Genomic DNA, 123,482 nt, shown 5'->3' with positions numbered 1-123,482 from the left:
CCATTCTTACTTGATATAATGTACAAGTTCACTTGCTCAACAGTCCATGGTCTCCATTGTCATATTTTGCGCTTCATAATGAGCCACACATTTTAAATGGGAGACAGGTCTGAACTGCTGGCAAGTCAGTCTAGGACGGCTTACCTGTTTTCTGAAAGTGAGCCATGATTGGTCGTTACCTGAGCCCTGAACAACTGGGATGTCATTTTCAGTTGACAGCAATTGGCAAAATGGCCGCCCCATGACTTGGACCTAAGCGGGGTGGATTTTACTGCTTGACTCATATTCCACAAACACAATAATCATCAGAATGCTGTGTTTAGACTAGTGGATATGTATGGGCCATTCTACTGAATTGGTTCAAATTCAGAGTTGGAAAATGTGTGAAATTTGTATTTTATTTCAGAAAAAACTTTTATTGTATTCATGTTGCATCATATCTAAGGGGCACAAATATAGTAAAAGTACAGGCGATTTTCAAATAGTATTTTCTAGCTTTTCCCTAATATCTTGCCTGTCCCTACAATGTGTCACTACCGAAACCCACAATTACAGAAGAATAAAAATAATTCTACTAGCCAATTCATATTTTTTTCCATTCCCCCCTCTACATACTATTTTTATAAATTCATATACATGGTTTTGACATCAAAACCAATCAAAAAGAATTTTTAACAGAATTTAATGACTTTTTCCAAAATAAATCAAAATGTATATGCTATTTTTCTTTGTAAAATGTAGAAAGTTGATCATATTGACTTCAAAAGTCATCATTAATTAAAACAAACATACCCTTAAATAATCATTATCAAAAATTGTTGGTTGATAATTCAATACTTTTTATTTTTGTTGTTTTTTCGTTAGTGACCGCAACATTTCAGTAGTGACCATATTGTTGCTGCTGTTGCAGTAATACTTTGAGTGAGGGCAGCATTGTAATCACTTAACTACTTTTGCTATATTTTAACTTTTAACGTGTATTATAACGAATGAAACATCATTTTTTCCATTTTCGACTGCATTGTGCTGTACTCAGGGTTGCGGGGGGTTGGAGTTGATCGCAGCTGACTTAGGGCAAAAGCAGGGTACACGCTGGACGGGTCACCTGTCCATCACAGGACTCTTCATCATTGAAAAACTGTGGTTTCACCTTCCTAATGAAAATTTGATTGGAATGACAAACATTTTTGGAACATACATTTCCCTGTATGTATGTTCCCTCTCTCTCTCTTTTTTCAGAGACATCCGGTGGTCTTGTCTTTTCCGCCATGCTCTTCTGACTTTCCCTTGCTCTCTGCTGGATGATTCATTCATTCTCTTATTTCTTTCTCTTTCCTTTATTAAATATTCTTTGGATTTCACTGGGTCATTGTAACCCTTCACCTGTACTCCGTCTCTGCTAAGCTTTTTGGCATTTTGGTGTTTCCCTTCAATTTAAGATCAAATATGAAATAGAATATTGTTAAAATCAGAGAGATCTATGTATGACATATGTATTTATGTATTACATTATTCCAAACTTACTTTATTAAAAAATAAACATCATATTGTCACTACCGAAACCATTATGTCACAACCGAAACCTTTCTGTATGTTTCGGTTGTGACTGTTTTGGTTTTATTTTTCCCTTCAAATTAAGATAAAATATGGAATCGGATATAGTTAAAGTCAGAAATATCTATGTATGACATATGTATCGATGTATTATATTATTTAAAACGTACTTTTTTCAAAAATAAACATCATATTGTCACTACCGAAACCATTATGTCACTACCGAAATGTTTCGGTAGTGACCGTTTTGGTAGTGACCTTTTCGGTAGTGACGTTTTATGATAGTTGTTGACAATACTCAACAATGCTAGGCACAACGTGGCTACCACAGACAGTTTTGAGCATGTGTACAGAGATAGAAAACAGTACATTTAGCATTAAAATCAAAAGTGCTAATTTTATTGACGAAATGAGGTGTTCGGTTGTGATGGGAAAATGAAGCTTCATGAACCACTTGTGATATTTTTTTCACTCCTCTAGATGGTGTCCTTGGTTTAAAGATAAATGCTATTGCAATGGAAATGTATTAAATTTCCACTACATCTTTAAGCGATCTAGAGGAGTCCAAAAATATCACAAGTGCTTCATGAAGTTTCATTTGACCACTATTAGTGCTCGGTAGTGACGGTCCTTAAAACCACATGCTAATTTTGAGACTTTCGAGGGCACATAACTTAATAATGCTGTCAACTAATTATTCGCCATGTGGCCAGTGATGAACATGAAGGTAATGTCTCTTAATGGTGAAATTTCTGGGATGTGGCTAAAACCAAGCCCTGCCTACAGACAAATACTCTTTGGTTTCGGTTGGGACGGGTTTTTTTACATAAAAACTTCTCATTTGAAAAAAATCTACAAAATCAATGTAAATCTTTCACCTTACATTTAAAAGCAACCAAAATGTTCTATTATTAAAGCAAAGTATTTTTTAAATTGGAAAAAATCTACATTTTTTTTTCCATGAATTGAAATTTAGGAGTTAGAGATTGGGGCAGCCACCTCCCAATAGGAAATGACACATAGAAGATGACTTTTTGTACATTCAGTTTAATAGTATCTCAATTAATGCCTTGTGGTAAAATAGATCATAACAAGATATGACTAAATATGCAAGTTCTGAACACTTGTTCAACAACAATTGTTTTTTAAAATTTGATTTTCATTGTGGGACAGTAATTTCAACCAATTCGGTAGAATGGCTCATATATGGTTTGTATGTCATTCATTACCCAAAGTAAAAATCAATAAAGGCATACAAGATGGACTGCAATTGAAATGCATTTAACAAGTGACTTATTCATTTCATTTGAGTCTGTGTTTGATTGTTTGGAGCATGAAAGACGTGCACGGCCTTTTGAGGTTATTAGAATCATCCATTCAAGGTCTTGGCATAGTTTTCTTGTTAAAGGCCATTATTGTATTAATATTAAATGTCACAGCCTTATCTCAGTAGGACACATGCCATTGTGTTACCACATGATAGAATAATAAGGTGTTTTGCTTTTTTTTTTTTTTAACTCTGTCTTCTGTCAAAATTTTTTAATATGTCTGTGATGTGCTTTCATCAAAATAGGGTAGGAATTAAAGTACATTTTACACTTGTAAACACTAGCAAACCTGCAGTTGTGTTGTATGGACTGTTGCGTTTTTTAAGCGCCAATTGTCTGTGACGCCGTGAAGGTGTCTGTAATTGTGATTGGCTGTGTAAGTCGAGGGTGGAGCATGTGGAAGGACTAAGACGATTGCAAGGATGTATCTGCTGGATGAAGGTTGATGGTTGAGAGAAATGCCATTTGGATGTTTTCTTTGTCGACATTCACTGTTACAGGAGGGCAGATTTCGCTGATGGCTGACGCGAGAATTTAGAGCTGCTTGTCAGCTAGCATTAGCCGCCCCCTTTTTGTTGTACTTGAGGATAGACTCTCAGATTTTGCAAGTGACCTTGTAATCCTTCTAATTTTAAATCAAATATTACCCCACTCTTGAGGCATCGTTGCTAGTTTACCGCACGGACCGACTAACTGTTTTTTTTTCAGCAAGGCGTCCATAAACCCGTGATTGTTGATGAATCAACCGTAGGGTATAAGCGTCATTGTGGAGTGGTACTCATCGACATGTCGGTTCAACTCTAGTGTTGTGCAGTTGCTAGAAATCGCCCCTGGTAATTTGACCGGCCTGCACTCGCGGTCTCGAGCGAGGCACATAGGCTCATCACTTTCACGAGAACACAGACGTCATTGTTACCCACATCGGTCAAACAAAATTCACACAACACAAGCACGACCAAGACCAAGTAAAAAGCAGTTTTGCTGAGCTTGGTTTACTAGATAATGCTTTTTTCTTTGCCATTGCTTGTCTCTTATGCAGTTATTTGCATTAGCTGGCTAACAGCCAATTAGAGTGGCCGACACCACTTTGCATTCTACAATTGGTGGCTCATTCTTTCAAATCACCATGACACAAAAATCTCTTCACAATTAACAGCGCTTTTTACCTGAAGTCAACCCAAATAAATTTTTTTCAAGAATATGTTCCCAGCAGGCCCACTAGTTGAAACGGGGCATTCTGATAAATATTGCGTTTGTGGAATAAGTGTTAGTTCAAATTTATTCCACAAATGCAATATTTATCCACTTGTTTTTAGCCATCTCTATTGGCGGCCATTTTGTCTTCTGTCGACAGAAAATGACATCACAACTGCTCACAACGGCCAATCACGGCTCAGATTAAAAAAACAGGTCAGCCGTGATTGGTCTTTGTGAGCAGTTGTGATGTCATTTTCAGTCGACAGAAGACAAAATGGCCGCCGCCGGAGATGGCTAAAAATTAGTGCATTTTGCTGCTTAACTTATATTCCACAAACGCAAAATTAATCAGAATGCCGTGTTTCAACTAGTGGGCCTGCTGGGAACATATTCGTGAAAAAAAAATATGTTTGGGTTGACTTTTGCTTTAAGATTTGTTCTCGCCTGTACCATGAATATGTTGAGCAAGATTCTGGACACGTATGCATTCCGCTTCATGAAATTGTAACTTGTAACTCGAAATGTTCATAAATTGAGGTAACTGTTCCAATTGAAATGAATTGAAATGCAGTTAATTTGTTCCATCCATTTGTTCCATAATTAATTATGAAGGAAAAAACACACTAACCAAACTAAAGAAGCCTTTAAAATAAAAGTGAAGTTGTCTTGTTTCAACTTTTGCCTTGTTTCTACTTTTGAGGATGACCTGGTAAGATAATCACCACGGAGAGGACAAAGAGTTGTTTTTTTTCTCTTGTAGTATGTTAAGCTACTTTGTGTAGTTGCTGTTTGACAGCTGGCGCAGATGTAAAAACAACAGTGATGATGTACCTTCAGGCTATTGTCAATTTCAATTCAGTGGAACCTTGAATTCACAATCATGACACACAGTGGAGCAATGGGCAATTCATTTAGCAAGCAAGAGCAGATAACGGATCAGGAATGTTGCAGGCGGGCAAATTGTCCTCTCCAGCTTCAGCGTCCGGCCATACTTTTTATTTTGCCCACAGGGACATTGAGGATGAAACGTGGCTTTTGTAAGTCACAGATATTCGTTTAATGGCTGCCCTGTTGTCTCTCATTGTCAGGATAATTTGTCAGTAAAAAACAGTAGAAAATGAACAGGTGAAAAGGGAAAGGTACACATTGCAATATTGCAAATAAGAAGAGAGGAATCAAATGTGAACTTAAAAGCAGGGGAGGAGCCATGGGTGGGCCTGGGTGTGCACAAGCCCACCCAGTGAGATTCAGGAAGAAAACATCCATCCATCCATTATCTATACCGCTTATCCTCACAAGGGTCGCGGGGAGGGCTGGAGCCTATCCCAGCAGTCTTCGGGAAGTAGGTGGGGGACACCCTGAATTGGTTGCCAGCCAATCGCAGGGCACACAGTGACAAACAAACATCCGCACTCACAATCACACGTAGGGGCAATTTGGCGTGTCCAATCAAACTACCAAGCATGTTTTTGGAGTGTGGGAGGAAACCGGAGTACCCGGAGAAAACCCACGCAGGCACAGGGAGAACATGCAAACTCCACACAGGAAGGCCGGAGCCGGGTTCGAACCTACGACCTCTGAACTGTGAAGCGGACGTGCTAACCAGTCGACCACCCATGAAGAAAACATATACTTTTAAATTTTGGGTAAATTACGATTAAATTCTTTTGGGATTTGTGTTTCGTTGTGATTTTTTTAATTTATTGAATATTTATAATGACATAATCGTGGTTGTCTAAGGAAGAGCTGAACTTCATATTATTCAGTTTGTCATTTTATTTGAATATACGATGTGTCTTTACAGGAGGATTGTGCTCAGTGAGAGAAATATCCAGGCCCATCCTGATTTTTCCAGGCCCACCCATTAGCTACGTTCGGGCTCCGCCCCTGCTTAAAAGTGAGTTGTACATTTATTTTAAAAGCAATAAATCTCAAAGTTTACCTTGCTGGCATGTGTTAAAACAAATAAAATCTTGGCCTGGTCTTTGATGTGAGATAGCCATGTGATATGATGAATACATATAATGTACGGTTGGTTTAATATCTGAAATATTAACCGTGGTTAACTTACATTTATGCCTCTTTGACAGTAAAACATCTAAGCAACAAGGAAAATTTTGCAATCAACTATATCGCAAGTGGTCATACACAACAATGTTTATGTGTTCAACTATATTTTAATCATTAATATTAGAATTATTAGTATTCAATAAAAGACATGCACACTTTATGTGACACAACTTTTCCCCATTTTGGTTCTAATTGGTTAGAATGGGGTTCCCTTGCATCTGATTATTTAACTTTATAACATAACTGCTAGGGCAGCATGGTATGGCTATACATTTTTACCGATGCAGCGAGTTGATATGTATGCAAGGGACAGTCACCTGTTGTGCGGATGTGAGTCGGCAAGTGTTATTTGGTTGTGATCGTTCAGTTGAGTCATGTTGGGACGGCCATTTTGTCGGGTCTGTTGACTGAAAATGACATCACAGATGCTCAGCTAACCACCAATCATGGCTCAGCTTCAGAAAACAGGTGAGCTGTGATTGGTCGTTAGTTGACAGATGTGACCAAAATATTAATCTGAATTCCTTGTTTCAACGAGTGGGTCTGCGTAGAACATATTCTTGAAAAAAATATGTTTGAGTTGACTTCCCCCTTTAATTACAAAAAAAGCCATTTCGACCATCTCCACAAAATGCCACAAAACCCTTTTGACATCCAAGTGAGGATAACACATATTGTTTATTTACCTGTATGTATAAAAAAAACTAGAGTGTGTTGCATTTATGAACTCACTTCAGAGAACACAAGATTGTATTTCTGCATGTAATAATAACAATGTCAATTAGAGTCATCATCGTTCTGATGAAATTAAAAGCAAAAGATAAATGGATGAATGGACTTCATATTGGGAACCTCGTTTTAGAAGTTAATGACAAATGTAATGCTTCTGTGGATAAAGCACTGCTGTGCAATTTCTGTAAATGGAAAGGTTAATTGCTGCAAACACTTCATACTTTATTGTATTATAACTAGGCACCTACTTATGTAAAACAAAATAGTGCATCACTCGTTTTTCAAGTTTCGCTCTTAGTTTTAAAGTTGTAGGTGTTGTGGCAGTCAGCTGCAAGCAACACTTTCGAGGTGTCACCACAAGTTGGTCTCACTTTTGTCATTATTGTGTCAGGGGCTAAAGATGTCAGGAAAGCTGCAAGTGGGTCTTTTTTTATGATAAATATGAACACATCATTTAGCATATGTAACCTTTCTGCGCATTTTATACTTGCAAAAAAAATGCATGTAAATACATTTACAACACGATTAAAAATGCATTACTATTACGAATAGGAATAATCAAGCATACATCTTTTTGACGGTTATCATATTCCATAGATCGAGACATGGGAAATAGCAGACAACCTGAGACACATGGAAATAGGCTGAACAAAATGTGTTTACCGCTCTCTCCTCCTCACAAATTTGTTTTGGATCAATTTATTTTAATTAATTAATTAATTCATTTATTTATTTTTTATTTATTTTCATTCAGCTATCTTGCTGTCCCAAATATGTATCCCACCACAAGATTAAAAACTACATTTGTCCAAAACAAAACAATAGCACACAACCCATTGCAGAATTTATCATTCTTAGAACATTAAATTCTGTACGGATTATAGAAGTGGAACTAGAAAGTTGTTCGAAGAAAATTCACATTTTCCGACGACTCTCCTCTCGTAAGGTTATTTGCTATCAGGATGCTGGAAGGCTGAAGTAGTCAACAGCACGTTTGGAGAGAAAGGAAATGAAGGCTGAAAAATTGAGTAAGGCCCATATGCTGTAAATCGAGATGGCCAACTGAAGCTCAACTTGCTGAAGCTCAGCTTTAAAAGTCAATACGAGTGGAATCTGGTAGTCTTTGAATACAACAAGGAGAAAAGTCAACGGGAATGCTCCCTTAAATTGGAAATGGAAAAAGAATCTGTTCCGCTGTCAAATTGTCAACATCATAAAACCTTGGGGCAAAATGATTGGGACACAGGCCACAGGGTCCGCAAAACTTGGAAACGCATTATCAACAACCAACATCCATTTTCATAGTGAATAAAATTCACACGCACACACATCCGAATGCACACGCGCACATAAACACAGTTACTGTATTCACAGTCTTTTATATATACTGAATATATTTGCATTTAAACGCTTTGAAAAAAAAGAGTTTAGTCAGAAATCTCTTTTATATATTTGTAGCATTAATTTCTGCCAACAGCAGAGCGTGATAATACCCAACGTGGCAATTCTCTTAAAGCAGCACTGGGCAAGAAATCGACCTTAATAAAAACATTTTCACAACTCTTTTGATGAAACATTGACTTACAAGTACAGTAGTTGAATGGGACTTCATGCCCTCGGGGTCTGTATTGTTTTTACTGGCACAAAGCAACTTTGAGGAGGATGGGATCAACCCAGGCACACAAAAAAATACAAATGTCCTGAATTGCTTTACGGCATACTCACTTCCTTCTTTCGCTATAAGGATGGCTCAGGATTTCACTACACTACGCGCTGGCACGCATGGGAAATGTGGTTGATTTTTGTCTAAACACTACCGCTTTTGTCCACATGGCGCTGCCATAAACAAGAAAAACGGACATAAGACACCGTCTTGCTTTAAATCGATGACGAGTTGTAAATGATTCAGTGTAATTCATATTCCACAAACGCAATATTCATCAGAATACCGTGTTTTGATTAGTTCTGGCAAATACAACATATTTTCGCAAACTAAAATGTGGGTTTAGTTCTCCTTTAAAAGCGTAGTTAAACTTAATTGAAGTTGTGTACTTGGAGCAAATGCAAGTAAACTGTTATTAAAAAATATATTCATATGAATTGTTGAATTTCCGAGGACGCTGCGCTGTGATTGCAATCACATCAGCTGAGCAATAAACGGGAGCTGAGAGCTGCAACAGCTGCCATTTTCTTTGTCCTTTACAATGGACATGCAATAGTTTTTGTATTTACTAATAATTTCGACTCAAGTGCAGTTCTAGCCTTGATTTTTCCCTCAGCTTTCTTCATCTGGTTGATTGATGCTGTATAATGAGGGCAGAATGTTGAGAGCTCAGACAGGATTGACTTCATCTTGTGACTGAGCCTTCATCGTGATGAGCCGCTTTATCAAAGGTTCCTCATTGATCAAGTGGAAAAGTCATCTCTCGCCTCAACGGGCTGACAATTCCCCTCACACACATTTGAGGCAGACGTCGAGGCGAAGATTACGACAGGTGGATGCACATGTCGCCTGGTCTCTGTCCATCCTTGTAGGGGGGAAAAAAACCCCAAAACGTTTTAAACAGGTCAATTACAGTAAATGAAGGAATGTCATCGAATTACTTGCTGGTTTTCAGTTTGTTTTGACACCACCACAGACAGATACCCGTGATGGCAAAGAGGAAATGAGAAATGGAATTGGAATGTTGTTATTGACGCTTGACTTTTGGCTTAGACCCTTTTGTCAGGGATCACCACAGCGAGTGACTCGCGAGATACATTTGGCCCAGTTTTTACGCCGGATGCCCTTTACTCGAGGCGACCACTTTTTTTTTTTTTTTTTTTCCCACCACATATTAGCCATGATCGAACAACTATGGCTATTTAACTGTTTAATAACTGATCACAACAAACGAAGAGCACTCGGCGTGTAAATCAAAGGTCATTGTGTGTAAATGCTTGTTAAAAGCTTACGTATTTTGTGTCCATCTTTCAGCAGAAAATATTTTTATTTATATTTATACAAATAGATAATGATGAGTCAGTCCACTAATTTCAAACATTTGGAAGCTTTCTGATATGCTTTCATGCCGTATGTACGCAGTAGTTAGAGGCCAACTGGTTCCAGGCATGTAAGTTTTTCTTTCATGGAAACAACATGACTGTCCTGCGATGTGAGAGAGCAGCTTAAACTTATTTGAGATCAACTCAGGCCTGGATTTTGGATTTGTTTTGTTTTTTTTCCTGGTCTGAATTTATTTTTCCTTCCAAGTTTGAAAAAAATTACTACATCCTGCAATCCGTCATGTCTTTTGTCATCCCGCTGACCCCTTCAGCTATGGTGTAGAGCGCTACTGGTGAACTGCGTGGCGACCTCCAGCTGATCTCCGGCCCCAGGGGGGGTGTACATGGTTAAATTAGCAAGTGGTGGCTTCGAACAAATATTATTCATTCACAGTCTTTATGTGGAGAGCTGAACATCTGCCGGAGGGAGTCTCAAGAGTCTTTAAAAGTTTCCAAAAGCTAAAAGGGTCTGAAAGGTTGTCACGGTGAGAGTAGGCATGCTTGGCATTTGCATGAGACAGAACCGGTCCCTCAAAACCAAGTGATTTGAACCATAATGTGACAAGTGCACATTATGTGCTCATCAAGTATTTGTCCTTTTGTTAAGACATCTGGCAATGGTTTTAAATTGTGGTGAAAAAAAAGTGTCATTTTCTTTTCTACTTAGGCTACTCCAGGGACACATGGTGGGTGGTATTTATAGAAAGTGTGAAGCATGTTTACATCTCAAAACAGTTTCCCATTGTGCCAGAGCATATGTTGGTGCTCTGAAGTGCAACAGCAAAACATCATCATGTGAGACGCTGAAAGTAGCATGAAGAAACAGCAGTGATTATGATTATGAAACCATGTTACAGTAGATTCTAGTAGTTTCTATTCCATTTTTCTGTGCAAAACAAAACGGCGGGTAAATCACTCGACTACCCTACATAGAAGGAAAATCGCAAAAAGCCTGTACGCACTTTTTTAAAATTGCACGTTCTCCTTCCATGGCAGTACTATAAATCACAAAAAAAAAATGATCGGTGATTCATCATACTGTATAACTTCATAACTAAAATAATAGGTCGTTAATACAGTAGCAGACATAACAAATAAAAGCAAAGCAGTTTGTTGCTGGACAAATGAATAGGGCTCAATCCTTAAAAAACAATAAAACAGTTGTTGAACAGTCCTGGTGTAAAGTGGTTTTGTAGGTTATCATGATTTTGCTTTCAAATCTCATTAAATTCGCCCCTTTTCTAAACCACTTGTTTTCATTAGAGTTGCGGTGGAGCTTATAGTCTAAACGGCACAGTAGTGTAACGCTTACCGGTATTTTCAGGGGCTCAGCGGTCAATTGGCTCACATTATATTGGCCACACAATGTCTACAGTAACGCCTTATTACAAAAAGATAAATAAAACAGGTAGAATTCATGAGTTCTTATCAGTTATTAAATTGGCAATTATTAGTTGTTTAACTGGAGCTACCAATATGATGTACAACGCAAATGTAAGGTCATTATTTGTCTCAAACCTAAATCCACTTGTATAAAAGAGACAGATGGCCATGGAAGACAGGACAAGATCATTTTGACAGCATGACCTCATACTGTCACTGTTCTGTGATTTAAACGGGGAGCTGACACATACTGTACAGTACAAGCACATCTGCGGTTTTCCAGGGTAGCAATTGATGGCAGCTGCCATCTCCACCAAATGCCTTGCCACCCCAATTGCCACCCCTACTGTTGGCAATCAATCTATTTACTCAATTTTGTTTTCAGATTTTTTATTATATCATTATTTTTTTTTAAACATTTTAATCACCAGTTTAGAATTCACTCCCACTCTATCATATCCCCCAACACCGCTTTGAAGAACAAAATGGTTGCATCCTACGCCATCTATTAAAGCGGAAGTCAACTCAAACATATTTTTTTCAAGAATGTGTTCCCAGCAGGCCCACTAGTTGAAACATGCCATTCTGATTAATTTTGCGTTTGTGGAATATAAGTTAAGCAGCAAAAATGCACTTTATTTTAGCCATCTCTGGGGGCGGCCGTTTTGTCTTTTGTCGACTGAAAATTACATTACAACTGCTCACAACGACCAATCACGGCTCAGATTCAGAAAACAGGTCAGCCGTGATTGGTCGTTGTGAGCAGTTGTGATGTCATTTTCGGTCGACAGAAGACAAAATGGCCGCCCCCGGAGATGGCTAAAAATGAGTGCATTTTGCTGCTTAACTTATATTCCACAAACGCCAAATTAATCAGAATGACATGTTTCGACTAGTGGGCCTGCCGGGAACATATTCTTGAAAAAAAATATGTTTGGGTTGAAAAAGTCAGGTGCACTTTACCTTGACCATCCCAGACTGACCACAGACAGTCGGAGTGAGATATAATTTATTGGTGGTTGCTCTTTGTTAAATATGGTCAATGGGTCTGTGACAACTAATATGAAATCTACAAAGTAGCGAGCAGTGTTTTCCAATTGAATCCTTTTTAATTAAACATACCTGGGGGTGGGGGGGGGGCGGAGGTTGCAAAACAATCCAATTACAGACAAACTTTTCAGTTAATGAAATCAGCTCTCACAGCGCTTTACAGAAATAACACAAAATTATAAATGCCCACTCATAAAGGGCTTTACAAAAAGTGCATAACTATCAATGGAGTCCACTGAAAAAGCATAATGGACTGATAAAATCTGATTGATAAAATATGACTGACTGACTGACTGATAAAATATCTGATCAAAATATCTGTCAGCTTCCACAGCCTTGGGCGAATAGGAACTCTGGCATGATTCACACGTAAAACATGCTGTCATTTATTGGCATGTAGCTCCTCCTCATAGTTCATCTCGTGAGCACAATGAGTAAATACAGTTGGCCAGCTGCATCGTTAGCTGCAAAACACAACCCATCTAAATATGAAAATATGATGACAATTATCTGGCGTTTGGGTTGTTTATTCCTGAGGAAGGTGAAAGATGAGGGTTATTAAAATATTAATCACAAAAACTTGATTACAAACGTTTTGTTTTATTTTTGTAATAATCCAGGTAAACACATTTTAGATACCATTATTGACTATTCAAATGATGAGAAAAGATTTGAACGTGTCTCTCTTGTTTTAACAAAAGAAAATAGAATTAAATTAATTGAGTTAAATGTCACACAGTAAGATCAAATGGAATTGGAATTAGCAGTATATTTCCGATTACAATCTTTCAGAAAACTCAGAGGAGCAATTGTGTTATGTTATCATCTGGTTCAATCACAACTGTGGATTGAGTTAAACAAAATGAAAGCACATGCTCTCAGACCATATGGCTGGATTTGGAAGTTTTCATCAAACTGTTACCAGAGCGTTTGAAAAAAATGCATATGTTCTTAGGTGACTCTTTACCGACCCTCTGCAGATCTCCATTTAAGGTGTGAAAAGCAGCTGGAGCGCAAAAGAGGCCATGACAGTGAATAACGTCAAACGCCTTCACGCAGGATGCGTCAGAGGAGAAATGATGGCAAGAAATGCCAAGCGTCGTGTTCATGAAATAGTTCAGTGATGTAACACTGCTGTCATGACATCTGACTTGCACCAGTGTGAGCTGCCACCAACACTTACTGGTTAGGGAACCATGTCTCTTTAACATTAAAACCACTTGTTCAGTATGATGTAGTCCTCGAAATCCCTTAATCCTTTCATAAGGATTAGAATATTCATTTTCACTGGATCAGCACTGCCGATTTAAATGGCCTCTTTGCAAATTAGATTTGGGGTACTATTTCGATGTAAAGAAAATCACAGTCTGTTTCGTACTGACCATGATGACAAAAGAAATGTAACAATATAAGCCACTGAATCTATAATGTACGTTGTAACCATCTCATGAAAATCATTTTGTGATAACTTTGTGCCTATGGCTCAACCAAATATGATTACAGTGCTGTGCCTTTTATTTTGTCATAGTTATTATTGCGCGAGGGTCAAATATCACCATTTGGATTTACGATCCAGTGGTACCCTAACCCTTTAAAAAGATGAATCAACAGCAGTGTTGTTTTTGGCATCCATTTTAGTTTTAGTCTTAATATTTGGATGAAAATGCTTTTTAATCTTAGTCATATTTTAGTCGTCTTTATATGCAATAGTTTTAGTTATAGTCACTGAAAACTCAAGGTTTTAGTCTTTATTAGTCACATTTTAAAAAATAATAATTCCCATGTATAAGGCTATATGATAACTTTAATGATTTTGACCAAATTGTAAAGAAAAATAGAATGACTTTAACTCTCAAACAAGCAAATCTAAAATATGATAGCTGATTAATCACATGAGTAGAAGTGGAAGTCAACCCAAACATATTTTTTTCAAGAATATGTTCCCAGCAGGCCCACTAGTTGAAACACGGCATTCTGATTAATTTTGTATTTGTGGAATATAAGTTAAGCAGCAAAATGCACTCGTTTTTAGCCATCTCCGGGGGCGGCCATTTTGTCTTCTGTCGACCGAAAATGACATCACAACTGCTCACAACGACTGAACACGGCTGGCTGTTTTCTGAATCTGAGCCGTGATTGGTCGTTGTGAGCAGTTGTGATGTCATTTTCAGACAACAGAAGACAAAATTGCAGCACCCAGAGATGGCTAAAAACGAGTGCATTTTGCTGCTTAACTTATATTATAGTCACTAGAGTTTTAAATTAATTGTATTGTAAATTAATCTGATGATTTGGACTAGTACATCGTAGGGGCACTGTCATTTTCGTTACAGGTTTGTTGGTAGCCTGCTGATGGTGCTTTTATACATAACATAACAGTATTCTTTTGCCAACTTCTGCAGGTGATTGTTTGCAGGAACTCACTATTCTGAGATGATTCAATAAGCTAGTTATCTTCTGACTCCACTTTACCACTCAGCCGCACCCTCTTCATTGGTTTTTGTCATGCTGGCCTTTAACACTTCTCCTGATTGAACTGACCTTTAAGCAACCTCGTCGATAGACTTGAACTGGTCGTAATTGGCAATTATGCTGATATACAGATGGTTATAAAAATAATAAAAATCTTTTGTTAAGCGTACCCCAGAGAGTATTTAAAGTAATTGTAAGGAATAATTATTATTTTTCTTTGATACAAAAAAGACAAAAAACAAAAGCTCTCATATACCCTAAAAAAAAAATTCAGCCTATACGAACTCCACTAGGGACTTGTGAAAGATCAAAGTCGGTCTGCGTTTGCAAAATCTAAAGCTCTGTGGAATAAAACCAGCCGGTCAACTGCAGCATGTGAATGCTAATTGCAGATTTCAAATTCAAAAGGAGCAGAGGGAAAAAAAAAAACAATACGCAATGTGTGTGCAGCACTGAAGATAAATATTAAATTGGCAGAGCTCAAATTGTTTTTGAGCATTGAAACATGTCAGCATTGCTAATAAACGTAGGTGAATCCATCTGTCTAAATCTTTTCATCAAGTCAAGTGAATTCAATTAAATAATTAGCGCATGTCTGCTGAGCCTGTTTTAACGTGTGCAAATATTCAATCATCAATCCATTTTATGTACTGCTTATGCTCACTTCTCTTCACAGCCTAATATGTGTAAACAAAGAAAGTTAAGGGGAACTAAAACACAGATGTCAAAACATTGAAATGTGCATATCGTCACTCTCCTGTGAAAACCACTTATGTCAAATTTTGGATTTTTTTTTTAAATGTTCATGTTAATGCGATGTCTGTAAGACGGAAATAACATTCACGTAAAAATAACAAAATAAAAAAAAATGGGCATAAGTGTTTTTCACAGGACGGCAACGATATGCTCTTGATCAGCTGCTGTTTACTTAACTCTACATTGTACTTATTCTAAAAAAAATACGTTTAAAACAATTCACTAGAATGCGACGTGTATCAGTCAAATCCTGCTTGCTTTATTTAGAGGTAATATATGTTCAGCAACGACAAGGTATATATACGATTTCAATAAATGTTCAAAGGTTACATAATAATCCATGATCATAAACGTCATTATCTACATATAGATCTCTGTACATGTTGCTTTAAAATTTGGAGTGTTTAGTTCCCGTTCAAGAATACTTATCGTAGGCTGAATTTGCCTTTGTTATTTTATGTATATCAAAAATAGTATCTAGAAGTGATTTAGTTGGGCAATATTTAAATGTATATCACATATACATTTATATTTTCATGAACCACTTGTGCTATATTTTTCACCTAGATGGTGCTCTTGGTTTACAAATAAATGCTATTGCAATGAAAATGTAAGAAATTTCCACTACATCTTTAAACCAAGAGTGCCATCTAGAGGAGTAAAAAAATATCACAACTGCTTCATGAAGCTTCATTTGACCATCACTAATTTATATATTCATATTGTATATGTTTGCCTGTTTAACATTTGTGTACGTTAAAAAACAAAACAAAACAGGAGTTAAAGTCTAAAAATGTGTGTACTTTTTAATTTTTTGTTTCCTCATTGTTGTATCTGTGCATTGTATGGCTTTACAACCTAACATTTCTGTGTGGAAAAAAAGCAGCATGATAAGGTTTACTGCTAGCCAAATCTAACTGTGACGTCAGAATGCAGTTGTGTAACACAAACAGGCCCCCAAGGACCCCCACACCAGAGATTTTCCTCATCTTTTAATCCAAATGGATTGAACTTCACTTCATGTGACAACCTACATGTTGAGAAGCACATGCTTGTATTTTTTTTTTTTTTAACAGACAGACAGTTACAGATGGTAATACGACAGTCTTCCTCCAGGTAACTCTATAGTTCATCATGTTACATCCTTATATTAGTCATTATTGTGCTCTATCTATATGAAAATTGTAAAATAGATATTATATTATCATGGACGTATATTAAGCTGTATTGTCATGGAAGATGACAGACTACGCAATCGCAGAGCTTTATCTGAAGAGTGAAGATGAGCAAAGTCAATGGACTTGAGTTTCTGAAACTTTTCTATAAATAATGGCAGAATACAGCTGTTGTAATGCCTTGTGATAGATAAAGTGTGTTTCAGGTGTTCAATATAGTGTACAGTAATTCCAATATGTGTATGTTTTGTGGTTGTTGATAAATCATTAATCATTAATTCTAAATTGCAGTTTTGTCCGTGTCACTGATATTTCTAAGGCTTAAGGCTCTATTTGTGTGTCCAGTGCAATTCTATCATGAGGTGTAGGTAGTCTGGCTGCCCAGAGATGAATTGGTATTGTAGGAATAAGGGGTGGGATTAAATAAATTATTATTCTTCCCACTCCCCTTTGAACATTCACTATTGTTAATTCACTATTGACTAGAAAACGTGATTTTGGTTTTGTTTTACTATTGAACAGCCTTGATGCTGTTTTTTTTCTTCTTCTTGATGATGCCTTGTGTTGTCTATATCTACATGTTCAAAGAAATTAATTAATTGATTAATTCATTCATTCTTTTGTTTAATTAGTATGAATGAATAACTCTGGTAGTAAATCACAACATATATTGTGGGTGGGTGTGCTCTTGGTTTTCCGAGGATAGCTACTCGGCCAAAGCGCCATCTGACATCTGTTGAAAAAAATAAGTGAAAGAACTGGAAGTCAAGTGCATTTCCCCGTAGTCTTAATCGCTAGATTTTACACTGGAAGCATTAACCGGAAGTATCTTAGTTTCCACCCAGTAACTTGTCAGTTGATATGACAAAGCGCGCAGAGAGACTGAGAAGAGTTTATGCCGCGGTACAACCGCGGAGGGTCAGAGAAGAAATGCAGTTAGGGAAGAGCAGTGGCTGCCTCACGGGACTATTTGACTTTTTTCTTTCTTTCTTTCATTCTTTTTTTTTTGGGGCAAGACGAGTGTCGCTTTTTTTCAAGCACTTGCCCCAGTGAGACATAATTTGTTTTCCCTTTCCACATTTTTTCCCTATAAGCGAATTAACTCAGTGACTGATGACCGATCATCAAAAGGTAAATGAATCTTCATTTATCAATGTCTCAATTTACATATTCTACCTGGGTTGGATACAACATGTTTCCAACAGTACTGATAAATGAAGCTTTTCCCCCCTTTGGTCCGTTAGCATGTGCAGTTTGTATATTTAACCTCCTTAATTTCATCCTCACTTTCTTTCATCGTGAAGCGTGTATACATACATTGCATTACGCATTTTCACTAATCTCATCCAGTCGGAAGAGTTAAGATTTTACCCGGACACAAAATGTTATGATCATGTAAATATCTATAATCTTAAATACCTTTTTGTAATTCAAAATGAATCAATAATCAATAATAATAATAAAAAAATAAAATAAAATAACAATGCTATCGCAGGCCACAAACACTTTTGCACAGTAATTAGAAGACACTCATTTTGGATTGACACTTTTTGTTTTGTTCAAATACTTTTGATCTTGTAAAGTTTGAGAAATAATTGCCATGTATTAAAAAAAACTCAAATTAAAGATTGATGTTCACCAGGGATGTCACAATATCTGCAACAACATGATATCGCGATATTAAAATTGCCACGATATATCATCGTCATCATGTCATGATATTAATAGCAGTAAATGTCTTTAAAAACCCAAGTTGTTTTCCATTTGTGCAGTTCCAGTACCCTCTGGTGATGTTTAATTTGATGCCGCCTATGTTTAAGACCCACGCTAATCTCCAATCGGAGCGCATGACTGGCCAAGCCTATTTCTTTGTGAATGTTGTTATTATGTAAGAAAACAGAATATTGTTTATTGTAATATATATTTCTTTACAATATCCGGAGCTTTTATACAGTATTGTGAGCCTTTTGTATATCGCCAACCTCCCCACAATATTGTGATAATTATCGTATCGTGATATTATCGTATCGTGACATTTGACATCCCTACTGTTTACACAATCTTTTTTTTTTTTTTTTTTTTTTTTTTTACAAAATCATAAAGAAATGTTCTCTGTCCACATATTGTACTCCTACACTTAACGGTTGCATCAACACCTATGGTAACAGAACCCGATTTTTATGACAACTACTTTTATTTTGATGTCCTTACACAGACTGAGCTAATGCTGCTTTAGCTACTTGCTGTATTTACCACTATAATCAGGGGTGCATACATTTTTTTTCATAGGGTACTCACATGAGTACTGCGGAGATGCGCATCGTGACGCAAATGACGGTACGCATCAATGATTTCTGTTGCACATGCGTACCTGTGTACCAGTTATGTGCACCCCTTAATATAATCACTCCAAAACATACATGTATCACCTGCCAACACTGAATCAATGGGACGTGACAGCAGGTTGAGATGATTTATTAATTTCAGCTCTAGGTGTGAATGATTACATTTTCAACACTACGGCCAAGAAGGTTAAGTGACAAACAAATCAATTTGGATGATGCAGTCGCAGCAAGATGCAGCAGTACCAGAGGTGGGCATTCCGTCAATATACTGACGGAAGGTCCGTCAGGGAAACATGCGCCACGTGTCTTGCGTGTTTGTTCGCGGATGTGAATACACACTGGGGTCGCATCGAGCGGACTGCATTGACTATGGGCTCATCTCATACCTGGAATTGCACATTCCTAGGTCCTCACTCCTCGCCACTCTGTTTACATCACAGATGTCAAACTTAAGGGGTGGGGGTCAGATCCGACCCGCCACATCCTTTTATGTGGCCGGCGAAAGCAAATTATGTGTATCAACTTTATGTTTCTTGCTTAAAAACAAAATTGCAAATTGTATTCATGTTCTATTAAAATAATTTTTCCTGGCCTCTGGTTTCAAAACTAGTTATTCATCAATTTGTATATATTGTAATATTTCATACATCATAATACTTGGGTTCACAGTAGGGATGTGCGTGACTAGTCGTTTAACCGTCTACGATTTATTAAACGTTTAGTATTTTACTAGCCGGTTAAACGCTGCATAAAGAATCACGCATCTTGTTCCTCATGCCTCTTCCTCTGTCAACAAGCTGAGCACCAAGAGAGAATTGCTCCCCCCCCCACCCCGCCCGCACGCACACATAGTTTGAGGAAGAAAAGTACATTCTGAAGATGTCGAAGCTACCACGAAAAACAATGGCACCGTTTGGCAGTATTTTGTATTTTGCAGTATTAAAACAATAACGCCCCAACTCGAGAGTAGCCATAACCAAATGAAAGAGGAGATACTACGAGCGTTTGAGCGGGTCAGCCATGTGGCCAATGTCGGAACTACAGACGGATGGACGTCCATAGCCACCGAATCTTACATGACTATGACGTGTATAACGTATGTGGACGAAGGACAACTCCGCAGCTGTGTGCTTTAGACACGCGCCTTGGAGGAAAGACACACAGCTGAAAACTTGGCTGCTCTCCTGCGGAGTGTGATGGGTACGTGACACTAGAAAATAAAGCCGTCGCTTGTGTGCACGATAATGCAGCTAACATGGTGCTAGCAAATGAGACCCTGCTGGACTGGGAGTCGGTACCATTACTCATGACATTATTCATAATAAATGCCATGCATTGCATTGGCAAATGTATCAGAAATGTATTTCTCTTTCAATTGTTCACTTTTATTCAGTCAGTTGTTGTCACATCAATAGAATTTAAATTAACAAACTGTCCTGAATGTTTGGGCTGAAATAGCCCCTACTGTAAATACGCAAAACATTTGCATTTTAAACTTTGAATTCAATATGTATTAAATTTCAAGTTTTCTTGCTTATAGACTAGTCGACTAGTCGCAAATAAAATTTTAGACTAGTCGGTGGACAAATTAGTTGAAATTCCCATCCCTAGTTCACAGTCAGAACGGCCCAGAAATTCCATCAAGGAGGGAATGTTTTGGCGTAATGCCACGATGGCTTCTTGATGTCATCATTTGATGACGTCTCGTCTGCTGAAGATGACGTCACATTAATGACTGGTGTCACAATCCATCGTCAGCTGTCTATGGGAGAAAAGCAAATCATTTTGGAGCTGAGAGAAGTGGAAAAAAAACCCACATAAGCTCATCTGTAGCTTGCGCGGCTGCTTATGGAACAAGTTTTTTTTTTGAAGAGTGCAGGTAGCCTATAACCTGCTCAGCAGGTGAATCCCTCGTGGCTTCAGGTTATTTTGCACCTCATATGGGGCTATATTCTCCCGTTCACACGCAAGTCTTTTTTCCCCGCACCTGGACTCGCACAGACTTTCCATCTGTGCTATTTTCCCACCCATACTTTTACACAGCATTTTTTAAAAATCCCTATGAAATAAGTCCGTTAAGAGTAACTTAATCAGAGTACTGTGCTTATGACTGAGGCTGATGTACTTCCAAACATTAAAAAAAAAAGGGTGTGGCCAACCTTCAACCAGACAAGTCACTTTATCACATGATGATGGGCATAAAAGAAAATAAAAACGAATCATTGAATATCTAATTCACCACTTAGCCTTTAAGATGACTGCTGTTATAATAGTGGAAGCACTGCGCTTTCACCAAACTCCAAAGGCCTGTCTTTTAATACCAGCTGCCAGCACTATGTTTGAAGTAGAATCGCTTCTTACAGTCGTAGGTGAAAAAAAGTCAGCAGCCGACGATATCTTAGGCCCGGGGTCAGCAACCTTAAATACGCAAAGAGGCATTTGAACCGTAGAAACGGGAGCCACAAAACAATTTTGACATTGAGAATAACAGGGTATGTGAATTTAAAATGATTATTTAATTTAACAATGCAAAAATATATATTTGTAAAATGTTACCAAATTCAAATATTTATTGTATGTGGTTAATGTAATTTTTGCTCTGGCACCTCAGCACACAGTGTCAGCACATCAGGGCACTTCATCACGACATTGTTTGTTTAATACAGTTCATGCAACACGGAGCGTTAAACGTTCTGTTTTCTTCAGAAACTCTTTTCATGGATTTATCCATGGTCTGCACTACCAGGGGTCTGTGATTACTAAAATGTTACGACAACAAACGAAAATCCACTGTGTATTTTTATGTATCCTTGCTAGCCGCACAAACACATTAACAACAAGGATTTAATATGGTCACTATGGTAACTCTAAAAAGTTACAGACACAACAGAGCAAATACAAAGTGTGTGAATGACACGAGCAACACAAAAACTGTAGATATACATTTAACGTGTAGCCGTATTTTTATGTAACTATATTAGCAGCGTCCTCCTGAAATGCGGCAATATAAGGCACCGCAGAACAAACATGAAGTGCATCAAATTATATAACTGACCATAACGGTACATCAAGACCCGTTTGCTACATATTGTTCAGAGCTAGCTTCGTGCGTAGTCTGTTTTTTTACTCATTTTGCTAGCTTGTGGATTTAATATTAGCGTTACGCGGCAAGACAATTACCGTAGCATCTTGACGCAAGATTACCTCACAGGCGAATGTAATGGAAACAATCTGGTCACTTTTCAAAATAAAATATTTTTCAGCATCTGATAATAAATAAACCACAAGTACTGTCAGTTTTTAATTCTTCTATTATACTATTTTTCGTTTTTTATTCAAATTTTTGGTCAAACAATGGCAATACTGCTTGTTTGTTAACAGGGCAGTAGGCCTATAGTGGTCAAATATATTTGATTTTTTTTCAGCCAGGTTGCTTCATCACGGCAAAGTTTTTCTTTCATAGTCATAGTCTATGCTCAGGGCATAGCAAAACTCATATTTGTAGCTTGGCTTTGAAATCCATCTTTTGTGACTCCAGTCCTGAAACCTATCTGACACACCTCGTATGTAGGCTACTTAAAATATCAACACAAATTATTCCACACTGAAAATTGAGCATGCTATCGTTGATCTCCCGTTGAAGGAACGTGCCAAGTAGACGAGTCAGATCCGCGCACGCTTATTACAGTAGAAAGAGCAAAGCACACTGGGGCAATAGATGGATTTTTCTATGGACACATGGGTTATGGAATTATTACCCTTTGTTTGTTCGTTAGCATGTTTCCACCAAACTGACTAATTTCACATTCAGTCCACACGCAGCTTTCATTTCATTTCATCATACTAAAATTTCCCATTGAATAATATGAATTTTAATGACATCATTTTGTCACAAGCGAGATATAGGTGTTTTCAATTTGATTCAAATAAGATTGATTTTGCTTTTAAGGTTTGCAGAAAGGTCTAGTTATTGCATATTGTTAATGCATAAATAACCTTATTAAAGTCAAATGTCATTGTAGTTGATTTGTTTTTTCACCAACTCCCAAAAATCCCATGCCTCCCACAATATTAGATGAGACGAGCTGTTTCATCACACAGTTTGCCGATGTTCTTTGTGATATGACAATAGCCAGTGTGTACTGAATGAATTACGGGATAAAACTCACTTGCATTCGAAGGAATATGTACTGCAATGTTATGGCAATGAAATTGTCATTGTTAATCAGAGCTGGGCACTTGACCCTTTTTTGCCGGTCCGGCTGCGACCCTCCGCCCTTGACCTGGGTACCCTTCCGGCCTCGATCCTCCGCCCTTATTCATAAAACTTATATAAAACAATAAAAACAGCACAACGTTGTTTTGAAAATGTGTTACAGTTGCATTCCAAGTCGGGGGCCGTCGCTTCAAAAAGACAGCGACAACAATGGATATCGTGCCTTCTACAACAAAGGGACCTAGATGACTAGACAATGCATTTAATTGTATTGCGAAAACGATCTGGAAGGTGGCCGCGAAGGTGGTACCTGCGTGAGTAGCTTCTTTACACACACATACGTGACTAAAATCCACTTCCGCCCTCGCTTAGTCGAGCCCTTTTATTTTCCAAACGTGTCACCCCCTGCCCTCGGCCCCAAAAATGGGCGTCCGGCCGGGCTGGAGGGTCCGACCTGTCCGGCCTCGGGACGGACTACCCAGCTCTGTTGTTAATATTCACCAAAACACTGAAACTACTGTTGCAGAAAATGTATTTATTTGTGCTTATTGTTTATTGTTTGTATTATAGTTCTACGTCACTGCAAACTACAACCGTCATAAGTACTGTATTAAATTACTGTATTTGCCGTGGTTATGAAACAATGCAGTACTATTACTTAATTCATGTTTAGGTTTTATCTCCCGCATCCACAACATATAGCATGTAAGATTGCACGTTGTCTGCTTGAACATGGCTTAATAACGACTTTTAACGGTGAAATTTAATGACAAAATACTGTCTGCAAATTACACCGGACAAATGCATTAGATTATTAGGGCTGGAAAAATAATTGATCCTTAGATGCATCACAATGCAAATGTAGATGATTCTGAATCAATTAAGTGGATAATGCCAAGTATTGTGTGGCCAGACTCCCACAAAAAATGCATATAACTACATATGGGAACACAGTTGACATTGTACCGCTACACTATCTGCGGCACAAAATCTACAAAAATACTGTGTATTCACTCAGGAATTATTGATCCTAGTCTCACATGTTGATCAGAGGTTAGGTCTCTTTGCCTGTGGTTCCACACCACACCTAGAGCTCACACATGCAGAAAAACAAGTCAATTAAATTGTTCTAACAGTAGAGCTGACCAATTAATTTGGTTAGTTAGTTAGTGAAAGAAAAACAGCAACAATAGCAACCACATTATTAGCAGTAGGAGAAATTCAATGTTGCACTCACGCTACCACACCAACAAGCGTTCACAACGTTGGCTTCAGACGTCTCTCTTGGCAATCCAAGGTCAAGGGTGAAATATTATGTAAAGAATAAGAAATAGTGATAGAAATCATAAAGTGTATCCTTTGATTTGATGACAGCCTTTGTGTGATTTATTTATTTTTTTTCTTTTCATGAGCTATAGACTGAATTGCTTAGTTATATCTGTCACACGGGCAAATTCAAGTCTACGCTGATTCGCCAACCAGGACTAACCACGCAATAACCATATTGACAGCCAATTTCGGACACGGCCTACAATTTTTGCTTCCCTAATAAGGTTACATCTGTATGAAGTCCAAATAATTGTTGATTGTGCAGTGTTCGTGTGTAGAATAGGAAAAAAAGCAAATTACAATTTAGAATAAGGATGTAACACAAAAAATGTGGAGAATAAGTGAACAACTGTGAGTACTACCCAGATGCATTGTATTAGTATTAATTGAGACATTTTTGTATATGTGTGATCAGACATATATGAGTGGAACATATAGAGTGTTCTTATATACATTTTGCCAAATATCAGATTTGTATGTAGGAAATGAAAAATAAACATAGCTTCAATGCAGCTCATCTTCAGCTAAATGAGTTTGGACAGATGTTCTGAATGTGGTATTTCATATATACAGTATAAGTTCCTATATGAAGAATTTCTTACAGGATTTTTATGCATGTACATGTTGACATGTTGAATAAACATTTTCAGAATTTCAGCCTTTATCTCCTCTTTCCAGAAATTCCCCCACTGATGGCAGTGATGACGAATGAGACGTGGCCACACCCATCATACGTACCCCATTATCTCCTCCGTGGTGATCCTTTTGCCTCAAGACTCTCAAAAGAGGCAGATATTGTTGCAGCTTTTTATATCTGCATTATAGGTCAGTTTGTTTTCATGGAAATGTCATTGTTTTTATGTCTTCAAAAAATGTCTTCACTATATGTTCTACTTACACACATCTTACAGTTTGTGTTTACTGTGAACAAAAAATACAGTTATTTGGAAACAAATACACTATATAAGGTGAGTTAGAAAAGTTCCAGGACTGGCTTCATTCAATATGCAAGCAGAGGCAATAGTTGTGGCACGACAAATGTGGTTGCCTCACCATGACAACGCTGTCACGAAGCCAAGGATGGCTGACAATCGAAACAGACATTTCAGTCTTATACATTTCACTTTTCTTACAGCTGTGTGAGAATGTTCTTAGTCAGAGGTCCTATGCTAAACTATTATTAAAGTAGTAAACAGAAGGGCCAAATGGCTTTGAGAGTACAAGAAAAGACTTGACACACTGTTGAACACATCAAGCATAGCCATGCCCATATTCAGCATCTCTTTAGTGACATATCGGAAGACTTCAGGTGGCAAGAATTACCTGTCCTCTGTTGTGGTCTCTGTGGCTGTTGGACAGCTGCGAGGTTGTAAGGTGTGTTTAGTGATGGGAAAATGAAGCTTCAAATTTGCTTCATGAACCAGTTGTTGTATTTTCTTGATTGCTCTAGATGACACTTGTGGTTTGAATAAAGGGTTTTAAGAAATGGCAAGTCAGTATGCTTTCAGTCCAATGTTGAACAGAGAGTGCCATCTAGAGCAGGGCTTTTCAATCCTGTTCCTCGAGGTCCGCTGTCCTGCCTGTTTTCCATCCCCCCCTGCTGCAACACAGCTGATTCAAATGATCAGATCTGCAGAAACGGTAACTAGATGATATATTTTGATTTGTGCTTCAGCGCAGGGCCATTAACATCTACACTACCCCATCTGACAAAAAACAAACTGCATGTTGGGTTTGACACTGCACAGCATCTCTTCTTGAAATTCAGCTTCCTTTTATAGCTCCATAATTTAACGTGCCTTTAACAATTTGACTAATGAGTAGCAATCATAGCACTGCTATTTACCACTCATCTCCTGTCAGTGTCCTTACCTCCCCTTCTATACACTCTACTTTTTCCACACTGTGAAAATCAAGTAACTCAGCCTTCACATCAGTCCGTTATTCCAGTTTCTTTATCCCCACAATAACAAAATTATTACCTGTTCTCACAAAGCAATGGTCTTTGTATGGAGGTGGCCTCACAATGATACAGTACATGTTTAGTTCTCCCTGCTATTGATGAATTTCAGATCACCATGTTGAATAATATCAAGATACAGATCATCCTCACATGTTGAATTTATACTCTATTGAATAGAAGCTCTGATCAGTGACAAATCCTTCCATGTTTTTGTGAGTTGTTTGTTGGACTTAAACTCGCAAAAAAACATTAGGCCTGATTTATGATGATTTTTGATGTTCAAAAATGGCTGCATACTTAAATATGCATGCAAACAGACGCGGAAGCTAATCTACTACGCAACACATTATGGGAGGAGTATATGCAATTAATTTAGCACGCGCAATGTGATTTAGCAAACCTAAAACAAATCGCTGCGGCTGATTCTGCATCTTTAAATAGTGTGTCTGAAATACAGGTACAAACCAACAGGCAAAGCCGTACAAGCGTATGCAAAAATAGGCGGAGCGAAGAACTATTGTGCTTGTGTATAGTCTTGTACAAATATAAGTAATTTGTTTTAGGTACTTATTACTTTCCCAAAAAACATAATTGAATTAGTTACTGAATTACTTCTTTATAATTGTAATTAGTTACCTGGGAATGTTATTGTTGAATTACTTTTTTAAGACCTGTACAATGTATATGAATTCTGATTTTTTTTTAATGGGAAGTAGAACGGCATGGATGGAAATTTGAACTTAATATTTAAACCACAAGCAGTAGACGCAATGTAGGCCTAATTCAGGTCTTTCGTCGTGACTCAGTGTAAAATTACAAAAGCTGTCACACAGATGGTAAGTATATAATGTACCATGTTTTTTTCAACAAAATATTCTCCATAACAATCAAACAATAGTACTTTAAACGCACAATGTAAACTATGTTGCTGTGGGATGAAATGAGTCAAGTGTCATGTATTATTGTAGATTTCATTACTACCGGTATAAATAAAGCATATAAAGTTTATAAAGCAGATAAAGAAACACAACACAGTAAATATATTGATATTGCTTGCACCTCACCGAGGATCTATTCATTTTTGAGAACGTGTGTTTCCATAGCAGTGACCTATATTTTGGCAACCAATGCTCAACTGGTGTGGAGGCTGCATGTGCTCCACATCATACCTCACTGCCAGTTTGTTAAATGCCACCTGAGACAAAACCTGCAGGACCAAAAAAAAAAAAATACTAATAATTGTCTTCCTTTGTTTTGGTGGCATGACACTGTGTTCGTCTCCTACTGTGTTAATGACTACACTATTTGCAAAAGGATGTGGAGGTGAAAGATATTTATTGAGGCTGGATTGGCTAATGCAGGGAAGCACCTATGTCCATGGCTTAATTTGTCGTATTCATTCTTTAATGTTAAGTTGAAGGTTGTTTACAGAGAAAGAAAAGTCCTTTCTCTACTTCCCGTTAAAAAACGCTGCTTTTCCTGTAGATTTAACTGGGATCGCCATTCCTGTTTATCACTTGTTCAGTCCTCACAATGCACTAACGTCAACCGCCTAAATTTACCTCTGATTCGCCTACAATGAAATTTGACCCTACCTCTGCCGATTAGCATGACTTAATTGTAGTTTGATATTGAGTTTAACTCTTTTTTACTGTCTCAGTTATCCAGATTTTTGGGGGACATGGCAGGGATGAGCTAGAGCCAGTCCCATGTGACTTAATCACGGGTCACATATTGACAAAACCATTCATACACACATTGTCACCAATGGGAATTTCACAGTCTGCAGTTGACTTGAGATGCCTGTTTCAGAATGTGGGAGGAAGAAAACCCATTCAAGCACCACACAGAAATGCACATGCCCAGATTCAAACCTTGAATCAAACACATGAAAATTGAATGGCTGAATGGATAATACCAAAAATCATGTACAACACATTAAAGCCAACACGGACCAGAATGTTACCATTCATAATCAGTTTAACACATTTCTTTCTCTTCCAGGTATTATGTCCGCAACAGGAAATGGATATGTCTTGTATATGACTATCAAACGCAAAACTAAGTTGAAGCCGCCAGAGCTCATGACGTTGAATTTAGCCATCTTCGACTTTGGCATATCAGGTACTTTTACATCTTTGCTGCAGCATCAGCAATGCAACACAACACTGTTTAAAAATCACCCTTAAAAATATTAAATATTTGATTTAAATTTGATTTAGAGTATATCAGTGTTAATACCTATTCAAACAATGACAGAACAAAATGCTAAATTAAAAAAAAAAATATATATATATATATAATTAAAAATAATCTAATGAAGTTGTCGACGTGCTGAAGTGGGAATTATTTGTGTTTGGCAATGTGTCCGATGAACCACATGCACAGAATTGAACACTAATTACTTGATGAAGTGTAAGTCTTTGTAAGTGCTCACGGGTGCATCACAGTTTATTAATTGAATCCATTTTTAACTAACTGACATTTGTTCGTCCATCATACCAATTATATTGTTGACCTGATAATAACACTGTGCCCATTAGTTAATTCCAAAAAGGTATGTCTGTTTTACTAATAGGCATAGAGATACGATAGTTAGATAGATAGATAGCATTCTATCTATCTAACTATAGCTAGCTAGCTAGATAGAGACATACTAATTAAAAGAAACTACAATTATAGCAAAAATGTCCTTTGTTGTCGTCTTTCTCAATTAACTCCATACATACCGTATTTTCCGGACTATAAAACACACCATTATATTAGCTGCAAACTACTCTATTTAAAAAAAAAAAAAAAAAAAAAAAAATTAAAATAACATATAGAAGCCACATCTTGATATAAGCCTCACCTATGTTGAAAAATTAGATATTTACTGCATTTACAGAACGATTTTGAACTGCAAATGTACATGTATGTACCTGAACAGATTCTTTCCTAACAGTGCCTTTTAACACGGCAGCAACTTTGCTGATTAAAAGGGAACAGAACCAAGAGAAAATAAAGTACTTATCTTCAATGCCCAGCTCTGCTCAAATGTAAATGGAAAAGTCAATCAATGAAACAATGAGATTAAGCATTTGAACATTTTGTGCTTTCTAACAACAACCATAGGCATATTAAACTCTAGGAGGGGGGCACATAAAATGATGTGGCGTGACAGGTTTGGCATGCAGGCTTGGAGGTTGACATTTGACCTAAATGCCGCCAATTGTTGTTTGTCCACTTCTGTCCTTGGAGAGCTGGATTTGTGTGGGATGATTTAAAATGATTTAAAGGTAGTTATAGGACATCATTTTTTTTTTTTAGTCTGCTTTCACATACTTCCATTTCTTAACAAGAATCAGCAGGTCGGAACGACGACATTTTTACACTTCAGTTGTGCATTCGAAACTGAAGAGAATTGGTTTGGTGCCTCAAGCCTGACTGACTTCACAAGTGCTGCATTGTTAATACCCTTATTGGCATCCTGTTGGAATTTAAGTTATGTAGTTTTATCATTTGATGTGGAAATCCTTTGCTTATTCTGTAATATTCTGGTTTGATGGCAATCATGTGGCATGTTGTGATATGATGGCATGTTCCGATACTGCTTTTTTGCGTGACATGATCAATAAACAAACAGCGGAACGGGGCGGGGCCGACAATGTTTATGAATATGGCGGAATATGGGGGTCGCGACCGGGAAGGGTACCCAGGTCAAGGGTGGAGGCTCGCGGCCGGACGGGCGAAAAAAGGTCAAGTGCCCAGCTCTGCACAATAGGGACCATTCTCAACATGCTTAGTTGACTTTCAGCAAGAGGCAGGGGACGGCAACTCGCCGGCAATTAATTACAGCTATTTCTTTTTTGCACATTGATTCAAGGACGGTGTTGTGTTTCACTCCCCTGACTTTGATCCAAACAGCATGGGTTTAGTTTCTACTCAGTAATAGTGTGACCGATTGGTAGCGATATTGCATGAGACATGCAGCTTGAAAGGAAAGGAAAACATCGAAACATCAACACACAACTGTTGACCTGCGTTAACACACCCAGTGTATCCAACACGTATTGATAACAGTACATTAAACTATAATCAATTAAAGTTTGTGTGTGTGTGTGGGGGGGGGGGGGCGAAGTTACCTCGCCTCCTTTGCTCGCAACGGCTGTGCGAGCGGAATCCGGCGGATCATATGAGCTAAATTAATAGTGACAGTTTATCCACTTGTCAGGGCTGAAATTAACAGCCGTCTCTCTGTCTGCACGGAATTTGTAATCCTGCGAAAATAATCGCCATTTTTAATTAATGTGCCGTAACGGAATACAGATAAATTATTTTTGGTATTCTGAATACATAACACTGTGTAAGAATAATTTTCAAATAGTTATCACACATTTGCTGATTATGCTAAATGAACATACGTTTGAGTTATTTTGTTTACTATATATATACTTGTATTGTAAACTAAATATAAGAATGATGTTATATTTGCTTGCAATGAAGAAATTGCTTCTGCTTTCACGTCTGTATTTATCATAACCATCCGAGGAGAACGTGTGAAAAGAAGAAGCAAGAAGGAAAAACAAGGAGGAAAGGCCCGAGGTTGTTAATATGACGGAAAGTTTTTGCAGTGTAATGCTTTGACACATGTACACCGTAATCTCTTTCCCACACACAAACACATAGAAAACCATGTTCACGTATCTCCAATATCTTGCATGAAAACAATAATTTCTCACCCACATACACTCATATAGATAACAAGGCCAAGTGTTTCCAACGGCTTGCATAAATTCCCCGCCCCTTAGGTTGGAAACACCCATCTAACCAGGGAGTCGTGAAAGTTAATAAAAAGAAAGAGAGGGAACGGAGAAATAAGTTTAGAACGCAGATGGAACATAGAAAGAAGCGTTCTCCTCACGAGGACAGCGGGAAGCAGGAATCGTGCTATCGCTCCGTTCTCCTCATGAGCTAGTAACAAAGAATTGAGTGTCTTTCCTCTTCATTTGTGTTGTGTTATGAAAATGTCAAATTAACGAACCTGACACACTGGTACACCCCAAGCCTGACCATCACAAATTTCCTCTTTGGCTTGCATTTTGTCGGCTGTTGTCAAATTTAAAAGGGGGATGGCGAATTAAGATTGCGCATTTTTCATCACACCGATTTGTATTGGTGTGTATTTTTCATTCCCAGCTGCTAAAGACATTTCACGCGTGATATCATGGAAATTCCAAATAAAAATTTTGAAATTGTTACAAATGTAGTACTTTTTGGCCAGCATTGGTGCTTGTTGAAAGTATGGCTCACCATAACATCGTACAGCATAATAAACTTTGATATAATGCAACATCTCTGTTTGTTTGTTGTTGTTTTTTTTTGTTTCCATTAATATGCATCTTTATATTTTTTACATCATGTTGGCATCCAAATGGACGACAAAAGAAGAATTTCATTTTACAAGGGAAATATGTTTCCCCTAATTTTCGTATAATACACTTGTTTGAAATTTGATTGTTGAATATTGGCTGCAGTCCTGTCAAATTTGCTTTGGTACGACTATGAGCTGCCAACATTCCCAACGCTGTCAGACAGAAAGTCATTGTGCGACTGCATTTGTGACGGTTCCCATTTATTTATGGGAAAAGTAAACGGTTACATCCTTTCCCGTGGCTGTGACTTATAATTCAAAATCTCATTAGCCAAAGAGACAACAGCACTGAACCAACTCATAGACATTTGCCTGGGAGCATCATTGCAGCTGTAATTTCATTTTAAGAGCTCCTTTCATTGAAAACTAGTCACAAGGTTGGAATAGAGCCAGAAATCAGAGCAGCTTGCCAGTAGCCTTGACCATATTAGTTATTCGGAACTTGGGAAGTTGTGGTGGGGATGATCATGTTCTTGACAGTATTAAGACAGCTGTCAGTTTTTCAAGTTTATGTGGAATACCCCTACTTTGTTCAGATCATTTAAAACGAAGCTAATATACTGTAGTAATACACACCCAGGCTTAATAAATACCGTTAGGAGGCAAACAATTTACCAATCTACTCTAAGACACTAGGTTATTTTTTTTATAATATAATATGACAAACATTTTAGGAGAATTTATATGCATTTAATGATATTTCTTTATATTGTTATTTACGATTGCTTGACCTTTTGATATGATTTTCTAAGATGTTCCATAGTTTAACACCATAATCAGATGTGCACATGCCTCGTGCTTGTGCTGTCAGCCTAACGATTAAAATGGAATGCATTATAAAACTACCAATATGATGTTTCTGATCTGATTAACGTTGAGGAGCATGTAAACGGTGGATCAGAAAAGAGCACGTCACATGTAAAACGGGTGCCCAGAGATCTTCATTTGGAATTATTTCAATCAAAATGACCAAAAAAGATGTAAACCTGTCTAATGATTAAAAAAAAAAAAAAAAAAAAAAAGCCTCATACCTTTGTTTTATTCTGTTAAGAAAGCTAAAACATCAAGTTGTCAAAAATATAAGCACTGTTGGAGTTAAAATATGAGTGCCATGTGGTTCATGGGAAAATAATCGGGCATGTAATGAATTTAACTGATTTTAATGTTGATATGAAAATAGAGGGCTGCGCTTATCTTTCGGGTCATTTTACACATGACTAACAAGATACATTTTTCTGAAGCTGTTAAATTCAAATGTCTGTTGAGTATCCATTATCTTTACCAATTGTCAGTATGTAAACAAATGTATGGTGCCCCTTATCTTTTAAAAGTAAAAGTAATTTATTTTTCGCAACTGTGGGGGGGGGGGGCACAACAAATATCAATTTATTCTCCTACTTGAACATGTTAAACCATGAGTACCTTGTCATTCTTGTCAGGAACATATCTGTATTATGAATGTAAATCCCCAAATATGAATGAGTACTGTGTATGAGTAAATAAAACAAATACAAATACTAATCTTATTTTCCATACTTTTACTCTTTACCCTTCTTCTGCTTGCCTTCATCATCCTTGTCAAAACACTATCACGCATCCATCCGTTGTTTTTCCTCATTAATCCTTGCCATTTTTGTGTCGTCCTCTGTTTTCCTTTGACATCCCTCATATTCCGCTACCCCTGTCCTTTAGTGACAGGAAAGCCCTTTTTTATTGTTTCTAGTTTCTCCCACCGTTGGTTGTTTGGTTGGGACGGCTGTCAGTTCTATGGCTGGGCAGGCTTTTTCTTTGGATGTGGGAGCCTCACCACGATGACGATGGTCAGCCTGGACAGATACCTCAAGATTTGTCATCTCAGATACGGTATGTTTATACGTTTTGGCTGATATTAACCTACCAAGAGAAGCAATAAGTTTGTATTAACACATTTGACCTGGTATTTCTTTTATGTATAGGGACATGGTTGAAACGGCATCACGCCTTCCTCTGCTTGACATTTGTGTGGATATATGCCGGCTTTTGGGCCACAATGCCCCTGATAGGCTGGGGAAGCTATGCCCCAGAGCCATTCGGAACCTCCTGCACCCTGAACTGGTGGTTGGCGCAATCCTCTGTGTCCGGCCAAAGCTTCGTCATGTCCATTCTCTTCTTCTGTCTCATCCTACCAACGGGCATTATGGTCTTTTCGTACGTGATGATTATCTTTAAAGTCAAGTCCTCAGCCAAGGAAATCTCACACTTTGATGCCCGAATCAATAACAGTCAAAACCTTGAGATAAAACTTACAAAGGTATGCGAGAGAAGGAGATTTGTATTATCATTATAAGGATGAGTTACGGTATGTTGAAATCACTTGCATGTGTTCAAATCTAGGTGGCCATGCTGATCTGCGCGGGATTTTTGATAGCCTGGATCCCATATGCAGTCGTGTCAGTGGTGTCTGCGTTCGGGGAGCCAGACTCTGTGCCCATACCCGTGTCTGTCATTCCCACGCTGCTTGCCAAGTCGTCAGCGATGTACAACCCGATCATCTACCAGTTAGTGGACCTGAAAAACTCCTGTTCACCCGCCTGCTTGAAGGCCTTGGGGAAACGCAGGCATTTTCGAAAGTCCAGGTAAGGGAGTATCCTTGGTCATGTTTATTTCTGACAAAAAGTCAAATATAATTATTCTACCTATAATTTTAACATGTTCCTCAAGGATATCTGACTGTCGAACACAGATCATTCCCGGAGGTTGTTAGACCAGTGATTCATTTGGATTTTGAATTTATTTTGACCCTTACAAACCACGTAAATTGATCTGTTCCAGAGATCAAGCTTTTGCCAAAGATAAAACAATTGCAAAAAAAGAAGAGAAATTGTGAAATGGCATACACAAAAACATAAACGGATACATTGATGGACTCAGAGACTAAATGAAGAGGGATCATCTCACGTCAAGACTATTTCCCGTCGAACACACTTATGCAAATGATATTTTCAGATTTAGGAGTGAAAGGTTAATTTTATTAATGTTGTCGTTTGATACATATTGATTGAAGACAGCATTTTTTAAAAATTGCAAACACTGAAAGCCCTGTGAGAGCCAGGCTCGTGCTTGGGAATAAAAAAGTATATGGTTTAAACTTTTTTTTTTTTTTTTTTTTTTTTTTTTTTTAGGCTTTAAACTAAGGGTGCTGCTCTTAAGGAAAGACAAGGCATCTTCATATATATGTATGTATGTATATATACATACGGCGCAATTCATACACAAGGCAAATCGGCATGCTCTAAAGCAGGCAACCTCCCGTGACGGAGCATTTTTTGTGAAATGTGGAACCGGTGGCATTTTACTCTTGCGCCGTCCATCCACCATGGGGTTCAAACCCACGACACGAATCTAAAGAATAAGAGTAGAAACAAGCCTAAAAAGAAGCCTTTCACTGAGTAGGCTGAGATGAAATTTGGCCGCCTCGCAAGCACGTCAAACGCATGAGGGCCGATTAGTGGGCCGGACTAAAATCCACTTCCGGCCATGCTTAGTCCAGCCATTTTTAAAAATTTGTCAGCCCCCACCCCCTGCCCCTAAAATGGGCATCCGGCCGGGCCGGAGGGTCCGACCGGTCCGGCCCGGGTACGGACTGCCCAGCTCATGTGGAATTGAATGGCTTGGTTTGTCGATAATATATCGTATGAGCTCTGAAATTGATTGGATACAGTCCAGGATTCACCCTGCCTTTCTCTGTAAGTGCGATGTGTTTTCTTTTATACTGGAAGGGAACGTGTGTCCTTGGAAACAATGTCCTTCTGCCCGTAGTTGTTGAATAGCAATAAAGTCTGTTTGATTTGATGCCCAAGTGTTCATTTTAGGAGAGACAAGTTATACTGCAGCAGCTGAAACAACACCATTTTATGTGCATATTTGAGGGAAATAATTGCCTCTGGTTTTAAATCTATGCATGGGTTAATCTCTGTTAGATACAAACACATGAAACGCATATGTGAAAATAAGAGATATGAGATAATACAGGTTAGGTGTTTTCAGCAGTAATAACTCTTATTGGAATATTTTATAAAAGACAATGTGGTCTGATCCAAACGTGTTGTGTGTGATTTTTTTTTTAATACAATTTTGTTTTCTGACTTAATTATGAATACTGTATTTGCTTCTCGTGCTTGCAGGTTCTACACAATTTCTGGCTCACTGAAGGACACGCGAGCACCGAAAGAAGCTCACATTGAAATGTGAGACAGACAGAATGTGTGGCCTACCAACAGCTTAGACTTGGGACAGGTTGTCTTCTTCCCTGTCCTCAGTGCCCTTCACTTTGCCCATTAAAATGCTGCCTATCACCTACAATGACATTACCAAGCTCTTACCATTATCCCAAAATCGCGATTTCACCAGGCTCGTTTACACCTGCACCGAACCTTGCTCCTTCTCTTCCACCACAAAAAGTACTTTCAAGAGAGGTTTCAGTAGGGTTGCGATGTTCGGATGATGTCATGAAATGTCTTGACTCAGATTTACGGTATTATCGGCTTACTGTCTACTTAACAAATGCTGACTCGGAACTGAAGATATTTTGCAAGAATGGGAAGGTTTCACTCGAAGCTAAATGAAAGGTATGGAACAATTAAATGGTACCCTAATTATTGTCACATCTAAAACAACATTTCTAAGTAGGATAATAAATATAGTACATGACGTCTGATGTTATCCACATTCCAGTCAATTTCTTACACCAAATCAAAGCCTAACCATCAAAAGTCTGTCCAGGCGGTTTTCTTTCACACTCCTACGCATGTGGCTGGTGTGCAAAATAATTGAAATTGCACTTTATCCCATCGGGTTGTGTTTTTGCATTTGAATCGAACCGCTGAATTGGAAATGTAATGTTAAGGTGAACATTGTATTGTCACAATGCAGCACTGGTGAGAATTCAGAGGTGAGAGGGGGGGAGTTGGGGGGGGGGGGGACTTCACAAGAAAACATACACATCTGAGTGCACTTTATTTGCAAAATTATTGGTATGCATTGGAAATGGTTTCACAAATATGCTGTATGTTTGTAAATTGTCCTTGTAATTGTCATATGAAAACAAAACGGTTAGCTATTGTTTCACTGTTTCAGTTGTATTTAAGGGTAGCGGGGACAGTTCTGCTTAATTCTGGGACATGTTGACAGATCTTCAGAGCTAGATAGAAAAAAATAAATAATAGCATAATGAAAGCATTAAGAATGAGGATCAACTGGAGGTCATCTGGAAATAATGACTCAGGAACAAATAGGAATCCCTGAAAATTTGGGATTCAGTTAAGCAAAATGAGGTTACACAACAAAGAGTACTATATTTTATAAAGTGATATTTGTAATTGTGTAGCCTTTTGAAGATTAAACTGCATGATTCATGATATGGAATATTCCGGAAAAATAGAAAGAAAATTCAGTTAAAGAAAATAGAAGGATAGTTGTTTTTTATGAAGGATTCTGCAGCAAGTAAAGAACGTGTTTTGTATGTTGATTTGAAACGTTTTTTATGTACTTTGTTGTACTTAAGGCACTGACAATCACTTAAAATAAACATTTTTGTGTGTAAAATGTTTTCTTGAAGAGAATGGACAGGCAGGAGAGGAAAAGAAAGATAGTCAATTGCTTCCCTTTTTTTTGCTCAAATGTTAATGCACATGCTGGTTGATGAATGTATGACCCCCCCCCCCACCCCACAAAAAACAAGTTTCATGAAAATTTGGTGTGGCAAGTAGCAGCTAGCAAGCGTGTGACTCTTTGTGTCACTATTTGTCGCACTTGTCCTTTGCTCTTTGAGGTCAACCTAACAACTTCAGGATCGACTGCTATGTGAGTGCGTGTGTATGTGTGCGTTGCTGGGTTTTAGGGGGATGGGGGCGCGTAAAACCTCTGAATCATCATAGAAATTAATTCATAGACAATGAATTGTTATAATCATTTTCATAATCAGTTTTTAAGTAATCCCACTGGACACATTTAAAGGGAATGAAAGAAATCTGAAATGAATGAAATTTAGTGTTCACGCCTACAACGGCACACACCACCCTTTTTTTGTAAGTACGCCGGCTCGAATTACAAACACCAGGTCTCACCTGCCTCCTTGCAGAGATTTGCACAAATCACAAAAGTAGAGCCGTTTGATTGAAGAAAAATTATATTGAGCTGCTTTATCCCTTCTCACCGCATCTTGCACATTTGTTTTCAAATACGGATTTTTCTTTGGTGTAGTTTATAAAACCTTACTTCAGATAGTATTTTGACCACCTTTGAACCTTATTACTAAACATATATTTGAAAAACGCAAGTCCATTTCGATTGTGGTTCTGCATCCCTTGAAATTTTAAGTGAGATTTGGGGTTATTTTTCACAAGTCCACTGTTGCATCCCTTGACTGCTATTTTGTCTGTTTAACGCGTGTGTTAGCTTTGCTTTCCAGTGCACGTCAATTCATCAAGCTTCTACCCCTTGTCTTATCAAGAAGGTGAATAAGCATATATATATCACAATTAGTTATTTTAGAGTCGGTTGTTTTTTTGTTTTTTTGGGGGGGGGTTGGTTCAACGTACACACACACACGCTTAAATGCTTTTGTGAACAACCTCATTATTATCTTTTATGTCAATGTTTACAAATGAACTTTGTAAGTGGCAATATTCGAAAGGCTTCACATACAGTACTTTGAAATTGTACAATACTGTTGTCTGCACTGTCACTCACTGTATCATAGATGTGATTTCATTCCAAAGCCACTTTTAAGAATCACAAATTTTAGCCATCAGCTGTTTTTGGAATAAATGTAGCAGCGACCTGTATACATAAACGTTTTCCACGTGAAGTTATAAATCCTTTTTTTTAATTTTTTTTCAAGAGTCTTGCGTGCGCACTAATAGAGATTGTGAGTCTGGCCCTCTCATTCAATATGGGTAACCTGACCTTATATAGGGACTAGTGGATGAATGGAAAACAGTACCCACAAATATACTCCTAAATAGTATAAAAATCTAAGTGGGTGTTGTTTAATGCTCCATGGCACTCAAGTCCAAAACCCATCCTAACCCTCGCATCTAGACGAGTGTCTAATGAGTTGGCAAGGGTTACATTTGGAATGAAAGGAAACGTGCATTGTAAGAATTCTCTCAGCTGTTATTGACTTCCATATGAAATCCTCCTAAAACCTTTTTAATGTGATGGTTCTTTGTTGTCTACATCACAGTTGTAGAGAATTGCAGAGCTGTTGTTCTATATACTGTTTCAATTTGTACATCACTGTTTACTGTCCCTTTTGTAAAAGTGCTGAAAAGAGCGGTGTGAATATGTTTCCTTCCACGTGTCAACACCCAGCACTAAACACACTCTCCAATCTGAAGTGTTTGGACATCTGCCACTGTCTGTGTCACCTGACATGCCACTGAGCCTCTTGTTGTAATGTTGTTTGCTTTGATCTCGACAAAATATAAATCAACATATTTTGTGAGGTGTTGTATATACTTATATTGTACATAATCCATGTTCAATTTCAGCAAAGAACACAAATTAACTTTTGTTTTTTATGGTAGCTATGTAGGTGATGATGATGTCGCACCTTTCTGCGACATGACGTCAAAACAATTTCAGTATTTACTTACCGCCAAAATGTCATTAGTTATGTTGTGCTTTGACCTGTATTTAAAGGGGAAGTCAACCCAAACATATTTTTTAAAGAATATTTTCTATGAAGGTCCACTAGTTTGAAACACAGCATTCTGATTAATATTGTGTTTGTGTTATCAGTTAAGCAAAAAAATCCGCCTGTTTTTAGCCATCTCAGGGGGTGGCCATTTTGTGACTTCTGTCGACTGAAAATGACATCACACACCCTAACGACCAATCAAGGCTGACATTTTTTGAAGCTGATGTGATGTCATTTTCATTTGACAGAAGTGACAAAATGGCCGCCCCTTGAGATGGCTAAAAGGGGTGGATTTTGCTGCTTAACTCACATTCCGCAAACACAATATTAATCAGAATGCCGTGTTCCAACTAGTAGGCCTGCTGGGAACATATTCTGGAAAAAAAATGTTTTGGTTGATTTCCACTTTAAATCAGTACAACTGATTTCTTTTCTCGTTAAATTGTACGAAGCTGAGCTCTGACCTGATGAGCTCGAGTAAACGCTGTATACTTCCATGAACTAGAGCTTGTCCATCACTGTGAGGATTGGCTTGTTAAATAGAGCTCATTCGGTCGTCACATCTCCCAGGAGGCTAAAGCACACAAGGGAGACACCACTGTAATGGGTGAAAAGCTTTTCAGCTAATGGTAATCTTCCTAACGCGTGGCTTGGCTGAGTTAATTGATCAGGGCCTACCCGATCGATTGGTCATTGGAGCTGGAACGTTTAATGTTAACGAAATTTACTGGATTGCTGCCCATTTAACTTTAATTTTCCTGTCACCATTCTTCCCCAATGTGAAATGCTGCTGAGACAAGTAAATGTCAGTAAAATAAAAATAAGAATATTTTTGCATTATTAAAAGGGATGAATACAGTTTTATTAGCTAGTAAAAAATAAAAATGTGAAGTCAGATAATATACTTTGGAAATGGAATTCTATTGAGACCACACAAATCATGTCTCAAATTTGACGTGAAGTTATACAGCCGGTTTTATTTGGCTTCATTGCAGATGCAAGTAGGACACCTAGTGGTAGATCTTTACACAGTATGCAATCTTTTTGTACTGAAATTACAAAAAAATTACAAAACCACCTATTCGTGTATTTTAGTACATGAGTAGGCAAAATAATACTTTTTAACATTTTAATGCTAGAAATAAAAGTCAAAATAGAGATGTATATACACTATGGTAGTAAGTTGGGTTTCATTCAAGCCAGATAGCTTTGATTACAGTGTTTATTAGAAAAAATATATAGTCACATTGTTTTATTAACTATTTGTAATTAACTAGTTATGTAACTGTCAAGTTGTTAAGGGAAAAAAAAGGTATTATAAAAAATAACTTTTTTCCTCCAACCTTGTAAACAAATACTACTGATATTATGCATACATGAATGCAATATAAATATTTTGGGGGGAATAAATTCTAGAGGACAATGTTTAGGCGCCTGAAAATGCCATAATTTAAGAACAAATAGCGTTGGTGAATTTTGAACATTACCATTATGACTATTGCAGCATTTCTATGTTTTTGTTTGAAAGCCACCCATGAACCTTTTGTAAAATCAGAACAGTAAGTGTCAGAGCATACTTTTCCATTGCTAATAGAGACATCACACTATAGCACACAATGCCATTAAGAAGTAGTAAAGAATTGGCGTTTTAAGATGTGCAGTTCTTCACCATTGCAAATTACAACCACAGTAGGTCACGGTAACAAGGTAGAAAGAGCTCATACCGGTACTGTATAGTATGTATCTAATTAGATTGTACCAGTTTGTTCTTTTATGGTTTTACGTTCTTCAAGATTATCAAAAGATTCCTCTACTTTAAGGTGTAGAAAGAGTGAATGAAATAATTTAGTGGAAGTAATTATCGCAGCAGTTCTCAGCAGGGAATCCAGTCGGAATTCAAAAAGAGAAGAAAAGCCTTCACTGAGAAAGTGAGAGAAGAGAAGAAACACACCCTGGTGTGATTAAAGCCCTTCTATACGTCTGTATTTGTCGGATGTGTGGAGAGCGCGGCAGATGTAGCCTGCTAATTGAAAAAAAAGACGCTCTGATTAGGCCTATAGACTTGTATGCTGGGATCGCATCTCGTGCACAGACGTCGTTAAAAGGAAACCACGTTAAAAAGGAAGCGCATGGGGGGGGGGGGGGGGGGGGGGGAGGAAGTGAGGTGGATGAAGAGGTTAAGAAGAGGAAGCACGAATAATCCATTGCAGAGACGTGACATAATTAACGGCAGGAGACAAAGATATCCCAGGCCAAGGCATCTTGGCTCAGTAGGTTGCAACGGAGAACAGCATGACAGCAGCAACTCCCGCTGTCACTCTCTCTGCACAGGAAATTCAACATTTGGGAGAGATTATAAAAACGACATAAGGACAGCAACAATCTGACATATAAAGAATGATGGTCCGTGTCTTTTTCGGTTATTGGATGTTACGTTTAAAACAAGATATTAAACAATGGAAAATGACGCATTATTTGATTTTCGTTTTATCAAAATTGAAATACAGCTGATTTTGTAGTTTGGTGTCTGGAACGAGTAAGAAAAAGTTCAATTTTTTTATTCTAAAACGAAAATAGAATACTGTATATCACGAGACACAAATCGAAATATGGCTCATATATTATATTTTAGATTTCTGGAAGTTGTCACTGAAAGCATTTCTCCTAGTGACCAGGAGATGGCGACAGCGTTGCTCCTGAAGACGATATCGTGATCTGTATTGTAATCTGGAGAAAATTGTTGGTATCCTCTGTTACATAAATGATAATAGTAATATAAGAAAAGTAATTTAAAAAATCTGACTTTAATGAAAACTAACTAATGAAAAATCAGAAATAGCTTTTGAATTATGGTTGAACAGCTTTATTTTAAAAATGATAATCATAAACTCATGAAACAGGCCTGGACAAAAATGGTGGTACTTTGCAAAAATGAGCCAAATTATGATTGCTACTCCCCGCTGAGCAGCCGACATGTTTCTGTGTGCAGGTGACATATTATTGGATGGAATCAATTGACCTTTTTGCATGACACTTTAGTTGGCCCTGGATCTTTTGATTCCTGTTACCTGTCAAGTAAAGAGGGATTGCATTTTGTTGAATGTTCAAGTATATCTAGAACTACGCAAAGAAGAAAATACTCTATTAAGATTACATTAAAGCAATTTAATTAAACAAATACTCGAATTTAGGGACGTTCCGTGTATTATATTTCTGATTTTGAAACTCAAATTTGAAACCAAACAATAATTTAGCTGGTTTAAAAAATAAAATGAGACCCATTTTGCATAAAAATACTAGTATGAAATTGGATTCTGTATTGTCTTTGTTCACAATCGTGTGCTCCGACCATGGTGGTAAAATTTGCAGCCTGCTTCCTCTTTGCAAATGCAGCGAGTGAGTGTAAACATTTTGATAGTTTACGCGACTACAAGTTTTAGGTGAATTTTAACAATTTGTAGCTATGGAGAAGTACACTTAGACTTTAGACAGGCAAGCGAGTGTGCGGGAAATTGCGTGTGATTGGAGATTTGGATCCTTAGAAACGTCAACAGCAAGACTGCTGGGCGGTCTTGGCATGGGCGGAAGTGGATTTTAGTCCGGCCTAATCGGCCCTCATGCGTGATGTGTTCGCGAGGCGGCCGAATTTCATCTCAGCCTACTTGGTGAAAGGCTTCTTTTTAGGCTTCAATCTACTACCGCAACGGCGAGAGCGACAACTGCCGCATTGATTCACATGACCGATGCATTGTGCTGTTAGCGACAGGTCTGCAACACATGCTACGCACACGTCAGGAATTGTTGCTGCTCTGATCGGTCCATTATCACAGGCCCACCCAGATTTACAGACTAACCACCCAGTGAGACTCATGAAAAAATATATACTTTTAAATTTTCATGAAATTGTTTTTTGTCCGTCCGGCCGCAACCCTCGACCCTTGACCTGGGTACTCATTCCGAGCAGCTGTTTGACTAATTATTTCAGCATGTGCTGACCAAGGGGCCTCCTGTGATCTTATTAATCAGCAAAGGTGTGGCAAAGTAAAAACCCAGCCAGAGTTTGACTTGCGCTGCAGGTGCTTCCACTCAACCAGCGTCCGGGGAGCTCGTTTACCTGCCGGTTGAGTGGAAGCACCTGCGGCTATAGCCGAACTGTGGCAAGGGTTTTACTCTCAGGACCTGAATTTGACACCTGGTGGGAACATTGACTCAATGGCAACACTTGGATCATTGTCAACTTTAATGTTTGCTGCAGTGTCACTCCAGGAAGAAGCACCAGCCAAGATTCCGGATGAAACTGAAGGAGGGTCAGGAGACCTGATGTGACATTCCAGCAGTGTCCCATCAAACTTCTGCCAGAGCTTCAATGAGAGTTGTGAAACAAGATGGCAGTGTATCAAGTGAGCATTTTTTTCCCCTCTGCAGTTTTGCCAGAATTTCAGTCAGGACACTCATCAGGGGTCTCCAATCCTGTTCCTTGAGGGCCAGTTTCCTGAATGTTTTGTCTCGATGCAAAAAACTCGGCATGTTGAAAGAGCACTCGCCTGCTTTTTCTTTGACTTGCATGCACTGAAGCTCCCAGTAAGAGTGCCGTCAGGGACTCTTCCACCTGCTGGGAAAATAATTTTTTCTAAATGTGCAAGGTCCTCAAAGCTGCCTACATTTTCAATATCAAGACATGCAAATAAACATACTAAAAACTGCAGCTTTTCTGGTCCGTTGTTTGTCCATCCGGGAGAAGTCTCTGCACCAGTCCAGAGTTTCAGGAGTTAAACTAGCTGCTGCAGTGGAAGGTTCCAGTCTACAGTGAATCAAAACATCGGAAAGTCAACTAAAAATGATTCTCCGTGTTGTCATTAAAGGTGAAACACTATACATTCATGGTATGTTGCTGATGCCATAAGCTTGAGTCATGAGGAGACAAACAGGAGTAATAATGTGAAAGTCCTGACGTGCAACACTCACCTCAAAACTTCAAGCGGCCTTTGGAATAGTTTTCCACTGCAGCAACCAGCACGCATGAAAGGCTTCAAATGAGCGCAGATTTACCAGTAAAACACAAAGACTCCAATTAAAGTTCAACAATTTATTGGACAGAGGAGCTAACATGACAATTTGAAGGCATTTAACCAGTCAACGTTTGTGTGAGCTAACTCAAGTTGGACACACAGACATTGACGGTGGAAGCAGCTTCAGTGTTGCCTGCTTGACGAGCTCATGTGTGACTTACTTCAAATGACGCGCACACACGTAGGCGATGGCACCAAAGGGGGACGTGAGCGCACTGGGACAAAAACTAAGTGTACAGCACATCACCATCATCACACTGCTGGACATGTTTTTAAATGACACTGATGTGAACCAAGTTAGTCAAAAATAGACATCCTTTTTTTTTTCTAATAGGACATTATTTTTTAGCTAACTTGGCCCATATCATTGCCTTCAAAAACATGTCCAGCAGTGTCTGACGATGGTGTCGTGCAGTGCATGAAGCAAAAGTTGAAGTTCAGTGCACTCACGTCCACCTTGTGGTGCGATGTGACATCACACATCAGCTCGTCAAACACGGGTCCAAATGCAGCTTGCCCTTCCCTTTACTTCCCTTCCGCATGTCCCAAAGGTCCGTCGGCCGCACCTTTGAGCACGAAGCCTCCTCCATCCATTTGGTCAGGCAGAAAATAAAAACACTAAGCAAGCACTCTTCTGGACAAAAGTTGAAAAGTTTATTTTTTTTAATTGTCTATTTTAAAATGCAAGTCGTATTATCAGTAAATGAAGGTGGTATAGTTTCACTTTTAACATCCATCTGCAAATGTGCCGACACGCGTCATGCATCTGTGTGAGCAATCAGCTGGTGGCTTTCTCTCCACACCTGACATCCAATGAGCAACTCATGCTCCTTTCAATCAAATGGTCAAGTAGGGCCTGAAAGTCCTATAACTGAAAATACTCCGCTCATGTGCTAATAAAGAGTAGTTTAATATTGTTCTAACGTACAAAAAAATGAAAACTACTCCAACAGGCAGCAATCTGATCACCTTGATGTCATTCCTTTACCTCCCCTTGTAAAAATGCCACTTTACACTTGTCATTTTACAACACTACATTATATGATAAGTATTACTTGACATTTCCAAAATACACAACTTTTATCAAAAGTAGAAAACTTGTCAAGTTTACAGATTACACATTTTTTTTTGTTCTTTTTCCCTTGGCCCAAATAATCCTTTGTATTAGAATGTGAAATTATTCATTGGGGAAATAGCCGATTAAATTGTTCATTAATGCAATTTTGGACTCTAATTAGGGCTGTCAAAATTAAAGCGATCATTCTGGAGATTAATTTAAATTTAATAAAGTGTTTGAAAAGAAAAAAAGAACTCCGTATTTAATCCTGTGGCAGCTAACCTCTGCTCTCCTTATAGCCAATTTTAAGAGGAAATGAACAATTTGTTCACTTTGCAAAGCCAAATTCAAGGCTCTTTCTGTCTGGCAACGCCACGCCCCAGCACACTACATTTATTGACAACATACAATTTGACAGCTCTGTGTTTAAAAGCTGCCTCTACAATCAATCTTTATGGGTGCTCACCAGAGTGGTGGCTTCATTTGCAGTCTGAACCCAGATGGGGGGACTACTATTTTCATTTTTGAAAAAGTATTTTTATTTCATTTGAGATTTTTCATTAATTTTATTTAACCATAACTTGCTACTTGCTTTTTTTTCTCAGCCACAATTGAAACTAAAAGTGTATTTATAAAATAACAACATTGGGTGTCATTAGACTGCGCCGGTTTCCCTAATGTTTTGAGTTTTGACCCTCTCGAGGCACCAGAGGCATCATACTACACAGAAGAAAATGGAAAGAACAAGCAGCATGCAGTACCTTTGAAGAATATGTTGATGGTGAGATGTGCAGGTAGACGACCAGCAGCAGGTGAACATGGGGAGAGATTTGACTCAAAATTAGTCACACAAAAGCATCCACGATGTTTTTCAGATCTACAAATATACTGGTGGTTTTCACATGTGTTTTTTCATGTTGTGTGTTTATTTATCATGACTCTGCGGGTCGATTGTCGAATGTGCGTTCGTGGCTCAGCGGACAACCGTGGCATAGCAAAATTATATACTGCATACGAATATAAAAAAAAAAAAAATGCACAAAAGTCAAAGGAAATCAAATAACTTGTCGATATGTTGAAGGCTTGGTGGTCTTGTGTGACGTAATCAGTGTTAGCACAGCTACCTTGAAAAAGATACTTAGTTACTTACTGATGACTTGATTTTAAATGTAACAATAGTTTTTATTAGTACTGTTACAATACTGCATCTTGAAAAAGATGGAAAATGGCAGGAAAGTCACAGATATGAAAATCTTCTAGATGTGGAGGTGGCCTTGGCCATCCCTGGACCACGTAGCTCCGTCCCTGCCTTCCTGCAGGCAACAAAACGATTGGACTGTGTCAGTTTGGGCATTTCTGTGGGCTTCTCTCTTCTCATAAAATGAAAATGAGCCTAGATAGAGGACAAATGGAGTCAAGACACAAAAACAAAATGTTGGCCACTGTGTCCCATTTAAATGTGAATGAATGAACAACATTGCAAGGAATAACATATAGTATACTGGTAACATTCCACTGTTTATTACTGCTCTACTGTGTTCAACTTTCCCCCCGATTTTCATTCTTTTTTTTTTTTTTTTTTTTAAGAAAATCATGTCAAAAATCTTTCTGTAGTATATATTTTCTTAGAAAACATACAAAATAGTATAGTACATTTATTTTACATATGGAATATCCTCTGGCTTTTGTTTAGGATCACACATGACTCATTTTTCTTATTTTCGCAGCTTATGGTGTTACACAATATGCATCGAAAGAACAAACATACGTCAGAAGAGATTTCGCAAAAAATATAAAACAAGTTCCATACATGCATACATACAATGCAGTGCCATGCAAACACAGTCAATTTGTCACCTTCCCTCTTTTTTTTTTCCAAACACTTCATGCCTTCTTGTTATACATATATGACACTTTGTGCCGTTCAACTGCTGCTACTGCTCTTTTAGGGCAAAGTCTGACTGATGACAGGTAGAAGTGACAATTCAACACTGACGTGTCAGAAGAACCTTTTCCATAGCCGAGCTGTCATTTGTAACTAGAAAGCCGTAGTTGTTCATTTCACACAAGGCCTTCTATGCCGTCAGATTTTTCACACAGTCTCGTGCAACATTGATCACACACGCACAGATGACCGCCTATGTGTGAACCATTCAGTTTGTCATCGGCACTGCAAGGAAAGCTCCCTCACGACGAACCTGATAAAATGCACTGATAAGCCTCCCGTCTCATTCAATGTCATTGAAAGACTGCTGTCTATTGGGGCCTGTGACCTTGAACTTGTTTTTTTTGTTTTTTTTTAAACTGCAACTGAAAGAATTTGCGATGAGTACTAAAAAGAAAAAAAAAACATTAAAAAAGGGAAAAGTATCATAACAAAAATAACAAAACCAACTTCCAAAAAGAAATCCATCATGTTGAGGAAAATGAGGCAAGTTTTAATGTCAATATAACCATTATTGCAAGAATAAACAAAAAAAATAGATAATAAGGTCTGAATTTTAAAAACAAATAGTTATTAGAGTGCAACAATAATGCTGTAATTTCACTAGAAAAAGATGTATTTCTACCATGAGCATATGATATGATTGGGCAGAATTATTACAGAAAAATCAGTAATTATTATTCCAAAACTTCGTAGATGAAGACCTAAATAACTAAAGAGGCAATTTTAAGCTTAACATTTCAAGTGTCAATTTCTCTTTCACTGGGCACCAACTATGATACAGATGAGAAGCTAATATTGATGTGGAAAAATCTGTGTCATTATTTCTTTACAAAACCAATATAACTTAAAGCGGAAGTCAACCCAAGCATAATTTTTTCAAGAATATGTTCCCAGCAGGCCCACTAGTTGAAACACAGCATTCTGATTAATTTTTCGTTTATGGAATATAAATTAAGTAGCAAAATGCACGTGTTTTTAGCCATCTTTGGGGGTGGCCATTTTGTCTCCTGTCGACTGAAAATGACATCACAACTGCTTACAACAACCAATCACAGCCGACCTGTTCTCTGAATCTGAGCCGTGATTGGTCGTTGTGAGCAGTTGTGATGTCATTTTCAGTCGACAGAAGACAAAACTGGAGATGGCTAAAAACAAGTGGATTAACACTTATTCCACAAACGCAATATTTATCAGAATGCCCTGTTTCAACTAGTGGGCTTGCATAAAATATATTCTTGAAAAAAATATGTTTGCGTTGACTTCCGCTTTAAGACAATCTTCCTCATCTTCAACCAAGTGACACACTCCTCCAGTGATTTCTTTACAATTTGATTCACTTGTAACATTCTGATTTTACTATAACAATATTTCAAATAAGTAAAAAAAATAAATAAATAAAACAAATGAATGTTTTTGTGGTATCACACCTTTTCTTTCACCTTCACAAACACCAATTTATACTACTAATTCGAATTCTACTTTCAGACTTTAATGTGACTAATAATAGTCCTATGTAATAATTTGTAAGATTTATGCTAAGTTATACAATTTATATATTGCAATGATCCTGTTCTATAAATTCGAAGACCATTCAGGATGTAGCTTAGTCCATCAGAGTGAAAAATATAAGCAATAAATAAAGGAATGAAACGAGAACAAAAGCAACTCACGTTTGCAATTGGGCAATCACATACTGTATTTTCTTCCATTTTCTTCCCAGTGGTCTTGTTTCATGTATTTTCCCTAGCAGGCCCTGTTTGATTGATTCTGATAGAGAGGATCCTTACGCAAAGAAAAACTTAACATGAAATATAAATAAAACACATTTCCTCATCACTTAGACGGCCCATCAAGCCAAGTCAAATTGCAGGTAAAATTACTCAAAATAAACAAAAAGACACAAAAATGTTAAGAGCGTTGGAAATATGCAAAAAAGTGAGATTCCATTTTTTTTTTGTAATTTTTTTTAAATGTAATTTTATTATTTTTTCTGACAATTCTAAAATCCATTCTTCATAAAACAAAAGGTTAACTGTTAATGCTAGTAAATTGTGAATAATTATGTATTTTAAATCAGTAAAGGCAAGTAACATGGCTAGATTGTTGAGGATGTTTTTACTTTCATTAGAAGTAACAATATTGAAATGAATTTTGTGTGCTGGAAAATATCCATCATTCTAGTTTTTCATAATATTCAAAGCCATCACCTGATTTGCACTGCTTAACCAAAGCCTGCTGCATAATTTGTTGTAAACTGTTCTGACTGCTCAGTAGCAGTTATTCAAATTCCCGAACAAAAAAAATTCACTTTCGGGGCCATGCGAACGAGTGTGGTCATTCTAAGTCACACTCGCAAAGTAGTTCATAATGTCATAGTGTAAAGTTTAATATCAACACTGTATTGTCAATTTTATTGGTCCAAATCCAAACTAAAACCTAGTTTGTTTATTTATATAAAATACTGAGTAGACTGTACAGAAGAATAGTCGATTAGCAAATCAAATCCTAATTGGTATAAATCACTGCAGGTCATCTGCTCTTTGCCCAAAACCTCACCGAACTGACCAAAAAGTCAACTGCCTCCTGCTAAAATATTTGTCTGCCACTTATACAAAAATGTTGTGGTGTGTAGTGAATATTTTGTGGTAATTATGTTAATATGCACATGCAGTGATTGGCTATAAATACTGTGTTTCTAATAAATGTTTTATAAACCATTCATTTGTGGACTCAAGAAATCAACTGGGAAAATATTTAAGTAAATGAATAAACCCTTCAATGGTGAAGTCCACAGAAAATTAATATTTGAGACTCGAAAATTGGATCTCACACACAGACACACAGTCGTTGGCTCAATGTCGTCTCCAATTGCCTAGATGAGATAATCTGTAAAGGGAGATCTTGCAGTTTACCTGTATAAACGCAATTTGCGTACATGGATCTCATACATGGACCGCAGCAAGTCTATTTCTGTTCCCGCAATGTCAAGCACGCCGTACAATTTTAATGCAAAGGAGGGATGCCGCTACAATTGGCCGGGCCTCGGCTACGATCCCTCCCACAACGGCGCAAACGCCCCGTTATGCCCAATTTTACCTGTGCAAAGTCTAGGAAAATCCCGAAAGAAAGAAAACTCCACCCATGCGTGTTAAGAAAGTGTGTTAAGAAAGGGCTGTCACAGAGATCGCTGTTGGCAAGGTCGCTCTGACTCTCATCGACTCGGACGTCAGTTTCTAATAAGTGGGTTTCTATAATTACGCGAAAGATATGTTTTAAAAGAGTAACTGCACACAAAGGATTTGAAATGCGATAATTAAGTCGTATTTACTCAAGTCTGCATTCCAATACTATTGCTCACATGAAAAACAGGTGAATTCAAACAAAAGTTGAATACCTGGAAAAAAAAAAAAAAAAATCAGATGAAATGAGCTTGTTCTCTTGTCTCATATCCATCATGTGATGACAAAGTTTTCTTCAGAAAAAATAAAGGACTTGGCCTCACTGTCCGAAAATTTGTGGAGGGGAGTGTAGTGCTGTTTTGTTCTGGCTGCCTGTTTTGTTTTAGCTCTCTATCCAGCAGTTCCTATTCCGTCATTCATTCAGATAGCCTAACAAGTATGATCAATCAGTCAATGTGAGTATTATGATTATCATTATTATTACTTTTAATAGAATCCATGAATAGCTGCATCTAGCTAAAACACTATATCTGATGTGTTTTGGAATTAACCCTTGTATTTGTGTTTCTTGACATGACATTTTATCAGCATTGGAAAGCTTGTTTCCCTTTAAGGAACGGGTCTCCTAATTGGCAGCTAAAGAGAGCAAGTAAGGTGTCTGCTGCAAGAATTAGAATGCCACATTTATATGGCTTTGATAAAGCCTGGCAATGGGGCAAGTTCACAATAGTATTCTGCAAAAACAAGTTATGCAATTATTGAATGTGAACTGTACCTCCAAAATGAAAACAGGTTCCTCCCCGTTTTAGCGCTTAACAACCATAAGCCTCTACTCATTTGCACTCAAGTTTTCCTTTCTGTTCAGCTCTAAGACCAGATTCTGTTTGTCTTATAAAATCGCCACTAAAATGTATCCCACGCAAACAATTTGGGGCTGAAAAACAGTGAAAATCCACATTGTTTTTGCTTTTATGTAGGCACACCTAATAAAGTGGCAAAAAAAAAAGTGTCAATAAAGCTTTGTTATTAGCACACGGAGGCCACTATTAATACCCCAAACTTTGCAGTTGATGCAACACAAGCGAGTCATCGGTTGACAGGCACAAACAAATCAACGCGTATCATTGTCACCCGGTGAGCATGAAACACAGCATGACTAGCTTAAATGGATGAACCACCCCTGATTTATTGGTGCTTTCTAAATGATTACCTTTTCCACTAGCCTGTTTGCACTTTCTTGGCTTAACAGACTGCTTTGCGCCTCACTCTTGTAGATAAGGGCTGCTGGAGATAATGTCTGACTTACAAATATTTCAATAGAGCAATCACCTATATAGTCCTAATTTGCGTACCAGTTCTGGTAACCTAGTTTCACATATACTGTACCTAGTAGTAGAACTATGAGTATGCTATGGTTGGTACCAATGAAAGACACTGCCAGGACTTGTAAAGTGGTGAAAGATTGTCCGATGGGACCGCACTCTACTATGGGTTGCTTAGCTGCTATTGGCCGGGGGAGTAAGCAGTACATCTTCCCTGCCCTGTATCTTAAGAGTTGTCTAATTACATTCCATCATTCAACTAATATTCACTGCGAAAATGACAAAACTACTCAGACATTTGTCACGTGATCAGGATTCTCTCTGACGTCTATGCACTCAATCTCCTCCCTCTCCCGTTCCCGCTCCCTTTCACGCTCCCTTTCTTTCCGCTTGGCCCGCTTCTTTTTCTTGTGTCTCTTTTTCGACGGCGGGAAGAAGGTGAGGAAGACGGGCAGGATGACGAAGCAGTGGAGCACGGTGCAGCCGGCCGTGAGGAGCGAGCACTTGAACAGCGTGTAGGTCAGATTGGAAGGCACAAACACTAAAGGTATGATCCCGATCACGAAGCAAGACGTGTTCTGCAGGATGGCCGCACCGTGCTCCTCCAGTGCCAACTTGATGCACTGTGTCCTCGTGTGCTCGGTGGCCAGCACAAAAGTGTATAGGTGCGGCGCACAGTGATCCATGGCGAAGTTCAGGGTATAAATAAGGCACAGGATTGAGATGCTGTCCATACCAACACTCCACAGAGTCATCAAACCTAAGACGCCCAGCTCCACTGACGTCACGGTGAGGATGAGCCAGAAGTTCCCTAAGGGGTTAATGACGAGGAAGAACGTAAGGATAAGGATGGTGAGTACGCTAAAGCCTGAGGTTAGGATTGGAGAGATGACCGAGGAACTGTAGCGGTCCATGAACACAAATGTGGGATTGAAGGCAATGAATTTGATACTCTCTATTAGCATCAGCGGGCGAAGCTTCTCCAGAAGCTCCACCACCTCCTCGCGCTTCTTTTCTGTGGTCCGTGCCACCAAATACATGCGCGAGGCGATTATATCGTACTCTTTTGTGTCACGGTTTTTGGAGAATATGATGTCCTCGGTGAAATGCTGATACTCGGGGCTCCGCAGAAATGAGCTTTTGAGGATATTGATGAAGTCACTCTTGCTTGATGCGCTCACATTGACCACGCGCAGGTAGTGGAAAAAGTTGTCAATCCAAGAGATCTTGTTGAAGCCGTGACCAAGTGTCTTCAAGTGCTCCTGCACTGTTGAGTTCCAATACTCGATGGGTTCATAAATATAAAACCCAATCACAGGACTGTAGTTGCTGAAGTATTTCTGCTGAGTCAGCGCGTACGAAACGCTCGGAGAGTTACTCGCCAGAAGGTTTACGATGTTGGAACCATCACTGATTTGTAAACATCCCATGAATGAGAAAGACGCATAGATGAGATAGAGAATAACCACAAAGGGCTTGACATAGGTGTTGGTAATCCACTCGGTGTAGTGCTCACGCAGGAAGTGCTGGATGAAGTGGTTCTGGTAAGGGACGCTGTCATGGTGCGTAGAGAGGTCATGGCCATCACTCATCATGGTTTTAAACCAAGTGGGCTGGCGGTCCAAGTACTCCACGGAGGGAATTTTACAACAGAAAACACTGTGGTAGCGGTTCTGCTCCAGTTGTCCGGCGAACACCAAGCAGGAGCCATAGAATGAGAAAACGTAGAAGTAGTTGACCAGGATGGCGACGCACATACTCTGGCAGAAAATCTTCACTGACTCAATATTGGTGAAAGGGCTTGCTCCCATGCCAAACGTGATGATGTAGAGCGAGCTGGTCATTGTGTAGCACACCATCACATCGGCAAAAGCGTCGGCCACGCGCTCCTTGAAAGGCAGGTTTTCCCGCGTTCTCCTCCAGCCTGCCAGCAGCTCGAATACCCCTTTGGTTCCGTGACCTATAGGAAACGTGGAAGAGAGACCAGTACGTTGTTAGAGTAGGCATTAGGAGTGAACAGAATTATCAGCGACGCTCTTTTCAAACGTCTGCCATCCGGCAGATGCTACGGGAAAGTCGCTAGCTAAGGTAAAGCCTCTCCTTTCTCAACAGCATTGCCATGCAAACAGTAGCTGTAATGCACTTTATTTTGGAGTCAGCCAGCCCCCCCCTCCAGCGTCGCATTCTGATTAATTTTGCGTTTGTGGAATATGAGTTAAGCAGCAAAATGCACCCACTTTTAGCCATCTCAGGGGGCGGCCAATCTGTCACTTTTGTTGACTGAAAATGACATCACAACTGCTCAGGTCTCAGGTAACGCCCAATCACGGCTGACCTGTTTTCTGAAGCCGTGATCTACACTATTGCTCCAATACATTGTTCTTTTTTTTTGTCATCGGTTTTAAATTTTCTTTCCTTCAGTATTGATCTTTCATTATTTAAAATCGCCCTTTATTGTATATTTTATCGTATATTCTTTGTATACACTGACAGACGCCAGCAAGGTAAGCATTTCTTTGTTCAGGGCTACAGTTGTGTTTTTGCTCTGCTCATGACAAATAAACGCCTTGAACTTTTGTGTCGATTGTATTGCTTTAGAAAATGCGGCATAATATTGTGGAACCTCTGAAGCTTATCTCCTCAATGGTTGTACAATTTGAAATGTACCTAATATTTTATGGGTAAACAGCTTACATCCACTTACAAATGATATTGCTGGTTAACAGTAAACTGTGTAGTGTGGCTGGAGAAATGGCTTTTGTCAACCAAGAGAAGAAGCTGAAGCAAAATGAGGAGAGGAATATGTGCCTGGGAGGCAAGCAGCTGCTCAATGCTAATCAGCTTTGGAGCTCACTGCAAATTCTGTGAATGTCTGACTGCTGAATGATGCACAATCAGAATGGCGGCAAGATGACAAAACCTTCAGAAGGAAAGTGAAGTAAAATACGCTGGAGACAGTGAGTGGTTGGCTGAGGTCCAGCAATTATATGACTTACCGCACGTTAAAACAGATGCATGGATAGATGACCAATATCATTCGAAAATGTGGTGAAAAATAAGCTTAAGGTCTATGTAAAATGTTGTTTTTAAATCATTCATTCCTTAATTTCATTATTTGTAATTACATTCAACAAAACAGTTTAAAAGTACAGTAAATGTGTTAATTTGATTATTTTTTAAAATTATTTACAATAAATAACCAATAGTGACATAATAAATAATAAATACATTTTGACTGAGCAATGTCACTCGATTCATACAGGAGTCTTGATTACGGTAAATGCTCATCAGCTGTATGTGGCCTGCAGGACACACTTTGCCCACCAGTGGTCTATAAAAAGTAACGCGCAGGTGGAAACAAATCCTTATTTCGCTAATCTTCTCCACGAACCATTAATGTGTTAGCTGACTTGAATTAGGACTTTTTAATTGTCCTTCATCGAAGATTTCACAAAAGAAACTTCACAAAAGACAAGTGATACTTATTGACATCAATAATATTTCAACAAGTGCTTTAAGACAAAAACATGCACACTACATGAGCCTGGTGTTGGTGTTACATAATATTTATCTTCTTAAAGTGGAAGTCAACTCAAACACATTTTTTTTCAAGAATTTGTTCACAGCAGGCCCACTACGTGAAACAGTTCTATGCAGGCTCACTAGTTGGAACACGGCATTCTGATTAATACAGTATTATGTTTGTGGAATATAAGTTAAGCAGTAAAATCCACTCGCTTTTGTCCATTTCAGGGGGCGGCCATTTTGCTACTTGCTGTCGACTGAAAATGACATCACAGTTGCTCAGGAGTCAGACCAATCATGGCTCAGCTTCAGAAAACAGGAGAGCCGTGATTGGTCGTTACCTGAGCCCTGAGCGACTGTGTTGTCGTTTTCTTCTGACAGAAGTGACAAAATGGCCGCCACCTGAGATGTACAAAAACACATGGATCTAGCTTCAAAACCCATATTCCACAAACACAATATTATTCAGAATGCCATGTTTCGAATAGTGAAAGTGTATAGAAATCTTAATTGCAACTTTTTTTGTTCAATTCCTAATTCACTCTATCAAGATGGAAATACACTCACAAGTCTGTCTCCCACTGGTAATAGAGAATTATTAGGATTTGTAGAGTGGAACACGGTCCTCAATTGCTCTGAGGAACTGGATGCAGCGAACACACAAAATTGCCCTTTTAAACTGTATGGATTGGCCTCCTGAAAGCAGCTATTGACATTGATGTAGTCTTCTATCTCAGATTGTAATATTTCCTCAAGAAATCATTCTTGAACTAGAATACAGTTTATTTGTCCATTTAAATACCGTGTTATTGACTGATATTGAAACTACTTCAAACAGAGTTCCAAATTTGTTCAGCAGTACGGTCGCATAGTTGCTTTGTTTTTTTCCCCGCTTCATGATGAATTGACTAATAATGGCCTTCATAACCAGCTGCAAAGCCTTATCACCTACCCCCTTTCCCTTGTGTAAGGGACAGTGTGTGCTGTCTGGCAGCCACTGCAGCAGTTACTCAGCAAACGGGGGTTGGCTAAAGAGCGAGAGAAAGATAAGAAACTATAGCTCAGTATGAAAGGACGCAGAGACACGAGGCATTGTATCTCAAGCCTGTCGCGCTCGCAGGTTCGGGGCTCAATGGATTGGAGGAGGGCAGTTTGTCAACATCTGTCCACCAGGCTATTTTATCTGGAGACGAGGTGTGTGTGTCTGTGTTCAATAATCCCACAGCCTGAACACGGCACTCTAATAATGGAAGCGTTGGCTGCATTTGGCCTCTCGCCCCCCCCACCCCCCCGGCCCACACCAAAATGCCACTGAGTCATTAAACTAAATCACTTCACTGAAACCTTTGTGGCTCTCACCCCCCAAAAAGACATCCATCACATGGCAAGAGAGCGTGTCAGCTCCTCCCACCCGCCATGCAGTCTTCCAATCAGGATGACTGCACGAATGGCAGCGGAGACAATATTGCAAAGGGGGATGTTGGCGTGTAGACGAGATCGAAACTCAATAAAAACACGTGAGGAAAGTGAAAGTGAGAACGAGCGCATGGGAGGACAAAATCAATCTTCAAATAAAAATCAATATTTGGGAAAGAACATTTTTCATGAATGCCATTCCTCTGGCCTTTGGCTACAATGGACTAGTTTTTAAGTGTGCAAAGTTTATCTACTTGCATTTTAATTTAAGTTTTTAATTTTTGCTTTTATGCATTTTTTTTCCTGGTTTGGTGATGATTTGTTGCCGTTGTTCATGGTAATGATTCTTCCCTTTTTTGTACAATCAAAATGGCATTTAAGATAGCAAGAAAGTGTAAGTTTGAATCAAAATGCAGGCCTTTCTCTGCGGAATTTGTATGCTCTCTCTGTGTTTTGGTGATACTTTAGCTCCCTTTCAAGTCCATATATGACGATGATGCTTAAATACAACACTCTAAATATTAGACCAAAAATGGTCATGTGAATTTTTTACTAATGAATTTTAGTAATATATATAGCCCCGAGCCTTTCACGTAGCATCTTTAATATGGCGTTGTGCGCTGTTATTGTATTGATTTCTAACCAGACTGTTGCAGTCATCGAAAATCATCCAATTTTACTAATTTGCCTGGATGATGTTTGATCGAGGCTCTTTGCATGCTGCTGTGACTTTCATCTTATCTCCCCAGGAAGGTTTAGGGTTCGTATATAAAATTAATAGATTTGAGATATTTTTTGTCATCCTGGCTGGGCAAGACCCGGTGAATACCTGAGACTTGGCTCCTGTTAACCCTCAGGGCAGATACTGTATTGCCTCCAGGCCTGTGTGTCATAGTCTTTTTCATCTTCTTTTTCTTCTGTCTTGCAGGGGTGCCGTTGTCAGATTCATGCTCAAAAAGGGAACTGATAAGAAGTAAAAAAAAAAAAAAAAGAGTGCTTTGTGACATTCCTCTGAACGAACGATAAGATCCTTTCCTAAGCTTTGGCCATCCACCCGAATCAGACGTAGGCTTCCTTGTGCCCAGCAGGTTGATGGTGAACAACGTGTATCTAAGTCAGGATGTCTTGGATGTTTCCCATTCATTCGGATCAAACACAGGTGCGTTATATCCGGAAAAGGTGTTTGACTACGTTGACCACTGCTTCCTCTGGGAGACCATGGAGAGGTTTGGGTTAAGGGCATGTTCTCATTGCTAAGATCCAGGTGCTGTGCCTTTAACTACTGTGGTATATTTCCGGCTCAGTTAAAGAGAAACTGGGAAGGCTTTACAGAAGAAAATGGTTGCACTCTCAAATGTCGTATGGGGGCAGAGGTTTGTTTTGAAATGAAATGCTAACTTTTTATCATTTTACGGTGCCAGTGATTTGCTCCTTTTGACCAACTATCATGGAACGTATACAGAGGAAAATAGCAACATTTTGGGGGAATGATTTGCACGGGTGTCACAGTCAGTCTTGTTCTTAAACAGGAATTAGGAAAGTCAGGGCCTTGTCAATCTGGCAAGAGGATTGAATTTAAAAAATGTTGTTTTTGGATCCAGTTGATTGAGAGTTACCTCACAGGATCATGGGACTTAGTGTGGAGGGGTGACCGGCTGCATTTTCAGGTACAGATACATAACCAAGAGGAGGCTGGAACATTTGAAGTGCACAGATCTCCGACTGCCAAGTCTCTGTACCGGCTGCCAATAAAGCCCTTAGCACGGCCGAGATGCATTCTTTACCGAGGAGACGCCGGCCACTTCAAGTTGGAGCGATGTTCCTCTTGGTTGTAGCATCGTATACAAATGACGAAAAAAATTGTACAATTGCATAGGTATTCTCTGCCAAAAAATGAATATCACAGCTATATCACTGTAAAACTGCAAAGCAAAAGAAAAAGGAAAAATGTATACATTTTTTGCTATATATATATATATATATATATATATATATATATATATATATATATATATATATATATATATATATATATATATATATATGTACAGTACAAATAAAGATAAAGGAGCCGTTGTGATGGACTGCTGATTCACAGTCGCACACAACCAAAACATGTCACAGTTAAAATGCTGTAAACAGTGAAAAATAGTTTAGCACAAAACAAAATAAATAGTTAATGGGAAATAAGGGTGGGGAAGTTCAAATAAAAGAGAAAGTGAGCAGAGCTGTTGTTAAAGCACAAGTGGGAAGAGCCCTGTTCGGCTTTATTAACATCAAAGACAGGAATAGAAAGGCTAGCCTTTTCACTTAAATGCTAATCACCTCCAACACTGAAAGGAACAATTATTATTGGTGGTGAGTTCGAGTTCAATCAAGGGATACGCCCAGTTTGATTGATTGATTGATTGATTGATTGATTGGTTGATTGATTTTATTTGGTAATAGCACAGAGAAGAGCACATTATACTTGCCGACATTCAGTCAAGTACTATTACAGAGGATAAAACACAAAGCCCAACGGCTTATTTCCTATTGTGGTCCTCAGTGCATAAAAACAAATACAACATGAAACAAAGACATTAAAGTACAACCAAAGGTCAACTGGACACATTAGACCCATGGAGGGTAAACCCTTCGCAAGCGAAACAATACTCATGGGTGAGGATAAAAAATTACACACTTAACATAAGGATTTTTCAAATCTGAAAATATGTTTTTTTTTTTCATTAGATTGCCAGTGTGCCAAAGGTAATACGGTATATAATCTAATAGTTTACTGTGGAAAACTTAAAATAGCATGATACAGACCCTTTGTATCACAAATGTCAAAGTCAAGGCCGGCGGGCCATGTCCGGCCCGCGAGAAGGTTTTCTACGGCCCCTGGGATGATATTGCTTTATTATTAGACCCGGCCCGCAGACCGCAGGAAGCCGGTGTGGGTAGCAGATGTGATTGGGTCCTTCTCGCCGGCCGATGACGTCACGCTTTAAAATATATTGTAGTGTCTCCCAAGAACACAGACGTAGTTTAATTATCACGTTTTTATTAGTCCAACCGGCTACTGTGGGCCGCAGCCGATGCCAATGCAGTACGACAACCATTCAGTCAAAAATGTGCAACAGCTCTCCTCTTCCGCTCCTGTTGCTTTCATCCCCTCCTAGCCAGCGAGCCGCGCGATGCATTCACTAACCTCGGAAACAACACAGCCCGGCAAAACACAAATTCGACCATAACACAGATAACCCAATTCGTTACACTACAGTATTTCTGTAATATATTTCTTTCCATCTATGTTTGCGACTCCCTGGCGGTTGCGTTTGTTAAATATAAAATAAAAATATGAACATTACGGCTACTTTTGCGAGGATCGTCCATCGGTCGTCTACGTGCCGACTGATGACTGATGACTTCATGGTGTTGATAGCGAGTGACTCTTTTTTTCTTTTTCCTCCTTCGACACAGCTCGTAGTTTGTTCGTGCCAGCAAACTCAGTAGTTGCAGATTGCCCGTGTTTCACTACGTTTGTTGTTGTGTGTAAATGTTAAAGGGTGAGTTGAATCATTTAAGTTCGTGTCAGGTAACTGCTGCACGTAATAGCATAGATATGTTCTCGTGATGTCACGTTGATGAACACTAGTTCGTTATTTCGGCAAATATGCTACTTTGTCTGTGTTGTTGCAGACCACAATAAATAGACGTGTCAAGTGGAATACGGGCCTGTGTTTTCTGACAGGAGCACCCACATTCATACCTTGCCACTCTAAAATAGAGTCAGCTGGAGACATCATACCAATCATATGATCCTCTCCGTTTTACTTCACATTATGCACAGTTCATACAATCTTGCAGCCCGAGTCAACAAGAAAAATTTTTCCAGTTTGGCAGGAGGAACGCAAACGTTCCGCTGATCTTCTCGGGTCATAAGCGGAAGTGACGTACGAGCTTCCTTGCAAAAGTAGCAGTACTTTATTTTATTTTTTATTTAGTAACTCCGAACATAAAAACACAACAGCCAGGGGGGTGACAAACAGAGGCAAAGAAATATATTACAGAAATATAAAGCGTGACATCATCAGCAGGCGCAAATTTAAAAAAATTTCAATGAACATTCTATACGTCCGGCCCTCGGCTTGTCGCAAATTTTTTTATTTGGCCCTCCGTCCATGACTTTGACACCCCAGCTTTATATGTTTGCAGGCCGAACCAAGTGTAAACTACAGTAAATTTAAATCTGCAAAATGTTGCAAAAGCTGCACACATTTAAGTTGGCTTGTTTTGTTAAACTTGATCGTTGTAATGCATTTAAGGACCACAGACCTTAAAGCATACGGCTGCCGCTTGCTCCGTGTTTGTGCTATTTTAATCACGGCCAGCATAATAAATTTGTGATTTTTTTTTTTAGCATATTAAATTAGTGATTTAATGTATATTTGTTTACGTGGTGTTATGCAGAGCTGGGAATTTTACGAAAGATTTGCGGTCCGTTTATTGCCTTCCCCCTACAGTCGGGGTACCCTTTCGCCGTCCATTTATCCACCATTTTGTCCGACCAAATAGTAATTGCCAACAGGACGGTCCGTCTATCATTTTAAAAGGGCTTCCGTTAGCGTTCCGACTACAAACTTTGACAAACTACCACTAGCACCCAGCAACCACCCTTCCTCCGCCGCGCTGGGCGATATTTGAAATGAAAGACTCATCGTGGCATTGAAGCCTCACCCCGGCCGGACTAGATGTGTCTCCTTGTAGGACATTTATGGACCTTGGGGCGAGGCTTCCGTTTCCCGTGGCTAAGGTCCTCAAAGATCTTCTTTTAGGACCTTTTTGGACCTTTGAGGACCTCGGTCGTGGCCAGTGAGAAACGGAAGCCCCTTCCACGGCCATTGAAGCCTCACTGCGAAAATAGACGATAGACAATTACAGATGGAACAAATGGGCTTCCAACTATGCTTGGGCCAACTTTTTTTTTTAAGTTTCCCATCTTTCGTTTATTGCCTATGTCGATGTGAGTGTGCAATGGTATATGATATCATTAAAAGGTATAATACAACTTGAATGAAGCAATATCAATATCAATAGCAAGCTGGCTTTTTTTTTAATATCCTTAAAAGTCATGTTGACAGTACAAGTATTCCACCCGACAGTGACGATATTTAAAAGTGATCTATCGAAGCTTTGCAAAATTTGCTCACCTGTCATGTGACATCATTGACACCGCATTAAATCAAGTTTTCGGAGGTATATTGTATGTTTCCTGAACATTTTAGATTTCCAAATTGTACGATCCTAGGGACGTTTCTAATTTCAAGTGTAAAACTTGACATTTTAAGGACTTGCAAAAAGTGTCACAAACCATCATTTTTATTCATGGTCACAATAAAACGAAAAAAAGTGTTATTTATGCTCCTAAATGTAAACGTCCCATTTGATTTTTTTGTGAATATTTTACATCAGGATGAACGCTGCCGTACATTCACCCATGGGAGTCAATAAAAAGGTGTGTTGGAGGATAATCTATTTTTAATGGGACATGCTGCAGGAAGTGAGGTCTCAAAAGGATTGAATAAAGCTAAATATAGCACCTGGAGTGACAAAGTGTTGCATTTTTAAAGGGTCATTGTCAATCAAACTTAGCACAAGTGTATATTTAGTTCCACAGGGCTATTTTTGTTTGCTTTTTTGTCATTATTTTCTTGTGAAGTCAGTTTAGGAATATTTTTCTTTTGTTGTTCAGTCACACGCAAAAAATTTGATTTATTGTTCTACCTAAAGGGTTGATGTACTACTTCCTCGATTGTAGATTGACAGCATTGAAGGAATCCAAGGAATGAGTCTGTCATTCATTCAGGCAACTGTACATTCATATCCAGCCATGGCCAATCAAACACTAACAATGAGAACTCTACGCAATTTTCAAATTACAATTGGATTTATTGCACTAAAAGTTGTGATGTTGACATCAATGACAACATCCAGATGCACATAACATCCTTGCAAAATCCTTCATAAATTTGAGTGGCTTGAATCTAGTGGCGAGATTCAGAAACTGGTGTCCTTGAATAACCAAGTGAACCCCTAATCACTCCATGTGCTTGATGGAACCTTGCATCACTTTTTTTGCCATCTGTGAATGAATTATTTGTGCGAAAAGGTGAAACGGACTATGTTGCAAAGCACCTTGAAATGCACCCCATTTAATATGTACTAGTAAATGCTCAGCATGGCCATTTTGTGAGCTGAGTGAGTGCGACCGTGCGTGAGCCAAGGAACCATTCGTTATATGGCGTTTTTAAAAAAACATTATTTTCCTCTGTTTATGGTTGAAAATAATCTCTTCATAGCAATGACTCAAACTCCTAAGCATTTCGGAATCAAAATTGTGCTGTGTTCAGATTTGTAGAGGAAGGTGTCGTCAACAACATGGATGTCGGACACGGTGGAGAATAAGCGGCCTTGGGTGTAAACACCAGAAGGCTGGTAGTGTGGAGAACATTTATTTCAAAGGTCATCAGAAAAAAAAGTGTTACTTAGTGGCTGTTAATTTAAAAATAGAAAAACGATTTGAATAAGTACCTTAAGTGCAAAATAATTAGAGGTGGTAGATGTGAAAATCTCACATTAACGAATAATTATGATCCTCGAGTAAACACTGCTTGAACGTCAAAATCAAGGTGGACTGGCCGATAGGCGGGTACTACCCCTCCCCAAAACCACCACCAAAAAGAAAAAGGTGAAAAACGGATGACAGAAGGGTACCTGCAGACAGATGACGAATAATGGAGGCTCAATTTTTAATAAAATGCCCAGCTCTGAAAAAAAATAAACATCAACAACTAAACACCAACTAAGCAATATCCCACAAGAGGGATTGATGTACCAACCTTTTTGAAACCGATTCAGTTACTGTTTCAGTCATTTTTCACCAAAATAAAAGCATTTTGCAAACATCTTATTTTTACACTAAAGATAATGAGTCTGCTTTCATGAAGCACTACAGAAGTCAGAGAATAATTACTAAAATCAGAGGATTTGGACAATTATAAATTAAGCAATAGCTTTAAACAATGTCATTAAAATATGTGTCGATTAATATGATAATCGACTAGTTGCTAAGCTGTCTTGAATGCACACTCCTACCCAAGGTGATATTTCTTTTTTTAAATTTGCGCGCAAACAAACAATTACTCTAATGGTGATGGTGCGGGGTGGCCATACGAAATTTTGGGAAAATATGTGAATTTTTAACTAAAACAACGAGTTTGCTGGAAGCATACAAATAGAGGTGAAAACATCTTGACATGCCTAGTTGTCAGTAAGGAAACAGGCAGGACAACAAATCCTGAGATAATTATTCTTGTGTAACCAAAAATGAATCACACAACTATGAGGAATAACTCCGAAATGTGTCCCTGTGCTCTGGTCTTGGGGGGGGTGGGGCAATCCATCGCAGTCAACATATTGCTGTGGCCGCAGGCTAACTTATTAGTAGGAACGGTTTTCAGTAAACTGGGCCAGATTCAAGATGGTCTGAATAGCCAGCCCTTGCGGGGATTGCTCATAACTAATACAAAAAGGAAATATATATGTCGAGTTTGAACATGGGGTGCCACATTAGTAGATTGGACCCTCAAGTGAGGAAAAAAAAAAAAGTCAGTATCCATTTCAGATGGCAACCCTGATGTGACGTTGATACAGTGATAGGAGGAGTATGTGTCAGTCTGGGCCTCTAGGGAGGAGGGTGGACATCTGCTGTCTCTAAGGTCCTGTCACATAAAATTATAGACTTAATCAAGTCCTCTCCATCTCGTTGCCCGTCTCCTTCTGCATTCCCTCCTCTCTGCTTTTCTCTTGCTAAATGTCGTTTTCATTCGCAATACATTGCACATCTTTTTTCGACCTTTGCTCCTTTCCTTTTTTCTAAGGTCCCAGAGAAAACCCAACAAGGAGAGGTTGAACACAGAGGGAGCCCGAAAATTGAGATTCCATGTGTTTTGCTTTTACTGAATCCCAAAAATATTACAAAAGATCTAGGAGCAGGGGTGGAGCCATGGGAGGGTCTGGGTGTGTACAGGCCCACCCAGTTGGACAAACCACCCAGTGAGATTAATGAAAAAATATATACTTTTACAGCTTTAGTGAATTATGAAATTATTTTCGAATTTATGTTTCTTTGTGTTTTTTATTGTATTGAATATTAAGAATGGCATAATTGTGGTTGTCTAAGGTTGATCTGAACTTCATATTATTCAGTTTGTCATTTTATTTGAATATACGATGCGTCGGGACAGAAAGATTGTGCTCAGTGAGGGAAATATTCAGGCCCGCCCTGATTTTGCCAGGCCCAACCACTAGCCACATTCTAGCTCCGCCCCTGTCTAAGAGGAAGAAAAAATTGTGAATGACAGTGTGCTGTTCAGGAACATGAATCAGTGCGACAGTTAGCCGTTTCCTCTGCAAACTTGTATTCGATATCAATAAAACTGTTTTATGACAGCCATTGTGTAAAACCGCTGAAAGTTTAAAGAAAATCGAAAGCACTAAAACGAATCCTGATTTTATATTATCGTCCCAACGCCTCAATCAACAATTACATCGGCATAAAATGAAACATACTCACCCATAGCAAAGAATGGAATCCCGAGGAGTGTCGAATTGAACTTCCCATCTGATATGAAAAAGATCCCTGCGGCTGTCACGTTGGCAATGCAGATGGTCAACACCCCCAGGAGGCCCAGGAAGGGTTTCCCCCTCAAACAGTCCCGCATGGAGCTGGATATGGTGGCGGCCAGGAGCACCAGCACCAAGCTAACCAACACCTCGCCCTTGGCTATCACGCCGGTCTGATGGAAGTCTCGCCACAAGCTGAAGGAGGTGAGGGAGTGGATGTGGAGCTGGTCAGGTCCGTGAGGAGCTTCAGCGGTAGACAGCCGACTGACCAGGGCGCAGAATTCGTTCTCCCAGCGCTCTGCAATGGCATCCTGCACCACAGGTCCGTTGTTGCGGAGGTAGTAGGTGATCTGGACAGCGCGCGCAAATTTAACTTGTTGGTCCCGGCTGTTGGGTGAGAAGGACACGCCTCCCAGCTGGTGACCGATGAAGGACACTCGACCATCCTGCAAGATTAAAGGACATGGGCGTGAGCATTCACCAAGCTAATGAATTATTTCAATGCTTTGTTGAGCAGCAAAACATGACAGTATTAGAATCAATAGAGCAGTAGAGCAGCAGGTTTCATCCCTAATTTCAGGTGTGCTGATTTACAAGCTCCTTAACTTTATACGAATGATCTGACACATTTGTAGGTTAAATAAAAGGCAAATAAAGTAAAGAAACAAAAATGTGTTTTTATTTTCAAAAATATAATGCCATCTTTCCATATAATGCCATTTTGCTTTGTTTCTTTATAACGCCATTGTTTTTTGTTTCTTTTTCAGTTGCTGCCATGAACTGGACTGGTGAGCATTGCGCTTTCATTGTGGAAACGTTTATCAAAACAAACGAATCTGTAACTGCAGCAAAACGAGTGTTACGTTTGCATTTCAATCTTGGTTGACATGATCCCTTACCAGCTCGAAACTTATGTCATGTCATGTCATGTCATGTTATGCTATGCGGCACGGTGATCGACTGGACAGCACGTCCGCCTCACAGTTCAGAGGTCGTGGGTTCGATCCCGGCTCCGGCCTCCCTGTGTGGAATTTGCATGTTCTCCCCATCCAAATGTTTTCTCCGGGTACTCCGGTTTCCTCCCACATTCCAAAAACATGCATGGTAAGTTGATTGGACTCTCTAAATTTGGTGTGATTGTGAGTACGAATGTTTGTTTGTCTCTGTGTGCCCTGCGATTGGCTGGCAACCAATTCGGGGTGTCCCCCGCCTACAGCCCGAAGACAGCTGGGATAGGCTCCAGCACGCCCCGCGACCCTTGTGAGGATAAGCGGTATCGATAATGGATGGATGGATGGATGTTATGCTATGCAGTGTGTGGACAATAATGGATCCCATTTGACTGATTTAATTTTTAAAACATAATGAAGCAGAATGACATTATATGTACTTTTCGAAAATAAAAACACTTTTTTGTTTTATACTTTATATGCCTTTTATTTAACCTACAAATGTGTCAGATCATTTTGCCTGACCCTATATATGATGTGGACAGAAATAATAATGTCAAATTATTTGATTACACAACCGAGCAACTGCTTAGAATAAATTACAATTGCACTCCTTCCAGGGTGTTTGAAAACAGTAAGTTTGAGAATGAAGTGAATGTTGGTTCATTATATGTCATGATTTAAAAGATGATGTCAAGGTAGGACTGTAAATGTGTATGATGTTAACTAGAACGGACCTCTTCTCAAAAACAAAAAAGTACATTAAACACTACAGAAAAAAAAAATAATTACTTATCACAGGGAAGTCAAGACAATTTTTTTTTCAAGAATATGTTCTATGCAGACCCAATAGTTGAAACAAGGCATTCTGCTTAATACGGAATTTGAGTCAAGCAGCAAAGTCCACTCATTTTTAGCCATCTCAGGGGATGGCCATTTTGTCACTTCTGTCCACTGAAAATGACATCACAGATGATCAGGGCTCAGATAACAACCAATCATGGCTCAGCTTCAGAAAACAGGTGAGCTGTGATTGGTCATTATCTGAGCCCTGAGCAACTGTAATGTTATTCTTAATCGACAGAAGTGACAAAATGGCCGCCCCCTGAGATGGCTAAAAACGGGTGGAATTTGCATCATGACTCATACTTCACGAACGCAATATTAATCAGAATGCCGTGTTTCAACTAGTGGCCCTGCATAGAATATATTCTTGAAAAAAAAATTGTTTAGGTTGACTTGCATTTTATTGACAAGGCGTTGCAGACATAACGCATTAGGTTCACCACACACGATCAATGCAGCTGAAAACTGACTTAACTGTCAAGCAGTGCTCTGCGTTCTGCAACCAGTTTCCATGACTGGCTGATCAGCCACCAATTTTGCTGCATTTCAAAATTTAAATCCCTGGTCAATGGCATAGCATCATTGCAGATGTTAGAGCCAATCAAAAATCAACATTAAATTTTACAACCATAACATACATTTCCAGTTATAAGCACGCGGCAGCCAGTTGCCACCATTGCCAAACAGATAATGTCTTATAATAGTACTTGACTATATTTCTAATTTCATATGCACCATGAATGAAAAAGGGAAGCCTGGCGAGTCTCTCGCACGGAATCTTTCACAACATCCAGCCTGTCTCTGAGCCAAGCCGTAACAATAACCCTGTATATTGTGTTTACTTCATATTTCATTTTATATGCACTAGTGGATAAGAAATTGAAGCATGGACAGTTTTCTGACGTGTAAATACACGAATACAAGTATCCACACTCTCTCCTTTTCCTCTCTTTGTACTATTATAGCTACAACGGCCAGGGCAAACAGCTTCTTCCTTGACAATTGAATGGTGCCATGGTAGTTTGTAGTTCAATAAAATAAATAATAATGATACCGTCCAGTATGTTTGGCACCATTAAATGGTGATTTCCTGTTAAGATCAGCGTTGGTCGCAGTTTTTCTGTTGCACCTAGTTTTAATTATCTTCTCTGCAACGGGAAGTCGCTGGCTATTTTTTTTTCATGATCACCCAGTTCAATCGAACTTTCTGAATATAGTGTAAATAATCTGCAGATTTGGAGATTATCTGTAGTGGCTGCCCACCTATGAAGGGAGAAATTACTCAACCAAATTCAGTTTTTGTGAACCTGAAAATGTGTCAGTGGTGACCAAGTGCTGCCTCCACAAGTAAAATTACAATGTGACATATAACGCTAATGTACAACGCTTTTTTAATCTCTTTGATAGGGAAAATGAAAATGAACAATATAAAGATATAAAGATATAATTAGATTGCGCACATTTGCAAACCCTATTATAACTGGGATGTGGCTATGTTCAGAATTAACCAATCACCAATCAGCACACATGTGCCACTGTTTGAAGTACCTCTGATTAACCTCAAACCAATTTCAGCTGTTCTAGATATTTTTCCTGACTTCTTTTGGTTTTGTTTTGCTTTGTAGCAGAAGCCTTTATATTTTGTTCAAACACCGACTAATATTTGGAACATTCATAATTAATTCCACCTTGTCTAAAGCACCACTTCCAGCTGAAGAAAAACAGACCCAAAGCCTGATGAAAATTGTCAAGTATATGAAATCAGGTTCCAATATCATGAAAAACAGAGCACTCCTCAAAATTTTCAAATGCTGCGGTTGTTTCGGCCGAATGCATTGAAAACACACCTGGCTCGACCTTCACTTGTCGATCAAATATGTTTGACTTGGAGCTACGAGAGCCACCAGCTAGCTAGCTCAAAGGCTAACATGCTCCTGAACAGCAGAGACTGGCAGCCATGTCGGCAGCCTTTGATTGGCGGTGAAAATATGTCAGCTGTGTTCATGCCCACAACGGCGCAAAACACCCTTTATAACGTGTGCTGTGATGCACCCGTTTGCACGGGTCTGGGAAAATAGCAAACCTTAGTCGAACCCAGTCCTTCACAGATTTACACCATGCCTCATGCCACACTTGCACTGGGCACAAAAATAGAACCTCAAAAATTCTGTATTATATTGTTCTCAATCTTTGCACATGTATTCAGCACTTATCTTCAAACATATTCATTGTATTTAGAAGCCTGTCAGGAATCTCCTCTTTTGCAAGAATATGGATATTACAAACTCTTTTCTATGATTAAATTGTGTGAGTTATTTGCACTGCTAGGTTTTATCATCTGGAGCCCCGCTGTGTGAGAAGACAGAAGAGGGAATAAATATTGGGAATATCCACAGCGCCACTGAGCAGAAACAGATTTGAAGAATAACCAGTCACAACATTATGACCACTTGCATAATGTAATGATATCAAATGCAAGACCTGTATCAATATTGTGCATTTACAATGGTAATGCACAGTTTAGATTTAAACTATTAGGGAGGCATTCATTTAAGCAGTTAAGAAGTGTACTGCATCGTGAGAGCTGTGCCTAATATTTTGATCACCTCAATCAGCTCCATGAAAAAAAAAAAAAAAAAGGAACTTTTAGTATTTCTGTCTTCTTCATCAGATTAGATAATCACCCATCCAAAATCTCACCTTTTGCTTTTGGCTGAGGTCATCACGCTATATTCATTGTGGGGTGGAATTTGCTGTGATGTAAAATGCACAACATAGTTGACATTACAGGCAGTCCTCGTATTACGATGGTCGCGACCTACGACGTTTCGATTTTACGACGCCCGTGCTTCCTCCTCTTCCATTTTTGTCCCCAGCACCATAGTGACTACGTTTACATGCAGTCAATATTCAGGTTAAAGTCAAAATTCAGATTTCTGAAACATTCTGAATATCCCGTTGACATGAGTGAGCGGACAGAGCTGCTCCGGCATTTGAATAACCTACTGTGTATGGCGTCATGACTGAAATTGACGTCATTTCCGCTTGTTATTTTCAACAGTCAATAAAACACCTGATATTTACGTCCCTCACCACATGAATGAAGCAGCCGGTTTCCTCCTCGCTCCAAAAGTGTGCTTTTGCGCTGCGTCTCTGAGCTTGTTTACCTCTGCTTGTGTATTTGCGGTGGTTGTGCGCCAATCACCGCACTTCCGCATACAAGCACTTCCAGTACTACAAAGACCAGTATTCCTTGCGGTTGCATACGCAGAGTCTCTCAATCGAGTCTGTGCGCGCCGGCACTTTCTTTGCCTTTTTCCCCCCTCCTCTCGTCCTTCTCCATCCACTTCTCAGCAGTGATGCTAAGTACAGCATCTTATGTTTTTATTTTAATGTATTTTCGTTTTTTATACAAAGCATTTTGACGTAAATTTCGACTTTAACGGTGAAATCCGACATACGCCGAAATTCAGGTTACATCGCCAGTGTAGGAACGGAACTCGTTCGTAAAATGAGGACTCCCTAAAATATAATTGTAACATTTGTTGTTTGATAACAACTTTTGTATTGAATCTCATCATGAACACGAACAACCACCGAGAGCATATTCATTCATTTGAATTCAAGTTTATTCTGTGTCAGAAAGGTTAATGTGCTATTCAAGGATGCTCTTGACTTGCTTTTATCACCTTGTACACACATGGACAGCCGACCAAGACATGTATTACCCTGCATACACGAAACACCATCAGCCAGTATGGATTGCTGCCTCATCCCTTCTCCCATCTTCCAATTACATCCTCTAGTCATGACTATTTAAACTGTCACTGACCTGCTGCATGCTGCTGCTGCATCTCACCTCCTGTTGTATAATTCAATGATTCTCAACCAGTGTGCCGTGAGAGATCATCAGGTGTGCTGCAGAAAATTATCCAATGTCAATTACTTAGACAAAAATATATCATTTACCAATATTGTTAATTTGTTAATTTATGTATACCAAGAATGTATAGTGTAACCCTAATAAATTGTTCTACCTTATCGGAGGCCGTGGTATGGCGGGCTACAAGATAAAATCGAGTTCGTGCACTTCTGGTGTCTTCCTTGCCAAAACAACCGACACAGCAGGACAATGTTTCAATATGTGTTTTCCTTTATTTCAACAGCCTCGCTCTGATACACACTCTCCCTCACTTCTTCTTCATCAAATGTGCCGTGCCAAACCAACTCAAAAAGGAACAAACACGCAAAATAAAAACAGATATATACTCAAAACACAACACTGCAGCATGTTAGAAAAACAATAAATACAAAATATATGCAATCCCAAACATTTAAATAAAAATTTGAATTTATAATTCGGCAACTAAATGATGTGCTACAATAGCAATAGGCAAAACAATTAAATCCTCTGCCACTAGAGGTAAAGATACATAATGCACCTGTATATCCCCTTTTTATGAATCGTTTTGCTAAGTGGTGTGGCGTGAAATTTTTTTTCCGATGTGAAATATGTGCCTTCAATAAAGGTTGAGAAACACTGCTTTAATTCGTTATACACAATTGGGGTGGGGATGGGGGAGGTGTAAAATAAACACTCAATTCAGTGTGATATATTGACAGGCAGTGGTGGAAAAAAATGAAGTACACATTTTTATTTTTTGTTCTTTAGGTATCTGTACTTCACTTGAATTATTAAAGCAATACTTTACTAAATTGACAATTTTCATCAGTAAAAAGTTAATCTGTCTATCATGAAATGAGTTGCATCCAATTGATGGTTGCGCACACATTGCCAGGTCATGCAGTGTTTCCGACGGGAGAATGCTAACTGCTAGCTGAACGGTGCACATGCCAGATGCATAAAAAAGAGAATATGGCCCACAATAATCTTAAAAGTGGTTAGAAGTAGGTTCAAAGTTTTCAGATTTGAGGCTTGAAAATTACAAATGTCAAAATATAATTTCAATAAAATGGATGGATGGATGGAATTTATTTAATTTATTTATTTATCCCTCCCCCCCAAAAAAAATCACAGTTTCTCATATTTGTTAAAAATACCAGTATAAAACTGACAGTAGTACATTAATAAAATGATCTGCCCTCTCTTGCAGCATCTTGTTCCATAAATTTAATTTAATTGTATTATAATTATTTTAAAGCAACACGTCTGAGGACACCAACGAGGTGTCTGTCTTTTGGCACACCACCGTAGCCTCACGCTGACCAGTTTCCATGGGCTTCAGTAGCTTTGCTGCATGTCACAATAACATTGACTCATTCAAAGCAAGTCAGTTGCACTGATCACAATCCTAGAGTGCCAGCGATTTTAGAGCATTTTGACTAATCTTTGGAATAATATTCTTATTATTTTTACATTGAATTTTACATCGAATCTCCCAAAATCTTTCACCAGAAAAATGTTTGATTCCACCTTTTTCCGTTCTTTAGTAATCATATGTAGGTTTTGAGAAATTCGTCCACTTTTCCCAAAATCTGGAGAAAAGCATCTTTTATATGTACAAAAGTTTATTGACTGTTGCCACGGCCGCCATGTTCGTGAAATCGTCCTGCCCCCGAAGTAAACAGATGGCAAACAGAGAGGATTTTCAATCTAAAATGGTGCACCGCTAGTCCTCTGCTGGCGGTTTGGCCCATTACGACTCAACAATTGCTTGAAATTTAAGGAAGAAAGTGCATAAGACCCGTATCACCCCCCCCCCCCCCCCCAGAAAAAAAAATGGCACTGAATCTTTTGATTATAATGGACTACTGAAGTAATTCTTGATTTAGTAAGATAAGACCTAATTTTGTGACGGCGTAAATCCTGCGCCGTACATGGTGCTACTGCCTTTAACGCATATGGCATGTGTTTGATTCCCCATCCCGAGCTCAGATAAATGGGACTGTTGGGTCAAGAAGAGCATCCGGTAAACATTGCGCCAAATAAATTATGCGAGTGAGATTTTTGTGCGAGTGAAAAAAATGCTCTTTTTGGAAAACTTTTTTGTGTGATATTGCCTATAATAGAGCTGGTAAAAAACAACTTCAGATTGCAGTAAAATAGTATAACATTTCTCAACATATTGGCACAATTGTTTTATTTCATCTGCTACACGGGGGACACCTCCGATTGGCTGTGGTTTCAGTTAAAAATAGCCACCGATTACTAGAAAATTACTCGGCCAAAGTTCAGAAAATGTTGTGACATTTCAAACACTGCAGTGTAAAAACACGACAGCGCAAACAGAAGATTGTTGTTGTGAAGAGTAGTCTGAGCAGTAGAGTGGGTCGTGCACTTGAATTAGGGATGTGCGCGACTAGTTGTTTAACTGTTTACGATTTATTTAACGTTTCGTATTTTACTAGAAAAGAAAAGTACATTCTGAAAATGTCGAAGCTACCACGAAAAAACAATTGCACCGTTTGGCAGTATTTTGATGCAGCAGATGACAACAAGGTTGTCTGTAGGCTTTGTAAGCATATATTCGCTTACAACCACTCTCTCGGTGCGATGAGAAACCACATCCAAAGTAAATCTCGATGTGAACCTGCAGGTCGATGGCGGCGGGGCCAGTCAGACGAGAATGAGAGCGTTTGTTCCAGCCAGGCGCTGTGATGCTCACTGCACAGCAAAGATTACCCAACTAATTTGTAAAATGACGCGATATGCTGCCGCTTTCTTTTGTAGAAGGCAAACGGTTTGAAAAATTAATGCTGTATATCGAGCCTGAGTATACTGTGCCAAGTCGCATAACAATAACGCCCCAACTGGTGAGTAGCCATAACCAAATGAAAGAGTGGATACTACGAGCGTTTGAGCGCGTCAGCTATGTGGCCAATGCTATAACTACAGACGGATGGACGTCCATAGCCACCGAATATTACATGGCTATAACGTGTCATTACGTGGACAAAGGACATCTCCGCAGCTGTGTGCTTCATGCGCCTTGGAGGAAAGACACACAACTGAAAACTTGGCTGCTCTCCTGCGGAGTGTGATGGGTACGTGGGCACTAGAAGATAAGCCGTCGCCTGTGCTCATGATAATGCACCTAACATATGGCGAATGAGACCCTGCTGGACTTGGAGTCGGTACCATCACTCATTACATTATTCATAATAAATGCCATGCATTGCATTGGCAAATGTATCAGAAATGTATTTCTCTTTCAATTGTTTACTTTTATTCAGTCAGTTGTTGTTACATCAATAGAATTTAAATTAACAAACTGTCCTGAATATTTGGGCTAAAATAGCCCCTAAATACACAAAGCATTTGCATTTTAAACTTTGAATTCAATGTATTAAATTTCAAGTTTTCTTGCTTATAGACTAGTCGACTAGTCGCAAATAAAATTTTAGACTAGTCGGCGGGCAAATTAGTCGAAATTCACATCCCTAACTTGAACAGTCAAATGTTTTTCGGGAATTTATTTGTTATGAAAGATTTTAGATGTGTTTGAAGTGCTCATTTCTAGTGATGATCAAATGAAGCTTCATGAAGCACTTGTTATATCTTTTGATTCCTCTAGATGGCGCTCTTAATTTAAAGATGTACTGAAAATGTCATAAATTTCCATTGCAATAGCATTCACCTTTAAACCAAGAGCACCGTCGAGAGAAGTGAAAAAATATCACAAGTGGTTCATGAAGCTTCATTTCCCTTCACTATTTATTTAATGTATTTTTAGAAAATTCCCCAAAATGGCGGCCACTTGTCACGTTGCTACATGTTTGCCTGAGGCTGGCAACTGAGATAAAAGATGTTACAGAAGGACAATTAATATATCAATCTATTATCTGTACCGCTTGTCCTCATTTGAGTAGTACCAGTTGACTTTTGGGATGAGAGGCGGGGCAACACCCAAGACCTGCCAGCCAAGTACAGGACAATTAAACCTCTATATAAGACAATTTCAATCTGATGCCAATGTTGTGCGAGAAGCAATCATTTTACTAGAAGTTACAATTATGCTGAGAAAAAAAGAATATGACACACTAACTGGCCAACAGCAAAAGGACATCTGATTATTAAACCTACAAGGACTCAAAAGAACGAAATGTTTCCCTTCTTGCAGATTTAGGACTTTTGTGAGGTCAGGCCACAATCTTAGTTCTAGTTCATTCCAAAGGTATTGATTTGAGAGACCAGGAATGTTCTCTCGTCATGATGTGTCCAACCTATTTCTCTTTATGGACTACACTGTTACAGAAAAAGGCTTTCCTCACTGTCTTCGAAATCTAAAACTAAAACACGGTATAATAGAAGTCCTGTTACTATTAAGTTGACGGATCTAACCAAACTGCTGATTAATAAATTGCCCATATACTGTACATAAAATGCATCTGTGTCTATTTAAGCCAACACATGCTGCAGAGTAGCACTATTTCATTCATATTTTTCCACAGCGGAAGTGCCGTGAAGGGCACTACAAGTGAATAAAATTGAAAATGACTTAAGCAGCTTGAATCACGCAGCAAGTAGCACACAAGCCACGCTGCAACATCACTGCTGCATTACCCCCCAAAAATGTCTTTTATAGACAATTAACAATTGTTGCAAACTGTATATTGCAATCTGCAGGGTGCAGTATGAGGTCACGAGAGAATATGGAAAATTCATTCTGATGGAGTCAATTAGCTATTGCAGTCATGGCATGCTGTATGTGTTGCCAGGAGATGGCAAGAGGGAACCACTGCATAAAAAAAGAAAGAGGATATCCCTGTGTGTGTATGGGGGGGGGGGGTGCGCGCGTGTGGGGAGCTGAACACCCAATGGAGCCAATCAATTCACCTGCACCAACACATGGGAGGGTGAAACCGAGAAAAGCTATTGCAGATGTCTGGGTTATGGAGAGGTTTTCCCTCATATGCTCTCATGCACTGTACACGGACGGCACTGTGTGTTGCGATGCACAGCCCACCATAGTGCAAATGCTGCATTCATTCAGAAATCGACTGCACGTCTATTTGCATTCTGCACCATCCCGGGGACTCTTCTGTTATGATTTTGGAGGGGAGTGGGCAGCGCAGGTTAGGCCTGCTTCTAACGCAAGGGCTCCAGCTCACCTTTAACGTCGTGTTGGGGTAGCTGACGGGCACCTTGTGGAAAGTGCTGTTGGAAAGCACCGCCTGTCGAATGTCTTCGAAGATGGTGATGATATCATCCAGCAGACAGCGCTTGTCTCTGTGGCTGAGCACGCAGAGGTGCGCGAAGGTGTAGTTGAATCCTTTGTAATTGACTCGCAAATCCAACACCTGCTTGTGAACTTGCAGCACCTGATCGGCCACCTCCAGGATGTTCCCCCCGGACTTGGCCAGCAGAATCAGTCTGCCATATCTGCCCGGAGTGTGCAAATCCGAGTACAGCTTGTGCTTCGACTGGTCGAGGTGAAACAAGCTGTTGGCCAGACTTCGTTCGATCTTTGCCAAGCTGTGCGTCGGGGCCACCAGCAACTCAAGGTCCGTCTCCGGCTTGAATCGGCTCAGCACCGTAGATCCGAAAATGATGGTGAGAACCGCGGGCACGGTGAGAAAGAAAACGGGGTGTCTGCTAACGAATAAGCCTAACCAGTAGAAGGAAGCCTTGAGCCCTCTGTGTATCACTTGCCGCAGCATCCTCCACAAAATCCAGCTTGCAGATGCCCCGTCTCCTCCGATGAAGCACATGTGACATCAGACCCTCGTTTCCCCGCTCGGTCCAATTCGTAAGAGAAATAACGCCATGCACACACATACACACACCTGGAAAGACAGCATTGCAGCAATTCGCTGCAAGACGCGCGGAGAGTCACGGCGACAGCGGGACGCTCACTAATTCATCCTTCATCAGCCTCTCCAAAAGAATCCGTCTTGTCTCATCTCAAGCCATTCCGCCCGTGCGTGAGGGGGGAGCCGCGCGAGTCCACTTGACTGTTGCGGCTGCACGCCAGTGACGAGTGGCGGCGGTGTGAGATGGGCGATGTACGTGCATGCGCGTGTGCATGTGCGTGGCTCCTGTCTGCCTCCACACATGTTTCGCCAGCGGTGGCGGCTGGTTTATGTGCTTAATTGTAAGCGTGTGACGCCGGAGAGACGGGTGCAAGGCAACGGAATGGGCGATGGTGGTTTTGCAAGTGGTGTCTGGTTATTTAAGCAACTGCGGCGGCAACAGGCAAGGCAAGCGTGGTAAAATCCCCCCAACCCCACCCCTGGTGGGGGTAAGCCTCATTGTGTGGAGATTCGTGCTGGGTGGGTTGCACTTGCACTGGCCATGTGACGCTGAGAGGGAAAATTACACCCGTCATCCCCGTACTTGTTTTTGTAGGAACTGCATCATTCATTTACTGAACTATTTATGGAGTAAGATAGCTGTCAAAAAGGCATATGCGTGATGAACGATTCATATCCGCGATAGTAATCATTTGTAAGTACAAATTAAAATTGTGAGGGTTTGACTTCTTTTCTTGAGAGTACAAATCAAAATTGTGAGGGTTTGAATTTTTTTTCTTGTGAGTGCGAATCAAAATTGTGAGGGTTTGACTTATTTTCTTGTGAGTACGAATAAAAGCTGTGAGTGCATCGTTTTGTGAATACGACTCTCGCTTCTACGACTACGAATCTTCGCTGCGCACGAATTGCCAGCCGAGGATACAATCACTTTGTGACAGGACGAATCTGCACAACATGCAAATTAGGATGACGTCACGCAGGCCACAGGCAGTGTCGCGAGGGGAGCTAATCAATCAGCGATTCCTCCCTGCGCGCATGCGTAGAGAAGAAAACAAAGATGCCGAACTATTACGGATACAAATCGTTAATCATGCCTAGGCTATGCCTTTTTGACAACTATCTTACTCCATAACTATTGGGCTGAGAAAATAACTTAGGCAAGCATGTTGTGCCACAGAACTTACAAAAATGGGCAGGGGTTCCACTCTAAAAAACAATTGGGTCAAAAATAACCCATTTGGGATCAAAAATTGACAGATCCACTAATTGGGTCGATTTGACCCACCTTCTTTTTTTGTGTGTAGAAAATAGTCCAATTATTTGGGGTTGTTTTCGACAAAACGACCCATTTTTACAACCAATCACAGCTCGACCTGTTTTCTGGGGCCAAGCAATGATTGATCGTCACCTGAGCCCTGAGCGACTGTGATGTCATTTTCAGTCGACAGAAGTGACAAAATGGCAGCCCCCTGAGCTAGCTAAAAATGGGTGGATTTTGCTGCTTAACTCATTAACTCAAACACAATATTCATCAAAATGTCATGTTTCGACTAGTGAATGGGCATAGAACATATTATTGCAAAGAATTCGGGGGTTTGACTTCCCCTTTAAAAACCAGGGATGAACCAGAAATAGCCCTCCGATTAACCAGCCAGTCCAGGGTGTGCTCAGTCTCTCGCCCAAAGTCAATTGGAATGTTCTCCTATTACCAACGACCCTAGTGAGGACAAGAAAACATTGAAAATTGATGGATGATTGGATTTAAAGTTTTTAAGTAAGATCAATCACCAATTGCTGGAATCTAATCCTTCAAGACAACTGAAATAGTGTCATGTTTTTGTCAGTTAATGGCAAATCAATACTGTACTGAACATGGCCCCAATGTAAAATGTTTTGTATTTTGAATGTGTGCTAAAAGCTAACCTCACACACTTTTTTTTGTTGTCTGAGGGGATAAAACACTAATTTACTGCTGTGGTGTCTGCATTGAGGTTTTTTTTTTCCCATTTGAACAAACTGCAATCAATGCTAATACTGCTGAGTGCTAACATGTCTGTCAGTCAACTCACTTCCTGAACGCGGCTAACTAGTCATTCATTACAGTTCAGGATTAAACCTCATACTTGACTTTTCCCACATCTAAAGAATATATTACAAATTAACAATCATGAGTGACATTTCATTTATCATACGTACTATCTCATGCAGCCACCCATCTTTTTCCACTTTTCCAAGGTCAAGTCATGTTCTCCTTGCTAAAAAGGGAGATTGCCATGTCCCACTGATGCGAACCCAGCCATTAGACGCTCAGTATTGAGCCCCACATCCATGATTGGGTCCACTTGGTGTTCTGAGATGTGCTTTGTCTTGTCACTCACCTTGCACCTGTTTGCCCTAATACTGTAGGGCAATAACACTCCTGATAACTCAGTTCCTAGCATCACTGAGAGATACCCCTCCACTATCCACAAGAAGGTGAAAGCACAAGGAGGGGATACAGTACTGTGTGAATTATACAATAATATTAAAGTTAAAAGAATAATACATTTTTTTTATTGTGCTCTCTTTTAAATCAAGATCGAAATAAAAAGAATGTGTGACACGTACAGGTTGGGTGAACTCTAACATTTCCCAGTCGAAACACACAAAGTAATGAATCTTTTCTGCAAGGTCAAATCCAAAGTATATCATGGACAGAAATGCAATCAACATTGATGCAGAAACAATGACATGACATCACCTCAAAGCATTTCAGAAGTGTCCAGCTAGATTAAATTAATGCCGCCACCCATATTGCTTGCAACCCCCAGAGGGCACAGTGTCTTGGTACAGTGATATGATACTCTTTGATTAATGAATTGTGGTTATTTGTTTTGATAGCATGGATTTGAAATTGCTGAGGCAATTCTATGAATAAGAACTTTGTTTGATTATACTGACGAAACAATTAAAGGCTCATTTAGTCTTCAAAATATTATTGTTACCATATTGGTGGGCTGACAATATATCGTGTTACTGACCACTCAACTCTATTCATAGAGCACTCTAAAAACAACCACAGCTGCATACAAAGTGCTGCACATAAAGTAAAAAATCAGACATAAAAACAATGACAGTTAAAACAATAATTAAACAGTCCAACCATTATTTTTTTGTACCGCTTGTCCTCAAATGGGTAAGATGGACTCTGTCAGCTGCTGGGCAAGAGGCAGAGATATATAGACAACTAGGGCTGTCAAAGTTAAAGCATTAACTACAGAGATTAATTTAAATTTCATAACGCATTGAAAAAATTAACTCAGTTAACTCAGTTTTATTTACTTCCTGTGGCAGCTGACCTCTGCTCGCTTTGCAGCCAAACTTAGAGGAGCGCCACTGTCATGAAGACAGACTTTCACGTAGTTTTACTTTAAAAAGGTGTTCAACGGCTCATTGGAGAAATCCAAAATAATTTGCGTACTTTGCAAAGCCAAATTAAAATACCATATTAGTTGGATGTCTTATCGTTCAACAGTTGTATTTAACAGGAAAAGAACCGTATTCAAGAATCAGAGAAATCTATTAGAAGAATTAGTCTTTGAATCAAAATATACTTTAAAATTTTTTCCACATGAACTCCAAGATTTTACTCAAGTAAATATCGGTTCCAAGCTTCGTAAAATATTGTAGTTGAAAAATACGATTGAATCGCGATCAATTATGGAAAAATTTGCGATTAATTAGTTTAAAAAATTGAATCGCTTGTCAGCACTACAAGCAACTACTAACAGTTACAGTACATTCACACTAATGGATAAATGAAGTCTTCAAGGAACTTAACATGCATGTTTGTGGAATGTGAGTGGAAGCCGGAGAAACCGGACACAACTCACGCAAGCACCGGGAGAACATACAAACTCTATACAGCAAGGCCAGAGTAGGGATTCAAACCTCAGAACTGTGAGTCAAAATTCCATCCACTAGACCACTCTGATCCTCTACAGTCAGATTATATTAAAAAATATAGTGGTTCATACACTGCCTATCCTGTTGCCACATAAAATATCAATGCGGATCACTTAGATCAAAATCGAGAGGACACAATGTGATATGTAAGGCTGTCATGACTATCTGATGTTTTTCTGGTTGTTTAACAATAAATCAAAACACTTGGCTCGCTTGAGGACGCACGTCACCTGGCGCAGGAGTTATCATCAAAATCTACAGCAGTCATATCAAGCAAGAGGGCCACAAAGGGGCGGCGGTGGATCATTCTATTCCAATTTGACTCGAGAAGTGATGGGCCAAAGGTTTGAATCCAGATGTGGGAAATGGAAAATAGGACTGGATAGATTCTCTGATTCTATATGTCTATTGAAGAGTTGCCCCTTACCTGCTGGCCTGAGGAAGCTGTATACAGTATGTGGGTCATTTTCATAATTTGGTCAGTTATGGTAAAGACGTGGCCCGCAGAATTTACTTCAGAAGATCTATTAATTTTACTGACGTAAGTATTTGAATTCTTGGCAGTTATCCATCTAAAGGTCATCATTGCTACCAATGATTCTGAAGTAATAATTTACGAACTTTGAATGGCAAAATGTTTATACAGTTAAGTATCCGAAGCTTCATTGTGCATCATGTTTTCTGAAGATGCTAGTTACATTTTTTGGGTATATCAGATTTCTCTCGTATTGCTTAATATGCATTTCCAGTCTAAAGAAGGAGCAGAGGAAGAAAGAAGGATACCGTGACAGCGTAAGAAACAGCAAGATTTTCAAAGACAAACACATGGCGGCGCCTCTTGGCATAAGACCAAAACTACAGCAAGACAGTCTTGCGTTTTTTTTACACGCTAATTGTTCAGCCATGGAGGAACAAACTAGACTCTTCCTCCTCAACGGAGCTTTGAACCCCGACTCGATCACCTTTTTTTCAATGCGTCACACAAGGAAGTGGTGACAGCTCTGACGAAGGCTGGCGTGACAGCCGAAACTGTCAGCAAGATTAAAAAAAACTATTGACTGGAAAAAAAAGTCAACCCAAACATATTTTTTTTCAAGAATATGTTATATGCAAGCCCATTAGTTGAAACAAGGCATTCTGATAAATATTGCGTTTGTGGAATAAGAGTTAATCCAGCCATTTTTAGCCATCTCCGGGGGCGGCCATTTTGTCACTTCTGTCAACTGAAAATGACATCACAACTGCCCAGGGCTCAGGTAACGACCAGTCATGGCTGATCTTTTTTCTGAAGCTGAGCCATGATTGCAAGTCAAATCATTTGACCCACAAATGTACTGAGTGTGTATGTGTGTGTGTTATAGCTGCAACATGGAGACCAACTCCATCTACATACATACAAGTCAATCAGGTTGTGGTCTTCGTACGCTGTGCAGCAAATTACTGTATTCACTGTATTTGCATCTGTGTGTGTGTGTGTGTGCGTGTGCTACTATCTAAAAGTGATTTTCTGCCTGAGTGGTTGTTTCCCTAATGCTGCCGATGCCTTGTAATCCTGTGGGAAGCTGCAAAGTTACCCCTCACCACTATCAGATCCATTCATCGGCAACACATAACACAACTGCCCCAAGTACATTTCTAACACAATGACACAGTGGCAATTGCACGTTGGGCAGTGAATGCTTGTGAATGTAGCAAATTTGTGGTTTCTTCAGAGTTCGTAAAAGGTGGCAAACACGTTCGCAAATTTTGGAGGTATATATATATATATATATATATATATATATATATATATATATGTGAATACAGTCATTATCTTGTCTGTAACTACTGATCTTTGGTCAGGGCTGTCATGTCATTCAAGCGGTTCACTAAAAGCTATCTTCTACAGCAGCAGTTCTCAACATGCTGTTCCTTAACCCCTAATTAAAAAGAAGAATGACAATATTTCCAACTGTCAACACTGAATATTGAATTGTTGCACTGTACAGTGTGTTTTTGCACTTAATGAGACACCTCGGCTTGGGCTTCACAGTATCTTTTGTCACTTGATGGCAGGGAGGCACCTGCTGTTATCAAGCTGGGTTTGTTTTTGTGGTTTTTTTGCATCGGTGCTACTTTTTAATAGATATTAAAAACTTTTTGTCACACAACATTTTACAGTACTGGTCGAGGGATACACCCAGGTATGTAGGATCAAACTGAAGCAAGAGAAAAGGCGATTGCTATTTGTTCCGGCTGGACAAAAAGGCGGATAATCGCAGGACGGAAGGGTACCCTGGCTGCAGGCGGAAGACGATTAACGGACCGGAAATTTTAGTAAAATTCCCAGCTCTGTTTATGGTTAAGACACAGCACAATTATATTGGTAAAAAGTTGATAACGTGAGTTTGATTACGAGGTGTCAGGTGATGTGTATTAAACTGGATTTATATTATTAGGTTGTTGTTTTTTTGTTTTTTGTTTTTTTTTCATTTTTGAACGTCAAGCTTCCATGCATTGATTGGATTAAGTAATTCTGAGGAATATTTATGAGACATCATATATTTTGCCAACCAGAAATAATTGCATAGAAAATGCTTACATAAGTAGTTAATATATTGAATAAGTTTAGTATTTAATCTATATAGGAAAATAATGATTTATTGACTGTGCAGTTCAAATATATCTTAAATTTAGGTTAAAGGAGAAATAGGCTAGTACGAACTAACATATAATATAAACACAACAGAGCAATATTATATAAAGGTTGTGTGCAATGCAATGATGCAAGATCCAGCAGGTGTCTTATCTACCCATGACTAGTTCTAAGTAACTAAACAAACATCAGGTAAAAAATGTGACTCCACTTGGACTAACACAGCAAACAAACAGCAACTAGCTATGACAAGGACACAATGAACCGAGAAAGACTGAAAAAAAAGCAGGCAACTAAATACAAACACAATTGACGAGATGAGGAACACCTGGGCAAGACACAATGGGTTGGTTAAAACAAGGCACCTGGGTGACAAGCACAGGTGGAAAGAATAACCGAACAGAGACAGACGGTCAAAGAAAGCAAGGAAAACATGACACCAAATTGGAAATAAAAAACATAATCAACAAAGACAGATCATGACAACTATATTTCACGGAAGTCTTATTTATGAAAAAAAAAAAAAAAAAAAAAAGCTTTTTTAAGGCAACTTCGTCTATTTGAATTAACACATTTCTAATGTTGCTTTCACTGAAGCAGCAATGCTCCAAATCTATTGATTCAATAGAATTAATAGGTCAATTTGAAGGAAATCTTTAACGCTTCATGGTTTACCCCCCGATCTCTAAGGATAACTGCGTGATGACCCGAAGCAGAAGCTCCAACTCGAATAGTAAAGTGTCCAGGCTCACTCACCAAAATTAAATTCTCGTTCTTAAAAGCCAGCGTGCAAGCAAAATATCCTCTTTTAGAGTGCCACCACATGTTGTTCCTTCATGAAGAATTTTTGAACTGTCTATGATAGTTCCTTTGGGGACATAATTAAAAAATAGGGACATTTGGAGGAGCCAGTATGAATGAGCCTGATGTTGATAAGCATCAGTGGCAATTGAACCAGTAGTTTTGTCCTTATTTTGTCAATGATTAATTCACATCATTATTCACGCAAAAATGGATGGATTAGATGCAGGCCGTACCATGTCTGAGGCCCGCAAAGAGATCGGGGCTGACTCTACAGTCATCCGCTGCAGCTTGTTGCTATTATCTGCTTTCCTCCATCTGTTCATTGAAATTGCCCTCCTTATTATCCATCCATCCATTATCGATACCGCTTATCCTCACAAGGGTCGCAGGCGTGCTGGAGCCTATCCCAGCTGTCTTCGGGCAGTGGGCGGGGGACACCCCGAATTCGTTGCCAGCCAATCGCAGGGCACACAGAGACAAACAAACATCCGCACTCACAATCACACCTAGGGGCAATTTAGAGAGTCCAATCAACTTACCATGCATGTTTTTGGAATGTGGGAGGAAACCGGAGTACCCGGAGAAAACCCACGCAGGCACGGGGAGAACATGCAAACCCCCCACAGGGAGGCTGGAGCCGGGATTGAACCCACGACCTCTGAACTGTGAGGCGGACGTGCTAACCAGTCGACCACCGGCTCCTTGTTATTATTATTATTGTTATTATTATTATTGTTATTATTATTATTATTATTTTTACTACTTTATCTCAGTTTCATCTCAGTGCTTTCTTAACTATACTGTTTCTCGATTATCCCTAGAAATTTCCCTAAATGTTTCAATCTTTTCATCTGTAACAATATGATATCTCAGCAAATATGGGATTAAGTTTGGGCCTAATCCTAAATTACAACGGATATGATTTTGAATACCAAAATGACCTTCACTGCAAAGAAAACTATGTTCTAGGTAGAACCTCAGGGCCATATTGTGAGAAAATCAAAAAATCAAATTTACCAACGGAAAGAGGACAACTGCCAAAAGGATACATAACCCTTAGGAATGGAAAAATGCATTCTGGTTATTTAGAAAAAGTGGTGTGAGAAGAAATACTGGAAAAATGTCATTTTGTTCTGTTTATTTGTTTGCGTCAGGTCAGAAGTTGGTTGACTCCATGTAACAGAGATGTGAAGCAGTTCTCAGAAAGAATGATTATACAAAGTACAACTGCTCTGGTGAGTCACAGGAAAGCCAACATATTTTCATCTTAAATTATAAGTATTTGCATTTATAAAGGAAAATACAGACTAACATAGCCTAACATTCCATTTTTCTTCACTGTCTGTAAAGGAATAAGAATATGATTCAATTTCCTTCCTGTTTTTATTCAGAGAATACAATATGTTGTGGTCCATATCCATTTGTGTGAATGGAAATAAAAGGTACTGAAAAAATATTTCGATTTTTACCCTTTTTAAACTAACCATTTCAAATGAAAAAGAAAAGATCATGTGTAGGAACTGTATGTGGGAACATTTCAAAAGTAACTACAGAAGCACATTCATGCAGTGAATTAATAATTAATATAGGAACTATATGAGGAGCACTAACACCTCAGCACTATGCATAGCATGCTCAAAGAATCTGCAGATGCAGTGCATAAGAACCCCCTGAAGGATTGGATTTGAAGTTGTGCACAAAAGCCACAACTGCCCTTCTGGGTTTTTTCCACCAGTCACCCACATGGAAAGCGTGTGTATTCCTAAGGGAGAATCCAAGTGCAAGAGTAAAAAGATTAAAAAAAAATAAAAAAATAAAAATCACTGAAGGTAGTTTAGATATAATTGGCTCCTGTGCAATGAATGTGAAACTTTAGCAAAATATTAATTATAATTGACTTCTAAGACACTAGAGAAAACATGCATTCCTATATTTATTAACACTAACAGCAGTAGTAGCAGCTAAGAAAGAAATACATCGTCTTAATCTAAAGAGAAGCCATTGACATGATTGTCTGTGATATACAGTAACATGCCCTAAAGTGCAAAACTCTGGGGTACATAATTTGTGGACGGTCCCTAACACAAACAGTATGAGAAATACAGCATATAGCACCGTTATTTGCATTTGTATGTGTGTGTGTGTGTGTGTGTGTGTGTGTGTGCGTGTGTGCGTGTGTGTGTGTGTGTGTATTTATTCTTAGCTCTTCTTTTACTTATTTTCTGTGTTCGGTCTTGATCTGCACAGAAATTTTGCTGTGAGTTGAAATATTGAAATATTAAGTGGTCTAATTTACATACAGTAATTCTCCATCAATGGCAGAGATTACATTATAGACCGCCCCTACTATAAGTGAAATCCGCGATATAGAAATATCATATTGAAATACACCTTAAGCATGTTTTTAACAGCAGTGCTTAATTTTTTTATAGGGGCCTTTAAACACACTTTTAAATCAATGCAAACACTCTATTTAATCACATACACTAGTGGTATACAACTAGGGACTGTTTTTTCATCAACAAAAAGTCAGTTAAATAAAAGCACAAATTATCCAACCGAATGGTTTTCAGAATTTTTAACCATATGTTTTAAAGTAAATATTTCACACAAAAACAACTAAAGTGTCAAGCTGGGGTAGTGACAAAAATACTTAATTCACACAATAATATGACATCACTATCACTACTCACATTCCCACTAGACTATATTTGCCATTGTTATTACAGCTGCCTCTGAGAAAATGACTTTCAGGTGTCGGGTTTGATAAATTAAATATAGTAATAGTTACACCAGTTGCTTTAGCATACATACGTTTGCAAATGTGTTTCTCTGGGGATCTTTTGATTATTGGGGAAAATTAATTTTTGGCGCATTGCAGTGTGACAACTTGTTTTCTTGGTGTTGATATCCTTGTCCTGTATGAAGCACTGAATAAATCGTATTTGAAAACATTTTGAACACAACCCACGGTCCCTTTTTTCTTTCAAAACGGCCTAATTCATTTTAGAAATGTTTATAGTATTTGATTCATAATAATGTGTATTGATAATGCAAAAAAACATGTATATATAAAATTGGATGAGTTCACAGGCTTTTGTACAGCACCTCCGCTGGTCTCCATCTCATCATCACTTCTGCAAAATGTACTGGTTAATAAACTCATTTTGTTCGGCTTCTACTTTCGACAGGGTCTCATACTCAATATGATATCGCTTCAGTTGCATCATCTTCTCTGCAATCAGAGCTGAAAGTTGCTGCTGTTGGGCCTCCCTTTGCTTTGCCACAAACTTCAGAAGGTTTCTTGTCCCAAGGGCCTTCAACTTTTCTCTCTCTGTCTCATTTGCCAACTCGTCCACCAGGTCCATGAGACCGCCGATTATTTTCAGAAACTGCACAATTTTGTCCAAAAAATCTTTGCAGTCTTCTTTGAGCTCTGTTGTCTTTTGGCTGACATCTGGCTCGAGTGCGCGGAGCTTGTTGAGTTCGTCAAAATAACAGCCCGCCTCTGCCAATGCATCTTTAGCCATAGTCTGCACAACTGTGTCAAAACATAATCCCCATGAACAAATATATTAGTGCTGTCAAGCGATTACGTTTTTTTTTTAGCCAAACGCAAAATTTTCCATAATTGATCATGATTAATTGTATTTTTCAACTGCAATCTTTTACAAAGCTTGGAACAGATATTTACTTGAGTAAAATCATGGAATTAATGTGGGAAAAAAATGTATATTTCGTTTCAAAGACTGTTCTAATAGCTTTTTTTGATCCTTGAATATGATTATTTTACTGTAAAATACAACAGTTGCATGATAAACCAAAGATGTACAACTAATACGGTATTTGAATTTGGCTTTGCAAAGTATACAAATTATTTTGGATTTCTCCAATGAGCCGTCGAGAAACTTTTTAGAGTAAAACTATGTAAAAGTCCATCTTTGTGACAGTGACTCCTCTAAATTTGGCTGCACAGTGAGGAGAGGTCAGCTGCTACAGGAAGTAAATAAAACGGAATTCATTTATATATATATATATATATATATATATATATATATATATATATATATATATATATATACATATATATAATGATATATATATATATGGTTATATATATTATATATTATATATATATATATATATATATATATATATATATGATTAGGGCTGTCAAAGTTAAGGCATTAACAATGGAGATTAATTTTAATGTTATAATGCACAATATATATATATATATATATATATATATATATATATATATATATATATATATCATTATATATATATATATATATATATATATATATATATATATATATATATATATATATATATATATATGATTAGGGCTGTCAAAGTTAAGGCATTAACAATGGAGATTAATTTTAATGTTATAATGCACAATATATATATATATATATATATATATATATATATATATATATATATATATATATATGTATATATATAGATCAATAGAGCTCACCTGCTATAGAAGGTGAATATCAATCAGTATCTTGGAAACCAATCAGGATCACAGAATAATGTCAGTTTTTTTTTTTTTTTACACCTTTTTTTTCTCCCTTGGGGGACGTGTTTATGACACAAAGGATCAAAGCTCTGTTTCAGCCTCACTGTCTGACATCTTCAACAGCAAACATCATTCTGTGACAAACGCACGTGTTTAGTCGACTTCAAATAGCTTATTGATACTGGTTGGTGAGATACCAATAACAGATTGTCAGGTATCAGTTGCATTTAGCCCATTATGATTACTCATAACTATGTAATGAAATGCTTGAAGCAGGTACAAAAAAAAAAAAAGGTTCCAGTAATAATGCCTGACAGAGTGAGGCTATCAGGAGAATTAGGGGAGAACATTTGGAATCCCTCTCAATCAATGGAACTCCATTTGTTCCATGATTGTGAAACAATTTTACACATTCAAATGAATGGAAATAGAATGAATCAATTCCAGCTCCAAGGCCGACACACCGGGAAGGGGTGAGGTTGCCACACCGCAGATTGACCATGTATACCAACATCTAGTCATGGATTAGGGGGAGAAAAGCGAAATCATTCTGACTTTAATCTGTTGATGTAGTATTTGACTCCTGTGGTTGAGCAATAGTAACAAAGTATGATAGGAAAGTAGGGCTGAGCATTTAACAAAATGTCTTTTTTCAGCAGTCATCAAATTGTTTTTATACAGTACATCTTTTTTCAGTTGAATGGGAAAATCTCACTGTCTCCATGAATATGTCATATTGCTCAGATGCTTACCCTATATTGCACAATAAAAATTAGCTCAGACTGAATCGACAATTCCTGTGCTGGTTACATTAGTAGAGCCATGCATTATAAACCCTTTAGGAAAAAGTCAGTTTTGCTTAGTTAGCTCTTCAAAGTTTGTGCGTGAACACATCTTCCCTGTTTGCGGGTGCCAAAATGAGCAAAGCGCACAGAGAGATTAAGTGAGTGCGTTTGAAAATCTGGTCAGCCCAATGCCAACAACCTTGACACACATCACAAAGCTCTATACCGTTAATGGCTTCATCAGCAGAAACACACAGAAAACTACTGTATCATTTGTGCATATTAATGAGGGTTGAGTCACAACTCTTGGATAGCTTCGAAGGTAAAATCTTGACTCCAGGGTGAACACATTTGCATTGATTTTGGCAAAAACAAACCCGGCAAAATGGGTACAAATACAAAATGCACATCAAAATAAAGATACTGTATCTTTTCTGTTTTATTTTGAGTTCACAAATACTGCTTATTTTGCTCAGGTCTGCGGTAGAGTATCATCAGAGACAGACATCGATAAACAAAGTCAGTACATTTTTTTAACAGCTTTCAGGAGATGACATCATAATCAGAATCTATGTTGTCATTGCATAGTAATCCATAAGCAGCTGTGATTGTTATGACTTAACATCTATTGGTTGACAAAGAAAGCTTAAAAGATGAAACACTTTTTTTTTACTATGTTTATTTATGGACTTTTTCAATGAGAACATATACAGTGACAATCAATTACAATCAACTGCTGTTAAGTTTACCATGTCACCCAACTCCCAAAAAAAAACCACACACAAAACAATACAAGAATAAAATATGTAAATTAAAGAAATGTGCAATATATCAAGTAATACATTTATGTACATTATCCCATTAACTATATAAAAAAAACAAAAATCCAATACTGTATAAACAAAAAACAAACACCTAAAGAAAAAAAAGTGAAGTACTTTACTTAATTTACTTTAATAAAAAAATATTTGTATTGGCACTCAATCTACTGCATATGTCGTATCTTTTAGATCAACAATTAATTCTAATCTAATTAGAGATTTTGTAGTTAACATCATTTTATTCAAACACAAATATTTGACGCAATGAGAAATGGTTTTCAATGTAAATACATTTTAGTAAATGAATAGACATACAGTTACAAAATGAAAACATTTTTTTTTATCATGGTACCTATAAGTGCTACACATACAAACAGATGATAATTTTTAAGTGCAACTACGGGAACATGATTTCAATCTACATTTTAGGCTAACAATACTCATAAGGCTCTAATTCATAAATTCAAGTTGACCATATTGATATATATGGTGATACCATATTTTAAAGGGCATGAGTAAGAACTTTCAAATACTTTCAATTTCTTGACATATTTGTTCTACTCTCAAGTACATTCCAGAGCAGCAGAAACAGTCACATTTTGAATTTCCCAAAAGTAAAAATTGATACGATGTGTTAAAGTCCCGGCCCTACATTTCATTCACCCTAAATGGACAGAAAGATCAAGATAGAAATAAAGCCCTCAAATCAACTTGATAATAAACCGTTAAAAATCATAGCCATTTTTTATCACGTTTTAAATCAACAATGTGTTAAAAGTCCCAGCCATACATTTCATTCGGACTTAATTGACAGAAGGATCACACTAGAAATAAAGCTCTCAAATCAAACTTCTGGTGACCATAACTTGTTTTCAAAACCATTAACACATCCTATACAGCATGAAGAGCAGTTTAATGAATCATAAAACATCATAAAAACACACATGGGGTACCTCTGTTAATGAACGAAAAACTCAAAGTGGTCAGAGAACTACCATGAATTTGACAAAATTAATTAATAAATAAATAAATACAAAATGAAAACTTGTAATCAGTCAGTCGGCCTATTTAAAGGGTGACAAGTTGTCACTGTGCTTTTTGGTGACTTTTTGGTGTGTACCGCACTGAACATGGAGCAAAGGAAGTGAAGGCGCGAGTTGTTTCCAGGAGATTCTGCAGAAAATTATAGACAAGCACATTAAAAGTAAAATGCTATAAGACTGGATGACCATCTTAAGACCATCTTCACACAAACCCAAAAGAACATTTGGAGCTTACTCAGCCGTTCGTGAGCAGTTGCGTCTCAACAACGTTCTCATTCTCAGAGTGCTCGGAACCTCTGTCACAGGCTGTCAATACAGAAATATAAAAAGTGATAATCCTATCGCTGTTTATTTAACACCACATTGATGAAGAAATGTGCTCAATTGAGCATTTGAACTGGCACTCTTAGAGCAAAGGAAGGAATTTGGAAAGATCCAGGTTTCAACAAGCAAAAAGGACAGAAGTGCTTTTTTAGGGATGGGCGATATGGCGTAAAATACATATCACAGAATAAATTGAATTCCTTCATGGTAACAGTATCAGTGGTGTGCACTGAGGGCCTTCGGGATCACCAGAAAATGTTGATACCTGTGATTTTCCCTGCCATTTTCATGTGGAAGTAGTATTCTTAGACTCGTTGATATTCTGCCACAAGTTTTTTTTTTTTTTTTTAAACAGTATTACATGCATATCGTCACTGTCCTGTGAAAAACACATATCTCCAATTTTGGAAACCTTTTTAATTTTCACATTAATGCGATGTTTGTAATGAGGAAACACCATTCCATGTAAAAGTAAAAAAATAAAAATAAAGAACGAAAAAAAAATGGAGATAAGTGTTTTTCACAGGACAGTGATGATATTTAAAGAATAAATATACACTTGAAAAAAAAACACTCCAAGAATCGGTCTTAAAACGGAAATCAACCCAAGCACATTTTTTTCAAGAATATGTTCCCAGCAGGCCCACTAGTTGAAACAAGGCATTCTGATTAATATTGTGTTTGTGGAATATGATTTAAGCATCAAAATCTACCTGTTTTTAGCCATCTCAGGGGGCGGCCATTTTGTCATTTCTGTTGACTGAAATGACACCACAGCTACTCAGGGCTCAGGTAACCACCAATCACGGCTCAGCTTCAGAAAACAGGTGAGCCGTGATTGGTCGTTACCTGAGCCCTGATCAACTGTGGTGTCATTTTCAGGCGAAAGAAGTGACAAAATGGCCGCCCCCTCACCTATGGTTATTCTAAAAACGAGTGGATTAACTCTTATTCCACAAACGCAATATTTATCAGAATGCCTTGTATCAACTAGTGGGTTTGCATAGAACATATTCTTGAAAAAATGTGTTTGGATTGACTTTCTATTTAAGTAAAGAAGTGGAAATTGTTACCTAATTGTAACCCTGACAGAGAAAGCATTTGTGTCCCTCACCTTCTCTTTTTCTGTGAAGCTTGACGCTGATGGCTGCCATGAGGATCAGTAGCGCGAAGACCACCAGCGTGACAACGATGGATGTTGTCAAGTTATTTTCTACCTCACAACACAAGAGAGAGTCAAAAGCTGTGTGTGATGAAGTGAAAAACCTCATGCCTACTTTGCATCCAGACTATAAAATGTAAATGAGTTTTATGGTCACGATCAATGATGGTGAATATTTTAAGCAGTCACCTGTGGATTTCTTCAAATTTAACTACGGCATAATTCATCTTGATCTGTATTTCTAACCTTTATTACTTCCATTACTCTTGATGTTTCTTCTCTCCAGTTTGGTGACAATGTCCTCCTTGTCACCAGATAGCTGAAAAACGCATTCGAACTTGCCCTCGACGTCAACAGTGACCTCCACATTCAAGTCAGCTGTCATCTGGAAGGTTGCATCATGGTTGGGGAGCGCCTCACCGACGCTGACGCCCTCATAGAGCTCCTCGCCATCTTTTCTCCAGAACAACGCAGCCCTTTTGGGGGGAGCAACCCGTTGCATGGCAAGTGCCTGGAGAGGACGGCGTCTTTTGGAGGAAGGACACCATTGGAAGCTCTGCGCAGGAAGTTGCGCAACGTGTGAACAGAGAGAACAATGGAAAGAATGCGTGAACAGACACAAAGCTGGAACAGAAAGGACACAGTAGGTAAGGCGCCAGATGAAAAGTAATTTAGACATTGTTGAAGAGGTGCTTGTCTGTTTTTTTGTTTTTTTTTTTGCTATATGCAGTTTTACATAGGCAACAGTTTGTCCCAGCATGGAACATTTATCCATTGATTCTATACAGCACATCCTTTTTATGGTTGCAAAGAGCTGGAGCCTATCCCAGTTTATTTCGGGCCAACGACAAACCACACCCTGGATTGGTCACTGGTCAGCAGTCAATCACCGGCACATGGCCCTGGAACAGATGCATTAAATTCAGCTAGTTTCCAATGGATCAATTGAAATAATAATATCTATTAATAATTAAAATAAGAACAATCAAAGCTCACCCTAGCTCTTCTGAAAACAAAGACAGTGTGACCATTTTCTTAAAGGGCAGCATCTAAGTGTGTCAAAACCAAACCAGAGGATGAAATATTGGATTTTTATGGAAACATTCTTTTTGAGTGTCATATATTTGGAACGTGGCTTCATGCTCCAGTTGCAGCAGGACCTTAAATGACCCACTTTTCATCTGCCACACTTATGCCATCTAACAACATCACCTCTTTTTGTGTAGCTAGGCCAGACTCATTTGTAAGGTTTTGAAAGGGCCAGCTAGACACAGTGTCAAATGGAATACTACATAATCAAAGTTAAAATTCTGGATCTGAGCCCAAGAGTCTCTTAAATTATAACAGATTAGATTCACATATTATCAGACAAAGATCTGCCACAGTGGACTTGCCTGAACATGTCATGAAAATTATAAGTGATGGGACCCAAATCCATTAGTCTGGTCAGTTGCCTTTGAAGGAGGTTCACTTTAAGTGTTAGAGTGAAAGAGAGAGACTGGAAGAGTCCCCGAAAGGCATACAAATGGTCGCCATGCAAATTATTGGTTGATTCATGGATCAAATACCTTAATTCATATTCCACAACAGCAAAAGTAACGACCAATCACGGCTCACCTGATTTTTTTTTTTTAAGATGAGCAGTGATTGGTCGTAAGTGGAATTGAAAAAAACTCTGCCACAAATATTACTGGACTGTAAAACGATATTTTTACATATACTATGTGTGTGTGATTTTAATTGACAAACTCTTATTCTTATAGTGTGTGTTGTGGAAATTTCAGATTTTGGGGGAGACCCTTTTTCTTTAGGCTGAGCTCCTAAAATGATTTCAGACTCAGTTTTTTGTTGCTTCAATTAATTTATCACCAAATAATTTGTAAAATGAATTGCAGATCTAAAAGATACAAAATATGCAGTAGATTATATTGCTTTATTCATTCACATACTCAGAGTGCTAAAAAAAAAAAAAAACTATCAAGTACAACCACAAAGAACCATCAAAAAGGATTTTTGTACTTCTGTAATATTTACTAATGAATTTCTGTAGGAGCATCAACAGATGCAGAAGACACACCCACAAGTTAATTAAAACCAGATCTCTTGTCTTTTCTCCTCTAACTGAAGTAATGGGTGAACAGTATGCATAGTTATGCCTAATGCAGGTTGTTGGTGGAGCCTGACCAATATCTAATCTACATTTTGCCTCCTCTTCTTCTCCTTTTGCACACATAAGCAACCTACCACCCATTCCCACTCCACATTGACACTGGATCCCATGTGAAATGATGATAGAGGGTGTTCCACGCCACTATATTCTCTATCGGCAATTTACAAGGACTAAAGAATACTAGCTTTTAATTAGGCAAATCAAAATTTCAAATGATAAACCACTTCGACATGATCTACTTGCCCCGTGTCCCAAAGCACCGACACAATTAAAATCGGGGAAAAAAAAGGATTAAAGGATTATTGCAAGACACAAAATCAGTTTGGGTGCATTGGGAGTTCATCTTGAATCCATTTTCACGCCCTTTGTCGAGCACAGAGGCTGAGTGAGTGTGTAATCCAGCATCAACTGTATGTGATGTGTGTCCATCCTTGTTGAATTTTGCTTTCGAGGAATAAAGTTAACCGTTAGGCTGATCAGCGAGCTCCGCAGGAGCCTGCTAATGATCCTGAGCATTTGAATCAGGTGTGTTGGAGGAGGAAACATCTCAAACATGCAGGATAGCAGTGGTGTTACCAGAATGCCAGGTGTGGGTGGGCATTAGTCTTCCCCGGGCGGGGCAATAAAGTGCTACAATGCTCAAGTAGGTCGAAAGGGCTACTGCACCTCAAAACGTGTTTTGTTTTCTCCTTAATTGAGATAACTGTTGTTGTGATTTGGGCTAAACAAATAAAAGTTGATTTGATTCAGATTTTTTACTCCCCATTCATCAGAACTACAACCAGTTTTCTTTGGGTGGGCAGAGTGTGTCCGTGGGTAAGCACTGCCCCCCCCCCCCCCCCCCGGAAAAAGCCCCTGCAGGATAGTGGCCCTCGAGGACTGGAATCACTCACTACAGAGTTCTATCCCTTTCAGATCAAGATCATTTTCCAGCTTCTTTGCAGAGCTTGCTAATTATCCGATCATTTGAATCAGATGTGTTGCAGGGAGAGATGGAAAGCCGGCAGGGCAGAGGACATCGATGGAACAGGATTGAAGACACATGAGCGAATCTTGTCATTTTGATGGCGAGAGTCTCTACAGAACATTGTTAACTGTTCTTCTCCATCCGTACAGCTAAGTCATTGATTCAATCATCAGCATCGGTGCAGATTGATTTAATTATGTGTCTAAGACCTGGGAACAAGACTTTGCATGTAAATAAGTGGTTTACTGTTTACATCTTAATTACTGTTAATTTGATTGGGAGTACCTCTGAGAATATAGACAGAATCTTTCCTCACATTGATGGGTAGCTTTGTGTATTTGAAATGCAGTTAATTGTGAATTGTTTCAAGCAATCTACAAATTTTACGAAAATAAATCTTCCAAATAAGTTTGACGTTGCATTTTCTTTTGTTCGGAACAGGATTTCCCCAAGGAGTTTCAAGCCACGCTATGCTTTTGTTATTGCGTAATAAAATGTGTATTTATTGGCTGAGCTTTCTTCAGAAGGGGAAACCGTAGCCAAGTGGTAAATCATCACTTGCCACCAGAGAGACCGCGGTTCAAGAACATCCCCTCAGACACACAGCTGCAGTGTCCTTGAGCAAGACTTCAATGCCCGAGCGTGTGCCGCTAACAGTGTGTTTCTGCTGTGATGGGTCAAATACAAAGTCAAATTACATGTCTACAGTACATGACAAAAAAATATATATTTTTCTTCTTCTTTAGCTCATCCGCCTTTGTCACATAACAAAATTATGTCTCAATACTCAATCGTTTAAACTGTGGCTTAAACGTTAAGTATTCCACAACTGTATGGGAAGCCCTGGCAAAAACAATTATTTAAATAAATGCATCCAAAATCCAATCTTCTGAATTTCTCATTGCTCATTAACCAGCCACAGTCTAAACGCCGAATTGATCGATTGCAAAGCTCATGTTACAATTATTACATCCAAAGTCCGGATGTTTTTCATTGACTTTTCAACTGGGAAAAAAAGCACATGTATAAAAGGACAAAATAAAACTACTACTTTTGACTGTTACAAATGTCACCTTAATATTTCTGTTCTAGTGCTTTTTTCCTGTCAGGGAATTATTTTCTGCCCTGTAATTAAGTTGTGCTCATTTGTAATTTGTCATTCGAACAGTCCACCTCTCCTGGTTTGTACATGGGCACCTTAGCAGGAGTAGCAGATGACAGATGAAAGTCAACCCAAACATTTTTTTTCCAGAATAAGTTCTATGCCGACCCACTAGTTGAAACAAGGCATTCTGATTAATATCGCGTTTGTTAAATATGATTTAAGCGGCAAAATCCACCCGTTTTAGCCATCTCAGGGGGGCGGCCATTTTGTCACTTCTGTTGACTGAAAATTACGTTGCTGTTGCTCGGTGCTCAGGTAACAACCAATCATGCCTAAGCTTCAGAAAACAGGTGAAATGTGATTGGTCGTTACCTGAGCCCTGAACAACTGTGATGCCATTTTCATTAGACAGAAGTGACAAAATGGCTGCCCCCTCAGATGCCTAAAACGAGTGGATTTTCCTATATTCCATAAACACAATATTAATCAGAATGCCTTGTTTTAACGAATGGGCCTGAATAGAACATATTATTGAAAAAAAAAAAATTGGGGTTGACTATTTAAGTTGAAATGTCTGGCTAGTATGAGTATAACAGTGGTCCCCATCAACGGGTTGTTTCTTTCTTACCGAATGAGGCATTTCAGTCTTGAGGAGGGAAACGATTGTCTGACCTCTTGTGTAACGGGGCAATGAAAGATGACCCCCCCCCCCCCCCCAACTTCCCCCTTAGACAAAGACTCAGAGTGACACAGCAAGGCTCAGCACTGCTGCTTAAACTATAATGTATTTAATCTGTGCGCTGAGGACGGACCAGCAAAAAGATCCCACAGCCTCCTCAAAATAGCTCCATCGATATCTATGTAATGAGGAGTGGTCATGCTGAGACATGATGAGGGAAAGAGCATATCACAAAGCGGCGGTAAGAATGACATTTCTCCTTCATATGGCCTTGTCATTATTTTGAAGTTGTCCCTGCATCCTATCCCCCCGTGAGTTATTTCTTCCATTATGACAGGGCCAGGTCCATATTCATCTAAAGGTCTTCCTAAATGACAGGAGGCCGCGATCTTGAAGCTGTGTCCTTCGCCTCTGTGCTCCTCCTCTCTGGTTTGCCCTGTTCATGCACCTTCACCTCAGCATCACCCACTTGCACTGTCACTCTCTTCAAGTGAAAAGCTTTAAATGTGGTTTTAACCATGACCAGCACACAGAAACAACTGCTTTAATTTAGATCTGTGTTTTGTTTATTTATTTGTCTATTTTTGGTTTGGTTTCTACCAATCCCTAAAGTTTCAAAACACCAATGAACTGCGCATATATTTTAAAATGTCACGGCCTTTCCTATACTGTGTTCTATATACAAAGATATCAATATGAAATTATTCAGGATTACCTTGACGTAACAGCAGTTTAGTTTCAAGACTGGTAATTAGCTCCAAAACCTTTTAGCTGCCTTTTCTCTTCCACCAGTCCAGTATTGAGCCTTGAGTCTTTTTTCACCTTTTAGGGACATTAATGAATTGATGAATTTATAAAACAGAGAATTAAGAAATGCATAACAGCTCAGTAAAAGGTTTGGGATAACTGCGGATTGTGACTGTAAGGAAGTAATTCATTATCCAATATAAGAATTCTAAACAACAATAACAAAGAGTAAACTACCAACTGAATCTTTACACATACACATATTGTCGCTGTCCTGTGAAAAACACTTGCCGGTATGTCAAATTTTGGAAAACAAAAATATTTTCACGTTACTCTTTCCCAATGCTGTCCCTACTTGCACAGACAGAAAATAAATAATGATTTAAACCTTTCAGAAGACCATTTTCAATTGCAATTCCACCACTGCATATTATTAGCAGTAGGAGCTATACTGCTAATAGAAGTGGATACATATTTTTTAAAAATAGCTCGTACTTAATTAACTCATTCACTGTCAAAAACGTTTGTATATGTCTTTTCACAATCCAGTCATTCAATCCCAGGAGTTTATTAAAATATTTTTCTATTTTTTTTTTTTTTTTTTTTCAAACGTTAAGGTAAAAGAGGGTCTGAACATTTCTGGCACTTAATGAGTTTTAATAATATACTGTGTCACATTTTGTTTTGCCTGCCTTTGAAATTGAGTGTATAAAACAATCAATTTGTCTTACTTCATGGTGCATAGTAATGGCCCCATAGTCCATCAATAATGTGGGTGTTTTGACTACCATGTGAACTCATTTGAATTGCTTTTCACAATCCAAATTACACTTGCTCTCTTAAATGTGATTGTCTTTTTCTTCTCATCTGGTCTGACTTTGCCCTCCCTTCGCCTTTTTGACATTTTGTGGCCTGCTCATATGAGCAAATGGATCCAACGCGTTCTCTTTTGCTGTCATTACAGTTCCAGCAGTATCGTTCTTCCCATTATGCGTCATGGTTGCGTGGTAGAGGACCCAAATGCAGGAGGGCAGGAGAAGCAGGGCGTAATGAACCAAATATTTATGAGCAAAAAAACGGCCTAAGCAAAGTCTTGAAAAATCCAAAAGTTAAAGAAACACCAGGAAACAAAACATGACAGTGACAATCCGACAAAAACTGAAAGAAACCACGGAACTAAATACAAACCAACTGACGAGACAACAAGGAACACCTGGACAGGACATGAGTGGCTGAGGGTGCTGATTGGAAGACACAAGGAACTGGGTTGACAAGCACAGGTGGAAACAAAGACCTAACGAGCAGGGAAAGAAAACATGAGACAAACCTAAATATCAAAAGTTAGACTTGTGGTTTAAGGAGCCTAGAGTACAGATTGATACAACTGTGATAGAAATGAAGATACTTTTAGTTGCTCTCCGACAACAACCGCAATGAAAAGAGATTAAGACTTGAGGAAATAAAATATACGCATCAGCAGTTGTCTTTCGTACCCATCAGTACGGTGTCTTTTTTTTTTCTTTCTGTTGACCATGTAAGCCCTTCTGCTTTTCTCTGGCGGCATGCATAAGCTCATCTGCCCTGCAGTGAAGACTTTAAAAGCATGCTGATTTCCCATGCAAGCACCTGCTGTCAGTTAGAGCTCACATGCTACGTTGACAACATGGATTTGGGTAATGGTCCAACAACAACATGCAGACATAAACTGTCAGGATCCCACAGAGAGAAAGACAATGGACAACGGAATCCGGGACTCCTGCCGACGTTTAAATGGGAAACGGAGGACCAACCGCAATCATTGAGTGGTTGTGTGTATCATCCATCCATCTATTTTCTGTGCCGCTTGCCCTCATTAGAAAGACAGATAGATGATTGATTGATCGGGTGAAATTCTAGATTAGGGTGGCAGGTGAGCTGAATCCTATCCCAGTTGACACTGGCACACTTTGGCCTTGTCAAGGCACTTTACCATTAACGTGTTTGTGAACTTGAACTTGTATATTATATTTTGTATTAGTTTTCTTTCAACAATACATGTAAACACCAGAGTCGGACTGAAATTGTTGGTATGATAAACAATGACTTCTCCGCCATGTTCATTGTGAACTCTACTCAAAAACAATTATTTTTCACATGTAAAGATACGTTACATTATTTGTACTACAGCCTTTGTATGTAGAGTTAGCATACTTGACCACAAACTTTATGCACATATAATAACACGAAGGCCTGTTTCTCTCTACTGAACTGTGAAGTGCAGCAGTTTAATTTTACTGGGGACTGGTGGCTCATGAACAGCTCTGCAGATAGTGTCTCGGCAATGATACATGGGCTTTCCCATGTTCACCTTGGGGTCTCCTTTTCCGCTCCATAACATTACACCACATAGCCACAAAATGGAAAATGCTTTTTCACAGTGTAGGGAAAAACAATGTGGATTTACTGGAGTTTCAAGGTACTAAAATGAATTATATTCAGGGTGCTGAATTGCATTCCTACAGTGGTACCAGATTTTTTTTTGGGAGGTAATATGGTGTTTCGATTGATTTTATCCCGCTGCCCTGATTTCAGAGCAAAGGACTTGTGGGACCAAAAAATCAATAGCATTCAGAGCAACAGCATTTGTGACATGTACATTCATCAAATATAAAACAATGCGACACAGTGAGCAATTGTCATTGTTGTTAATTCTTCAAAGCTGCAAGGAACTAATTGTAAATGCATTTTCGTTCACTCATGTTAACATTTCCGCATGCTCTCCAAATGGCACATTGGTACATTTGTACAATGTAACCAGATGTACATCTTTCTCCAGGTACATCCCCTGCAAAAGGCTTCCTGACAAAATTTGAAAATCATAAAATAATTCCTGTATCTCACGCGTCATTTTAAAACAGAATAATGACGAGTACCTGACCATATGCGCACAGGCTAACAAAACATCTATGTAGCGGTGTTGTTACCTTTTAAGCAACAGGCATCCGAACACAAACTGTGGAACAACACATGTAGAAAATTAGAACGATACTGTACTCACAGGAATATCTTTTTTATCCTCTGCAAAGAACAACTAATTTCACTGCCATATACAGAAATATATATATATATATATATATATATATATATATATATATATATATATATATATATATATATATATATATATATATATATATATCCATTCATCCATTATCTTTACCGCTTAGCCTCACAAGGGTGTGCTGGAGCCTGTCATCGGGCAGTAGGCGGGGTACACCCTGAATTGGTTGCCAGCCAATCGCAGGTCGCACAGAGACAAACAAACATCCGCATTCAGAATCACATTCATTAATTAGAGTGATCAATTAACCTACCATGCATGTTTTTGGAATGTGGGAGGAAGCCGGAGTACCCGGAGAAAACCCACGCAGGCACGTGGAGAACATGCAAACTCCACAATTTGCCTTCACAATTTGCTAGCATCAGCATTTGAATGGCTGTTGTTGAGTAGTGATTGTATAAGCTGCGTCCAAAATCTCTTTAAGTATTGTAAGTCTTGAATTGTGTTTAGCTGATAAGCTTCAAGGACCACAGTTTACAGCGACAGCAATTTCATGAAAATAAACGTATCAAGTATTAGGATAATTTCATTATGAAAGAAGAAACGGGTCAGCGAGAGTTTCACTAGCACAAAACAAATTGAAGCACTCAGCTGACACTTTGATTACTGTTACTCAATGGAAGCCTTTTAGATTGTGTACGCTATCTCCTTTCAGCCATTCATTTTCACCAGCCAGTTGAGCTCATTGCTCATTATACACAATGATGCCGGAAGTGCATTGAGGGGGCATTAGACGGAGGCAATTTACAGAATGTGTAAGTATGTGTGTCTTTGTAGCGATGGCATGCTGGACACAATTTCATGTTGTTTTATTAATGAACAGTTGTAGGTTTCTGTGAGTGTTCGTCTGTAAGGCAGGGATGGGCAAATTAAATGATGGAGGCGGCCACATTTTCATTAGCGCTACTGGAGGGCCGCATGGAACGGTACACTTTGTAACCAGATGCATGACAAAAATGCCATTGTCAATAAGGACACAATATGTATGTTTTTTTATTGAGTCATTGTACAAACGAATATCTTCATATATTTAAATTTTCACTCGCACATAGAAAAGATCCATTGCTCAACTACACACAAAAAAAACCACATACTGTGATTCCTCCAAACTCCACCACACTCCGTGCAAAGCCTCTCTTCCATAAAAATTCCCATTCATAGATGGCATAAATATGCTGAACAGCCCACCACAATTAAGTGCAAGAATTCATTGTGTGCATAAAAATTTGTCAAATATTTTTATATTATATTATCATATGTACTCAAGCCAGGGGCGGAGTCACAACGTGGCTAATGGGTGGGCCTGGAAAAATCAGGGTGGGCCTGAATATTTCTCTCACGTATATTCAAATAAAATGACAAACTGAATAATATGAAGTTCAGATCTTCCTTAGACAACCACAATCATGCCATTCTTAATATTCAATAAAATAAAAAACACAACAAAACACACATTCAAAAATAATTTCATAATAATTTACTAAAATTTTTTAAGTAAATATTTTTTCATGAATCTCACTGGGTGGGCAGTCGGTCAATCTGGGTGGGTCTGTGCACACCCAGGCCCACCCGTGGCTCCGCCTGTGTCTCAAGCATGTCATTCTAACCCCCAAATGAATATGCTGGCTCACTCACCTGTATGAACAGTGGCAGAAAAGGCAGAAATGTTGGTCCTGGATACGTCTCTATCTGTTAGGAGAGCCCATTATAATGGCCGCTTGTCCAATCAAGCCAACATGCACTTCAAACGAAATGTCTAAGCATTTGAAAAAAAAGAAATCACTTTGTTTATGTTGAGACCGATGTTGAGGTAGAACATGATACACTCTTCTTCACAATTCTAGCCTCGGAGTTGGAGGCGCTGGTGAGCGATGTCTGCCATCTTGTGGTTAACCCTGGTATTACGTCTTTCAATGGCTCAGCAACAGTAAACGTTTTTATTTTCAGAAATTAATTGAGGGCCACTCTAGTTGTCCATCTCTCCTGTAAGGACTCATTTGCATATGTGCATCACCCACAGATCCATCATGTAAGAGAATAAAGAGGATGTTTCAGATGTGTTAGTGAGTGAAAGTGTAATATGGCTTGGTGACTTAATGTGAGGTCATGAGTGTCTAGGACAGTCATTAGAGCGATGTTTATCTTGCTGGTGGCATGGCAATGACTGCTCTGATCCTTCAGTGTTGAGTGGACCTCAACTAGGGTTGCCAACCGGCCCTTGAAAAACGGAATCGTCCCGTATTTAGAAATATAAGTACGCGTCCTGAGCTGTGAAGGTACGCACTTTGTTCCGTAATATCGTGAGAGTCAAAAATAGTCTGTAAAATGTCGATGGAATTAATGAAAAACAGTTTCGTTTACATGCCTTGCGATTGACTGACGACCAGTACAGGGTGTAGTCTGCCTTTCACCATTGATAGCACCGATCTCCAGCTCCGTATGACCTTAGACAGGGTAAGCAGTAACCTATAGGAAATGGATGGATGGATAATATCGTCCACAGTCAAATTGTTACCAACATAAAACCTTTGTTAGCTGTCCAGGTAACAGTTATATAAATGATCTTAACATTCTTAACTACTGGATGTGTTTTATGCTTTAGAGGCGAGTCTCTTCACATAAAGGTTTTTTTCTTAAATATTGAGGTCACCTTATTGACATTTCAGTCATATGGTCATCAGTCATCACAACGACTCACTAATCTCACAACTCAGAAGACATGAGACCCACCTTGACATATGACTGAGAAGTCATTGTTTATGATACATTCCACAGTGTTTCATGAAACAAAGTGAACAAATATAAAGAACCTTGCCAACAAACTCATAGTACAAGCAGGACTCGATGGTAATAGTTTTGTAAACGTTTACGGTAAACGTTTTGCTTTTAACATTTGCTTTCAACAACAATTACTGTTACACTAATACTCAATAGAAATTTGTGATGTAAATAAATGAAAAAATACTATTTGTAGTAGAATTTGGTGATTTGTGTTTTACCATCCTCAACGCAACCAGCAAGCACGAACAATAAAACAATTTGTCAATATGTGTTGATAGTGAATGGACTACGCTTTCTAACTGATTTAGTTTAGATTAAAAATTCAATGGAATTTTTTTAAAAATTTTTTGTTTAGTCATTCACACTCACACAACACTTCCATTTCATCAACATTTCTTCCTGCTGCATTTTTGTCTTTGACCTCAGCTCAATTCTTTTATTCCCTCCAACCCTCGTGGTCAGTAGTTTCTCTTCGCTCCAAAGTCACAAGAGATAAAACCCCAAATAATGACCCACCATCTGTCCTTCTCATTAAATTTGAACATATGTTAATGCACTGCAGCTTTCCTGTGTTCCTGCTAAGTCAAGGACAAAATTGAATTCCCCCAAGAGATTCCATATCTTATATGCTTTATATTTTGGCAATAAAAAACTTGACACATGAAACAGCATCACTATCCACTCTCATGGGACAGAAGCGATCACTTTCACATAATTTTCATTATGTCTGTATTTGAATAGAAAGTCAGATGCCCATATCATGCATACATCTGAATTGACAAACAGATTTTTCCATTATAAGTATACTGCAGGTGAATGAACAGACGCATGTTGACATTGTGCATCTGTGAATGGACGTATACAATAGAAAGCATACGGTACCTGTAATGGATATGCAGTAATGTAATAAGCTTCTTTGTTACACCTATATGAAATATATGTCCAATCACATTCCTTCTTTTTAAAATACCTGCCCGTCTTCCAACAGTTTCAATTGGTAATATTAATATAGAATCGGACAGAGAGTCAAACACATGGGCACCAAGAACATATTGTAGCTCCTTAGGTGAAGAAAAACAACCATGGAATGTCTAGTTCTACTGATGTTCTTATAATTCCTTTATTTAATAAAAATGACATTTTATATGTATTGTATTCAATATTTTTTACTCTTGTATGCGTTCCTTTTCAACTCTTCAGGGGCACCCACACTCGATAATGTTTTAGAGCTTCATGTGTGGGTCTGGGTTGATGAACTGATACTGCTTGTACAATGTGTCTGCCTTCCTCTTCTTCTCAAAATCCCCCCAAAGAGCTTGAGCCAAACAGTTCCTGCAGCTAAGCTTCAAATCTCAGTCCGTCCTGTGATTCAAAGGCAGGGAGATATAAAGACACAGTGTCTTATTGGCTACTGTGGAATGTGCATGCGAATACACGACTACACGTGCATGCAAACACACACACACACCTTCTTTGGCATAAATATTCCAGTCACATTCAAATTCATCAGTACAGACCAATTTACTTGGGAAAGCAAATGTCATCGCTATGTTTAGATTTGTTCTAACTGAGATATATTAATTTGCGGTGCGTGAAGGTAATTATTTGTTTTTCTCCAACAAATGACATTCTTGCTTAGAGGTTGTTTAAAAATGGAACACACAGCTATGGGAGGTGAAGACGCAATTAACTCACTGATAAAATCCCATCTGTAGACCTTGCTTCTTTCGTAACTGTTCCTGTTGAAATCATATTTTGAGATGAATGCCATTTAAATGTTACCTTTAGGATATTTACCGTTCTAATAATGCACAATAGTTATTACAGAAAAGACAGGACTCACAAAGTGCTATATTGCCTATTCAGGTTGTCCTGACTTCTTTGCTAAAATTAACTGCTGTTTTTAAAAAAAACATATAATTCATATACATTTTTTAAATTTATAAATTTGTAATTTGATTTATAATTTAGGAATTTATTTCGAAATACATTATACATGTTGGAAGTAAAACTGATTCAACATTTCAGTTTTCCTGTTTTTTTTGTTTGTTTTTGTGTTTTTAGACTAACACAGAAATAACATCGACAGCATTTAACTCTTCAAAATATGCTATTGTCACTGTATGGAGCAGACAGAGCAAAATTGAGGTTATGGAAACACAAAAGAAAGCCGATGAAGAAGAAGACGAAGTGACTTTTGGCTTTTCCTCGTCAAGGGTCGCTAAAGCAAGTCCCTCGTATGATACGTTTGGACAGAAGGAGAGAGAGGGTGCAAGAAAGACTCCAGCTTTTTGATGGGGTCAGCAGAGAGCATGACCTCGCTTGCCGGGCAGCCGAGCGGGGAAAGGGTCAGAGACAGACAGTCGAGCTTCAACCGCCGCCGATGTATTTACCGTTGTTGTCGTCATGGTGATATTGTCTTGCCGAATGTATTCTTGAATCGCTGAACATAACGACCGGCACAGCATTGAGTTGGCAGGAGGAGCTTTCCCTTCGAAGGTGCAACTTCGGATGACACTAACACCCTGAAAAGCACCAGCTCTGAACTATTGAATATATCTATTACACAAACCCATGTTCTCACATATTTAAAAATAAGTAGATAATTTTTCCTCCAGAGGGTGTCATCTTGAAATAAGTGGAAATAGAAACTCGTAAGTGCATATCATGCAAGTTACTTAGTCATGATTAGTTGGCCTATTTCTACCACGACAGCATGTTGTTAGCTAGCTAGCTAGCTAGCTATGCCTACAACACGAAAAATGCTGGGACTGTTGGAACTTTAAAATATAATTTAAAAATTAATAAAAATATGCCACAAAACAACAAATGCAAATCCACTGTGTATATTTATGTACCTTTACTAGCAGCAATAACACCATAACAAGGGTAACAACACTTTAATATGGTCTCTTAAACATGTAACGGACACCGCAGAACAAATATAAAGTGCATTAATGATACGAGCAACACAAAAACTGGTGTAATTTGTAGATATAACAATAAAGGTGAAGCCATATGTTTAACTATAATTAGTGATCATCCTCCTGAAATATAACATAACAAGGCACCACAGAACAAATATTAAGTGCATGAAAATATATAACTCACTATCACGCTAAATCAAGAACCACTTGTCACATACAGTATTACACAGAGCAAACTTTGTGCGTAGGAATCACTTGTTGCCGTAAATCCATATTCCAAGTAGATTTTCTGCTAATGTCTGTGAAATACATCTTTATTTTTCTCCTTGGTCATAGGCACTTGTGTTGTCTCAACACTGGGCCTTTTCCCTATTGCAAAGAAAGTTCCCAAATTTGTCTGGATTTTATTTATTATGCTAGCTTGTGGATTTAATATTAGCTTTACATGACCGTGCCAATTATCATCTTGACATGCGCCAAGAGTTTGTCATAGATGGATGTAATGAATAGAATCAGGTCACTTTTCAAAATAAAATATCTTTCAGCCTTGGATAACAAATAAAGCGTAGGCAATGGAAGTTTTTGTTATTCTTTCATCTATGCGGCCCGCTGCAGCCCTTTCCATAATGCTACTGGTCCGCGGCGTGATGGCTGATATAGCATTTCAATAGAAAAGCTGTGGGTGATTAGTCACGGTAATTAGTGAAGCATTTATTTACAAGTTGCTGGCATAGGGCTAAGCGTCCAGCTCTTAGCGCTCTCCCATGGTAACTAGCAGTCTGGATGATTTGGACAGCTCAAACATTTCTTTGTAAATGATATTTAAAATGAATAAGTCCTTCATTAAATAGAATATAGAATTCTCCATCCATTCACTTTGAGTCGCTTTTAAAACTGATCGCTTTAAAGCCCACACATATCCAATGACCTGTGTTGATTATTTGTTGGCCAACAAAAGCGTTACGTGGGATGAACAATAGTGGTCCATTGAACTATATTGTGACCAGTTATCCACTTCGGAAAAGGTTTGAGAGGGGGCGAGGGCTCAACTGCATCTTAAATAATCGACATTTTTAATAAATGTACCTGAAATCTTATTACATGTTTTTTTTTCTCTAACTGTAACTGATTACAGTTACATGTTTTTGTATCCTGAATACGTAACACCGATACATTTGTTCCGTTACTCCCCAAGCCCGATTAAGCGGATACATCGACAGTGTCTGAGAACTGAGGGAATGCCTCATTTTTGAAGCCTTTTTTTTTATATTTGGCTATCTTTCATTCATTCAAATTTGGTAGGCTTGTTAATAACAGCTACTCTCTGTGATGACTATGAGATAGGCAATAGTAAGCCTGGTGCTTCAGCTTCCTTTTTCAGTTTTTAATTGATAAGTTTGCAATTGTCTATGTATTTTCTTTTTTGTACTATGTATGAAACCAAAATAAACCATTCATTCATTCATTTGTCAAATTTATCAATTTGACTATCAAAAATAAAAATAAATAATAAAAAAAATCGGAGGCTATTCGATACATAACATCATCTTAAGCTTTAATGTGATTTGCAGTTTAGAGAGACGGACAACATCAAAGTCTGATCCCTTTTCCAATTCATTTTTGAAACAATTTTATACAGTGTACCGTTGGTGTATAGCCAATATACCTTGTCTCATTATCTAACCACTTGCGAGACAGGAAGAGTCAAAATGATGGTCCACAGGGCACATATGTAGCCTAAACAAAACAAACTGACTCTACTAAATTCAAGTTACATTATTCAAAATGTCACAATGTAATTCATTGATCATTCATTCATTAGCATCCAAACCATCATCCTACTTTTTACTTTTATTTGTTTAGCTGTGTTTGTCTTGGGAGAGGTCTGTTCGCCAATCAAAGGGCAACAATAAAAAAGAAAAGATGTCCTCTGAATTAATTAACATAATACATTCCGTAAAAGGCAATTTACGGCAATCCTCAAAATGTCTTCACTTTAAAAGGAGATTCCCACACACTTAACTTAATGAATGATGAGGGGAAACCGATGATTGTTTGCACTTTACGGCTGAACACTCAGGTGAACAAGAGGTACTTCTGCCTGAGAGCTACTGAGAGGGAGTACTTCATGCAGCTTGAATGTTTGTATGGGCAGTGTAAGCAGTGTGGCATTCCACTATATCAGTGCAAAAAGGACATACAGGCTAAAGTCTGCACCATATAATTGTCTGTTTATCAGTTTCCAGTGAAACAAGTGTGAATGATAATGTGAAATGGATTTTGAAAAAGTCTGGAGAGAAGAGAAGGTGCACGTTGAAAGTTGGCGCTTGAACAATGAACAATTTGCTTGACAGCACAGTTTCCATCCATCCATTCATTTTTTTAACCACATATTTTGTTCAGGGTCGCAGGGATTTGGAGCCTACACGAGACACAGGTAAGTGGCTGAACCACCCGGAACTAGTCACCAATACATCATACGGCACATATATAGTAGATATAAAGTGTACACGCCCCTGTTCAAATGCCAGGTTTTACATAAATATTATTTCATATAAATAAAATGAAACCAATCTAAATTGTGATCTATAACTAGTACATCTTAATTGCTTTTATTTTTTTCGAAAGCGATCATATGGTTGCACACCCTCCTATATCTGGGGTGTGGTTGTGTTCATAATAAACCAATCAGTTTCAAACACATGCGAAATGGAAGTCAGCACACACCTGCTACCATTTAAAATTGTAACTACGACACTAGGGATTCTTTGAACAAGCAGCAAAACAACGAGTAATCGTTCATTGTTGCAGGCCTGGAGGATGAGCATTTTAATCCAGCCAAGAAAGACAACAGTTTATGGTCCATGTAAAGACTACAAATCCTTGTATCGAGAAACAACCAATGAAGAAGTATACTCTTTCAGCTCTGTGCCAAAGACAAACCATTTAATATGTTATTGCAGTCGACTGAAATATGTTCTCTTTGCTCAGACTAGCCAACATCAAATTTGTCCATTCAGCGTCCCTTCTTTTCTCACAACCCTATATATAGTCTTCAATTAAAGGGACACTTGGATGAGCTTAACATTGGCACTTATATAAAAGGTTTGCATGTAAAAATGACATCAGTACTAAAATGCTCCGCCCAAAAGACTCCGTAGTGATTTGAGGGCTTTTTTTGTGATTAGATTTACGACAAATTGCCCCGCCCCTTTTTGGGGCTGGGCTTGTTCTTTTTTCGGTTTCAGCAGTCTACGTCACGGGAGGGAGCCAAGCGTGGTAATATAGCTCGCTTTGTCAGTTCTGTTGTCTAAAATGGTGACCGATTGCCACCAAAATGTAAATGCACATTATTACTTTTGTCCACTTGAAAGTATAAAAAGTGTTTTGCACAATATTTTAGATTTATTGACATAAAACGTGATCTCATCATGATCACCTCCACAAAATCTAAAATACCGTGGACAAGAGCATGAATGCGCACACAAACCCCGACTGGTTATATTTTGGACATTTAGCGACGCTAAACTCGTGTCAACTCTCAGGAGGCAGACGGCGACATCAGGCAAGCATGGATCTTTATTCCCCCCACCTTCCTACTAACAGTAGGGTAACGGCACAGCTAATAGCAACAACTAGCTTCAGGCCGTCAAAACAAAAGCCGTTATCACAACAACATTAGTTCCTTACTGTCCACGCAGCGTGTGGAGGTGATCACCGGGGGTGACTTGAACGTGCGCATCCGGCTCCACAGCCGAGTGTGGCTGCATTGGAACCCACCATTTCGGCTGTCACGTTCCATTGGATGGCGTGTTATCGGTTGAAAAACAGGCCATTCCTCATCCAAATAAATGCGTACGTCCACTCATTCCCACGTCAGTCTCTGTAAATGTCTTGACTGGTGTTAAATGCCTCGCCCATCCTAACTGTGATCAGCAAAAAAGCAGTTCTGTTTTTTGGTTTGTTTTTTAGCAACGAAGCAGTGTGTGTTCGTCCCAGCGTAAATCTATGTAGCTCTGCTCACTTCCAAATTTCCTCATCCTCATATAAATCAGCCACGCAGAGGTTAATCCTTTTGACATGTTGAAGTGGTCATTAGTAGGGATGTCCACATGAATTTTGGTGCCAATTGATCACCGTTTTTGGACGTTGGAAGCAATGAAAGTACAATGATTTCCAATGGAGGGTTTGTAATCGCTCCCTCCAGTGACTCCGACCGAACAAGGATAAAACAGTAGGGGGTGCAGCCGTTCTCCTCATTAAAAAGGTGCTTTATTCATGGAGTCACTTATTTCCTAATTTCTCCAAAATGAATCGATAAAATAGAAAATGGCAACTCTTTTCATTTTCCTGATCAAAAAATATATAAAATGAACTTGTTAGTGAAAACTTGGCCATCCTGGCCCAACCAGCCCTTTAACCTACCATGCATGTTTTGGAACAAGGAATACCTGAACCAACACAAGTTTTTTTAGTTTTTTTTTTTTTTAATTCAGGACATTCGTACATTTGTATTTAAGATTTAAGAAGGTTTTTCCTAAATGTTTAAGTCAAATTTTTATTTAAGTTTTATGAGTAATACATTTTTTTTCTTTACCCATAGAGTTAATGTTTGAACTGTGAATAACTTATCCAAAGCACAACAGTCTTGTTATTTTCTTATTTTCCTGATGAAAATTCAAAACCACAAAATTTGGACACATACTTTTCATGCAACAGGGAAATATGCAACATTGGTGTCAAATAAATACACAATAAAAGTATCAATAGTTTGGACACATACAAACAAAGAATTGACAGTAACAGACAATCAGTCACACGTGACTGCTACTGTATTTTTTTTTTTTCTGATACCTGTCAGGGGCGGAGCCTGAACGTGGCTAATGGGTGGGCCTGGAAAAATTAGGGTGGGTCTGAATATTTCTTTCACTGAGTAGAATCTTCCTTATTTTTAAATGAAATGTATAGTATGAAGTTCAGATCTTCCTTAGACAACAACAATTATGCCCTTCTTAATATTCAATGAAATAAAAAACACAACGAAACACAAATTCAAAAATGATTTAATAATGATTACTAAACATTTAAAAGTATATACTTTTTCATGAATTTCACTAGGTGAGCAATGTGACAATCTTGGCTCCGCCCCTGATCCCTGCTAACATAAAGAAGACAGATTTGTTTCGCTATTGGATCAATGGCTGACTCTCCCTCTGCCGTTTCTCCCTCATTTATCTTCTCGGCTTTGATTGCTTCGTTGAAGCAGAGTGGATGATGCCTAACTGTGAATGTTGGAGCTCAGCAGTTTCAGCCCTCATCCATCTCTGTTGAAATTTGTTGTGGTTATCCTTTTATCTGGGTCAAACGGACATTATTTGACACTTTGGATATCACAGCCAGGGGCAGTGGCTGTCAGAATATAATGATTTGCAAATCATTTTCAACCTATATTCAATTGAATACACTACAAAGACATTTAATGTTGCAACTGATTGACTTTTTTTTTGCAGAGTAACTCATTTTTAATTTGATGCCTGTAACACATTTGAAAAAAAAGCTGTGACTGGGTTGTTCTATCACCATTCCTTTTAACAAAACACAGAAGAATTTGGGAACAGAAGACACAAATTATTGAAATTTTGTAGGTGGAATTCTTTCCAATTTTTGCTTGATATACCGGTACACTTTTAGATGCTCAACAATCCATTTCAAAATTCAAAATTTCAATAACACATCCCCAAACCAGCACACAGATGCTTTGGAACTTTGCACTGATAACAATCTGGATGATCCTTTTCCTCTTTGGCCCAGAGAACACGACATCCATGATTTCCAAAACCAATCTGAAATGTGGACTCGTCAGACCACAGTACACTCTTCCATTTTGCATCAGTCTAGCTCAGGGCCCAGAAAGTCTTTCTGGTTGTTGATACTGTATATGTTTTAACTTGCATTTGTAGATGTAGTGAAGACCTGTATTAACTGACAATGGTTTTCTGCATCCATGAACCCACGTGGCAATATCCTTTACACTATGATGCCAGTTATGAATGCACTGCCACCTGAGGGTTTGAAGGTCACTGGCATTAATGTTGGTTTTCGACCTTGCCTTTTAAATGCAGAGATTTCTCTCGATTCTTACAACCTTTGGTGTTGTTATGGCACAGAGATGATGAAATCCCTGAATTCAATTCAGTGATACTTTGATGAACATTCATAAACTGTTGGACCATTTCTTGACACAGTTGTTCACTAAGTGGTGAACCTTGCCCCATCCTTGCTTGTGAATAACTCAGCCTTTGAGGGATGTTCCTTTTATTCTCAATCATGACACTCACCTGTTTCCAATGAGCCTGTTCACCTGTGGAATGTTCAAAACAGGTGCTTTTGGAGCAGTCCTTCAACTTTCCCAGTCTTTTGTTGTCCCAACAACTGGAGCATTTTGAAGGCATCAAATTCAAAATGAGAGAATATCTGCCAAAAAATAATAACGTTCATCACTTTGAACATCAAGTATCTTTTCTTTGTAGTGTATCCAAATCCATATACTGAAGGTTGAAAATAATTTTCAAATAATTGTATCTGTTTGTTTTTTTACATTTTACATAGCATGCCAATAAAGCACATTTCTTGAAAAATGAGACGATAGAGACCAAAAAACACCATGCTGCACTTGATGTTGGCAGCATCATGCTTTCGGGCCAATTTTCTTTAGACGGAATTGGGGCCATGGTCAAAATGAAGGGAATTAGGAACTGATTGAAACAGCAATCAATAAGCCCAAAAACTTCAGGCTCCTGCTAAAAGCAAAAAAAAAAAAAATACACAATGTCACGAAAAAAAAACCATTAGAAAAAAATACAATTTATTAGGGTACTGTATCATACACACATTATTGCTGATTTTTGGCATGCTGTTGTTACCCCACTTAAAATAACCATTAAGTCATTCACTGCCATTGACGAATGTATTTGTCTGTTTACGTCCAGCCATTCAATCCCAGGAATTTATTTATATATTTTTTTCAGTTTTTTCAAACGTTAGAGTAAAAGAGGGTCTAAAAATGTCTGGCAGTGAATGAGTTAATTGTGTGAGCCGTCACAAAGGTTGAAGCTGTGCATGTTGAGAACACAACCATCAGTTCCAAAGCAATGGCTGTTATTCTCTGATAATTTCTCCGATGCAATATTTACATTATTGTCAGTCATGTTGACTTTCTGGAATGATGCTCCTTCACTCTTAGCACAGTTGAGTGGGGAGTGAAATCTCCTAGGGGACTTTTGACCTTTTGCTAATGACCTTAAGAAATCATTGTAATTACTTGTGAGCTCGTTGCACCGGGAGTTACCTGTCAGCTGTCTCCCACACAATAAAGGTCGTTACACGGGCATTATTAATCTGAATACTCATGAGAGGCTGCAACAAAAAAATCGCTCATCATTTACAAACGACCAACTTAGGGGACTTACTCATTGCCCCTTGCCTCTAGCGCGGTATTCAATTAATCCGAATGTATGTGAGGAATTTTGTCTACTTGCTCAAGTCCTGAAGACGTCTCCTCTTTGTGGAAATTGAAAAGGGCTTATGGTGAGCCAATAATGTTTTGTAGTATCACACGTCACTAAGATAATTGTTAGCCAATTTGCCTTTTCTGCCAATTTCACAAAAGAGTTGCACACCCAAAAGAAGCAATTAAGGCATGAGGCGTGCAGGAGCAAGCATATTTTTAATGACTAATGACAAATTCTGCTAAACCATACAAACACATTTGTTTCAGTCAGGCACCACAATTTTTAACTAGATAGATTCACCTCAGATAAAATAAACTCTGAACACGGTGAAGCAAATTTGCTTTCGTATTAACAATTGGGGTGGGGAAACATGACATTTGAGTGAATGAGACGCTCGACGTCCAGTGTACTGACGGATCATGTCCGTATCACATTGGCCGGTCGCAGACCACATCTGTACTTCTACAAAATAGGTTGAAACTTAATCCATTGATATAAGTAAAAACAACAACTCAGCAAAAGCAATTTGCTTGCTTTGTTGTGCTAACTAATATTGTTGCCATAAATGTCAAGAATATTTCACAGTTGTTCTAACCTAAATAACTGTTTTAGAGACTGAAAATACAAGCTGTGTTTTTTTACAGTGTACTGCAGTGTGTTAGCTCAGGAGTGACTATTGTTTTGGTGTGAAAATATTGTAATTAGACTAAATCTACTTTATCATACTGAAAAGGGCCCTGATTGACTGAAAAACACACCAAGGTGTACCCCACCTTCCTGAGGACAAGCTGTATAGAAAATGGATGGATGGAAATATAGTACTGACTGTGTATGTCAACCAAAAAGGTGAGTCCCCTAAATAATACATATTTCCTTTGACCATCTCTATGTTGTTCTTCTGTATGTAATGATAATCAAATGTAAATGTAAACAGCTCCTTGCTTGTCAACTCAAAAAGCTTTTCCATTCATTGTCATTTGGTTTACGATAACTTGCAGAGCAAAGTAAATGTTATGTTCACCCCACTTTTTATCCCCCCAGAACCACATTACCTTATCACCATATCCAGTTCTGTGCCAAAAATTGAGATTTATGAAAATTGATTGATAATTGAATAATTGAGAGGTCAACCTCCTACCACACGCAATATCAACCATAAACACTTCCTGTTGATTTTGTGACCCCACTTTGAAACCTCAAATCTACTTTGAAACCCGAGATCTCACATTCTGGCAGTCTCAAATTCTGTTTAAATTTCAAAATACAGTAAAAGCCCCAAATTACGAATTTTTTTTTTGTTGCTTTGTTGGTTTTTTCTTCAAATTTCCACACCTTTTCACCGATTCATACCATTCCAACTTCAAACGGTTTAGCTAATCCCTACCACAAATAAATTTTTCAAAATTTCTAAGGAAATCCCCAAAGCAAGACTTTTTGTTGGCTTTTATTTTGAAATGTGAATAACATTTTGTGGTAGAGATAAGATGAATAGTTTAAAGTTGCAACGGTTTGAATCACTCAAAAAAAAATGAAGAAAAATGTAGAAATACCTTAACTACTAGAGTATTTAGAATCTGTGTTTATGCGCCCCAAATTCATTTCAAGGTTTAAGTGGCTGCTCAGTTTTACTCAGTGGATCATTTGGGAAAGATAATTATTTGTGAGTTGGAACATCTCTGCATTGAATTTGAATGTCCTTCCTGCTTGTGTGGGTTGTCTCCAGCTTCCTCCCACATCCCCAAAACATGCATGACACATTATGTAATAGCAGTGCATTTTTCTGATGGAATAAATGTGCAGCTCATTATGTGGTAATGCCATATTTTGAAACAATCTGCCACATTTTGTAATAAAATTCTTGAATGCAATATGAACTACTTTTCCAGATTGTATAATAAGTTGTTATATGTTGTATGAAATATTACAAAAGCATTTTGTGGAAAAAATATAGTGCATTTAAATAAATCACCAGAATGTCTTATTAATGTGTGATGTCCTATTAAAAAAACATTATGCAGTCAGAACAATATTGACTTTAAGCATACCAGCACGAATCTTAGAAAAATATTTATTAAGTTCATTAATTAATTAATGACATTAGTTTGATGTTTCATTTTGTGTTACTGTAATTTAGAGATTAGGAATAAGAATCACCATTGTGAAACAAATTACACTTTTGGGCTAGAGTTAAAATTTTCAAAAGATAGCCATTAGCCAAATGGAAAAAAAAACTCCAAATGTGACCAGGTTATAAATCCGATTATCAAAGCAGGTTAGGACTTGTTTTACAGGCCTCAAATGTAGATGTGAAAATATAGTTGAATTCATTATATTATTTTCAGTGTGTAGTAAACAGTAGGAGAGCAGCTTTTTCTGTCACTTTTGTTTCTTTCTTTTAATATCCAGCTCAGCTTTATCATTCCTTGGTAGTCCCTTGGATTATTAAAAGATGTGAGTTCACTGTGCGGCAACCTAGTTTGATGTTATTTCAACTGTATAAATATAGACCAAAATAAACAAGAGCTCTGTTCTTGTGCTTTTGACAGTACATCCATCCAAACTAAGAAAGGAATCTTTTAAACCTCTGGTTCTTTCATACACATTTTAACACTACGCTAGATAGATAAAAGTCTATGTTTGAAGAAAAAAAAAGTGGAATGTTTTGGGAAGTCACCTTCTCTGTAGTTAAAAAACAGTAAAACAAACATCTTCCTTTACTTTAAAATAAGATTATAATTGGGGAAAAAATACATTTCAGGATTCTGGGTTAGTCCTGTCAGGTTCAAGCTAAATTATGGAGACATTTATATGTACTGGGACTGTGGTGAATTATTTATTTTTTACCAAGCTTTAACTGGGCTTCCATTTAGCTCTGAGTGCTGCTGAGCCTAAGTCTGAGCCTGCAGATTTGAATGAATTGGCACTATAGTAATTACTTAGCGATAACATATACATTAGCAATGTTCATTCATTATTTTTTTTATAGAAAAAGGGTAGATCAGATGATGAAAATAAAAGACTTGGTACCACTTGGAATCTGTCATGAAAGCGTTTTTATTTTTTTGATTGATACAGTCTGGAAACATTTGCATTAATCAACAGCAGTGACAAATTGATACGTGCCCTCGTTAGCATGTTCAGCATTCACATAGTAGATTGACGGAAAATTTCTTTGCACAACAGATGCAGCTTGGAAACAACATTGTTCTCCTCTAGGGTCATTTATTTTTAAATTCTCACTATTGCACTCTCCCCCCTTCAGAAACAGCACAGGGAGAGACCAAAAAGGAGAAAGGGAGCTGGCAGCCGGAGGCAGCCATTTTGGACTTGGTTAAAAGCATAATCCTGGTCACGCTGCATCAGCAGCAAAAGAGACAGAAGAGAGTGAGGGAAAGCCTGAGCTGGGAAACCCCTTTGCTGAGAAAGCGTGCTCACTGCAGATAGGGTTGAGGCGTGGGTAGGAGATGCAATAGAATCAAATATTCTGTACTCTCTGCTTAGATTCTGCGGTTTGGAACTGAAAACATGACCAAAATGTCTGAGTGGATAGCTCAAGAGCTTTTTGAAGAAAAAGCTTCAAATGTCTAATATGAGCCATTCTACCGAATTGGTTGAAATTGCTGTCCCACAATGAAAATCAAATTTTAAAAAACAATGAAGTGTTCAGACCTTGCATATTTAATAATATCTTGTTGTGGTCTATTTTACCACAAGGCATTAATTGAGATACTATTAAATTGAATGTATAAAAAGTCATTTTTTATGTGTCACTTCCTATTGGGAGGTGGCTGCCCCAATCTCTAACTCCTAAATTTCAATTCATGAAAAAAAAATGTAGAAGATTTTTTCCAATTTAAAAAATACTTTGCTTTAATAATAGAACATTTTGGTTGCTTTTATATGTATGGTGAAAGATTGACATTGATTTTGTAGATTTTTTTCAAATTAGATGTTTTAATGTAAAAAAAACCTGTCCCAACCTTTCATGTCACTACCGAAACGCAAAGAGTATTTGTCTGTAGGCAGGGCTTGGTTTTAGGCATATCCCCAGAAATTTCACCAGTAAGAGACATTACCTTCATGTTCATCACTGGCCACATGACGAGTAATTAGTTGACAGCATTATTAAGTTATGTGCCCTCCAAAGTCTGAAAATCAGCATTCAATACGTTACTACCAAACACCTCATTTCTGTTTAGTACATGCACAAACAAGGGCATGCTTATCAAAATGGCAACATTTGCACTGTGTGGTTCAAGTGATACAATGACAATTTTTTTTTGTTTTTGCTCAAGCGACATGATTCAGATATGCATTACATATACATATATATATACATGTATATATATATATATATATATATATATATATATATATATATATATATATATATATATATATATATATATATATATATATACATATATTAGTGCTGTCAATCGATTAAGATATTTAATTGTAGTTAATCGCATTTTTTCATAGTTAACTCGTAGTTAATCGCACATTTTATTTATTGTAAAAAAAAAATCCCTTGATTTTTCTGTCCCATTATTTTATTTATTGTAAAAAAAAAACCCTTGATTTTTTTGTCCCATTATTTTCTTGAATTTGAATACCCTTAACACCAATAAGCGGATTGATTTTCTTACGCAAATACTTTAAAATGCAAGCCCACTAGTTGAAACAAGGCATTTTAATAAATATTGCGTTTGTGGAATATGAGTTCCAAGCAGCAAAATCTAGTCATCCCAGGGGTCGGCCATTTTATCACTTCTGTCGACCGTAAATGACATCACAGATGCCCTGAGGGCTCAAATAACGACCAATCATGGCTCAGTTTCAGAAAACACGCATAAAACATCACATCGAAGGTACTAGCAGCTGTCTGGTCAGGGTGAACAGGAATTAAGAGCAAGTTTTAAAACAGACAGTTGAGCTGTGGAAACAATACTGGTAATGGGTAGTTTCACAAAGAAAACTGCCTGTGGCCACCGTGCCTAGAATAGCTGATGAGCTTGCTGTTTACTCTGCAGTATCTTCAGAGAAGAGCAGTTTAACGGCATGCCGCTGATGCACCGTAGGATTTCATCTCGGATGCAGCATCTGCCATGCTTGTTTCGTTATGTAAACTATATCATTAGCATTGTGTTGTAAACTGCCCCATAAGACAATGAAGAAGCATTGGATGCTTGTGGAAGAAGTCAGCCTGATGCGGATGAAGAAAACAAGCAAGGCCGGTTGAAGAGATTGACAAAGTGTTGTTATTAGCCTTCAAACATGTCAAAGTCACCACAGGAAATAATGTGACAAGGCACAGCACAAGGAGCCTGTGATCATTCCTTTTTCCTGTCTTTCTATTTCAGGGATTTGAGGAACGTCTCTTGTGATCCATTTTTATCCTTATAACTCTTTCATCTTCCCACAGCTATTTTTACTACCACTCCACCAAGCTGATGGAAACATAGTTTGACAGTAAGATCAGATAATAGTGCAAGGATGTTTTTTTTTTTTAACATAGCCTCAATCCTTTTCACTCCCACAGTTTACATTTGAAATTTGTCAAATGGCAGGTATAGCCAAACAGCTTGTTTAACAAGTACTCTTGTTGCCAGGATCCCTTTCTCCGCTGGAGTTATTAAAGTGTTACGACTGACCTCTGATCACGTTGCTGCATAAATTGACCACATCAAGAGAAGAAAGCATTTTTATCTTAACATTTCACTCACTACTGTGCTATTTATGTGTGCCAGTACAGTGGAGCGTATTGTGACACAATATCGGAGTAAAATAAGATAAAAAGATGAAATAAATAAATACAGAAAGCTAGAAGAGAAGATAGACGCAATGGAACTTGAGAACAAGGTCACCTCTACTAAGCACATGACCTGGCACCAAGTCTTATCCAAGTTATAATTGAGGCCAACCTTATAGCTTCAGGTGCCTTTTACACAAATTGTAAATCAATATATTCAGTACTGTATATCAAACGGGTGTCTGACTAAAATTGCCCTGTTGGCTCATCTCGTTTGTCTATGAGATAAGAGGAGTGATTAACGTTTAAAAAAAAAAAAAAGTATTACGCAATCATTAGCACGTATGAGAATGCATTCTCATATGGACAAAATCATTACTTAAAACACTACATGAGACATTTGACTGTATTCTATTTATTTATTTATATATTTTTTTATAAATCCTTTTCTCGGGTTTGCAAGATGATCCAGTTTGGAAATGCCCACTAATGCCGTTTTTCAAGCGATTTTAGTTGGTCTTAAAGCAACATACCACTGAGAATTCATTGTCTTTCATTCGATTAGGCAGTGCGTCTAAATATTAATAGAGCAAATGTCTTTGCATCTGATTCTCTGAAATTAATACGTTGACCTGGTTGTCAAAAATAACGAGCGCCATATTGACCAATTTTGAACAGTTCCTGTAGTCACTTTGAATATAATGCGTGCTGTAAAATGGGACTGTTAATTTTTCTCTTGTTTCTTGGTCTATTTTGCTATAAAAATGCCATATGGCATCGTCAAGTATTACCATCATTTAGATAGCACTAACAAAAAAAAAAAAAAAACATGAAGACATTTACAGCGGCAGTGGCTGGCGAATGCAGCAAGTCGAAAACGGTGATCGATCATCACCAAAATGTATGTGCACATGTATATGCGTGTCCATATCATACTTGGAAAATATTAGAACGAAAGTCGCAATATTTTTTTATTTTATGGACGGCATCCGGCTCCCACTGTTGCCGTCCTCGTAGATTCGTAGATGATTTTCGTCTAAATATACTATATATTTATGCTTGTTTTTCCAAGCAAATTGTACAAGACCGGCACACCCAAGACCACAGTATAATCGCTCAAGATTATCTTTCATGGACAATTCTCTTTTGCTTATCTGGTTTGCGTGATAACATCAACAGCCGTTATTGTGGAACACTAAGATCATCTACTCACTCTTTTAGGATTTATTATCACAAAACAATGATGGATGGATGGATGAATAGATAGTTTCTACAAGTATTAAAACACATTTATTAGATTTTTATTGAAAATACATATATATGGCTTACTTTAAATGTATTTAATGATTAAACTAACAGTCCCTCCCCACTCCAGGCCTGCTTTTTGGTCTCTATTTTCTTCAGATGAAGGGAGAATACTTTACTTGATACAAGCTAATGTTGAAATTGTTGATGACATGATTTTGTAAATTTATAAACAATCTCAAAGGCTTTCGGTTCGGTTCGGTTTTTTTTTGGAAACTTCGGTTCGGTATATTTTCGGTACAAAAAAACAGCTATATTTTTTTAAATATCTTTTTTGAAAAGATAACAAGTAAATGGTACATTTTTTAGAAAAAATAAGTAATAGCGAACTATTTGAGTGATATTCTAAGAAATTACACCAGAGTGAAAAATACACTAACAATAAAGATCTCTTAATTTTGTAAATTATTAAGACACTGAAATCTTTAAACACTTAGCAGCAATAGCCTATGACACATCTAAGTATTCAAGTTAAAGACAAGTTGTCATTACAGTACATGTATATGTAAATATGTATAGGCGGGGGATACCCTGAATTGGTCGCCAGCCAATCACAGGGCACACAGAGACAAACAAACATCCGCACACACAATAACATCTAGGGGCAATTTAGAGTGTCCAATCAACTTACCGTGCATGTTTTTGGAATGTGGGAGGAAACCGGAGTACCCGGAGAAAACCCACGCAGGCACGGGGAGAGCATGCAAACTCCATACAGGGAGGCCGGAGCCGGGATCGAACCCACGACCTCTGAACTGTGAGGCGGACATGCTAACCAGTCGACAACCGTGTCGCCCATGTATACACTTTTTTGTGATAAAAAAAGGATACATACAATAACAGGTACAATTATTGCTAACTATATTAAAACTCTTTTTATATAATGAAAAAATACAGTAACTTTAAAAAGTTTTTATGAAATTGTATACACTTTTTAGGCATTGAAATCTTTGAATGTGGGCGGCACGGTGGGCGACTGG

At 38.4% G+C, this 123,482-nt stretch overlaps 3 protein-coding genes and 1 long non-coding RNA gene across 8 annotated transcripts; 1 reads left to right on the top strand and 3 right to left on the bottom strand.

Annotated features, from left to right (window-relative positions):
• Positions 1 to 16,598: 16,598 nt before the first annotated feature.
• opn5 (opsin 5) lies at positions 16,599 to 36,951 on the top strand. 4 transcript variants are annotated; one of them, XM_086019078.1, is made up of 9 exons: positions 16,679 to 16,703; positions 17,857 to 17,893; positions 23,487 to 23,637; positions 25,331 to 25,477; positions 28,620 to 28,739; positions 33,721 to 33,891; positions 33,984 to 34,318; positions 34,402 to 34,643; positions 36,192 to 36,951. In XM_086019078.1, exons 3-9 carry the CDS (start codon positions 23,580 to 23,582, stop codon positions 36,256 to 36,258), a joined length of 1,140 nt encoding a protein of 379 aa, XP_085875204.1. In that variant the 5' UTR covers positions 16,679 to 16,703; positions 17,857 to 17,893; positions 23,487 to 23,579; the 3' UTR covers positions 36,259 to 36,951. The 4 variants fall into 4 exon arrangements, with proteins under 4 accessions (XP_085875207.1, XP_085875206.1, XP_085875204.1 ...); XM_086019080.1 differs by lacking the exon at positions 23,487 to 23,637 and having other exon boundaries at positions 16,600 to 16,703; XM_086019081.1 differs by lacking the exons at positions 17,857 to 17,893; positions 23,487 to 23,637 and having other exon boundaries at positions 16,599 to 16,703.
• Positions 36,952 to 43,931: 6,980 nt separating this feature from the next.
• Positions 43,932 to 44,900, bottom strand: LOC147127854 (uncharacterized). Its single transcript, XR_015083980.1, has 3 exons — positions 44,675 to 44,900; positions 44,404 to 44,510; positions 43,932 to 44,321 (listed from the first exon to the last, which is right to left on the bottom strand). It is a non-coding gene; the product is annotated as an uncharacterized LOC147127854 (long non-coding RNA).
• Positions 44,901 to 48,938: 4,038 nt separating this feature from the next.
• Positions 48,939 to 77,710, bottom strand: ptchd4 (patched domain containing 4). Of its 2 annotated transcripts, XM_086019838.1 has the most exons (4): positions 77,439 to 77,710; positions 76,764 to 77,344; positions 65,846 to 66,341; positions 48,939 to 54,244 (listed from the first exon to the last, which is right to left on the bottom strand). In XM_086019838.1, exons 2-4 carry the CDS (start codon positions 77,310 to 77,312, stop codon positions 52,575 to 52,577), a joined length of 2,715 nt encoding a protein of 904 aa, XP_085875964.1. In that variant the 5' UTR covers positions 77,313 to 77,344; positions 77,439 to 77,710; the 3' UTR covers positions 48,939 to 52,574. The 2 variants fall into 2 exon arrangements, with proteins under 2 accessions (XP_085875964.1, XP_085875962.1); XM_086019836.1 differs by having other exon boundaries at positions 76,764 to 77,710.
• A 10,210-nt stretch (positions 77,711 to 87,920) lies between these two features.
• ift20 (intraflagellar transport 20 homolog (Chlamydomonas)) lies at positions 87,921 to 88,319 on the bottom strand. Its single transcript, XM_086019289.1, has one exon. It carries the CDS (start codon positions 88,317 to 88,319, stop codon positions 87,921 to 87,923), a length of 399 nt encoding a protein of 132 aa, XP_085875415.1.
• Positions 88,320 to 123,482: the final 35,163 nt, after the last annotated feature.

Source organism: Filicampus tigris, chromosome 20 (genome assembly GCF_054856515.1).
Source record: "Filicampus tigris isolate MCC_2025a chromosome 20, RoL_Ftig_1.0, whole genome shotgun sequence".
Lineage (NCBI taxonomy): Eukaryota > Metazoa > Chordata > Actinopteri > Syngnathiformes > Syngnathidae > Filicampus > Filicampus tigris.
Note: the sequence above shows the minus strand (reverse complement) of the source record. Positions and strands in the feature narration are given on the sequence as shown.

Excerpts from the sequence above, each read along its gene's own strand:
- opn5 (XM_086019078.1), top strand. The coding sequence starts at position 23,580 with ATGCATTTAATTGTATTGCGAAAACGATCTGGAAGGTGGCCGCGAAGG. Across the intron at positions 25,478-28,619 it reads TTTTTATATCTGCATTATAG|GTATTATGTCCGCAACAGGA; the intron begins GTCAGTTTGTTT and ends TTTCTCTTCCAG. Across the intron at positions 34,644-36,191 it reads AGGCATTTTCGAAAGTCCAG|GTTCTACACAATTTCTGGCT; the intron begins GTAAGGGAGTAT and ends TCGTGCTTGCAG.
- ptchd4 (XM_086019836.1), bottom strand. The coding sequence starts at position 77,363 with ATGTGCTTCATCGGAGGAGACGGGGCATCTGCAAGCTGGATTTTGTGG. Across the intron at positions 66,342-76,763 it reads ACCCCAACACGACGTTAAAG|GATGGTCGAGTGTCCTTCAT; the intron begins GTGAGCTGGAGC and ends TTAATCTTGCAG. Across the intron at positions 54,245-65,845 it reads GATTCCATTCTTTGCTATGG|GTCACGGAACCAAAGGGGTA; the intron begins GTGAGTATGTTT and ends CGTTTCCTATAG.
- ift20 (XM_086019289.1), bottom strand. The coding sequence starts at position 88,319 with ATGGCTAAAGATGCATTGGCAGAGGCGGGCTGTTATTTTGACGAACTC.